The 144179-nt window shown below is 46.3% G+C and overlaps 4 protein-coding genes and 1 long non-coding RNA gene across 6 annotated transcripts in view; 1 reads left to right on the forward strand and 4 right to left on the reverse strand.

Annotated features, from left to right (window-relative positions):
• Positions 1-9075: 9075 nt before the first annotated feature.
• On the reverse strand, positions 9076-42396 carry stk16 (serine/threonine kinase 16). The gene is made up of 8 exons (XM_055631762.1): positions 42271-42396; positions 36114-36224; positions 33080-33299; positions 27944-28077; positions 26437-26557; positions 21841-21936; positions 15905-16026; positions 9076-13095 (listed from the first exon to the last, which is right to left on the reverse strand). The coding sequence occupies exons 2-8, from the start codon at positions 36197-36199 to the stop codon at positions 12957-12959; spliced, it is 918 nt and encodes a 305-aa protein (XP_055487737.1). The 5' UTR covers positions 36200-36224; positions 42271-42396; the 3' UTR covers positions 9076-12956.
• Positions 42397-45231: 2835 nt separating this feature from the next.
• rpl39 (ribosomal protein L39) lies at positions 45232-54001 on the reverse strand. The gene is made up of 3 exons (XM_055631765.1): positions 53859-54001; positions 52743-52846; positions 45232-45432 (listed from the first exon to the last, which is right to left on the reverse strand). Exons 1-3 carry the CDS (start codon positions 53859-53861, stop codon positions 45384-45386), a joined length of 156 nt encoding a protein of 51 aa, XP_055487740.1. The 5' UTR covers positions 53862-54001; the 3' UTR covers positions 45232-45383.
• Positions 54002-56354: 2353 nt separating this feature from the next.
• tsn (translin) lies at positions 56355-69840 on the forward strand. Of its 2 annotated transcripts, XR_008723094.1 has the most exons (7): positions 56355-56499; positions 58810-58903; positions 61098-61194; positions 65029-65144; positions 66714-66793; positions 68235-69239; positions 69303-69840. XR_008723094.1 is itself a non-coding variant. In XM_055631763.1 (6 exons), the coding sequence occupies exons 1-6, from the start codon at positions 56434-56436 to the stop codon at positions 68475-68477; spliced, it is 696 nt and encodes a 231-aa protein (XP_055487738.1). In that variant the 5' UTR covers positions 56355-56433; the 3' UTR covers positions 68478-69260. The 2 variants fall into 2 exon arrangements, 1 of the variants encoding a protein (XP_055487738.1); XM_055631763.1 differs by lacking the exon at positions 69303-69840 and having other exon boundaries at positions 68235-69260.
• A 13781-nt stretch (positions 69841-83621) lies between these two features.
• si:dkey-91i10.2 (uncharacterized protein LOC555224 homolog) lies at positions 83622-106468 on the reverse strand. The gene is made up of 7 exons (XM_055631766.1): positions 106417-106468; positions 106227-106317; positions 105600-105762; positions 103045-103255; positions 95816-96468; positions 93655-93800; positions 83622-86861 (listed from the first exon to the last, which is right to left on the reverse strand). The coding sequence occupies exons 1-7, from the start codon at positions 106466-106468 to the stop codon at positions 86039-86041; spliced, it is 2139 nt and encodes a 712-aa protein (XP_055487741.1). The 3' UTR covers positions 83622-86038.
• A 15126-nt stretch (positions 106469-121594) lies between these two features.
• The window catches only part of LOC129695006 (uncharacterized), a 56869-nt gene continuing 34284 nt past the window's right edge, over positions 121595-144179 (reverse strand). Inside the window, exons 2-3 of the long non-coding RNA XR_008723095.1 lie at positions 132111-132209; positions 121595-121703 (exon numbers count right to left, since the gene is read on the reverse strand). This is a non-coding gene — a long non-coding RNA (uncharacterized LOC129695006). The remainder of the gene's footprint in view (positions 121704-132110; positions 132210-144179) is intronic.

The following is a 144179-nucleotide window of genomic DNA, read 5'->3' on the forward strand; positions in this document are numbered from 1 at the left end:
CGACAGGATAAACGTACAGCCGAATAAAGTGCAAATTTTAATTCTTCATCTCCCCGAAGTCACGTACAGATGCAAGGATTTAAATAACACTTTAAATGACTAAAACAGATTTTTTTTTACAGAAGCAGGCAGGCTGCCAATTTCTACTTTGGAATGCAATGGTTGGAAATACCGCAAGTGAAAGTTCGTGAGCACTCACAATAAACTCTGCCGGGTTATCACTGGACTCAAAGATGCAGAGATTTGCTTGGATTATTCACCTAAACACAGGGGCTAACGCCCCAAGTGATGAGTTGCCGGTTATCATGAGCGTTTGTCAGCACTGGGCCTGTACTCACTGGAGTTCAGAAGAATGGGGGGGGGGGGGGGGGGGGGGGGGGGACCTCATTGGAACATACAGAACAGTGAAAGGCTGGGATAGAGTCTGAAGAAGTGTTTCGGCCCGAATCGTTGCCTATTTCCTTCGCTCCATAGATGCTGCTGCATCCGCTGAGTTTCTCCAGCACTTTTGTCTACCTTGGATCGAGTGGGTGTGGGGAGCACGTTTCCAGTAGTGTGGGAGAGTCTAAGACCAAGAGTCAAGAGTCAAGAGTCAATTTAATTGTCATTTGGACCCCTAGAGGTCCAAACGAAATGCCGTTTCTGCAGCCATACATTACACACAAATAGACCCCAGACACAACATAATTACATTTTACATAAACATCCATCACATAGCTGTGATGGAAGGCCAAAAAAAACTTATCTCTCCACTGCACTCTCCCCCCCCCCCCCGATGTCAGAGTCAAAGTCAAAGCCCCCGGCTGGCGATGGCGATTGTCCCGCGGCCATTAAAGCCACGCCGGGTGGTGCGAGGTCGCACACCGGGTCTTGGTGTTGGAGCCCCCGGCGTGCGCTCGCAAAGTCCCGCGGCCATTCCAGCCGCGCGGGGCGGTGATGTAAGGCCCCGCTCCAGGAGCTCTTCAACCCCGCAACACGGGCGGGAGAATTCGCCGTTGCAGGAGCCCCGAAAAGCGGTCTCCCTCCAGGGAGCCGCGGGCTCCCGGCGCCGCCGTCCACAGACCTGCCGTTGGAGCCTCCGACTCTCCGGTAGCAGCAGCAGCAGCAGCATCAGCGCTCCTCCACCGCTCCAACCGCTCCGGACTCGGCCAGCTCCGCGACGGCGACGGTGAGTAGCACCAGAGTCCCCGGCTTCTTCCTGTTGGAGGCCGCTCCTCGTTGCGGCCTCAACGACAACGGAAACCCGACGAGAAAAGGTCGGGGTCTCCAGTGCAGGGAGAGATTCAAAAAGTTCCCCCCCCCCCCCTGCCCATTCCCCACCCCCACCCCCCCACACACACACCCCAACAAAAAATAACAAAAACTACATTTAAACACAGACAGAAAATAATAAAGACTGCAGAGGCCGTTGCTGGCCAGAGCCGCGCCGCCTATCGGGCACAGAATTAAAGGACGTTCTTTTAGGAAGGAGATGAGGAGGAATTTCTTTAGTCAGAGGGCGGTGAATCTGTGGAATTCTTTGCCACGGAAGGCTGTGGAGGCAGTCTGTGTCAAAGAATGGATGTATTCAGTGGATATATTTAAGGCAGAGATAGATTCTTGATTGGTACGGTTGTCACAGATTATGGGGAGGGCAGGAAAATGGGGTTAAGAAGGAGAGATAGATCAGCCATGATTGAATGGTAGACTTGATGGGCCGAATGGCCTAATTCTACTCCTAACACTTATGAAGTGTAAGGATGACATAATTGGATCATTCGCAGGAAGAGCCCCTGTGAAAGATTTTCAGAGTGCGCTCCTGAATCAACAGGCTAAGGCAAGTCCCACTGCATACCGCACTTCTGGCAGCTGTTTCGGAAAACACAGCGCACACACAAAGCACCTCTCATTTGTATCCCGCTCCTGCTCTCCCGAGCCTGGGCTAAGCTGAGATGACACTCTGGAATGCATTGTATTCAACGTTTCAGAACGCTTTACCCCACGCCCACACTGTAGCAGCAGCGAGTGTAAAATTAGTGGGCCAGGTTTTTTTTTTTTGCACGCCCACTTAACACTTTAAATCAGTTTGTATAGTTAAGGAGAACATTTGGAATAAACAGTGACCGTGAATCCTACTGTGTAGGAAAGAAACGTCCTTGTCGCTCGAACCTATCCATGCCCTCAGCTCATCTGCCTTAGCCGTTAGGCCCCTTGCATTAAAATACTGTGGTTTAAACAAACCCTCCTTCCTCGCTCCCCACCTTTCACCTGCCTATTTTGTCCACTAACTTCTCCCTCACCACCCTCCATACCAACTTCCAGCCTCTCATGTGCCTCTGTCTGGTACGAGATCCCACCCTATCTCTAAACCAAACTTCTTCTTAGGCCCCCTTCAGACGTGGGTGACCATGGGTGTCTCCAGGGTGCTATTCCCTATATAAAGGACGCCTGTGCATGACTTTAACGTGGGAGACTGCCGACAGCCACTCCACGGTCCTTGACAGATCTGGGTCAGGATCCAGTGGCATGGCAGTCCAAGATGACCTTTTCTGCTGCAGCCTTCATCCGCCTTCCCAGCCGTTGTGACGCTCCACTAAGGTCAGCCATCGTCCTCCGCCTGTCCCACCGTTGAGGTCTGAACTAAACATAGGAAAACTGCTGCGGATTGAGCCACATGCCACTGGCCGCAGAGTCCACCAGGCATTGTTAAGTATATGTGTAGAAAGAACCGCAGATACTGGTTTAATTCGAAGGTAGACACAAAATGCTGGAGTAACTCAGCGGGACAGGCATCCAAGGAGAGAAGGAATGGGTGACGTTTTGGGTTGAGACCCTTGATGTCAGGGGAGTGGGCGGTACAGAGATAAAATGTAGGTGGAGACAGTAAAACTTGTAGGAGAACTGGGAAGGGGATGGAGAGAAAGAGGGCTACTTGAAGTTAGAGAAGTCAATGTTCATACCGCTGGGGTGTAAGCTACCCAAGCAAAATACGAGGTGTTGTTCCTCCAATTTGCGGTAGAATCAAGCTGATGTCTTTAACTGGTCTGAGCTTATGCCTTGAGGCTGACTTTAACATGGCTGACTGGTGGTAAAACACTTGGCTTCAATCACGCTGCACAAACTGATTCAAGAACAACAAAAACATTTACATTGACGTAAACCACAAAGTGCTGGAGTTTCTCCAGCATTTTTGAATACCTTAGATTGTTCCAGCATTTGCAGTTCCTTCTTAAAATAACATGGGTGAATGACTGTACCTACACACCAGGAAGAAGCCCGTGGTCTGGAGCCCTTAATGACAACAAGTTTTAAGAAATTCTCCCATGAATTTTATTCACAGGAAGGCAGCGTCATTAATACATGGTCAAAACACAATTACATTTACTGAGGAATGTGGATCGATGTGTTGATGACACATTGCATAACTACATGTTAACTACTGGCTGTTAACAAGTGCTAACAGTGGTAGTTAACAAATCTTTCTCGTCTCATGGCCGGTTCAGCAGTGACTCGTAACGATTATCCATGGTAGTTTTTTAAAAAATATCCGTATTTAACAACTGTGACTCCCTTCTTGTACAGAAATTGGACATAAACTGGAAACTTAAAAGTAGGGGAACGCCGTCCCTCTGCGTCCCCCCCCCCCCTCCAATTTCCATCACTGATTGTAATCATGTATAGCGTTTCCACTGTCTGGATAGTACACAACAAAAAAGCTTATCACTGTACCTTGGTACACAGGGCAATAATTAAGCAACACCAGCAATTCCTTGTGTCTACATTTCACATCTGTAATTCCTTGTGTCTACACTTTATAGAGATGGTTGCCCATTGCCTAGGGCTGGGCAATAACTGCTGGTCTGCACTATTTGTAGTAATTGATTGGGGAAAAAAGTCATATGGTCATAAATGATAGGAGCAGAATTAAGCCATTCGGCCCATCAAGTCTGCACCATTCAATCATGCTTGATCGATCTCTCCCGCCTAACCTTATTCTCCTGCCTTCTCCCCACAACCCTTGACACCCGTACTAATTAAGAATCTATCTATCTTTGCTGATACTTAAAAATATCCACTAACTTGGCCTCCACAGTTATCTCTGGCAGAATTCCACAGATTCACCATCCTCTGACTAAAGAAATTCTTCCTCATCTCCTTCCTAAAGGAGCATCCTTTAGTTCTGAGGCTGTGGCCTTGGGTCCTAGACTCTCCCACAAGTGGAAACATCCTTTCCACATCCACTCTATCCAGGCCTTTCAGTCAGCAGCTCAGTATTACTAATAAGACTCAGTGAAGAAAGCGAATGGTATGTTAGCTTTCATAGCAAAAAGATTTGAGTATAGGAGCAGGGAGGTTCTACTGCAGTTGTACAGGGTCTTGGTGAGACCACACCTGGAGTATTGCGTACAGTTTTGTTCTCCAAATCTGAGGAAGGACATTATTGCCATAGAGGGAGTGCAGAGAAGGTTCACCAGACTGATTACTGGGATGTCAGGACTGTCTTATGAAGAAAGACTGGATAGACTTGATTTATACTCTCTAGAATTTAGGAGATTGAGAGGGGATCTTATAGAAACTTACAAAATTCTTAAGGGGTTGGACAGGCTAGATGCAGGAAGATTGCTCCCGATGTTGGGGAAGTCCAGGACAAGGGGTCACAGCTTAAGGATAAGGGGGAAATCCTTTAAAACCGAGATGAGAAGAACTTTTTTCACACAGAGAGTGGTGAATCTCTGGAACTCTCTGCCACAGAGGGTAGTCGAGGCCAGTTCATTGGCTATATTTAAGAGGGAGCTAGATGTGGCCCTTGTGGCTAAGGGGATCAGAGTGTATGGAGAGAAGGCAGGTACGGGATACCGAGTTAGATGATCAGCCATGATCATATTGAATGGCGGTGCAGGCTCGAAGGGCCGAATGGCCTACTCCTGCACCTAATTTCTATGTTTCTATGTTTAAGGGACTGAAGCATACGAGGTGAACTTGATATCGCTGACAGCGGTAAATATTCCCATCATTACCGGAGGAATAGCTCCCTAGTGGACTGTCGGCTGTTACCATGTGTGTGGTTGTATTTTTATAACTCAGGAATCAAGAGTGAGATTGAGGTAAAAGGGATATGGAACAACAAAGGATCACAAGTTCTATTCCAGCAACGAGGAAAACAAAAATCAAAGAGTGATTTAAAACTATAAATGGGAGAGCTGACCTCAGTAAAGATCTATTGTAAGATATTTATAACATTACATCAGGCAAAATCCAAAAGGCTGTGTGAAACCCCAAGATAGATCTTTTTTTTTTAAATGGACACAAAGTGTAACTCAGTGGGTCAAGCAGCATATCTAGAGAACATGGATATGAGATGTTTCAGATCAGGGCGCTTCTTCAGACCCAACCCAAAATGTTGCCTATCCATGTTCTCCAGCGGTGCTGCCTGACCCGCTGAGTTAGTTCAGCACTTTGTGTCCTTATGGTAAACCAGCACCTATGGTTCCGTGTTTCTACATATATATCTATTTAAGCTGCATCTTATAATTCCAGGGACCAGGATTCAATCCTGACCCAAAAAAACACATTTGTACTCCCTGGCGTTTGACCATGCCTGAGACTTTGCTTCTGTTTTTAGTGTTTTTAATGTTTCTTTATTTTACATATCTTCTCCTACTATTTCTTTTGATTGTTATTTTTGGTGTGTATTCACTTTTTTGTCAATGATTAGTGATGTACAGCACTTTGTTGCAACTATGATAAAGTGCTCTATAAATAAAATTATTATTATTATTATTATTATTAATACTGTCTGTGTAGAAAAATGTGTAAGAAAGAACTGCTGATGCTGGTTTAAATCAAAAGTAGACACAAAATGCTGGAGTAACTCCATGTGGGGATGCACATGCATTTCGTTGTCTCTGTACTGTACACTGACAATGACAATTAAAATTGAATCTGAATCTGAATCTAACTCGGCGGGTGAGGCAGCATCTCTGGAGAGAAGGAATGGGCGACGGTTTCAGGTCGAGACCCTTCTTCAGTCTAAAGAAGGGTCTCAACCTGAAGCGTCACCCATTCTTTCTCTCCAGAGATGCTGCCTCACCCGCTGAGTGTCTCCAGCATTTTGCGTCTAGTGTCTGTGTAGAGTTCTTCTCCGTGACTGTGTGGGATTCCCCCAGGTTAATCCAGTTTGCTTCCATGTCCCAAAGTTGGATAAATGATTGGCGACTGTAAACTGCCTCCGGTGAGGCTGGATGGGTGTTTGGGGAGAGTTGATGAGCATATAAACAAAGAGATTCATGTAGATGGGTGCTTGATTATTAGTGCGCATCTTTAGTTTAGTTTAGTTTAGAGATACTGCGCGGAAACAGACCCTTCGGCCCACCGAGTCTATGCCATCCAGCGATCCCCGTTACACTAGCACACACTACACACTTGGGACAATTTACAATTTTAACCGTAGCCAATTAACCTGCAAACTCGTAACTTTTTGGAATGTGGGAGGAAACCAGAGAACCCGATGTTGGAAAATTGTTCCCCATGTTGGGGAAGTCCAGAACAAGGGGTCACAGTTTAAGGATAAGGGGGAAGTCCTTTAGGACCGAGATGAGAAAAAAAAATTTCACACAGAGAGTGGTGAATCTGTGGAATTCTCTACCACAGAAGGTAGTTGAGGCCAGTTCATTGGCTATATTTAAGAGGGAGTTAGATGTGGCCCTTGTGGCTAAGGGGATCAGGGGCGTATGGAGAGAAGGCAGGTACAGTATACCGAGTTGGATGATCAGCCATGATCATATTCAATGGCGGTGCAGGCTTGAAGGGCCAAATGGCCTATTCCTGCACCTATTTTCTATGTTTCTAACCCGGGGAAAACCCACATGGTCACAGGAAGAACATACAAACTCTGCATGGACAACACCCATAGTCAGGATCAAACTCGGGCCTCTGGCGCTGCAAGGCGGCAATTCTACTGCTGTGCTGGCCCCAAGTCCCCTGTGGGACTAAGGGACATTGTCAAGTGCCATTCAACTCTATAAAACAGGTTAACTAACAATAATAATATGGTATTTCCAATGTAAGAGGCATCAGTGAACTCACGTGCAATAAGCATCAGGGCTCTTGTCCAACCCAAGATGACAGCCATCGTAGAGTCTGTCCTCACCTTCTCCATCATGGTCTGGTTTGGCTCAGCCACCAAGCACGACACCCGGAGGCTACAGCGAATCGTCCGATCAGCTGAGAAGGTTATTGGCTGCAACCTTCCCTCCATTGACGAACTGTACACTGCAAGGGCCAGGAAGCGAGTGGGTAAGATCATCTCTGACCCCTCTCACCCTGGCCACAAACTCTTTGAATCACTTCCCTCTGGAAGGCGACTCCGGACTGTCAAAGCTGCCACAGCCAGGCATAAAAACGTATTTTTTCCACGAGTAGTTGCTCTACTCAACAGCCAAAAATCTGTAGCCTCCCTTTGCTCTGGTATTTTGTTTGGTTCACACGTTTGATCAATGGTGTTTTATTATTAATGTTTACTGTTTTATGTGTCATTCGTAACTGTCACTGTATGTCATGTTGTTACTTGTGGGCGGAGCACCAAGGCAAATTCCTTGTATGTGAATACTTGGCCAATAAACTTATTCATTCAAACCAGCAACTCTACTTCTGTTACCAGCACACAGATCTGCAATCTCACATTACAATCGCTCCACTCCTTTAAATCTCTACTCCAATTGCATATCTTGCACTAAATGTTATTCCCTCATGTATTTCTGGCCCTCGCCTACAAAGCCCTCCACCATCTGCCGCCCCCCCCCCCCCCCCCCCCCCCCCCCATATCTCACTGACCTCCTCTCCCCCTACCAACCCTCGCGGTCCCTCAGATCCACAGCAGCCGGTCTCCTCTCCATCCACAAGACCAACCTCTGCAGTTTTGGGGACAGAGCCTTCTCCAGGGCAGCTCCCAGGCTCTGGAACTCACTCCCCCAACTGATCCGCAATTCCGTGTCCCTCACCATCTTCCAGTCCCGCCTCAAGACCCATCTCTTCACCTCTGCCTATCGTTAGCCCCACGTCCCCCTCCCTTTTCATCTGTGCTTGAATTGCCTCATATTGTGTTTTGAATTGAATTCTGTCTTTATTTGTGTACTAGTCATGTCTCTACTATTTATTTCATTCCGCTTACATGTTTTTCCTCTACTTGCTAAATTTTTGTAAGGTGTCCTTGAGACTCTTGAAAGGCACCCATAAATAAAATTTATTATTATTATTATTATTTGTACACTGTGGACGGCTTGATTTTAATCATGTGTTGTCTTTCCGCTGACTGGTTAGCACACAACAAAAGCTTTTCACTGTACCTCAGTACATGTGACAATAAGCGAAACTCAACTGAACGCAAACTCAATCAGCCTTTCCCTTCTCAAACCGAGGCAAAATCAAACTTCCCTGTAATGCCAGTGTACAAATGCAGGGAAAACAGCAGAGTGAGTATTTTTCTCACAATGACATAATGGGTAAGGAGAAAGTAACACTTGACCATGGCAGTAGTCATCTGTATTTTGCATCTGTATCTGTCTTAAGGGGTTGGACAGGCTAGATGCAGGAAGATTGTTCCCGATGTTGGGGAAGTCCAGAACAAGGGGTCACAGTTTAAGGATAAGGGGGAAGTCTTTTAGGAACGAGATGAGAATTTTTTTTTTTTTTTTTTTTACACAGATTCAGATTCAGATTCAATTTTAATTGTCATTGTCAGTGTACAGTACAGAGACAACGAAATGCATTTATCATCTCGTTTGAAGAGCGACATAGCAAACGATTTGGAGAGTGGTGAATCTGTGGAATTCTCTGTCACAGAAAGTAGTTGAAGCCAGTTCATTGGCTATATTTTAAAGGGAGTTAGGTGTGGCCCTTGTGGCTAAAGGGATCCGGGGGTATGGAGAGAAGGCAGGTACAGGATACCGAGTTGGATGATCAGCCATGATCATATTGAAGGGCGGTGCAGGCTCGAAGGGCCGAATGGCCTACTCCTGCACCTATTTTCTATGTTTCTATGTACGCCACTAACCAGCTTTGTGACTTTAACAACCAGAACATACACATAGGAGTCAAAGCAGCACAATGTATTCAACAAACAATTTCAGACTATTTTATCTTAAAGACATGCAAATAACTGGATAGCAGACAGAACACATCGATTACACACATACACACACAGGATATTATAGAAAAATTAGGACAAGGCATCAATGGGGAGTTTAAATTCAAAAAGCAACCAAAATCCTATAATGCGGCTCTTGAGGAATTACAACATCCAAAAAAAAGTGACTTTATCTACTGATGCTATAACAATGGAATCAGATCAAATACAATTGGCCCAATAATTTACAATAATGACTTTGTGCCAACAAATGACGGCAGTGACACTATATTGCTTTGTACAATATCCCTATGATTTGGTGGACAGACAAATGTTGCCCATTTTGTGTCAAGCAAAAATCCCACAGACAGCATACAAGTATGAAAAGATTACTCGGTTGACTTCTGAAAGAAGATGCATAAATAATTGCACTGGTGATATAATATTGAAAAGTTCAGCATTTTCTTTGGTCTGAAGTGATGCCAGCAATGCCAATGCTGAAGGTTAAAGTGTGAAAATAAACCTGAATGGTCCTGTGCTCTCTCTCCCTCTAATCCTGATTTTTGGGCAGGCGTTTGAAAACGATCAGAATTGTCTACCGCAGAGAGTAGTCGTCGAGTACTTCCAAGGTTGCGATCGATCAATTGCTAGACACAGTGAATCACAGTGGATATTGGGTTCTGGCAGGAAAATGCAGAGCTACATGGGTTGTCGACGATCTTGCTGAATGATGCAGCATTATTGGTGACTGTACAAAATACTCCCAGCTTCTAATATTGTGAGACATTTTATCGAGTTAACAGAACCTGATTTAATGGGGATAGGACTAATTACAAGGCTCTTTCAAAGTGGGGTCGCAAAGGTGAATGAATGGCTTCCTTCTCTGCTTCATTACTCTATAATAGATTTAATTTTAGAGATACAGCATGGAAACAGGCCCTGTGGCCAACCGAGTCCACGCCGACCAGCGATCACCCGCTCACACTAGTTCTGTGTGTTATCCCCACTTTCGCATCCACTCCCTACACGTGCGAGGCAATTTTGCAGAAGCCAATTCACCTAGAGACCCACACGTCTTTGGGATACAATCACAGGGAGAACGTGCAAACTCCACATAGGCAGCACCCGAGGTCAGAATCGAACCCGGGCATCTAGAGCTGTGTTGCAACACATTGAAACATTATGGAAAAGCCCATACAGTAAATGGTACAGTTCCTGTTCACTACATACAACAACTGCACAGAGTTTGGCTTCCATAGCACCATTGCAACATCCATTGTACGTTAAAGTCCTAAGGTTTTCCTTCTTTAAATTTACACTGCATTTTTAAGCTGAATTGGGAATTGTCGTTTGCAGCATTTAGTACCTCTATCCGCCTGCTCCACATTAAAAACTACTCACATTTCGTCCAATAATTAAAGGCAGCAAGTAATCACGAGCCCTTTAGAAAATATGTCACTCCATGATTAAAATAAAATAAGATAAATGTCTCTTCCTCTCCATTTTCTAGATCCTCCATACGAGCCAAAATAGAAAGACTAATCAACTATGCAGGCCTCTGATGGCTCACAGCACCATGCTGCTCACCTTTTTTTTAAAAACATAGGCACTGATAAACATGCTCTGCATCTCAATCCTTTTTTCAGATGTAGTTTAGTTTAGAGATGCAGTGTCCGGAAACAGGCCCTTCGGCCAACCGAGTCTGCGCCTACCTGTGATCCTCGCACACCAACACTATCCTACACACACACACACGCTAGGGACAATTTACAATTTTACCAAAGTCAATTGACCTACAAACCTGCACGTATTTGGAATATGGGAGGAAATTGGAGCTCCCAGAGAAAATCCACACAGGTCACGAGGAGTACGCACAAACTCCGTACAGATGGCACCCGTAGTCAAGATTGAACCACGACATCTGGCGCTGCAAGGCAGCAACTCTACTGCTCCGCCACCATGCCGCCCTTTTAAAAGTTAATTCAAAAGATATTTAAAAGTTATTTAAAAAGAAGAGTTACTTACATTTTTGAAAGACCAAGGAATTGAGAGTAACGTGGAATTGGCACTGATAAAGGTATTGAAGTTTGGGGCAGAAAAGCCATGATTATTGTGAATAGTAGAACAGGTGGCCCACTCCTGCTATTTTCTAGCGTTCAATACACTGTTGCTTAGAACTGATCGAGGTTCAGAGGGTGGAGTGCAATGTAGCAGAAGGAAGAAATATGTTAACTACTAACAGGCCTCTGCGCATACAAGTTCCAACAAGGAACTGAAAGCTTTCTGCAGAAAAGTTTGACTGAAAGCTTTCGCACTTCTGTTTGTGGAAATGACTCAATCAATCGTAGGTGGCAAACGGGCAAGTGGGCATTCCCAAAAGACATGGCTGTTAAACTTGAACATACGTGGAATAAATGCTCGTAAAGTGGCAGGGATCGGTCTAAAGAAGCTCCCGCAGAAAGGAGTGAACAGAGTTGGAGGTGGTATTTCCTGTAAGGGTGGTGCAGCATTGAGGAAAATTCGTTTTTTTTTAAAAAAGATACAGCGCGGAAACAGGTCCTTCGGCCCTCCGAGTCCACACCAAGTGGCGATCCCCACACATTAACATCACCCTACACACATTGGGGACAATTCACACTTATACCAAGCCAATTAACCTACAAACCTGCAGGTCTTTGGAGTGTGGGAGGAAACCGAAGATTTCAGAGAATATCCACGCGGTCATGGGGAGAACCTACAAACTCCGTACAGACAGCACTCGTAGTCAGGATCGAACCCGGGTCTCTGGCGCTGTGAGGCAGCAACTCTAGCGCTGTGCCACCGAGCCGCCCCTGGTTCGTCTTCGATCTATCTGCTTTCCTTTCCTGTTTGGCAGGATTTGAAGAGATCCTAGGCTCAACTTCCTCGCAGTTTGCTGAGCCGTGGCTGGATTCACACTTGCTCATTCTGAAACCAGAATCACTGCGCTGATTTCAAGTCCAGAACTTAGTCGTGCTGTGCAAGTGGGGAAGGGTTTTGGGGTGAAAGATAGGGGGTGAAAAAAAAGACCTTATCCAATTCAAAAAAAGACTTGCAAAATATTAGAGAGATGGTTGCCATGACCCTTAGGGTCCCAAAGTAAGCATGCAACACAAATTAAAACCAACCCCTAACCTCTATATGCAGGACCAGGTGGAGTTTGCAAGGATGAAGTGCAAAAGATAGCTGAGAGGTTTCCACACTTGTCATTGAAGTATAATCCTTATTCAGTTAGTTCTCTGGAACTAACAACCAGGAAGCAGAGTTTGCTGTTGAAGTCTACCTACATAAATTGTGCCCTATTTGCACTGCTTGTGCAGAGTTTAGCATTGCAAGGCCACTCTTTCACTTATCCCCCGAGAGTGCAGTCGGGATCAGTGCACTCCAGTTGCCATAACTTCATAGCTGGTGAACGCTGGCGGAATTATTCTCCAGGACCGTGACTGAAAGGGAAAAAAAGTTCAAGTCTCTCACACACGGCGAGACCATTTCTCCACCAGGACGTCGTGCGCATAATGTATGTGTGGAATCATAGCAGCTACAGAGTGATTCAGTGGCTATGATGATGAGACGAGAGGAAGAACGGAACAAAAGAAGCAGCCAATTCCTGAGGGAAAGTGTTGAAGAATGTGCGATTTCATCCAGTCGATTTCCCCATCGAAAATCGAAAGAACGTTGAGTGGAAGATGGTGTGGGATCTCACAGGGTCCTGCCCTGGTGACAGACATGCTGAAGGTAGGCTGTTCGGCGCTTTACCCCCCCGTGGAGAAATGGTGCAAGTCTGATAGATGATAAATTCAACAGATGGAGCCCCTCCAGGTTAGCACGGCCAAGATCAGACAATTTTGGTCTCCTGGACGGATCCCGCGGGCTGCAGTTGCTCAGTCTGGTTCAACACCCAGGATATATTCGGTCTCTCTTGGAGGTTAACAACCATCATAGAGCTTAGCAGATGTTGCAGAGACTGTGTGTACCTGGACAAGAACAAGGTTCAGAGGCAAATTCAATATGCTAATATTCACGAAACCGTCCTTTACATTGAATTATTAAGAAATGTTTACACAGGTACTTGGATAGGAAAGATTTAAGAAGGATATGGGCCCAATGTAGGCGGGTGGGACTAATGTAGATGAGGCATGGTGATCGGCATAGGGAAGTTGGGGTGAAGGGCCTGTTTTTACGCGGTACGACTCTTTGCAGCATAGAAATAGGCCATATAGCTCAATGAGTTTATCTGTGTTTACACAGCACTGCACCATTCTTCTAACCTCTTGCTCCAACCAAACATCTCCCATTCCTTTCTTCAGCATCTTACTGAAACTCCTTAGAATAAAATAGAGGAGGAGAATGATAGGTGTATAAAATCATGGGAGGAATCGATCGGGTAGCCAGCGGAGGTAGGTGCAAGTACTAATACAACATTTATAAAACATTTAGACAGATACATAGGTAGGACAGGTTTAGGGGGATATGGGGTAAATGCAGCCAGGTGGGACATGCTGGCTGGTGTGAGCAAGTTGTGCCGAAGGGCCTCTTTCCACGCTGTAAAACTCTCTGACTCTAAAAGGACACAATGTTCCTGTTCATCTTCTGTCAGTCAGGCTAACTTTTGGATGTTGGAACAAAAAGATACAGATTGGTTAGTTCTAACCACTCTCACTGAATACGGAAGCTTCTCCTGAGGGACGCAAATTAGAACACACACAAAAGCCAACCACATTAACAACATGTGAAAGACCTCTGTCAGGTCACCCCAAATGCAGAAACGTTATTTTGTTTTAAGCCATGGATTAATTTGCAGGACTGGATAATCACTTTTCCATTGACTGGCCGTAGCACAAAGAAACAAACTATTGAAACATTTTGACATTGAGTGTCAGAGTTCAACCACCTGGAAACAGGCCCCTCGCCCAACTTACCCACACCAATCAAGATGTCCCATCTACACTAGTCCACTTGCAATGTTTGACCCATATCCCTCTGAAACAATCCTATCTATGTACCCACCCAAATGTTTCTTAAACATTGCAATTAATTTTTTGTAAACCAAATTTAGAACCCCAATATATTTAGGAAAGGAAACCCACAATCCTTACCCTCAATGTGTAAGATGCTGGTTTAAATCAAAGACAGACACAAAATGCTGGAGTAACTCAACGGGACAGGCAGCATCACTGGAGAGAAGAAATGGGTGACGTCTGAAGAAGGGTCTCGACCCGAATCGTCACCCATTCCTTCTCTCCAGAGATGCTGCCTCTCCCGCTGAGTTACTCCAGCATTTTGTGTTTATCCTTACTCTTACGCAGACTCACCGATCTTGTTGACTCACAAATGCAGTCAAATTGGTATTTTAAGCTAGTTCGGAGGACAACGAGAACTATCCTAATCTCCACGTGCTGTCAATGAATACATTTTAAAAAACATAAGTGTTTTAAAAATACTGCCTGCTTTGTACAAAGACTGGTCAAGATATTTGCCTCTCCAGTGCTATTCTTTGAGACGATGGTCGTAGGAACTTTTGCATCCACTTCAGCAGCAAAGGAGTCGTGCCTGAGGCCCCTTCAGCCGCCCTGAGATCCTGGCTGTACCCTTAGAGCATCAGCCCATTTTCACACTCCAGTTTTCTGGAGTTCAGCAAGTTCAATACATGAGAGATGCACCATAAGCGGATATAGGATGACTATAATATTTTTGCCTCTACTTTAAACTGACATCAAGCCAAGTCGGAAAAATAATTTTTCACATTTATTCTGTATTTACTGCACAGATACTCTTCCCATAATATCTAATGAAATGCAAATGACAACATTGGAATGGCAGAGACGGGAATTAAAAAAAAAACATTATTCCGATAACGTGAATAATCAATTGGCTTTTGAAGTGTCAGGCCATGGGGATTGCTGTCTCAATCTGCTCCAGCGCACGTTCTAACCATCAGACATGAGACAGGGAAAAAAAGAAAAAAAAAGGAAGTGATAGATTTCTTTGCGAATCCGCGGATTTTGAAATTCGGCAAGGCCCCACCCACTGTATGGAACCTAATATCCCAAGCTTCCAGGAAGGTAAACATTTGCTAATAAATCGCCTTGAATCCTGACACCTGTTAGTCCACGTCACCAGTTAAAGCTGGAAAGTGAACAGAGGAGATTTCAAGCTGGAAAGGCTACAAGAAGATTCACAAGGATGTTGCCAGGACTCGAGAGGTCTGAATAATAGGGAGAGGTTGAGTCAACTGGGACTCTTATTCATTGGAGTGCAGGAGTATGAGGGGTAATCTTATAGAGCTGTATAAAATCATGAGAGGAATAGATCGGGTAGCACAGAGTCTCTCGCCCAGAGTAGGTGAATCAAGGATCAGAGGATATAGGTTTAAGGTGAAGGGGAAAAGATAGAATAGGAATCTGAGGGGTAGCTTTTTCACACAGAGGGTGGTGGGTGTATGGAACATGCTGCCAGAGGACGCAGTTGAGGCAGGGTCTACATCAACGTTTAAGAAACAATTAGACAGGTACATGGTTAGGACAGGTTTAGAGAGATATAGGCCAAACGCAGGCAGGTGGGACTAGTGTAGCTGGGACATGTTGACCAGTGAGGGTAAGTTGGGCCGAAGGGCCTGTTTCCAGGCTGTATGATTCTATGACTCCATGACCAGCGTTCAGGACAGGTGGATGGTGCACAAGAGAAAAGGCCGATTCATAGTTTGTCACTTCCAAACTGTTTAAGATGAACAATCTCTCCCTTCACAGGCAATGAAAGAGAGAGAGGTATTGCAGCTTCATTTACCTGCAGTTTTCTGGAATGGTTATTGGGTTTTGTACAGCCAAAGCGACACAATCCCCTTTCTGGAAGACACCATCGTACGGTCCTTCCAGGAACATCATTGCGTACAGCACACATCCCAGGGACTGGAAATAAATCAAACTTGGGCATCATCAACAGCTCAATCACTAACAGGGGCTTGGCACCTAAAGAGCCTGTCCCACTGTACGAGGTAATTCAAGAGCTCTCCCGAGTTTAAAAAAAATCAAACTCGTGGTAAGTACGTAGAATAGACGTGGTATACGTCGGAGCTCGTGGATGTCTCATAGCGGCTCGTAATGCTAACGGCAGGTACTCGGGAAACGCGGTAACTCGTGAAGTTTTTTCAGCACTGTGAAAAATGTCCACGAGAGCCCCGAGTACCTACAAACGGCTATTACCGTAAGTCACCGAGTTCGAATCAGGGGAAACTCGGGAGAACTCTTGAATTACCTCGTACAGTGGGACAGCCCTTAATGCTATACAACTCTTTGTTAGGCCGCATATGGAGTTTTATTATGGTGTTCTGGGCACCTTATTACAGGAAAGATGTGGAGGATCTGGAGAAGGTGCAGAAGAGGTTTACCAGGATGCTGCGTGGATTTGAGGATATTAGCTGTAAAGGGAAATTGGACTAATTTGGATGTTTTCTCTGGAGCATCGGAAGCTGAAGAAACATATAAAATTATATGATTTTATATGAACCTGATAGAAACATATAAAATGATGAGAGGCATAGATAGGGTAGACACAACCTATTTCCCCAGGGTGGAAATGTCTAACACTAGAGAGCATCGCTATGAGAGAGGGGGAAAGAGTGGAGCTATGCAGGACAAGTAATTTACACAGAGAGTGGTGGGCAGATATTATTTAAGAGGCTTTTAAATAGATACATTGATATGTTGGGAATGGAGAGATATGGATCATGCGCAGGCTGAAGGGATTAGTTTAATTTGGCAACATGTTTTGCACAGATGTCATGGGCCGAAGGGCCTATTCCTTTTCTATATTATAATGAAAGATGAAGACAAAAAAAAAATCTAGCAAACATTTTGATAACGCTAGTTATTTTGGAGAACCACTAGAACGCATTCATTAAAGGGAGAGAATGGAGATCAGACTTTACTTTATATACACTGATATTTTACACTTGATACTGTGGAAGGGATAGAACCTCCTGCCTTTCATAGGCTTTACTAAAATAAATCCTGGCCTGGATTTTTGGCTATCAGTGTGGGTTGAATGCATCCGTGTACGCAATTTGAAACCCTGAGCCTGCTTGTGCTCATCATTCCCTCAGCTCAGAAACTAGTGTGAGTTCGCAGTGGAGCAATTCTGGTATCAGAACACATTGCAACCACTCTACTGGCCTTCTGCAGTTTACAACAGGGCTCCGTTCCCAAGAATCATTTGCGACCCAGGTAGTTCAGATTGGAAATGCAGGCGCCAACTGATATGCCAGAAGAAAAGCGGTAGGGGCAGAATTAGGCCATTCGGCCCATCAAGTCTACTCCGCCATTCAATCAAGGCCTATTTATTCTTCCCTCTCAACTCCATTGTCCTGCCTTCTCCCCATAACCCCCCCCGACAACTGCAGGTACACGCAGCGCCGAAGTAGATGACAATTCCACCCTGCCGGCCTCTCTAACATTGGTTCCAATGTACGGGCTGCACATAAGTCGAGCGTTCGCGATCTGGGGAGCTCATCAAACATAATCTAAACACCCAGTGTCTATTCAAACACGAGTTGCCATCAGCAATAGCACACAGAACTTGACTGAAGACCCAAGGAACTGCAGATGCTGGTTTACAAAAAAAAAAGTCCGAAGTCTGCAGACCTGAAACGTCACCCATCCAAATCCTCCAGAGATGCTGGCTGACCCATCGAGTCACTCCAGCACTTTTTTAAAGTTTGGTTTAGAGATACAGGGCAGAATCGGGCCCTTTGGTCCAGAGTCCTCACCGACCAGTGGTCCCCGCACACTAGCACTATCCTACACTCTAGGGACAATGTACAATTTTACCGAAGCCAATTAACCTGCAAGCCTGTACGTCTTTGGAATGTGGGAAGAAACTGGAGACCCGGAGAAAACCTACGCAGTCACGGGGAGATCGTACAAACTCCGTACAGACAGCGCCCGTAGTCAGGATCAAACCCGGGTCCCTGGCGTTGTAAGGCAGCAACTCCACCGCTGCACCACCGTGCCTGATTTCATGACTGAAACTGTGGCAAAGTTTCATGATAAGAGGACTACATTTGCAAAACTGAAAGCAACAGGTCAGATTTCAAACTAGTGTGCATAAAACTAACGGCTGCCACCTACCGCAGCGCAGTCTCCAGGTACGGGAGCTGGGGAATTATAACACCTTCATTCTAATCAAGGATAGTAAATTTTATAGAAATTCTAGAACCAGTGGGTACAGCTTCAGAATATAGACAAAGTATCATCAAAAGGATTTGAGTATGGGAGCAGGGAGGTTCTACTGCAGTTGTACAGGGTCTTGGTGAGACCACACCTGGAGTATTGCGTACAGTTTGGTCTCCTAATCTGAGGAAAGACATTCTTGACATAGAGGGAGTACAGAGAAGGTTCACCAGACTGATTCCTGGGATGGCAGGACTTTCATATGAAGAAAGACTGGATAGACTCGGCTTGTACTCGCTAGAATTTAGAAGATTGAGGGGGGGATCTTATAGAAACTTACAAAATGCTTAGGGGGTTGGACAGGCTAGATGCAGGAAGATTGTTCCCGATGTTGGGGAAGTCCAGAACAAGGGGTCACATCCTTCTAAACTCCAGCGTATACAAGCTCAGCTGCTCCTTTCTATCAACATATGACAGTCCCGCCATCCTGGGAATTAGTTGTAGATTAGTTACCTAAAATTGGAGAATTCGATATACATACCAGGAGGTTGTATGCTACTCAAGCTGAATATGAGCAGTTCTTCCTCCAGTTTGCATGTGGTCTCACTCTTGCAATGGAGGAGGCCCAGGACAGAAAGGTTGGTTTGGGAATGGGAAGGAGAGTTAAAATGGTTAGCAAACGGGAGATCCTGTAGAATCTTCCTTAAACCCAACACACAGATCAACACGACTCTCTCTAACTTCTACAGGTGCACAGTAGAGAGCATGCTGACCGGTTGCATTGTGGCTTGGTTCGGCAATTTGAGCGCCCTGGAGAGGAAAAGACTACAAAAAGTAGTAAACACTGCCCAGTCCATCATCGGCTCTGACCTTCCTTCCATCGAGGGGATTTATCGCAGTCGCTTCCTCAAAAAGGCTGGCAGTATCATCAAGGACCCACACCATCCTGGCCACACACTCATCTCCCTGCTACCTTCAGGTAGAAGGTACAGGAGCCTGAAGACTGCAACAACCAGGTTCAGAAATAGCTACTTCCTAATCTGTGGAAAGACATTCTTGCCATAGAGGGAGTACAGAGAAGGTTCACTAGACTGATTCCTGGGATGTCAGGACTTTCATATGAAGAAAGACTGGATAGACTCGGCTTGTACTCGCTAGAATTTAGAAGATTGAGGGGGGATCTTACAGAAACCTACAACATTCTTAAGGGGTTGAACAGGCTAGATGCAGGAAGATTGTTCCCGATGTTGGGGAAGTCCAGAACAAGGGGTCACAGTTTAAGAATAAGGGGGAAATCTTTTAGGACCGAGATGAGAAAAACATTTTTCACACAGAGAGTGGTGAATCTCTGGAATTCTCTGCCACAGAAGGTAGTTGAGGCCACAGTCCATTGGCTATATTTAAGAGGGAGTTAGATGTTTTTCCTTGTGGCTAAAGGGATCAGGGGGTATGGAGAGAAGGCAGGTACAGGATACCGAGTTGGATTATCAGCCATGATCATATTGAATGGCGGTGCAGGCTCGAAGGGCCGAATGACCTACTCCTGCACCTATTTTCTATGTTTCTATGTAAGTATAGAATGATCTTGGAGTGGATGAAGAGGCTGCAAAATATAACTTAAATAGAAAGGAAATGTAATTGTGAACAAGAGACATTTCTTTTGTGTGGCTACAGAGTTCATGTCTAAGATTAATGAATGGGGCTAAAACCATCAAAATGGAGATGAGGAAGAATGTCTTCAGCCAGAGGAGGGCGGTGAATCTGCTGAATTCATTTGGCGGCCAAGTCATTGGGTATTTTTAATGGGGAAGGGCGCCAAAGGTTATGAGGTGACGGCAGGAGAATGGGAAAAATAGATCAGCCATGGTTGAATGGCAAAGTAAACTCAATGGGCTGAATGGCCCAATTCTGCTCCTATGCTTTGTCTAATTGGGAAATGTTACTGCAAAATATATTTAGTCAGTGATGGGTTTTGGAATTCACTGCCCACAAGGGGATAGAGGCTGAAGCACATTGCATTTAAAAATGACAGGGTGGAGATTTAGTTCCTTGAAATACAGTATCTTACTAGGCTGTGGATCAAGAATTGGAAGAATTATATAAGCAGTACAATCCTAAAGAGTGATCAGAGAGGGAACTAAATATATTTACATACACATCTTTGGAAGTTTTAAGATATGTTGAAGGAGCAATCGGTAAAGAATATAGGATTCTGACCTTTGTATTTAGAAAGAGAGGGCAATGATCATGAATGTTCAGGCTACAACTAGAACATTGATGTCCAATTCTGATTGAATGAAAGGTATAAAAATGAAAATAATGAAGAGGGTCAGAAAAGATTTAAAATGCCACAGCTGTTCCCATTAGCAGATGCTTTGAGGATTGGGGACCTTGATTCAAATTGATGGCCAAACATCACTGTCGTGAGTGAAATGTGAGTTATGATCTGGAAATCTTGCTCAACAAGGGTGATGAAAAGAGTGTCAATCAGAGCTTCCAAAGGAATTGAATGAAAGGCTCGAATGGTACGTTTCTGCGCTTTCTCTACAAATAGTCCATGGTTCATAGCTCACTAAAGATAGCAACACAAGTAGATCGGATATCCTTTCCTTCATTGCCAAGGGCATCGAGTACGAGTCAGGAAGTCACGGTGCAGCTCCATGCGACTTTGGTTAGGCCACATTTGGAGTATTGCGTGCAGTTCTGGTCGCCCCATTACAGCAAAGATGTGGAAGATTTGGAGAGGGTGCAGGAGAGGTTTAACAGAATGCTGCCTGAATTAGCAGGTATTAGCTACAGGGAGAGGTTGGACAGACATGGATTGTTTTCTCTGGAAGACTGGAGGTCAAGGTGAAACCTGATAGATGAGAGACATAGATGGGGTAGAAATGTCCAATACTAGAGGGCATAGCTATAAGATAAAGGTTTAGTGGAGATGTAAGGGGCAAGTTTATTTTTACATAGGATGGGGTGGGTGCCTGGAACATGTTGCCAGGGGTGGTGCTGGAGTCAGATATGATAGTGGCGTTTAAGAGGCTTTTGGATAGGCACATAGAAAAGCAGGGAATAGAGGGACTGAAATTTCATTCAAACCTTACCTGTTTGAATGGCAATAAAAGGCATTCTATTCTATTCTATGGATCATGTGCAGGTAGAAGAGATCAGTTCAGCTTGGCATCATGTTCGGCACAGACATTGTTGGCCGAAGGGCCCATTCCTGTGCTGCAGTGATCTATGTTCTGTAGCCATTTTATAATAGGGCTAGGACATAATGCAATTATTTGGCCATTTCATGGGTACCCTCAATATTCTGAGTTGGGTTGTTCTTGCAAAGAGCAGGCATGAAAATTAAGTTACTGTGTTTAAGAAGGAACTGCAGATGCTGGAAAATCAAAGGTAGACAAAAATGCTGGAGAAACTCAGCGGGTGTGGGAACATCGATGGAGCAAAGGAAATAGGCAACGTTTCGGATCGAGACCCTTCTTCAGTCACTGTGACTGTGACTGGGTTTACAAGTGAAGGTGTTCAATGTGAAGGGACAATTTGAATACATACCCATATGTCAGTGCGCTCATCTATAATGCAGTGACTTTCCACAGTAAAGAGCTCAGGAGCTCGGTAGGATATGGTACATCGCTGTGCTGCCCAGTCCTGGAAGAGAACAAGTAAACATCAACACACCACCCTGGCCAGGCTCTCATTTAATCCTGCCATTGTGAAGAAGGTATAGGAGCCTGAAAACTGTAACTGTAACATCCAAAGATTCAGGAACAGCTTTTACCCCGCAACCATCTGGCCATTAAGAACTACAATCTCCAAATAGCCTCCGAACTACATAGGCGTATGTGTCTGCGTGTGAATAATATTATGGTGTTTTATTAATTTGTTTTACAGAGTAAAATGCAAATAAGAATTTAATTGTTCTGTTTCGAGACATGACTACAAAGCACTCACGACTCTCTTGAACATCAAGTTAAATGAAACAGTTTGCAAAAAGACTGTGTACTTGATCAAGCAATCTCACGTGTTTCTACCCAACCCTGTTTATCTGGCCCTGTCATAAATCTCCATCTTCTCTTCTCCCTCATCTGTTAAACGCATCTTTATTTGAACCATCATGCGAGAGAAGGGGGATTGTGCTCTCGAGATGAAGAATATTTTCCCCAGATCACTCTAATTGGTGTTAAAGGCCCTAATTTTGGTATTACAAAACTTAGAACTTTTTATTTTCAAGACAAAAAGGCACATAGTGCTACAGTAACTCAGCTGGTTAGGCAGCATCCCTGGTGACGTTTCGGGTCAGGACCCTTCCTCAGACTCCCCGTTTCCTCCTGACCTGAAGCATCATCTATCCACGTTCTCCAGGGATGCTGCCTGACCTGCTGAGTTACTCCAGCGCTGTGCGTCTTTTTTTTTTTGTAAACCACCATCTGCAGTTCCTTGTTTCTACAAACATTTTATTCCTATGCCTTATAGGAAGAGACTCAGACTGTTAAGAGTTCCTCAAACTCATAAGGGTGCCCATCAAATGTCCAACGTTTTATTGCTGTCAAATTCATTCAAAGGTTTGAAGCCACTATCATGTCAGGCTTCATGGGGGAGTCCAGAACCAGGGGCCACTGTTTAAGAATAAGGGGTAAGCTATATAGGATGGAGATGAGGAAACACTTTTTCCCCCACACAGAGTGGTGAATCTGTGGAATTCTCTGCCTCAGAGGGCAGTGGAGGCCAGTTCTCTGGATGCTTTCAAGAGAGAGCTAGATAGGGCTCTTAAAGACAGTGGAGTCAGGGGATATGGGGAGAAGGCAGGAACAGGGTACTGATTGGGGATGATCAGCCACGATCACATTGAATGGTGGTGCTGGCTCAAAGGGCCGAATGGCCTACTCCTGCATCTATTGTCTATTGCTTCAGCCTATTATTTTTTAAAGGTGAATGTACATTCTAATTCAGGATAGAAACATCCCGTCTGCCCACAAGAGATAAACGCGTGGTTCTGCTTCCTTGTAAATTCTTTCTGCGCCACCTTCTATCTATCCTATTATATAGAGATTAGAATTATGTTTATGCTTATAGATGCAGCGTGGGAACAGGCCCTTCGTCCCACCGAGTCCGTGCCGATCAGTGACCACCCGTATACCCGTTCTATCCCACACACTGGGGACAATTTACAGAAGCCAATTAACCTACACGTAATGGGAATGTGGGAGGAAACCAGCGAGCCTGGAGAAGACCCACGCGGCCACTGGGAGAACGTACAAACTCTGTACAGACAGCACATGTAGTCAAGGTCAAATGCCCTTCTCTGAGGCTGTAAAGCCACAATTCTACCGATGCACCAATGCTCCACCCCTGTGATCAGTACTGGTACATCATAATAGTTTAAGAAAGAACTGCAGATGTTGAAAAAAAAAAAAAAAATCAAAGGTAGACAAAAATGCCGGAGAAACTCAGCGGGCGAGGCGACATCTATGGAGCGAAGGAATAGGTGACGTTTCGGGTCGAGACCCGAAACGTCACCTATTCCTTCGCTCCATAGATGCTGCCTCACCCGCTGAGTTTCTCCAGCATTTTTGTCTACCTTTCATAATAGTTTAAAGTAATTTCCAGAATCATAAAGCAGTTCAGCATGGAAGCAGGTTCTTTGACCCACTGAGTTCACATCAACCACCCAAAACGGCTGACACTAATCAAATTCCCACAATCCCAATAATTGCCCCCAAGATTCCACCATTCACTGACATACTAGGGGCAAGTTACAGACATAGAAACATAGAAAATAGGTGCAGGAGTAGGCCATTCGGCCCTTCGAGCCTGCACCGCCATTCAATATGATCATCCAACTCAGTATCCTGTACCTACGGCCAATCAACCTACCAAGCTGCACGTCTTTGGGATATGTGATGAAACCAGCGCACCCAGGGGGGAAACACTCAGCGACTCCATGCAAATTCCACACCGACAGGTGTCAAGTGTTGCAAGACAGTGGCCCCACTGGCCCCACCACATGTGGCCTTGCTAAACTGTGTTGCTACTTTCAGCGGCACATTGGGGCGGCACGGTGGCGCAGCGGCAGGCAGAGTTACTGCCTTACAACACCAGAGACCCGGGTTCAATCCTAACTACCGGTGCGGTCTATATGGAGTCTGTACATTCTCCGTGACTGTGTGGGTTCTCTCCGGGTGCGCCGGTTTTCTCCCACATTCCATAGACAGATTTGTGGGTTAATTGGCTTTGGTAATTTGTAAAATTGTCCCATGTGCGCGGAGAGCGTTAGTGTACAGGGTGATCACTGGTCAGCATGGACTCGGTGGGTTCTAAATAACCCTATACCTAGACCCCTTTATGCCTCCATCCAGGTTAAACTTTTATTTTCCAAGCTATACCTAGCTTTGTTCTTCACAGCAGAAATGCATCTCCTTATCCTACATAGAAAACATAGAAACATAGAAAATAGGTGCAGGAGGAGGCCATTTGGCCCTTCGAGCCAGCACTGCCATTCATTGTGATCCTCCCATCAAATGGAAAAGATCTGCCAATTTCAGTACATTATGCAAATTCCGCTATAGTCAAGAGCAAGGTTTAGTCCCCAGATTTTGAGAAGACAAACTGCCTGCTCTCCGAACACTGCTTTAGAGCTGCAGGCCTTTAAGACATACAACAGCTCCGGTGACCGAGTTCTCATCTGCCTTCAAATCTCAGAGGTTTTGATTCATCCACTGTGGATTATGGAAATGTTCTGTTGCCCTAGTGTGTGAAGAGCTCATCACAGTGCAGGCTTTGGTCCCTCCAGACCTAAGATCTTTGCTCCAGACTGCTGACAATTGAACAGGAAACCAGAAACACCAGAAGCTGCTGTTTGACGGTGATTCTTGTATACTGCTTAGCCAACGTTAATTCTTCATGGCTCTGCTATTGTGTAGGGAGGAACTGCAGATGCCGGCTTACACCGAAGATAGACACAAAAAGCTGGAATGAATCAGCGGGTCAGGCAGCATCTCAGGAGAAAAGGAATAGGTGACGGTTTGAATCGAGACCCTTTCTTCACGCTGATAGTCAGGGGAGAGGGAAACGAGAGATATGTAAAGGTACATTAAAGAAACGAATGAACTGTATGTTATTGTTTTGCTCCAGTTAAGATAAGGCACAGGTGCTTAGAAAAGGAAACATATTGAATGCTGTGGGGAAAAAGAGCAGGGAGGCAGAACTAATTAGCAAGCTCTTTCAAAGAACCAGAACAGACAAACAGGGACAACTAGCCTCCTCTGATGGAGACACAAGGCACTGCAGATGCTGGAATCTTGCGTAGAACACAAAGTGCTGGAGTAATGGGCCTGTCCCACTTACTCGACGACTGCCGACACCAATCATAGGACGTTGCAGGTCGGCGAAAATGTTCAACATGTTGAAAATCCAACGGCGACCAGAAAGACGCTATGACACTTTGAGGAGACTACTCACAACCATACAAGCGACACACTGGCGACATGTCGCGGGGTAAAGCCTGTATGGTCGTGAGTAGTCGCCCAAAGAGCGTACGTTATTCTGGTCGCCGCTGGACATGTTGAACATTTGTGGCGACCTGCAATGTCCTATGACGGGTGCCGGCAGTTGCCGAAAATGTTGCGCAAGTGGCACAGGCCCATAATTCAGCGGATCAGGCAGCTTCTTGAGGCCATGGATCAGCAACGTTTCAGGTTGGCAGCCTTTCCCCAACTTCTTTGCCTATCCATATCCTCCACAAGATGTTGCCTGACCCACTGTTACTCCAGCACCAGCAACAGAGAGTGGTGAATCTCTGGAACTCTCTGCCACAGAGGGTAGTTGAGGCCAGTTCATTGGCTATATTTAAGAGGGAGTTAGATGTGGCCCTTGTGGCTAAGGGGATCAGGGGGTATGGAGAGAAGGCAGGTACGGGATACTGAGTTGGATGATCAGCCATGATCATATTGAATGGCGGTGCAGGCTCGAAGGGCCGAATGGCCTACTCCTGCACCTAATTTCTGTGTTTCTATGTTCTATGCTAGTCTCTTCTGGTGTTGTACGATTTTAATTGTTAACTATTTGTTTTTATTAAGATTGGATTATACAGTACAATGTGATAACAGCCAAAATCATCAAAAAATATTCCCTACAACACTGTTCCCTTACCTGGATTGTCATAGCTTCCCGTGACCCTTTGACTTCAATTTTTGCTTTGTTCATCGATCCCAGGTCCATCAGCATGGGCTGCTGATTGTCATCTAGGAGAACGTTGGTGGGCTTCACATCCCTGAGGTGAGGTGATCAATATAAGATTAGATGTATAAGAAGGAACTGCAGATGCTGGTTTAAACTGAAGATAGACACACAAAGCTGGAGTCACTCAGCGGGACAGGCAGCATCTCTGGAGAGAAGGAATGGGTGACGTTTCGGGTTGAGGCCCTTCCTTCCCCTTTCGCAATTTCAGGACCTCGTGCATCACAATCTGTTCAGTGCTTCTCAAATCCCCTCGCTGCTTTAAGTTTTTAGTTTAGTTTAAATTTAACGACACAGCACGGAAACAGGCCCTTCGGCCCGACTTGTACATGTCGAGCAAGTTGGCTGCCTCAGGTAGCCCCATTTTCCTGCAGATAGACACAAAGTGCTGGGGCAACTCAGTGGGTCAGAGAGCATCTCCGGAGAAAAGGGATGGGTGACATTTCGGGTCAGACTATAGAGGGGGGTAGGGGGGACGGGAACGGGAATGGAGATAGAAAAGGTCAGAACAAATCAGGGCTGACAATAGAGGACCAAGGAAGCGTGGAGCCCTTAGTGACCCATTATTGGCTGGGGAAGAGGCGATAACGAAGGGATACAGACGGGGGCGGAAAACCCGGGGGGGGGGGGGGCTAAGTCCCCCCCCTCTGTTTTGAGAGGTGGGGTCATCCCCCCAAGTTTTTGTAATCCGGATTTTAAAACCTGGTGAAAGACGTCGGCCAGCACGCAATGGGGGCGGGACATGATGATTCAGCGCGATCATTGGAGGAGGGAGGAGTGGGGGGACTGAGGATAGAGTGCGATGATTGGAGGAGGGAGAGGTGCTAAAACACTCTCGGCACTGGTGTCCCGTCAGTCCAGGCAGGGCTGTAGATTAACCCGGTGAGACAGGCACAGTTGAGCTGCATTTAGCGCTGGATTGAGCCTCCGAAGCCTTGCGCGCATGTGTGTGTGTGTGAGTGTGTGCATGCGGGCGTGGCACCAAAAAAAATTGTGCCCCCCCTGTCCCCCCCATATTTTGATAGCCATTTCCGTGCCTGGATAAAGAGATGCGAACAGTGGAACTAGCAGGATTACTAGGATGGGGGAGATGGGAGGGAGGGAGGGAGGGACTGCAAGGGTTACATAAAATTAGCGAAATCAACGTTCATACTGCTGGGTTGTAAACTGCCCAACTAAAAATATAAGGTGATGTTCATCCAATTTGCCCCTTCCCACTTGTCTGTATTTGGTCCATTTACCTCTGAATCATTCCTATCCATGAATCTGTTGTCTAAATGTCTTATACATTTTAATTATACTTATCTCTACCACTTCCCCACGAAGCTCAGTCCTTAGATTTATCATCCTCTGTATGAAGAGGTTTTCCCTCGGGTCCCTTCTAACCTCTCACCATAAACAGTCAAAGGAGAAGATTTACCTGTGCGCGTAGCCCTTGTCATGGATGGCCTTCAGTCCCTTGCAAAGTCCTAGAAAGATGTTCAGGATCTGCTCTTCAGGCATGAAGTTATGAGCATCTCTCAACTTCTCAAGCACTGCCCAAAGTGAGCCATTCTGCAAGGGGAAAGATGAAAACAATGCTTGGATTTTAAACTTTCAATCTGGGTGAATGCCGAAGTGCTCTGTTCTTAGCTGCGGTTCACATGGCAACGTTCTTGCCTCACAGTTCATTTACCATTGATTCAAGTTTCACACCAGCAACTTGAGCACATATTCTGGGGTGCATTCGGCTGTCGGCAGATCCCATCTATGGAATAAGGCATTGATCCAAGGCCCTGACCACACTCTCAGATAGATACAGAAACAACTTAAAAGAACATAATTCTTTTAGAAAAAAATCACAAATTGATGTTTGGAGGAGTTTTGTGGGTGCCTTTCCCCAATTTGAGAACAACTTAACAATGACGAATACATCCTTGTGTAGGAAAGAACTGCAGATGCTGGTTTAAATCGAAGGCAGACACAAAATGCTGGAGTAACTCAGCGGGACAGGCAGCATCTCTGGAGAGAAAGAATGTGACGTTTGGGGTCAAAACCCTTCTTCAGACTGATGTCAGGGGAGTGGGCGGTACAGAGATAAAATGTAGTTGGAGACAATAAGATTGGTAGGAGAACTGGGAAGGTGGAGGGGATAGAGAGAGAGGGGTAAAGCAAGGGCTACTTGAAGTTGGAGAAGTCAATGTTCATACCGCTGGGGTGCAAGCAGCCCAAGCGAAATATGAGGTGGTGTTCCTCCAATTTGCGCTGGGCCTCACTCTGACAATGGAGGAGGTCCAGAACAGGAAGGACAGTGTGGGAATGGGAGGGGGAGTTAAAATGCTGAGCAACCGGGAGATCAGGTAGGTTGAGGCGGACCGAGCGAAGGTGTCAGGTGAAACAATCGCCGAGCCTGCTCTTGGTCTAGCCGATATATACAGGAGTCCATCCTTAATGTACATCAGTGGCCATGAAGCAATCCTGAATGTTAGAAGTTGTGGAAAAGTGTGATGTCGATGCGAGATCCTTTATTCATTAGTCAATCTAACAAAACATTGGATAGACACAAAATGCTGGAGTAACTCAGCGGGTCATGCAGCATCCCTGGAGAGAAAGAATGGTGACCCTTCTTCGGACTGAGAGCAAAATATTAGACTGAGCTGCGAGCTGCCTGTTGTGGCACATTCCATGCCAGAGTGAGTTTACAACAGCAACCAAAGGATATTTTCACTCATTCCACAAGTTATCACTTGTATATATCAAAAGGAATTAATTAGACAGGAAGTGCTTTGTGCTACAGCTGATATGATCAGAAACGGTATAAATCTAAGCTGCGATTTTATTTATGATAACATTTATTGATTTTACTATGCCACCAAAGTAAGTGATAGCGCAGATAGTCAAACATCAGCTGGGCAAGTGGGCGGAGGAATGGCCAATAGAGTTTAATGCAGGTAAGTGCGACGTGTTGCATGTTGGAAATTCAAACCAGGGCAAGGCTTTCACAGTGAAGCACTCAGCTGTCAGGAGATCCCCTGTATTGAACAAGGCGTTAACCCTTGAATGGGGTGGGAGATTGCAACCCTCACGTGGTCTACCCTGTTTCAACTAATGCAATCATCCCGATGTGCACAAACAATTAGATCAAACAGAACAAGTTGACTTGCAGCTGCAGGATGTGCACGCCATACGCAAGAAGTCCCTTGAATGAGACCCTGGAAGTCCAAAAAGGCCTTGTTCTTGGTCAGCATGGGTGAGCTAGGCTGAAGGCCATTTCCATGCTGTCTGATTCTATTAATCCAAATAACAATATACATAGATATATCCACCCTTCCTGGACTGTTTGTACAAATTAAATCTGAAACTAAGCAATAGAGATATTTGATAGATAAGAAGAAGAGGCTTGAGGAATATAAGGTGGGAGCATGGAAGATATCAAGCCTTTGGAGGGATTAAAAATAAGCTCAATGTTTATAATTAAAGATTTGCTTCACTGGAGGCCAATGTACAATATGGGTATGTGAGTGATTGAGACTATTTAGAACACAAGCAGGTGAAGTAGTTGACCTTGTGGTACTGAGGAATGATGGCCAGAGAGATTTGGGATGAGGAAGAGTGGAGATAATAAAAAGCATGAATGATGATTTCAGCTGCAGATCGACAATACTGAGGTAAAAACTAGCAACTGATGGATGTTACACAGTCTGACATGCATCTCATGATCAAATAGGCCAACAATGCTGGCAGAGCCACTGCCTCACAGCGCCAGAGACCCGGGTTCAATCCGGTTCTCAGGTGCTGCCCGTGTGCACTTTGCACGTTCTCCATGTGATCACGTGGGTTTCCTCTGGGTGCTCCGGTTTCCTCCCACACCACAAAGCTGTGCAGATTTGTAGGTTTTTTGGCATCTGTAAATTATCCCTAGTGTGTAGGGAAGGGGATGAGACAGTGGAATAACATAGAAGCAGTTTGCACGGGTGATCGATGGTCGGCATGGACTCGGTGGGCCTGTTTCCGTGTTATATCTCCAAACGGAACAAAGTAACACTCATTGTATATTTATGTTTAAAATTCTGTAACACTGCACCAAGTAAGAATATCCTTGCGCATTTGACAATTATCTTAATGGGCCTGTCCCACTTCGGCGACTTTTTAGGCGACTGCAGGTGACGATGCAGTCGTCACATGATCACCACTTGAATTACCAGGGAAAGGATGCAGCAAATGGTCACGGAAAAGTTTATGTGACACAACTAAGGACAATGGGTTTAGTTCAAACCAATGATGATTATTTTTCCAATCTTATTTGCATTTCAACTTCTCATTAATTCCTGCTATATGCACACATTCTGTCACAACCCTGGTCGTAAACTATGTGCAAAGATAGCAGCATAGCTCCACCAAGTGGTTGAGGTCAGTCACTACACAAATGCCATGGGAAAACAAAAAAGAGGAAAAAAAATCTTCAAATCCTGCAAATATGAAATCGATCTGCAGCCGAATCATGCAGACCAGGTCTGCCAGTGTCCGGATATATTTCAGGAGAAAAAAATTCCGATGCCTGTTCTCAGATGTGTAGTGAAAACTGGAGTTTTAGAAGGATGAGAGGATATCTTATTGAAACATGTAAGATTATTATAAGGGTTTAGACACGCTAGAGGCAGGAAATATTTTCCCGATGTTGGGGGAGTCCAGAACCAGGGGCCACTGTTTAAGAATAAGGGGTAAGCCATTGAGAGTGGAGATGAGGAAACACTTTTTCACTCAGAGAGTTGTCTGTGGAATTCTCTGCCTCAGAGGGCAGTGGAGGCCGGTTCTCTGGATGCTTTCAAGAGAGAGCTAGAAAGGGCTCTTAAAAGATAGCGGAGTCATGGGATATGGGGAGAAGGCAGGAACGGGGTACTGATTGGGGATGATCAGCCATGATCACATTGAATGGTGGTGCTGGCTCGAAGGGCCAAATGACCTATTCCTGCACCTAATGTCTATTGAAAGATTAAACCTACATCTCTGCAGTGTCTTTCACAGCCAATATTTTTGAAAGTGTAGTCACTGTGACTGAGGGTTAAACCTTGTTCCTGAAACTGGAAGGACACAAAGTGCTGGAGTAACTCAGTGGGCTAGGCAGCATCTCTGGAGAACACAAATAGGTCTCATGTTGAAGACGTTTGAAGAACAGTCTCGACCCGAAACACCACCTATCCATGTTCTGCAGACGTGCTGCCCGACCAGAGTTACTTAGGCACTTTGCGTCCTTTTTTTGTAAACAAGCATCTGTAGTTCCTTGGTTCTGCAGGAAACTGGGAATAACTCTCCTGAACTTCTTGTATTGTATGGTTAGAATGTTTGCGACCACAAGGGAAGCAATAAGAGACATAATTTCATGCTTTATTTAAAAGATGATGCCTCAATTGGCGCAACAATAATAACTCGACACCGAAGGATCAACCTACCGTTAATACTCGGATTACTGAACTCACAACCTTCAGTTTTAGAGGTGTTGATGCCATAACTTGAGATACATGGAGCAGGTGATGGTAATTCAATAGTACACACTGTATACTCACAAGCAGGCTAGGATTCTGTTCCTTGGAGTGCAGGAAGGTGAGGGGTGATCTTATAGAGGTGTATTAAAAAATCATGAGGGGAATAGATCAGGTAGACGCACAGTGTCTCTTGCACAGAGGAGGTGAATTGAGAACCTGAGGACATGGGTTTAAGGTGAGGGGAGAAAGATTTAATAGGAATCTGGGGCAACTTTTTCACACAAAGAATGGTGGGTGTATGGAACAAGCTGTCAGTGGAGGAAGTTGAGGCAGGGACTATTGCAATATTTAAGAACTATTTAGACAGATACATGGATAGGATAGGTTTAGATGGAATGTTTAAGAAAAACTGCAGATGCTGGTAAATCGAAGGTAGACATAAAATGCTGGAGTAACTCAGTAGGTGAGGCAGCATCTATGGAGCGAAGGAATAGGCGACCTTACAGGCTGAAGAAGGGTCTCGCCCCGAAACGTCGCCAATTCCTTCTCTCCATAGATGCTGCCTCACCCGCTGAGTTATTCCAGCATTTTGTGTCTACCCCAGGTTTAGAAGGATACGGGCCAAGCACAGCTAGATGGGATTAGTGTAGATGGGATATGTTGGCCGTTGTGGGCAAGTTGGGCCGAAGGGCCTGTTTCCACTCTGTGAAACTCTATGACTCATGTAGCTAACCCTCAACTTCCTGCTGGGCATATAATCATTGTCACTTGGAATCCTCTGCCAAATGCCTAGGAGTCTATGGCATCGTGCTGGGCCTGGTAGACTCTTCGACCCAGTGCCACTAGGACACTGGGCTTTAAAGTAAGTAAATACGAAACAGCATATTACCTTGCGCCCAAATTGGACTTTTCGGAGACATGAAAGTTGCAAGACGGCGTCGGAACGTGGCTACTCACAGCGTGTTGTTCCAGAAGAGGGCCTAAAGTACTTATGTGGAGTATTATTTCACTGGCTAGCATGCAGAACAAGCATTTCACTGCATCTCTGTACATGTGACAATAAATATACAAACTAACTCGACAGCTGGACCTACCTGAATGTAGGGCAGGAGCAGCCAAGTTTCACACTTTGGACTTTTGTCCACGATGCTGTACCCTTCCAGGGGCAGGACATTTGGATGGCTGAACATTCGGTGCATCTCCACCTCGGTGAGAGCATTCTTCCGGTCCTCTTTGTCGTGGCAGATGATGCGTTTCAAGGCGTAGAACTTGCCGTCCTGAACACTCTCCACCAGATCCACATAGCTGAAACCCCTGGGGGCAGAAAGGGACAACAAAACTCCAAGACTTCAAAGCAACATCTTTGCCTTTAAATCTGACGCAACAGAACAGACACGTAGGGGGTGGACACCAGTAAATATGCTAGCCTTGGCAGAGATGCCCAGATCACATAAATGAATAAACAAAAGTGTAAAAATGCCTTGCTTTGAGAAGTTCTTCAAGAGCCTGTCCCACTTATGCGACTTTTCTGGCAACTGCCAGCACCCGTTATTGGTCCTTACAGGTCGCCGAAAAATGTCAACATGTTGAAAATCCAGCAGCGACCAGAACAACGTACGACTCTTTGGGCGACTACTCACGACCATACAGGCTTCATCCCGCCACATGTCGCCTGTATGATCGTGAGTAGTCTCCTTAGTTGCCCAAAGAGTCGTAGCGTCTTTCTGGTCGTAGAAAACATGTTGAAAATTTTCGGCGACCTATGATGGGTGTCGGCCGTCGTGTAAGTGGACAGGCCCTTCACAGTTATGCAGAGGCCAATTCCAACTAGCAACCCCACACATCTTTGGGATGTGGGACAAAACTCATGCAGTCACTAAGAGAGCGTACAAACTCCACACACAGAGACAGCAACCACTGTGCCAGCTTTCACAGCCCAACGTACCAGAGCACAAGTGTCTGATCTTCAACCCCTTTTGCCCCCCAAGGCTGAAACAGAAAGCTCAACATCTGTAGCAGGTGGAGTTTGGAGAATAGAGAATTGTTGGTTTCACTGTCCTTCCAAAAATTCTTATTTATAAAGTTTGTTTCTTGTCTAAATTCCCAGGTACCAGGGAATTCGACTTGGTCTACACGACTGACAAAGTCATAGTCAACACCCCCCCCACCCCCCCCCACCCGACAGAGGAATAAGTTAAAACAAATCCTTCGCATCCTTGGAATTCTGCCAAGTTCCATTGCTAACTGGCTTAATTGCGGAGAAATGGTTAATGTCCTTTTTGTGACTAGCTATCTGCAGAAGGAAACCCTCTCCCACCTTACAGGACTCAGTATTAGGTATTTTGCCGAGGGAATGCGTGGTAAAGAGGTGTGATTGCAGAGAGGTGTGGATGAAACTGAGTTCATCACACACACAGATTCCCCACCATATATTAATGTAGATTAATGATTTGGACGAGGGGATTGAATACTTTATGGCCAAGTATGCGGCTGATACGAGAAGAGGTGGAAGGCTGGTAGCGTAGAGAAAGCAGGGACTCTGTAGACAGGTTGGAGAGTGGGCAGAGAAGTGGCAGATGGAATATAGTGTAGCAAAGTGTGGAGTCATGAATTTTGGTAGTTGGAATAAAGGCATAGACTATTTTCTAAATTGAGAGAGAATCTAGAGATCAGAGGTGCAAAGGGACTTGAGTGCTGGTGCAGGAATCCCAAAAAGTTCATCTACAAGTTGAATCGGTAGTAAAGAAAACAAACTCAATGCTAGCATTTATGGGGATAAGATCAGCCATGATTGATTGGCAGAATAGACTTGATGGGCCAAATGGCCCAATTCTACTCCTATCACATGACCTTATGACCATTGACTTCCTCTACACCTCAGGAAAGTAGCCGAAATACTCGAAGACACTTCCCACCCCAGTCATTTCTTCCTCTCTCTGCGCCTGTCGGGCAGAAGATACAGAAGCTTGAAAGCGTGCGCCGCTAAACTCAGGGGCAGCTTCTTCCTCTGTGTAATCCAACTTATGAGCGGTCCTTCCTTAAACTAGGGTTCTGTCCGATTCACCCCATTGTTAACATTGGACATTGTCCCTGGAACTGCTGCGTTACAATGCTGAGAACTTTATTCTGCACACTGTACTACTCTACCTTTTGTTACTCGAGTTTGGTTTGAATGTATTTGTATATGTATTATCTGATGTTATTGGCCAGCACACAAAACAAAGCCTTTCAATGTACCTCTGTACACGTAACAATAATAAACCTAAAGATCCTGTCACTGTTTTTATTTAAGGAGTACCACGACTTTGACCCAACCAGTGGTTAATAAATAATATTCTCTGCCTGATACTAAAGGGCCTATCCCAGTTAGGCGACTTTTACGGCGATAGCCAGAAAATAGGCTGTGACCACATGGTGGCGTGGTGACGCCTGTATTGTCGTGAGTCGTTGCCTCGAGTGTCGTGGCCTTTTTCGTGTCGCCGCTTGGTTGTGAAATCTTCTAAACCTCTTGGCGACAGTTCGCTTGACATTGCGTGACTTCTCCTGGCGTAGGTGCTGTCGCCAGGTTGACGTCATCTGACGGTGGCTGTCACCGGGTGCTGACTTCGGTGAATTCAAGTGACGGCAGCCTACGTCATGCTACGTCAACCGGCGTCACGAGAAGTCGCGTTGCGTCATTTGAAAAAAAAGTGCACCGCTCCGCCTGTCTTCAGTTGATGCCGTAAGGGTCGCAGCTTGTCGCAGGCTGACTTCGGTTGGCGTAGGCTGTCGTCTATATCGTCGTAGGCTGTCGTGGGTGTTGTCGTGGGTTGACATCGCGTGTCGTGAAGAATTGGGACGCCAGTTGATGTAGCTTGACGTCGACGAGGTGGCAGCCTGTCATAGACATTATCGTAGGGGGCCGGTTACTCGGCGTCACTCCACGACAGTGACTGTCGCCAGAAAAGTCGCCCAAGTGGGACAGGCCCTTAAGGCGAACACTTGTAATAGAATCTTTGTTGATTCAGTTTCATCAAATCCGGTAGTTTTAATCACTAAAATAATTTTACATTTAAAATATTCCGTGGATTGTAGAGTGAAGCATAACTCCGTCAAAGCAAGAGGAAAGACAAAATAGTGATCACATACCCTTCGTCCAGATTTTGAATAAAGAAGTAACGCTTATTGTCGATGGTGATTATCCCACGAGAGCAGATGCAGATTTTTTGGCCCATGGTTGAAGGGACATCGTTTTAGCCACTAACCAAAGAAAAGAAGGAATCATTTTTAAAGTTGAGTAAAAAGTAAAACATTTGCAAATCGTCCATTTCACAACCCAACCCACCTGGCAGATTCACCAATCCCCACTAACTGCAAAGAATTGAAATTTGCTTCTCAGACAGTTATTGATTTTGGAATTTTCCACACAATGTCAGTTTAGACTATACACTTCAGAGATACAGCGTGGAAACAGGCCCTTTAGCTCATTGACTCCATGCTGATCAGAGATCACCCTGATCAGAGATCACTAGCACGAGGGACATTTTGCAATTTTACCAAAGCCAATTCACCTGCACGTCTTTGGAGTGTGGGAGGAAACTAGAGCACCCGGTGAAAACCCATGTGGCCACAGGCAGAACGTACAAACTTCAAACAGACAGCACCCATAGTGCATTGAACCCGGGTCTCTGATGCTGCAAGTTTGACTTTACTGCTGCGCCACTGTGCAGCTCACGTTCATGCAACCCAGGGATAGTGTGGGATGTGGAGTTGAGGCAGATGATTAGATGATGCTGCCTGGACTTGCAGACCGCAGTTATAGCAAGAGGCTGGGACAATTTATTGTACACTTTCTTTGAAGTGTGCGTACCTGTGGGTGACCTTATTGAGGTGTACCTGATCACGCGAAGCATGGATAAAGTGAACGCCCACAGTCTTTTTCCCTGGTTAGAAGATTCTAAACCTCGAGGGCAATAGACAATAGTTGCAGGAGTAGGCCATTCAGCCCATCGAGCCAGTACCGCCATTCAATGTGATCATGGCTGATCATTCCCAAACAGTACCCTGTTTCTGCCTTCTCCCCATACCCCCTGACTCCACTATTTTTAAGAGTCCTATCAAGCTCTCTCATGAAAGCATTCAGAGAACCTGCCTCTACCGCCCTCTGAGGCAGAAAATTCCACAGACTCGCCAGTCTCTGTGAGAAAAAGTATTTCCTCGTCTCTATTCTAAATGGCTTACTCCTTATTCTTAAACTGTGGCCCCTGGTTCTGGATTCCCCCAACATCGGGAACATATTTCCTGCCTCTAGCGTGTCCAAACCCTTAACAATCTTATATGTCTCAGGGCATATGCTCAAGTTGAGAGGAAAGAGATTTAAGAGGGATCTTAGGCAACTTTTTCCAAATCAGAGAATAGTCGATATATGGAATGAGCTGCTAGAGAAATCTTTAGAAGTGGAAAGGGCCGACTTCCGTGTTGTACAGCACTGTGACTCAGTCAGGCATGAACTTAATGAACAGTGGTACGAGAAAAGCTGCATAGTGCTCAGCTGGTTAGACAACATCGCATGGATAGGTGGCGTTTCGGGATGGTACGCTTATTCAGACTGATTGTGGGGGGGAGAAGAAAGTTGGAAGAGAGAAGGAGCAGAGAAAGCAGGTGAGTGATAGGTGGATAAAGATGAGTGGGTTTTGGATAGCCAGACGGTTGGACAACAGCATCTGTTGAGAAAATAGAATGAATGCCTCAAAACAAGGAAGTCAATAGTAAAACAGGTTTTAAGTTTTTAAGAAAAGTGGCAGGCAGAGAGAAAAAGGTCTTTGATAGGGTGGAAGAAATTACACAGTGGTGCTAATACAAGGTGAGAGGGTGATAAAACTCGTAGATAACAAAAGATGTGTACCAGGAGCGGTAGTAGAGGCAGATTCGATAGTAGTTGAGGCAGATCCGATAGTGGCATTGAAGAGGCTTTTAGCTAGGCATATGGATATGCAGGGAATGGAAAGAGATGCATCACGTGCAGGCAGATGGGATTAATTTAATTTGATCTCCTATTCAGCACAAACATCATGGACCAAAGTGCCTGTTCCTGTGTGGCACTGTTCTATTTGTGTTTCAAGTCAAGAGACAGACAATGGAGAGCACACTGTCACGGAGTCTCTGTGGAAATACTGCCAGCAAACAAACATGATCCAGACACACCAGAGAATGGAAGTGGCGCCAGAGCGTGGCGACTCTTTGCGGGTTTTTCCCAAAGAAGGATCTGCCATCATCTGATACAACTGTTATACTCTCTTAAATCTCACCTTGTATCTCTCTCACCTTGTATCTCTTTTCTACTGTAAGTATTGACAATGCTGAAAACTATATTCCTGTTCCTCTTTGCTCCACCTATTGTACTTGATTTTGACGTTTGTATTTATGTGTGGCTTTATCTGATCCATTTGGATAGCATGCAAAACAAAGCTTTTCTCTGCACCTCAGTACACAAGACAATAAAATACTACACAAACTAGTGGTGGAACTCAGCAAGTTTGGCAGCACCCATTGGGGAGGGTGGTGGGAGATTGGGAAAAGGAGCGAGTCATTGACAATTGGGGTCAAGATCCTATATTCACAATGGGAGTGTAGAGAGTAGATAGTGTAACAAGGTAAGAGGGAGGTAGATGAAGTGGGCCACTGGAGGCCCTGCAGCAGCCTGGGGGTCGGTTGGATCATACGCTTCTGGAGGCCACACCGAGATTGGACTACTGCACAGACCAGACGCAGCCTATAGTAGCACAGGTGCAGAACAATGGTGGAGAACACTGCCAGTATCACCAGGCCAGGCCTGCAACTCTTACTGGAAGAAACTGGATGAGCATAACATGACATCGGAAACATGGCGATCCTTTGTGTACAGCCTTGGTGCTCTACTATTCTACAAAAGCTGCATTCTTGTATGATGAATGTACTTATTCATATTCAAATGTTTCCAAATTGGATGCAAAACAATGAATTTCACTATACTTAGGTATATCAAAATAAAGTACCATTGAACTATCAGTCTGGAGAAGGGTCCTGACACAAAACATCATCTGACCATCTGATCATCCAGAGATACTGCCTTTACCTACGGAGTTCCTCACGCACTTTGTTTTGCTTTAGATTCCAGTATCTGCACTTTTGTATCAACCATTGAAGTGGATCTTCCCTTCCCCAATGAACAGCCAGTGGGCATGAAGAGATATTCACACGTGCACAATACGTGGATTAAAAAAACCAAAATGCTGGAGTAAGTCAGCGGATCACGTAGCACGTCTGGAGAACATGGAGAGGTGATGTATCGCAAGAAGGGCCCTGACCATGTTCTCCAGAGATGTTGCCATACCCGCTGAGTTACTCCAGCATTTTGTGTCCTTATGGGCAAGCCAACATCTGCAGTTCCTTATTTCTACTTGTTTTTACAAGGATGTTGCCAGTACTAGAGGGCCTGAGCTATAGAAACAGGGTGAGCAGGTTAAGACTCTATTCCTTGGAGTACATTTTATTTCTTGGATGAGATGTGATCTTTTCGAGGTGTACAAAATTATGAGGGGAATAGATCGGATAGACACGTAGTCTCTTGCCCATGGTAAGGGAATCGAGAACCAGAGGACATAGGTTTGTGAGGGGGGTAAGATTTAGCAGAAACCTGAGGGGTAACCTTTTCACACAAAGGGTGGTAGGTGTATGGAACGAGCTGCTGGAGAAGGTCGTTGAGGCAGGTACTATCAGAATGTTTAAGACAGGTACATGAATAGAACCGGTGTAGTGGGATATTGGCCAAATGCAGGTAGGTGGGACAAGTGCAGATGGGACACGTTGGTCAGAGGGGGCACGTTGGGCCGAAGGACCCGTTTCCACACTAAAACTCTATGACTATGACTCAACATGGATAAAAAAAACCTTACGGTTGCAGGAAATGTGAAAAATAAGTATTGAAAGTTGGAAACACTCAGCAAGACGAGCAGCTTTTGCAGAGAAACAGTTAAACAGTTGCACCATTATATTTTATATTGCATATTCACGTCTTGTGTAGGAAGGAACTGCAAATGCGGGTTTACACCAAAGGCAAACACAAAATGCTGGAGTAACTCAGCCGGTCAGGCGGCATCTCTGGAGAAAAATAATATGTGATGTTTCGGGTTGAGACCCTTCTTCAGCTTCTGCAGTTGCTCCTTGCACAAACTATCCACAGTCCTGTTGTACCATTGGATTTTGTATTGCATACCCATGGGTCTTCAGATGAGTCTGTCGAAGGGTCTCGACCCGGAACGTCGCCTATTCCTTTTCTCCAATGATGCTCTGACCTGCTGAGCTACTCCAGCATTTTGCACAGATGCGCGGGCGCCTGGAACCAATATACGTGACGAGGACATGCAACGTTATGTACAAATGTGCACCCGGTTATGTGTCGGAAGGAACTGCAGATGCTGCTCTACACAATGGAAAGGAACCAATGGTAGACACAAAATGCTGGAGTAACTCAGCGGGACAGGCAGCATCTCTGCAATCTGAAGAAGGGTCTCGACCTGAAATGTCATCTATTCATTTTCTCCAGAGATACTGTCTGACCTGCTGAGTTACTCCAACTTTTTGTGTCTATCTTCAGTTTAAACCAGCATCTGCAGTTCCTTCTTACACATATGTACTTCCTAAATTTTTTCATGGATTAAAAAAATCTTGCAGATGCAGGAAATCATGGGGGCGAGGGGAAGTAACAAAAGTTGAAAACACCCAGTTTTTGTAAACAGTGAAACAGTTAACCTATTGCACCATTGTATTTTATATATCATAGGCACAACTTCTTGGTCGACACAAAATGGAGTAACTCAGTGGGTCAGGCAACAACTCTCGAGAAAAGGAATAGATGACGTTTCAGGTCAAGATTCAAGAGAGTTTATTGTCATGTTTCCCAGAGAGGACAATGAAATTCTTGCTTTGCTTCAGCACAACAGAATATAGTAGGCATAAATAGACATAGAACAGATCAGTGTGACCATATACCATTGAATATATATATATATATTATATATATATATATACACACACACACACATAAATAAGCAGATCAAGTGCAATGGGCTATTAATGTTCAGAGCTTTGATTGCGCCGAGTTTAATAGCCTGATGGCTGTGGGGGAAGCGGCTATTCCTGAACCTGAATGTTTAAGAGGGAACTGCAGATGCTGGAGAATCGAAGGTTATACAGAAAAGCTGGAGAAACTCAGCGGGTGCAGCAGCATCTATGGAGCGAAGGAAATAGGCAACGTTTCGGGCCGAAACCCAATGTTGCAGATTTCAGGCTCTTGTACCTTCAAGATCCTTCATCAGACTCCTGATCTACAGAGATGCTGCCTGTCCCGGTGAGTTACTCCAGCATTTTGTGCCTATCGTCAGTGTAAACCAGCATCTGCAGTTCGAAGGGTCTCGCCCCGAAACGTCACCCATTCATTCCCTCTCCAGAGAGACGCTGCCTGTCCCGCTGAGTTACTTCAGCATTCTGTGTCTATCTTTGGTTTTAACCAGCATCTGCAGTTCCCTCCTGCACATTTCACCTGCAGTTACTGCCTGCACTGCACAGAACCTGTTGCAACATTGTAGTTAAAGCCATAAACTTACAAAATTCTTAAGGGGTTGGACAGGCTAGATGCAGGAAGATTGTTCCCGATGTTGGGGAAGTCCAGGACCAGGGGTCACAGCTTAAGGATAAAGGGGAAATCCTTTAAAACCGAGATGAGAAGAACTTTTTTCACACAGAGAGTGGTGAATCTCTGGAACACTCTGCCACAGAGGGTAGTTGAGGCCACAGTTCATTGGCTATATTTAAGAGGGAGTTAGATGTGGTCCTTGTGGCCAAGGGGATCAGGGGGTATGGAGAGAAGGCAGGTACGGGATACTGAGTTGGATGATCAGCCATGATCATATTGAATGGCGGTGCAGGCTCGAAGGGCCGAATGGCCTACTCCTGCACCTAATTTCTATGTTTCTATGTATAGAATATTTGGTTAAAGCTGCAGATCCACGTCACGTGCATGGGCTCCAGGAGCCGGCGCGTGGATGCGCATGCGCCGCGCGCGCGGTGCCCTCTGGGTGTTGTAGTCCGCCAGCCGCCGTTGTCGAGGCGACGGCGTTTCTCCGGGCCCTCGACCGCGGCAGGTAAACGCTCGGCTTTGTCACGTTTACACGGAGCCCCCGCCGTCTCTTTTTGTTTTTGACCGTTATCCGCTGCCCTCGGTCGTTCCCGGTTTGACGCCTCCGTCGGCGGGGAGTCACTCACTTACCTCAGCGGCTCTTTCCCGGCGACGCTCCGACTCCGACCGACGCCCGTCCGTCAACGACGACGACGATGATGATGTTGGCGGCGGCCGCTCCACCCCCCCGCCAACATCTCGCGAGAGTCAGGTCCCGGGATCGCGGCCAGCGCGTGATCCAGGGACACCGCTGACTTTGCATGTGTGGCAATCAATCAAAGATACGAGTGGATCTCCTGTAGTCCCTGATAGGACCATGAAATTCTTGCTTTGCTTAGCACAGAACATATAAGGCATTTACTACAAAACAGATCAGTGTGTCCATATACCACAATATAAATATATACACACATAAACAAATGAACTGATAAAGTGCAAGTAGCAGATATAGAAATAGCAAATAGCAGAATTAATCTCGTGAACCAACGCTGCACTCCCTCAAAAGCAAGAATGTCCTTCCTCAAATTAGAAACATAGAAATTAGGTGCAGGAGTAGGCCCTTCGAGCCTGCACCGCCATTCAATATGATCATGGCTGATCATCCAACTCAGTATCCTGTACCTGCCTTCTCTCCATACCCCCTGATCCCTTTAGCCACAAGGGCCACATCTAACTCCCTCTTAAATATAGCCAATGAACTGGCCTCAACTACCCTCTGTGGCAGAGAGTTCCAGAGATTCACCACTCTCTGTGTGAAAAAAAGTTCTTCTCATCTCGGTTTTAAAGGATTTCCCCTTTATCCTTAAGAATGTAGTCCCTGTAGTCCCTGATAGGACCATGAAATTCTTGCTTTGCTTAGCACAGAACATATAAGGCATTTACTACAAAACAGATCAGTGTGTCCATATACCACAATATAAATATATACACACATAAAGAAATAAACTGATAAAGTGCAAATAGCAGATATAGAAATAGCAAATAGCAGAATTAACCTCGTGAACCAACACTGCAGACCCTCAAAAGCAAGAATGTCCTTCCTCAAATTAGGTTTCCTCAATACAACACAATGCAAATGCATGCAATGCAACACTCTGGCAATGCATACAACCCTATGGTAATGTTAGTCTATATTTCAGTAAGGCATTTGACACGGTTCCGCATGGTAGGCTGCTCTGGAAGGTTCAATCGCATGGGATCCAAGCAGAGATAACTGAATGGATAGCAAATTGACTCCTTGGAAGGAAGCAGAGGGTGATGGTGGAAGGTTGCTTCTCGGACTGGAGGCTCATGACTAGTGGTGTGCTTCAGGGTTCAGTGCTGGACCCGTTACTGTTCCTTCCTGTATGTGGTACAGTATTGAAACGCCCTTTGCCCCAACTTGCCAACATGTCCCAGCTACACTAATCCCATCTGCCTGTACAGGGCTCGAAATTAACGGTTGCCCGGTTGCCAATGGCAACCCACAGGGCAACCTAAAAGCCATGTTATATTGCCCGACTTGGCAAGCACCCAGGACACCTCTCGTTTAATTCTGAGCGGGCCCCCTCTCTATCTTTCACTCTCTCTCTCTGTCAGCAGCAATGTGTGTTTAGTTGTCATGTGCCTAGACGAAGAAACTAAAATTGGTACATCATACTGGGATTTGAATGTTTGTAACTGAAGATGTTTGAATTTGGTAAAACACCAAAGCTCCACAGGGTGGCACTGCTGGTAGAGCTACTACCTCACAGTTCCAGGGCCCCAGGTTCAACCCCGACCACAGGTGCTCACTCTGTGGAGTTTGCACGTTCTCCCTGTGACTGGGTTTCCTCCGGCTGCAATGGTTTTCACTCACATCTCAGACATGCAGATCAGGTCAGTTAGCCTCTCTAAATTGCCCCTAGCGTGTAGAGAGTGGATAAGATAGAACTAAGTCCAGAACACGGGGTCACAGTTTAAGGATAAAGGGGAAGTCTTTTAGGACCGAGATGAGAAAAACATTTTTCACACAAAGAGTAGTGAATCTGTGGAATTCTCTGCCACAGAAGGTAGTTGAGGCCAGTTCATTGGCTATATTTAAGAGGGAGTTAGATGTGGCCCTTGTGGCTCGAGGGATCAGGGGGTATGGAGAGAAAGCAGGGACAGGATACTGAGTTGGATCATCAGCCATGATCATATTGAATGACGGCGTAGGCTCGAAGGGCCGAATGGCCTACTCCTGCACCTATTTTCTATTTCTAACTAGTGTGAATAATGGTGAGGGAAGAACTGCAGGTGCTGGTTTAATTCAAAGATAGACACAAAATGCTGGAGTAACTCAGCAGGACAGGCAGCATCACTGGAGAAAGGGAATAGATGTGATGTCTCAGGTCACGACCCTTCTCCAAACTTGTCACCTCTTCCTTTTCTCCAGCGATGCTGCCTGACCCGCAAGGTCACTCTAGCATTTTGTGTTCATCTTTGGTGTAAACCAGCATCTGCAGTTCCTTCCTACATCTTTTGGTCTGTTTCTATGCTGCATCTCCAAACCAAAATAAAAATTGAAAAAGTAAAGCTAATCCCTATTAAGAACTCATGGTCTGTTTTTTTCAATGTCTCCAACCTTTCAAGTCGACATCCTAAAGTGGAGAATCTCACTGCTGGTAAATTGCAACAAATTCCTAATTACTCTCTACATTGATTTGTCCATTCATATCTCGAATCTATGGTTAAACAACAGAAATTGATATTTTCACTTTTCAACTTGTCGCGGTGGTAAATAGTGAACTGAATGTTGAGAAAATTGCTTGAACAGCAACCTGAAAAGTCCCAGCAGCTAAACCTGGACTATCTCACAATAGCACCATTTCAAAGCTGTTTAAAACCTGGTGCTCAATTGGAATTTCTAACCAGATTGCAACTTGGTTGAAACCCAGGCAGGAATGAGCTAACCTAAAATGTCACCTATCCATGTTCTCCAGAGATGCTACCTGTCCCGCTGAGTTACTCCAGCACTCTGTGTCCTTTCACTTGAATAACTACATCTAAAAAATAGTTTTTATTAATTTGAATTCACACATTCAACTCACAAATATTTCAAATTTTTTATTTTTCCACAAAAGAAAACAAACAAAGTTTTGTCCCCAGAGCTTGGTCAGATTTGCAATTCCATTGCCGCTCTTGGTAGATGATATAAATTGGGAGTTACAGCTCTTGAAGTTGTGCCAATGGCATGAATGATTTTACAATCCCAGCTTGGTCCTCCTCCAGTGTCTCCTCTTGGAGTTGTACCTGTGAGAGCAAAAATCAGCAGTAAGTCCATGTATTTTAGACCTTTCCACACTCCTTTACAAGCAGATATATGGAATTAAACGTTTGTAGGTACATGTAGGAGCGCAGAAGGTTAAGGGGGGACTTGATAGAGGTCTTTAAAATGATGAGAGGGATAGACAGAGTTGACGTGGATAAGCTTTTTCCATTGAGAGTAGGGAAGATTCAAACAAAAGGACATGATTTGAGAATTAAGGGACAAAAGTTTAGGGGCAACATGAGGGGGAACTTCTGTACTCAGAGAATGGTAGCTGTGTGGAATGAGCTTCCAGTGGAAGTGGTGGAGGCAGGTTCGATTTTATCATTTAGAAATAAATTGGATAGGTATATGGACGGGAAAGGAATGGAGGGTTATGGTCTGAGTGCAGGTAGATGGGACTAGGTGAGAGTAAGTGTTCGGCACGGACTAGAAGGGCCGAGATGGCCTGTTTCCGTGCTGTAATTGTTATATGGTTATACGCGCAAGATGGAAGATCCCGACAAGCAGATGGAGACAAAAGAATGGACAAGTACTTTTTGTAGCTTGTCGGCAAAAACAAAAATCTTCACTGTATCTAGCTAGGTACAAGTGACAATAAAGTATCATCACCATCATATAAACATTCGCAGGCTCAAGTGATTCAGCAACTGGTATGTGTGGCTGTTAAAAGTCTTCTCTCACCACACAATGCAGTAAGATGCAAGTACAACATTCAGACAGCAGTTGATCTCAGCAGGATTAATGACAGCACCACATGGAAGGAGGCGCTGCAATTGCAGACCTGCTTTACAGGACAGTGAAGTTAGATCCATTTAGGCCAACAGACTTACTTGCAGACCAATTATTGTACTTTCCAAACAAAAATTAAAAAAAGACAAACATATCATTAGGTTCCACAACCCCTCATATAACCATATAACAATTACAGCACGGAAACAGGCCATCACGGGCCTTCTAGTCCGTGCCGAACACTTATTCTCACCTAGTCCCATCTACCTGCACTCAGACCATAACCCTCCATTCCTTTCCCGTCCATATACCTATCCAATTTATTTTTAAATGATAAAATCGAACCTGCCTCCACCACTTCCACTGGAAGCTCATTCCACACAGCTACCACTCTCTGAGTAAAGAAGTTCCCCGTCGTGTTACCCCTAAACTTCTGTCCCTTAATTCTCAAATCTCTCAATGTAAAGCTGAACAGCTTAGTGGTGTGGGCATGAGTATTTACAAACCAAGGCGTGAATATTAAACCAGAACATGTCTGAATCTTACCCAAGCAAGAAAGGGAGTTTTCCAATAGTCAGTAAGAGGGAAAATAGCCAGAACTGTCCAAAAATGAACCAGTTTCCTAATATCCTCCTGGGAACTGAATATGCATGCTTTTTGTTTAGTTTATTATTGTCACGTGTACTGCGGTACAGAGAAATACTTTTTGTTGTATGCTATAGTCAGCGAAATGACTAAACATGGTTACAATAAAACCATCCAGTGAACAGATACAGGATAGAGGGTATAACATTTAGTGCAAGGTGAAGTCCAATGCCATCCGATAAAAGATAGTTTGAAGGTCTTCAATGGGGTAGATGAGAGGTTAGGATCACTCTCCCGTTGGTGACAGGATGGTTCAATTGCCTGATAACAGCAGGGAACAAACTGTCCCTGAATCTGGAGGTACACAAAAATGCTGGAGAAACTCAGCGGGTGCGGCAGCATCTATGGAGCGAAGGAAATAGGTAACGTTTCGGGCCGAAACCCTTCTTTGAATCTGGAGGCGTGTGTTTACATACTTCTATACCTCTTGCCTGATGGGAGAGGGGAGAAGAGGGATGTCCGGGGTGAGACTGGTCCTTGATTATGCTGCTGGTCTTGCCGAGGCAGCGTGAAGTGTAGATGGAGTAATTGGAAAGGAGTTTGTTTGAGTGATGGACTGGGCTGCGTCTTCAGCTTCTGTATGCCCTCAGTTAACTGCCTGAGCTAACAGCACAGACTTCAGGCTCAGTAGGTGCAAGTCAATTTGTATCTTTAACTCTAGCCAGCTGCCTCAGGTCCAAACACTTTCGTATCCATTAAGACAAGATCAATTGGTCAGAAATGTAAAATATCAGCTTTTATGCATTAGTAAAGGAGTGGAAGGGTTAAGATTATTTACCCTGAACAAGTAATGACTGAGGTAGATATATACTCTGTACAAAGCTCAGAAAGACTGTAGCAATTTGATATTATATTTTATTCCAATTAAATGGCAGAGAGAATTATTTTAAGGAAGTCATTGGTTCAAACCAGATTGTTGAATGTGTCTTTTGCATGAGATTAGAAACATAGAAAATAGGTGCAGGAGTGGGCCATTCGGCCCTTCGATCCTGCACCGCCATTCAATATGATCACGGCTGATCATCCAACTCAGTATCCTGTACCTGCCTTCTCTCCATACCCCCTGATCCCTTTAGCCACAAGGGCCACATCTAACTCCCTCTTAAATATAGCCAATGAACTGGCCTCAACTTCCTTCTGTGGCAGAGATTTCCAGAGATTCACCACTCTCTGTGCGAAAAATGTTTTTCTCATCTCGGTTCTAAAGGATTTCCCCTTTATCCTTAAACTGTGACCCCTTGTCCTGGATCTCGACCCAAAACGCCGCGTACTCCTTTTCTCCAGAGATGCTGCCCTATCCGCTGAGTCTCCAGTATTTTTTGTTTATTTTTGATTTTTCCAGCATCTGCAGTTCCTTCTTAAACAGAAGTCATAGTCTAATCAGTTGGCTGTAAAACATTCTATATTAGTCACTTCTAATACTACTGTTTATGGAGTTTTACAGACTGGAGACTTGGGTCTCAATGTTTTCCATAAGCCTCATAGGTTTTATCCAAATGCAAGCCTTTTGTTTTTTATCCCTAACCATACATCCAGTAACATTAAATTGTAGCACATGAGAACCCATTCCACTCATCATACAAGCGCTGGCCGCGTTTCTCAAGGTCCACAATATTCAATTTCACCAAAATTTTGATTTTGTCTGAAGGGTCTCGACCTGAAACATCACCCATTCCGTCTCTCCAGAGATGCTGCCTGTCGTGCTGAGTTACTCCAGCATTTTGTGTCTATCTTTGATTTAAGCCACCATCTTCAGTTCTTCCCTGCACTAAAATGGTGATGTTGGAAGATAGATATTTATTGGGCAGTCTTCTGGAGCAATCCCTAGCCCTTCAGTTTAGTTTAGTTTAGAGATTAGTTTAGTTTATTGGACACAGCTTGGAAACAGGCCCTTCGGCCCATACCAACCAGCGATCACTGAAAAACTGTAGAGCCTCGCTTTTCCAGTCGTTAGACCTCCATCTGTTAAATTTCAGTTGTTCCTTTTATCAACTGTAATTTATGCTACAATATAGTTTTGTCATCCACGTTCATTGTGGTCTTCATCACCAACACAAAAATCACATCTAGATCCCCATACAACTTCATCATCTGTGCCAATGTGTTATATTCAATGTCGTATAATCTGAAATTGTCCGGTACTCTCGTACATGGTAGTGTATCAAATCCCTTGGGAAATGGATTCTCTACATACTCTACAAGCGTTGCTTTCCTTTAACTCACTGTTAGATCGTCAAAGGACACTAATAAATTTATCTGAACACAATTTCCCACTGCTGTCAGCACGCGGAGTCAACATGGCTTCAAGTGATCAAATCCACATGACCCGATCATGGAGCAGCAGATATTTGGCAATGTGTAGGAAGGAACTGCAGATGCTGGCTTACACCGAAGATAGACATAAAATGCCGGAGCAACTCAGCGGGACAGGCAGCATCTCTGGATAGAAGGAATGGCCAACGTTTTGGGCCAAGGCCGGCATTTTGTGTCTATCTTCTGTGTAAACCAACATCTGCAGCTCCTTCCTACACATGTGATCTACCTCAAAGACAGATGCAAATATTTAGGGTAGACACAAAATGCTGGTGTAACTCAGCAGGTGAGGCAGCATTCATGTAGAGAAGGAATTGGCGATGTTTCGTGTCGAGACCCGAAAGCTGAGGGTTTGCTGATATATTCCATCCCAGTGAGAACCGTTATTTCTTATCATAACCTAACCATTTTCTCAGACCCGGTTCCATCCCGAGTACTGGTGCAGTCTGTATGGAGTTTGCACATTCTCCCTGTGACCACGTGGATTTACTCCGGTTTTCACACTCAAAAGACGTACAGGTTTGTAGGTTAATTGACTTTAGTAAAATTGTAAATTTTCCCTAGTGTGTAGGGTAGGTCTAGTGTATGGGGTGATCGCTGGTCGGCGCTGACTCGGTGGGCTGATGTGTTCGTTTTCCACGCTGTATCACCAAAGTCTTTACTAAAGCAAACTATGCCTCCGTAATGACAAATCACTACCCTGAATTATCATGTTATCTTGTCTCCAACTTTATAAATGCTACCAAACTACAGAGGGCTAGCCTCTGCCAGAATTAAAAAAAACTTTTATCAGCCCTGACTTCAACTTCAGAACAAGAAATTCCTGCTCTGTCAACAAATAAAATCATGGACGATCCTTTGCCTCAGCATCACCTTCCTACACTATCCTTGCATGCCATAATGATCAGATTTTGTATATTTTTAATGCTCACTGTCCTCAGCGCACCGTGACTGAGCCTCCACATTCATCTTAGTTACAGAATTCAAGGATTCAACAAACCTGGATGAAGAAAGCCCTTATTTATGTGATCGAAGATGGACGCAAAATGCTGAGGTAACGCAGCGGGACAGGCAGCATCTCTGCGGAGAAGGAATGGGCGACGTTTCGGGTCGAGACCCTTCTTCATATTGGTTAGGGACACGAGAAATAAGCGATACAGACGGTGATGTGGAGAGATAAAGACCAATGAATGTAAGATATGAAAAAAAATAACGACGATAAAAGGAAACAGGCCGTTTGTAGGGTGAAAATGAGAAGCTAGTGCGACTTGGGTGGGGGAGGGATAGAGAGAGGGAATGCCGGGGCTACGTGAAGTGAGATAAATCAATATTCGTACCACTGGGCTGTAAGCTGCCCAAGCGAAATATGAGATGCTGTTCCTCCAATTTGCTTTTAGCCTCACTCTGATAATGAAGGAGACCGAGGACAGAAAGGTCTGTGTAGGAATGGGAACGAGAATTAAAGTGTCCAGCAACCGGGAGATCAGGTTGGTTCACGCTTGGTTTCTCGGTCCTCCAAAATATTCCAAATGGAATTTAAACTGGAGGTGGTGGAGGGTGTTTCGCAAAACGATCGCCCAGTCTGCATTTGGTCTCGCCGATGTACAAGAGCCCACATCTTGAGCAACGAATACAGTAGATGAGATTGGAGGTGGTGCAAGTGAATCTCTGCCTAAACTGAAAGGACTGTTGGGGTCCCTGGACAGAGTCGAGGGAGGAGGTATAGCGACAGGTGTTGCATCTTCTGCAGTTGCAGGGGAAGGTATCTGGGGAAGGGGTGGTTTGGGTGGGAAGGGATGAGTTAACCAGGGAGTTGCGGAGGGAGAGGTCTCTGGAAGGAGGTGGAGATGGGAAAATGCGGATAGTGGCGGGATACCGTTGGAGGTGGCGGAAATATCGGAGGATTATGTGTTGTATGCGACGGCTGATGGGGTGCAAGGTAAGGACTAGGGGGACTGTCTCTGTTGCGACCAGGGGCAGGAGGAGCAGGGGTTGCGGGGTACCGAGACACGAGTGAGGGCCTCATCTATGATGGGGGAAGAGGAGAGATTCCCACAGCTCAGGGGAAGCTTCATCAGTGTAGCTACACTGCATCCATTCACGTAATCTGTCTATATTCCCTTCCAGAGCCTCTCTGCATCCCTCTCACAGTCCAGGTTAGCACTCGGGAAATTAGGAAAGGAATCGCATACAATATAAGCAGTTATAGAATGATAACTGCTGGAGCCCAATGCCAATGGCAGGGGTTATGGGGAGAAGGCGTAGTAGACTCGATGGGCCAAATGGCCTTATTCTGCTCCTATAACCTATGAAGCTCAGCAGCACCATACAAATTCCAGCGTCCACATTCAATGAACCTAGAGTTACTCCAGTATTTTGTGTCTATCTGTAGGTCATTGTATGGTTGCTGCAAGTCTAACCTCCTTTACAGGCTAAGAACACACATTGCATTTGCCCGTATGTTTACTGGCCAGTTTGGTTTCTTGCCCTTGGACAACCCGATTTCTAAATGCTGGAACATTCTGTGGCCTTCTTCCAATGAAACAAATCCTGACTTTATTTGTTATAAAGCTGCCCAATCTCCAGAAGAAGTGTCTCAACCCAAAACGTCACCTATTCCTTTTCTCGAGATTCTGTCTGACCTGCTATGCATTTTGTGTCCATCTTCGTTTCAAACCAGCATCTGCAGTCTGAAAAAGGGTTTCGGCCCGAAACATTGCCTATTTCCTTCGCTCCATAGATGCTGCCGCACCCGCTGAGTTTCTCCCGCACTTTTGTCTACCTTCCTACCCAATCTCTTTTCTATAAGATTTATTATGCATTCAACCCCATTCGAGCTAATCAAGCTCATCTGCGCCAGGAACTCTCTTTGATCCTAAAACAAAAAGCTTGCGTTTAATTAGTGCCCTATTTGCCACGCACCTCCAGACTCAGGACAGCTTAATCCCCTCTGTTATCAGGCTTCTGAATTCCTTATTTATCCTGATCCCTCCTGTCAGACAGGACCAGGGAGAAGAGCAGTACATAACTGGAGCGTTATAAAACTCTAGTTAGGCCCCTTTTGAAGCTGTGGGGAGCCACTGCGTCAAAAAGGCAGCTAGCATCTTCAGAGACCCACAATCTGATTTCACTCCTGCCACCAGGAAGATGGGATAGGATCCTGAAAACTGTAACATCCAGGTTCAAGAGAGGTTTCCTCACTACAACTATCAGGCTATTAAACACTACAACTTCCAAATAAGCTTCCAACTATGCAGACTTGGGAGCATTGTTTTTTGTCTTTGCACTATTAGCGTCTGCTTATTTTGTTATATATATATATTTTGTTATATATATACACATACATACACACAAACCAAAGATAGACACAAAATGCTGGAGTAACTCAGCGGGACAGGCATCATCTCTGGGGACAACCCTGGAGAGAGGGAATAGGTGACATTTCGGCTGCCTGTCCCGTTTTTACTCCAGTATTTTGTCTTACCTTCGAGTTAAACCAGAATCTGCAGTTCTTTCCTACGCGTCATGTATGTAAAACCAAGCTTGCCACTGTACCTCGGTACACGTGACAATAATAAAACCTAAACTTGGAGCCCTCCCTCACCTGATCTTGTTGCCGGTTTTCATGCGGATCCACTGCGGGATCGGCCGGTTCTGCTTCATCTTCTTGGCGAGGAAGCGCTTGATCCGGAAGGTTTTGTGGGACGGCTGTCAAGATATAGATAGAGAGAGAGAGAGAGTTAGAAAGGCAGTTAGATTAATTCTTGATCAGTGGTAGACAAAAGTGCTGGAGAAACTCAGTGGGTGCAGCAGCATCTATGGAGCAAAGGGAATAGGCAATGTTCGGCCTGAAACGTTGCCTATTTCCTTCACTCCATAGATGATGCTGCACCCGCTGAGTTTCTCCAGCACTTCTGTCTACCTTCGATTTTCCAGCATTTGCAGTTCCTTCTTAAACACTACAATTTAATGTTACTGGATGTATGGTTAGGGATAAAAAACAAAAGGCTTGCATTTCGATAAAACTTATGACACCGCAGATGCTTATGGAAAATCAAAAATAAACAAGCACTTTTCTCCACCTTCGATTTTTCCAGCATCTGCAGTTTCCTTCTTAAATTCTTGATCAGTTATGGGGAGAATGGGGTTAGTAGGGGGAGAGATAGATCAACTATGATGGGCCGAAGGGCCTAATTTCTTGCTCCTGTCACTTGTGAACATTTGGGTTTCGGCCCGAAACGTTGCATATCTCCTTCGCTCCATAGATGCTGCTGCTGCACCCGCTGAGTTCCTCCAGCACTTTTGTCTACCTTCGATTTTCCAGCATCTGCAGTTTCCTTCTTAAATTCTTGATCATTTATGGGGAGAAGGCAGGAGGATGGGGTTAGTAGGGGGAGAGATAGATCAACTATGATGGGCCGAATGGCCGAATTTCTTGCTCCTGTCACTTGTGAACTTATGAAGAATCAAGTTATGAAGAATCAAGTTGGCCGGCCAGGGGGAGGGGATGAGGGGTAGGGGGGGGGGGAGGGAAGAGAAGCCGCCTCCATCCCAGTCCCCCCGTCCCCGCTATTACAACCGTCGCCATCCCCCTAACCATCGGGACGTCTCCTTCAATATAGCCCCGCAGAATTAGATCGGGCTCCCCCCCGCTCGGTCACGGTGGTTTGGCGTCGGATGGAGGCGGTTTGGGGGGCGGATGGCGACGGATTACACTCACCATGGCCAAACGCTGCGGCTCCCACAATGGCGGATCAGAGAGAGGGAGAGAGAGGGGGAGGGGCTTCAGAGGTCTCCGCGCCGGGCCTCAACGTAGGTCCCTACACAGATGCCGCTTGAATCAAACAAAATAAACAAAACTTCATCTTTTAACCATCACATCAGCTCTGTTGGCATATGTTTTAGGGGATACACCAGTGTATAAATTAATGTTCTTGAAAAATAATTTTATAAAAGTAAATTGATTAGTATGGGTGCCAGCCAGGGGTTAAAGGGAGAAGAGAGCAGGGGAGAGATAAGACTTTGCCTTCCATCACAGTGAGGAGCAATGATCCTATAGCAGCTATAAGATCTTTGGTGAGGAGGAGATTCGCAGTGATGGATGCTTGTGTAAATTATGTTGTGTCTTGGTTCTTTTTCTTGTTTGTATGACTGCAGAAACCCAATTTCGTTTGAACCTTGAGATTCAAATGACAACAAATAAATTGTATGGTACACAAAAAGTTGGAGAAACTCAGCGGGTGCAGCAGCATCTATGGAGCGAAGGAAATAGGCAACGTTTCGGGCCAAAACCCTTCTTCAGATAAATTATATTGTATCATTGTAGAAGGTAGACAAAAATGCTGGCCCAAAACGTTGACTATTCCTTCTCTCCATAGATGCTGCCTCACCCGCTGAGTTCCTCCAGCATTTTTTGTCTGCCTTCGATTTTTCCAGCATCTGCAGTTCTTTCTTAAACATGGGGTTGAGAGAGATCATAATTGATAGAATTAGGCCATTCATCCCAATGTACTCCGCCATTCAATCAGAGTTGATCTATCTCTCCCTCCTAACCCCATTTTCTTGCCTTCTCCCTGTAACCCCCGGCACCTGTATTAACCAAGAATCTATTTATATCCACCTTAAAAATATCCATTGACTTGGCCTTCACAGCCATCTGCAGCAATTAATTCTTGGGAAAGATGGATCAGCCATGATTGAATGTGTGGGAAGAGACTGCAGATGCTGGTTTACACGGAAGTTAGACACAAAATGCTAGAGTAACTCAGCAGGTCAGGCAGCATCTCTGGAGAAAAGGAATAGGTGACATTTCAGGTCAAGACCCTTCTTCAGACTGAGAGGGGGAAAGAGAAATGAGCGATATAGACGATGATATAGAGAGATCAAGAACAAATGAATGAAACATATGCATAAAAAGTAACGATGATCAAGGTGGAACTCACAATGGTCCATTGTTGGCTGTGGCTGGGTGAAAACGAGTTACAGAAAATGAAACCCACCACGGCGACAGTGAAACTGGTACAACAACCAGGGTGGTGGAGGGACAGAGAGGGATGTGATACAAGGGTTTCCTGAACGTAGAGAAATCAATAGTCATACTGATATTCATAGCCATGATAGAATGGCGGAGTTGTCGCGATGGCCTAATTCTGCTCCTTCACTTATGAACTTATATATACACGTGTGTGCAGGAGGGAACTGCAAATGCTGGTTTAAACCGAAGATAGACACAAAAAGCACGAATAACTCAGCGGGTCAGTCAGCATTTCTGGAGAAAAGAAATAGGTGACATTTCGGGTCAAGACCCTTCTTCAGACTATATACTACATATTTTTTAGATATGTTCGTCATATGAGCAGAATTAGTCTACTTGGCCATTCAATATATATATTATATATACTATTATTATTATTATATATTACACCACACAGAGAGTGGTGAATCTGTGGAATTCTTTGCCACAGAAGGTAGTTGAGGCCAGTTCATTGGCTATCTTTAAGAGGGAGTTAGATGTGGCCCTTGCGGCTAAAGGGATCAGGGGGTATGGAGAGAAGGCAGGTATAGGATACTGAGTTGGATGATCAGCCATGATCATATTGAATGGCGGTGCAGGCTCAAAGGGCCGAATGGCCTACTCCTGCACCTATTTTCTATATATTATACAAATTCTGCTCATATGACATGAACATATCTGGAAAAAAATATATATACACATAAAAACAAGCAATAATAAGGCAAAACATGTTTATAGAAACAAGCACACATACATATACACAAGTAAAAACAAACAAACATTGATAGTGCAAAACTTATGAGTTTATAAAAACAGGCACAACTGGGGATGGTGACGTGCGACGAATGATACGGAAGGACCCTTCCTGCGGTGGTCGCGCCTCGTTGCCTGGCGCCAAGAAGAAAGGAGGGAGAAAGAGGGAGAGAGAGAGAGAGAGAAGGGAGGGAGAGAGAAAGGAGGAGAAGAAAGGGAGAGAGGAGAAGAGAGAAAAGGGGAGAAAGAGAGAAGAGGAGATAGAGAGAGAGAGAAGAGAGGGAGAGAGAGATAGAGAGAAGAGAAGAGAGAGAGAGAGAGAGAGATAGAGAGAAGAGAGAGAGAGAGAGAGAGAGAGAGAGAGAGAGAGAGAGAGAAGAGAGAGAGAGAGAGGAGAGAGAGAGAGAGAGAGAGAGAAAGGGATAGAGAGAGAGAGAGAAGAGAGGAGAGAGAAGACGGGATCTGGAGCAGTTGGTGGAGGGACTCGGGTCAGGTCCATCGCCGGTGAAGCTCTGCCTCTGCCACCGCTATGTCGGTCAACGAGCTGTTCGGCGCAGTCCAGGCCTCTCTGGCCGCCGACCAGGACGTCAGGGAGGTGGGTGTCCCCAGCGACCGGTTTGTCCTGAACGCGAACCCTGCCTTTACATTAGCGCCCTGGCTGTTGCCGCAGCCTGAGCCCCCTCCTCCTTGCCGAACACTTACTCTCACCTAGTCCCATCTGCCTGCACTCAGACCATAACCCTCCATTCCTTTCCCGTCCATATACCTATCCAATTTATTTTTAAATGATAAAATCGAACCTGCCTCCACCACTTCCACTGGAAGCTCATTCCACACAGCTACCACTCTCTGAGTAAAGAAGTACCCCCACATGTTACCCCTAATCCTTTGTCCCTTAATTCTCAAATCATGTCCTCTTGTTTGAATCATCCCTACTCTCAAAAGCGTATCCACGTCGACTCTGTCTATCCCTCTCATCATTTTAAAGACCTCTATCAAGTTCCCCCTTAACCTTCTGCGCTCCAAAGAATAAAGACCTAACTTGTTCAACCTTTCTCTGTAACTTAGGTGCTGAAACCCAGGCAACATTCTAGTAAATCTCCTCTATCTCTAAACTAACCTACATACCTCGATATCTTTGAGGTGTGGGAGGAAACTAGAGCACCTGGAGGAAGCCCACAGGGTGACAGGGAGACATGCAAACTGCTCACAGACAGCATAAAAGGTTGGGATTGATCCGGGTTTCTGGTGCAGCGAGGCTGCAGCTGTGCCACTGTCACCCTTTGTAAATGGTGGCTTGGTGGGCAGTTTGGTCTGTGTGATGAACTGGGCTATGCCTACTATTCCCTGCAATTGCTTACAATCTAATCTAGCAGAGAGGAGTGCGTTTGGCCGAACGCACTATGGGAACTTCACTCACCCCTCTGCAGGAACTATACATCAGGAGGTGCAACTCCAGACCCAATAAGATCATGGGAGACCCCTTCCACCCCTGCAACGGGTTGTTCCAGCTGCTACGTTCAGGCAAATGCCTTAGTTGCCATGCTGTGAGAACGGAGAGGTTGAGAAGGAGTTTCTTCCCAGAGGCCATTAGGACTGTAAACTCCTATCTCACCAGGGACTAACTTTACTGTACCACTCTACTGCTTTTAAAAGAAATTGCCGTTTTTTTTTCCCTGTTTCCTTCCGCCCACAATATTTAATATGTAAAAGAATATGTGATTCTGTTCCATTCTGTTTGTAGTTTGTTTGTTTGTCTGTTTTTTTTTTTTGCAAAAAGTCTGCGAGCATTGCCGCTTTTCATTTCACAGCACATCTCGTATGTGCATGTGATGAATAGACTTGACTTGACTTGAGTTTAATAATAATAATATATTTTATTGTCATTGCACATATGTACAACGAGATTTGGTATGCAGCTTCCATCCGATGTCATAAGCAACTAATAAAATTTAGATTTAGATACCCCGAGAACATGGTTCATAAAAAGAACAGTAAAACAGTCAAAACAGTCTAAAGTGCAAATGTGTCTGTGCCGGGTCGATGTGCGACGTGACCATCCGAGGGAAACAGTTCATGGGGGTGGGGGGCACTCAACAGGGCCGGTTCAGAGCAGCTATAGCTCAGGGATGAAGCTGTTACTGAGTCTGGAGGTGCGGGAGTAGAAGGCCTTGTAATGTCTGCCGGAAGGTAGGAGCTCGAACAGTCCATTACAAGGGTGTGAGGAGTTTTTGTGGATGCTAGAATAGAATAGAATAGAATTTAGAATAGTTTCTTTATTGTCATTGTAACATGAACCATGTACAACAAAATTAAAAAATGCTGACGGCCTTTCTGAGGCACCGTGTTTAGTAGATATCCTCCAAGGCTGGTAGCTGTGTCCCAATATTCTTCTGCGCTCTGTGCATGACGCGCTGAAGAGCTCCCCTCTCCGCCTCCATGCAGCTGAGATACCACACACAGATGTCATATGTTAACATGTTAGTAATTTAGAGATAGACAATAGGTGCAGTAGTAGGCCATACAGCCATTCAGGCCAGATGCAGCGTGGAAACAGGCCTTTTGCCCTGACCAGACAGTCCGCACTGACCAGCTATCATCCTTCCACGTATGTTCTATGTCTTACACACCAGAGGCAATTTACCTGCAAAACAGCACGTCTTTGGAATGTGTGGAGGAAACATGAGCACCTGGAGGAAACCCACACGGTCACGGGGAGAACATACAAACTCCACACAGACAACACCTGTAGTCAGGACCAAACCCAGGTCTTGACGCTGTGAGACAGCAGCTCTACCGCTACGCCAACGTGCCGTACAAATCTAATTCTTATCTGAGAAATAAATCTGACTTTCCTCACAGTGCTCTATGTTCAGTCTTTCTCTACTCTCCTTATCATCTGCAGGATATACGAAAAGTGGTTCAAGTCCTTGAACAAACAGCTCGTGAGATTCTAACTCTGCTGCAGACTGTCCACCAAATATCCGGCTTTAAAGAAAGTAAGTATCACAGTGGAAGAAAGATTGAAAAGACTAGGCTTGTATTCACTGGAGTTTAGAAGGATGAGGGGGGATCTTATAGAAACTTGTAAAGGACTGGACAAGCTAGATGCAGGAAAAATGTTCCCAATGTTGGGCGAGTCCAGAACCAGGGGCCACAGCCTTAGAATAAAGGGGAGGTCATTTAAGACTGAGGTGAGAACAAACTTTTTCACCCAGAGAGTTGTGAATTTATGGAATTCCCTGCCACAGGGGGCAGTGGAGGCCAAGTCACTGGATGGCTTTAAGAGAGAGTTAGATACTCTAGGGGCTGGTGGAATCAAGGGATATGGGAAGAAAGCAGGCACGGGTTATTGCTAGGGGACGATCAACCATGATCACAATGAATGGCGGTGCTGGCTCGAAGGGCCGAATGGCCTCCTGCACCTATTTTCTGTTTCTATGTTTTTAAAGCTGAAGTAGTAACTTTTTCCACTGATAGACACACATTCCTGGAGTAACTCAGTGGGTCAGGCAGCATCTGGAGAAAAATGATGGGTGACATTTTGGATCGGGGCTCTTCTTCAGACTGAAAGTTGGGGGTGGGGGGAGGGAGTGAATGGAGCTGGATGTGAGAAAAACACTATTCAAGGCCAGCCACAAAAAAAAGGCAGGGCAGTGCTTGGTAAGTCCACTGTTGGCTAGGGAAGGTGGGATCTCAAGAGGGAAACAATGTAGAGGACTACGGTGCTGGTTAAACAACTAGGGTGGAGGAAGGGGGAGAGTGTAAGTAGAAGTTACAAGTATTTAAAATTAGAGCATTCAATAGACAATAGGTGCAGGAGTAGGCCATTCGGCCCTTTGAGCCAGCACCGTCATTCACTGTGATCCATTCCAGCACTCCATTCTGCCTTCTCCCCATATCCCGTGACTCCGCTATCTTTAAGAGCTCTATTTAACTCTTTTGAAAGCATCCAGAGAACCAGCCTTCACTGTCTTCTGAGGCAGAGAATTCCACAGATTCACAACTCGCTGGGTGAAAAAGTTTTTTTCCTCGTCTCCGTTCTAAATGGCTTACCCCTTATTCTTAAACTGTGGACCCTGGTTCTGGACTCCCCCTATGGACTCCCCCCCCCCCCCCCCCCCCCCCCCCCCCCCCCCCCCCCCCCCGGTTCTGACTTCCCCTCCCCCCCCTCGCGGCCTAACAACTTGGATTGGTGCGGCCTTTTCCCGGAGCCGGGTCCAGAGCTTCAGCAGCAGGTGCAGCTTGGACTTTCTATCGCGGAGCCGAGCGTTGACAGAAGAAGTGCTCCGATCGCTGGCCCGCGGACTACGACATCCTGAAGCCGCAGTCTGTGGAGCTTCTAGCCGCGGGCGCTGCGTGGACTTTCAATCGCGGAGCGGGCGAGCCGTTGCCGGGGGGTCGCCAGAAGAAGAGCTCCGACCGTCAGCCTGCGGCCCATCAGATCGTGAAGACCCGGTCTCCGGTAGGAAGTGGCCGATTCGGGACCTCCAAGCCGCGTAGTGTCCGTCCGGACCGACGTCGGAGTTTCGAGCATCCCAACGAGAGGGTCTGCACATCAGGCTATCCATAGCGGCAACTGCGGAGGGTTCATGGCCCCGACCACGGATGAACAAAGGAGGAGGACTGACAAAGTTATTGCCTTCCACCACAGTGAAGAATGGTGAACCTCCACCGCCCACTGTGGTGGATGTTCATGTTATATTCTATTGTGTATTGTGCTCTTTTGTTTGTATGGCTGCATGGTAAATCAAATTCCACTGTACCTTAATTGGTGCATGTGGCAATAAATGTGAACTTGTATGAACATTCAATGTTCATACCACAGGGTTGTAAGGTGTCCAAAAGACATTTCCTTTGCCCCCCTCCTTTCACCCATCCCCGCAATGTCTGAAGAAGATCCTCAACCCGAAACATCAATGATCCATGTCTTCCTGAGAAGATGCCCGACCCACTGAGTTACTCCAGCACTCTTAAGCGTCTTTCTTTTTTAACCCTACAAATGCACACGTCTTTAGGATGGGGGAAGAAACCCTCGTGGTCTCGGCCAGAATGTGCAAACTCCACATAGACAGCACCCAAGGTTAGGACAGAACCTGGCTGGGACATTAGTGCTGTGAGGCAGCAGCTTTACCCACTGTGATTTAAAAACTTGTATCGGTCTTAATTGTTGATTTTGTATTTTCTTGTTAGTACCGAACAAGTGCCAAAAAGCACGGGAACATTTTGATACAGTGAAGACGCACCTGGCAGAACTGAAGACCAAGTTCCCTGCAGATCAGTACTACAGGTCAGTGTTGAAAACTAAATTATAAGTACCTGAATTGAAAAATGAAGTGCGGAAGAAAGGAAAGGATAGTCTTCCCTGAGTTACTCCAGCAACTGTAAAGAGAAGATACAGGGGTCTGAAGAAGGGTATAGACCCGAAACGTTACCCATTCCTTCTCTCCAGAGATGCTGCCTGTCCTGCTGAGTTACTCCAGCATTTTGTGTCTACCTTCCATACAGGGGTCAATGCTTGGGTTATAGACCTTGGAGCACACCTCAAAGATCACAGGCATGTGGACACAAGGAACAACAAGTGCTGGTTTACCAAAAAAAATAGACACAGTGCTGGAGTAACTCTGCAGGTCAGGCAGCATCTGTGGAGTATAGGAGGCGTTTTGGGTCATGACCCTTCTTCAGACAGGTACAAGGATAGGAAAGCTTTAGAAGGGGAAAAAGACACAAAGTATGGGAGTAACATAGAAAATAGGTGCAGGAGTAGGCCATTCGGCCCTTCGAACCTGCACCATCATTCAATGTGATCATGGCTGATCATCCAACTCGGTATCCTGTACCTGCCTTCTCTCCATACCCCTGATCCTTTTAGCCACAAGGGCCACATCTAACTCCCTCTTAAATATAGCCAATGAACTGGCCTCAACTACCTTCTGTGGCAGAGAGTTCCATAGATTTGCCACTCTCTGTGTGGAAAAACGTTTTTCTCATCTAGGTCCTAAAGGATTTCCCCTTTATCCTTAAACTGTGACCCCTTGTCCTGGACTTCCCCAACATCGGGAACAATCTTCCTGTGTCTAGCCTGTCCAACCGCCTTAAGAATTTTGTACGTTTCTATAAGATCCCCCCTCAATCTTCTAAATTCTAGCGAGTACAAGCCAAGTCTATCCAGTCTTTCTTCATATGAAAGTCCTGCCATCCCAGGAATCAGTCTGGTGAACCTTCTCTGTACTCCCTCTATGGCAAGAATGTCTTTCATCAGATTTGGAAACCAAAACTGCACGCAATACTCCAGGTGTGGTCTCACCAAGACCCTGTACAACTGCAGTAGAACCTCCCTGCTCCTATACTCAAATCCTCTTGCTATGAATGCCAACATACCATTCGCTTTCTTCACTGCCTGCTGCACCTGCATGCCTACTTTCGATGACTGGTGTACCATGACACCCAAGTCTCGTTGCATCACCCCTTTTCCTAATCGGCCACCATTTAGATAATAGTCTACTTTCCTGTTTTTGCCACCAAAGTGGATAACCTCACATTTATCCACATTATACTGCATCTGCCATGCATTTGCCCGCTCACCCAGCTTATCCAAGTCACCATGCAGCCTCCTAGCATCCTCCTCACAGCTAACACTGCCCCCCAGCTTCGTGTCATCTGCAAACTTGGAGACGTTGCATTCAATTCCCTCGTCCAAATCATTAATATATATTGTAAATAGCTGGGGTCCCAGCACTGAGCCTTGCGGTACCCCACTAGTCACTGCCTGCCATTCTGAAAAGGACCCGTTTACTCCTACTCTTTGCTTCCTGTCTGCCAGCCAGTTCTCTATCCACATCAATACTGAACCCCCAATACCGTGTGCTTTAAGTTTGTAAAGTAATCTCTTATGTGGGACCTTGTCGAAAGACTTCTGAAAGTCCACATATAACACATCCACTGGTTCTCCCTTATCCACTCTACTAGTTACATCCTCGAAAAATTCTATAAGATTCATCAGACATGATTTACCATTCATAAATCCATGCTGACATTGTCCAATGATTTCACCACTTTCCAAATGTGCTGCTATCCCATCTTTAATAACTGACTCTAGCAGAGTAACTCAGCGGGTCGGCAGCATTACTGTATAGGTGAGGTTTTGGGTCAGGACCATTCTTCAGACAGCTACATGGATAGGAAAGGTTTAGAGGGGAAAAGGCACAAAGTAATTCAGCGGGTCAGGCAGCAACTGGAGAACATAATTTAGATTTTGGGGAACTGTACAGACAGTGTTTTGGTTCGGGATCCTTCAGCAGACTGATGGCTTTTTGGTACCCATGACAATTCTTAACCCAAATTTAGTTTAGTTTAGAGATACAGAGCAGAAACAGGTCCTTCGGCCCATTGAGTCCGCACCGACCAGCGATCCCCATGTGCTAGTGCTATCCTACACACTAGGGACAATTTACATTTTTTACCAAAGCCAATTAGCCTACAAACCTGTAAGTCTTTGGAGTCTGGGCGGAAACTGGAGCTCCCAGAGAAAACCCACTCGATCACGGAGCGAATCTACAAACTGTGTGCAGGCAGCACCTGTAGACAGGATAGAACCTGGGAATCTCATGTAGATAGTGTAAAGAAGTGTTATCAACACACTGTGACTTTACTTCCTTTATTCATACTGTGGCATTACAGAAAGCACTAGCTGTACGTGGTCTGTCACGGAAACTAGAGAGCGATATGTGTGTGGGAAGGTTGTAATTATACTTGCGATATGGGGAGTGGTTAGTAGGGATGAGGTAACTATATTAAGGGTCACATGCATATGTCATCTACAGATAGGGTGGTAAAGAAAGCTTTTGGTGTGCTGGCCTTTATAAATGAGAGCATTGAGTATAGAAGTTGGGATGTAATGTTAAAATTGTACAAGGCATTGGTGAGGCCAATTCTGGAGTATGGTGTACAATTCTGGTCGCCAAATTATAGGAAAAATGTCAACAAAATAGAGAGAGTACAGAGGAGATTTACTAGAATGTTGCCTGGGTTTCAGCACCTAAGTTACAGAGAACGGTTGAACAAGTTAGGTCTTTATTCTTTGGCGTGCAGAAGGTTAAGGGGGGACTTGATAGAGGTCTTTAAAATGATGAGAGGGATAGACAGAGTTGACGCGGATAAGCTTTTTCCATTGAGAGTAGGGAAGATTCAAACAAGAGGACATGATTTGAGAATTAAAGGACAAAAGTTTAGGGGCAACATGAGGGGGAACTTCTTTACTCAGAGAATGGTAGCTGTGTGGAATGAGCTTCCAGTGGAAGTGGTGGAGGCAGGTTCGATTTTATCATTTAAAAATAAATTGGATAGGTATATGGACGGGAAAGGAATGGAGGGTTATGGTCTGAGTGCTGGTAGATGGGACTAGGTGAGAGTAAGTGTTCGGCACGGACTAGAAGGGACGAGATGGCCTGTTTCCGTGCTGTAATTGTTATATGGTTATATGGTCTGGTGCTGTACGGTAGCAACACTACCGCTGCGCCACCGTGCCGCCCCTTATCTAAACATTATAACCATATAACAATTACAGCACGGAAACAGGCCATCTCGGCCCTACAAGTCCGTGCCGAACAACTTTTTTCCTTTAGTCCCACCTGCCTGCACTTATACCATAACCCTCCATTCCCTTCTCATCCATATGCCTATCCAATTTATTTTTAAATGATACCAACGAACCTGCCTCCACCACTTCCACTGTAAGCTCATTCCACACCGCTACCACTCTCTGAGTAAAGAAGTTCCCCCTCATGTTACCCCTAAACTTCTGTCCCTTAATTCTGAAGTCATGTCCTCTTGTTTGAATCTTCCCTATTCTCAAAGGGAAAAGCTGATCCACATCAACTCTGTCCATCCCTCTCATCATTTTAAAGACCTCTATCAAGTCACCCCTTAACCTTCTGCGCTCCAGAGAATAAAGACCTAACTTATTCAACCTTTCTCTGTAACTTAGGTGTTGAAACCCAGGCAACATTCTAGTAAATCTCCTCTGTACTCTCTCTATTCTCGGGATTGTCAGTCCAATTACATGATCACTGTTCGCAATGTACTGCCTGCGTTGAGGATGTGACACTTGAGTATTTCTATCCAGGTTCAATGAGCACTGGCGGTTCGTACTGCAGCGCCTGATCTTCCTGGCTGCGTTCGTGGTCTATCTGGAGTCGGAAACCCTGGTGACACGGGAAGATGTAGCCGCAATACTGGGAAGTACGTTACGCCGCTGTGCCTTAATTCTGTTTTTGCTTTGCTGGCGTGGCAATAACTCTTAGGGCCAGCCTGTCGGAGAAATCAGTCGAGGACTCGGAGAGCGAGACTTTATTACGTGATATCACGGAGGAACTGCCCGAGGAGACAGCTCCTCAAGAGCACAGACAGCACGGGTTTAGATACTGCCGTACAAACAAGTGTATGTGCAGACTAGCCCAGTCCTGAGTTCCTTAAACAGCTTAGTTGGGGCGTTGCGATTTGTTCAAAGCTGCCTAAATGACATTACTCAGACCTGTACATACCCGTGCATGATGTTATTATCTGTTGGTTTTGCAGATAACAGATAATAACATCAGGCACAAAGAAGCACCCAGCAGCAATGCACAATCATTTGACCAAGGCTTTCATAAATTCTCTCACAATCCCTCCTTTTTGATCATACATGATCAACCTATTCCCTGGGGTTTAGGAACTTATAGCCCTCAGGCAAAGATCTCATCTTGAGACAATAGGTGCAGGAGGAGGCCATTCGGCCCTTCGAGCCAGCACCGCCATTCAATGTGATCATGGCTGATCATCCCCAATCAGTACCCCGTCTCTGCCTTCTCCCCATAACCCCTGACTCCACTATCTTTAAGAGCCCTATCTAGCCCTCTCTTGAAGGTATCCAGAGAACCTGCCTCCACAGAGAATTCCACACTCACAACTCTCTGAGAAAAAGTGTTTCCTCGTCTCAGTTCTAAATGGCTTACCCCTTAATATTAAACTGTGGCCCCTGGTTCTGAACTCCCCCAGCATCGGGAACATGTTTCCTGCCTCTAGCGTGTCCAAACCCTTAATAATCTTATATGTTTCAATAAGATGCCCTCTCATCCTTCTAAACTCCAGAGTGTACAAGCCCAGCCGCGCCATTCTCCCAGCATATGACAGTCCCGTCATCCCGGGAATTAACCTTGTAAACCTACGCTGCACTCCCTCTATAGCAAGAATGTCCTTCCTCAAATTAGGGGACTAAAACTGCACACAATGTTCCACGTGTGGTCTCACTAGGGCCCTATACAACTGCAGAAGAACCTCTTTACTCCTATACTCAACTCCCTATAAAGGCCAACCTGCCATTCGCTTTCTTCACTGCCTGCTGTACCTCCTTCTTGGGATGGTATGCACAGCCTAAAGTTGTAGGACTGTTCTATTTGATCTTATTTGATTGTGCACGCCGGGTTAATTGCATTCGTCGTAACAGGGCAGACCACATGAAGGTTGCAATCTCCCACCCCCCTGCATGCTTACTTTCATTGACTGATGGACAAGGACCCCCGGACCCCGTTGTACTTCCCCTTTTCCCAACTTGACACCATTTAGATAGTAATCTGCCGTCCTGTTTTTGCTACCGAAGTGGATAACCTCACATTTATCCACATTAAACTGCATCTGCCATGCATCTGCCCACTCACCCAACATGTCCAAGACACCCTGCATAACCTATTCCGCTAAATCGATTTTTTTTTTTTAAAGCCAGACAAGAATGAGAAATTAAAATTATTTTTTGTTTTTATGGTTGCGATTCAGTTCAAGTGAAGAGACACAAAGGGTTCCATCTCGATATCGAGGATTACCTTTCAGGACTTCTGATTCTCGCCAATGAACTGGTAAGCTACAGTAAGGTTTATGGACACGTGATGCAATTGTTGATCAAGCTGCTGCACGAATCTGTCCGCACATTCACGCGACTTAATGGTGGGCTGTAAAATATCGTCTCTCAATCGCGTTCTTCACAAAACCTTGCTGTGTGAACCCCTTGAATGGCGCTCGTCCAATTCCACTTTGTGTAAAATTGCCCAGCGTTATGAGCCTCTCCCAATCTCCCATCTACACAGGATCTTTATTCTCTAATCCTCTGTAAATCCCCTTCAGTACATTGGGACGGCCCGCTGGCGCAGCGGTAGAGTTGCTGCTATACGGCGCCAGGGACCCGGGTTCGATCCTGACGACGGGCGCTGTCTGTAGGGTGTTTGTATGTTCTCCCCGTGACCTGCGTGGGCTTTCCCCGGGCGCTCCGGTTTCCTCCCACACAGTCCAAAGACGTGCAGGTTTGTAGGCTAATAGGCTTTTGTAAAATTGAAAATTGTCACTAGAGTGTGTAGGATAGCATGAGTGTGTGGGGGTCGCTGGTCGGCGCGGGCCGGAGTGCCTGTTTCCGCGCTGTATCTCTAAAATAAACCCCTTGCCACATTCTAAGATCTCTGAGCTTGAATTTTAGCTTCTTGAGCGTGTAATTGCTCCACCGCCGGAGATCCGCTGTCCACGCACCCTCCCTCCAAAACCTCCCCACCCACACTCCTTAATCCAACCTCTTTGACCCTTGCCTTCTTCCCTGTCCTAATATATGGCAGATCACCAATTCTTTGTTTGCAACGGCTCCTGAGCAATACCTTGCCATGTTTCCTTGCAATGTTGGTTCTTTGTGGAAACAGGAATGGCTCATTAACTCTCGCTCCGCTTCCTCCCTCATTCCCTTTTACTTTTCAATCAATCAATCAATCAACCTTTATTGTCACCTTGCAAAGCAACAGTTGTACAGTGCAAAATGAGAAGACGTTTCCCAGGGAATAGCGGAGCATCGCACATAAAACCTAAACATTTCACACATAAAATAAAAACAATCCAGTCCCTGATAAAAACAATATGAATAGTATCCTGTACCTGCTTTCTCTCCATACCCCCTGATCCCTTTAGCCACAGGGGCCACATCTAACTCCCTCTTAAATATAGCCAATGAACTGGCCACAACTACCTTCTGTGGCAGAGAATTTCACAGATTCACCACTCTCTGTGTGAATTTTTTTTTTCTCATCTTGGTCCTAAAACACTTCCCCCTTATCCTCAAACTGTGACCCCTTGTTCTGGACTTCCCCAACATCGGGAACAATCTTCCTGCATCGAGCCTGTCCAACCCCCTTAAGAATTGTGTAAGTTTCTAATAAGATCCAGTACTGATGTACTGTTGTATTCTCGATGTTAATTGCAGCAAGTGATCAGATTGCAATAATTAACCCCCCCATCGTTTCCCCTTGGTTCTCCCCGGCACAGTCGCGGCTGGCTCTGAACAGCGTCACCGCGGGCGACTACACGCGGCCTCTGCGCATCTCCTCCTTCATCAACGAGCTGGACTCGGGCTTCCGGCTGCTCAACCTGAAGAACGACTCGCTGCGCAAGCGCTACGACGGCCTGAAGTACGACGTGAAGAAGATAGAGGAGGTGGTGTACGACCTGTCCATCCGCGGGCTGGGCAAAGGGGACGCGCCCAGCGAAGGCAAGGTGCAGGACAAGTAGCTCCTCGTCATGCTCTTCCTCCTCCTCCTCCTCCCCCATCGGTGGAGGCCATGGGTGTGTGGCGTGGAGGAGGGGAGCGAGTCGGTTGCTGGATGGCACAACACGCTGGAGTAACTCAGCAGGTCTGGCAGCATCTCTGGAGAACATGGACAGGTGACGTTTCTGGTCTGGACCTGTCTTCAGACTGATTGTGGAGAGGGGAAAGGAAGGTCATACATAAGTGAAAGCAGAATTAGGCCCTTCGGCCCATCAAGTCTACTCCGCCATTCAATCGTGGCTGATCTATCTTACCCTCCCGCATTCTCCTGCATTTTCCCCCATAGCCTCTGAGAGCTGGAAGAGAGGAGGGTTCAGTTTCCAGCTTTATCCCCCCCTTTCCCCCCCCCCCCCCCCCGATCATAATCACGCTATGTCCTGCCTCCCCTCTCTTTCCTCAGTCGCTCGCTTCCCTTTCCCCGATACTTAGTCTGAGGAAGGGTCTCGACCCGAAATGTCACCCATTCCTTCTCTCCAGAGACGCTGCCTGTCCCGCTGAGTTACTCCAGCACTTTGTGTCTATCTTCGGTGTAAACCAGCATCTGCAGTTCCTTCCTGCACCTAATACCCCCAAGTCCATTCTGGTAAACCTCCTCTGCACCGTCTCCAAAGCCCCCACATGCTTCCTGTAATGGGGGAGTGTTCTAAAACTAGAGCAAAACTCGTCTCCTCAGTTCTCCCGCCTATCGGCTCTTGCTCCTCACAGGGGAGGAGAGGGAAGGGGAGGTGAGGAGAGGAGAGGAGAGGGGGGAGAGGGGGGAGAGAAGAAGGGAGGAGAGGGAAGGGGAGGTGAGGAGAGGAGAGGAGAGGGGGGAGAGAAGAAGGGAGGAGAGGGAAGGGGAAGAGAGGAGAGGAGAGGAGAGGGGATACACTTGTGTATCTCCTCTCTTCTAGCTTTCTTCCCCCCCGCTCCCCTACAATCAGTCCAAAGTAGGGAGGCAATGTGAATCGTCACCCATCCATGTTTTCTCCAGCGATACTGCCCGACCCGTCGAGTATCCGCAGCTCCGTGTTTCTACGAGTTATTGGTTGTTGTGGTTGCAATGGAAATGGAGAGCATGTTATTTATATTCCTGCTCTGGCACGGGTGAAATAATGTTTGGACCAAGTGTTTAAAGAGCGACGATGACCTCCAGTGAGATCAGTATTACGCAGGTTTGCGCAGGTTTATCTCTTTCCAAACCACCCATGGCTTGTTTTATTGTCGGTGTTGAGCTTCTGTGCCGATGTACCACTCATCCCCCGCACTCCACTCTGTGCTCAACCTGTCATTTAATTTCCACTTTATCCCTTGACGAGCTGCAAAGAAAATAAAAAATAGATATTACTACTTGCTTGTGGTATCATTTTGAGCAAAGTCCTAAGCACAATTTGGCACGGTGGCACAGCGGTAGAGTTGCTGCCTCACAGCGCTTGCTTGCAGCGCCAGAAATCTGTGTTTGATCCCAACCACTGGTGATGCCTGTACGGAGTTTGTACGTTCTCCTGGTGAGCGGGTGGGTTTTCTCTGAGACCTTGGGTTTCCTCCCACGCTCCAAAGACGTGCAGGTTTGTCGGTTAATTGTCTTGGTATGTTTATAAATTCGCCCTAGTGTGTGTAGGAAAGTGTTAATGTGCGGAGATCGCTGGTCGGTGTGGACTCGGTCAGTTTCTGCACTGTATCTCTAAAGTAAACTAAAACTAAAAATGTAATTGAATGGTAAAAATAGAAAATAGGTGCAGGAGGAGGCCATTCGGCCATTCGAGCTAGTACCGCCATTCATTGTGATCATGGCTGATCGTCCCCTATCAATAACCCGTGCCTGCCTTCTCCCCATATCCCTTGACTCCACTAGCCCCAAGAGCTCTATCTAACTCTCTCTTAAATCCGTCCAGTGACTTGGCCGCCCTCTGTGGCAGGGAATTCCATAAATTCACAACTCCCTGGGTGAAAATGTTTTTTCTCACCTCAGTCTTAAATGACCTCCCCTTTATTCTAAGACTGTGGCCCCTGGTCCTGGACTCGCCCAACATTGGGAACATTTTTCCTGCATCTAGCTTGTCCAGTCCTTTTATAATTTTACATGTTTCTATAAGATCCCCATCATCCTTCTAAACTCCAGTGAATACAAGCCTAGTCTTTTTAATCTTTCTTCATATGACAGTCCCGCCATCCTAGGGATCAATCTCGTGAACCTACGCTGCACTGCCACAATCACAAGGATGTTCTTCCTCAAATTAGGAGACCAAAACTGAGCCCTATACAATACTAGACTAAGTGGGACCCGTTGGGTCCCATGTTCACACGGGAGGGCTGGTCCCCCGACGCAATATCCCACCTCTCCACCAATTCCAATATTGGTGGCCAGAGGGGGGGCTTTCTGGAGCGCTGGTATGGGTTCTTGGGGTGGCAGCTCAGTCACTCAAGCATGATCTGCTGGCAGCTCACTCACGGCTTGTGGGCTGGCAGTTGACTCATGACTATTACTTGAAATTCCATTTCAAGCAGGGTGCAAGGCCACCAAATTCAAGTGTAGTTTCATACCACTTCAAGCAGGGTGCAAGGCCACCAAATTCAAATGCAGCTTCATACCATTTCATGCAGGGTGAAACCACCATAAAACCCACACAAAACACCAAACTCACAGTTCAGAAGACATTCAGTGTGTTCAGTTGATTCACAGCTCAGGCAGTCATGACCTCTCCCTCCCCCATCATGCAGAGACTGAGCCACACCCACACTTCCGGATTTTATAACCCCTCCCCCTCCCACCGGAACTGGTGTGGCTTTCAGGGCGTGATTGACAGGAGAGAGATTCTCAACATTTTTTAAACACTAATAACACTTTTATTTTTAATTGATGGGAAGAATTCTCTGCACCTGCTCAGCGGAGGGGGGACTGAGTAAGATGGCCAAAAATCACAGCCGTAAGTGTAGCGTTTTATCTAAAATCAATATACAGTGCAAACAGGAAGTAAGTGCATTTGCAGTAAGTAGTGCCTTTCAACTTCAAGCCAAAGCACCCAAGCCACCATTTGCAGTAAGTAGTGCCTTTCAACGTCATGCCACCATTTGCAGTAAGTAGTGCCTTTCAACCTCAAGCCAAAGCACCCAAGCCACCATGTGCAGTAAGTAGTGCCTTTCAACTTCAAGCCAAAGCACCCAAACAACCATTTGCAGGCAGTGCCTTTTAACTTCAAACAAACCTCAAAGACCTCGGCATTGAAGGCTCTGCACTCAGCTGGCTCCGTTCCTACCCTTCCAACAGATCCCACTTCATCTCTCTCCACAACCACACCTCTGCTACAGCCACAGCCACTCAAGGCGTTCCCCAAGGCTCCGTACTCGGCCCCCTCCTCTTCATCATCTACATCCTCCCCCTTGATCAGATACTCCGCCACTTCAACCTGGACTTCCACTGTTACGCTGATGACACCCAGATCTACCTCGGCACCAAATCCCCCCCACAACCCCCACCTCCCATATCCAATATCCTGCTTGTCAGCTATAAAAACCTGGATGCAACATAATTTCCTCAAACTCAACAGCGATAAGACAGAATTCCTCCTCATAGGGTCCAAAGCCACACTCAACAAAATCAATAACCCCACACTCACCATCGACAGCACCACTGTCTCCCCATCTCCTCAGGCCCGCAACCTTGATGTGATCTTTGATTCCACCCTCTCCCTTGAGCCTCACATCCGCCATGTCATTTAAAACCTCCTTCTTTCACCTCCGCAACATCGCCAAACTCAGACCCTCTCTCACACCTCCCGCTGCTGAAAGACTCATCCATGCCTTCATCTCCTCCTGACTGGACTATTGTCACTCACTTCTCCTTGGCATCAGCTCCACCTACATCAACCGACTCCAACTGGTCCAGAACGCAGCCGCCCGACTCATCACCCACACCAAATCCTGGCATCACATCACTCCAGTCCTCTAACAACTTCACTGGCTTCCCATCTCCCACCGGATCACCTACAAAATCCTGGTCCTCACCTACCGCCTGCCTCAACTGCCTCCTCTAGCAGCTCGACCCATAAATTGCCCTTCTCACCTTGAACATGAGTCCTCTTGTTTTTGATTCCCACTGCCCTGGATAAGTGACTACATTCTCCCCATCTGTCTATTCATCCCATGATTTTATACACCTCTATTGTATTTGAAACTCTGTTTACTAAAAGGATTTGAGTAAAGGAGCAGGGAGGTTCTACTGCAGTTGTACAGGGTCTTGGTGAGATCACACCTGGAGTATTGCGTACTGTTTTGGTCTCCTAATCTGAGGAAAGACATTCTTGCCATAGAGGGAATACAGAGAAGGTTCACCAGACTGATTCCTGGGATGTCAGGACTTTCATATGAAGAAAGACTGGATAGACTCGGCTTGTACTCGCTAGAATTTAGAAGATTGAGGGGGGATCTTATAGAAACTTACAAAATTCTTAAGGGGTTGGACAGGCTAGATGCAGGAAGATTGTTCCCGATGTTGGGGAAGTCCAGAACAAGGGGTCACAATTTAAGGATAAGGGGGAAATCTTTTAGGACGGAGTTGAGGAAAACATTTTTCACACAGAGAGTGGTGAATCTCTGGAATTCTCTGCCACAGAATGTAGTTGAGGCCAGTTCATTGGCTATATTTAAGAGGGAGTTAGATGTGACCCTTGTGGCTAAATGGATCAGGGGGTATGGAGAGAAGGCAGGTACAGGATACTGAGTTGGATGATCAGCCATGATCATATTGAATGGCGGTGCAGGCTCGAAGGGCCGAATGGCCTACTCCAGCACCTATTTTCTATGTTTCTATTAGATCACCCCTCAGCTTCACACCATCCAAGGAATAAACACCTAGCTTGGCTAATCTTCAGGCCTCCAAGGAGCTGGCCACTTGCTTGTAAACCTCTGCAAGGAAAAGATTTACAGCTTGATGGCATCCTTCCGACATCAGGTTGAAATAATACTCCAAAAAATGATGGGGGGAAATTGTGGCAAGGAGAACTCCCACCATAAGAGGGCGCACACGCCCCACACTGCAGAGCACCAGTATCTTATCTCTGTATGCTTCGTTGTCAGTTTCCCCTTGCTAACAATGTTCTATTCTATCTTTTCCTTGAACTCCATCCCCTTTGATGTTTCGTTTTCACACCTTGCCCATTCATATCTCTGTGTCTCCCTCTCCCCTGACTCTCAGTCTGAAGAAGGGTCTCGACTCCTAAACCAGCATCTGCAGTTCATAGAAACATAGAAATTAGGTGCAGGAGTAGGCCATTCGGCCCTTCGAGCCTGCACCGCCATTCAATATGATCATGGCTGATCATCCAACTCAGTATCCCGTACCTGCCTTCTCTCCATACCCCCTGATCCCCTTAGCCACAAGGGCCACATCTAACTCATTCTCACACTTCCTGTCCACTTGAACCCTTATGAAGTCGGGGTTAGATTCCACAGCAGAGAGGAGTCACACAAAATGCCGGAGTGACTCCATGGGTCAGGCAGCGTCTCTGGAGAAGAGAAATGGCTGACGTTTCAGGTCAACACCCTTCTTCAGACTGTTGACTTCCATTCGACAAAGGCGTGGAGGTGATGGAAGAAAAGCTCTCTACGTTGTGGCGGAACTGGAACTCGTTGAGGTAGGAGCGGAGGGGAACCAAGGTGAGGCCTTTGTTGTGGGCCGACAACTCCGACCAGCCTGTCTTGTTCAAGAAGGAACTGGACTGCAAATGCTGGAAAATCGGAGGTAGACAAAAATGGTGGAGAAACTCAGCAGGTGGGGCAGCATCTATGGAGCGAAGGAAATAAACAATGTTTCGGGTCGAGACCCTTCTTTTGTGTACCTTACTTACAATGGGGCTCAGAACTGATCGTATTTCAGAGGGAAAATGTTTCCTCTGTTTCTTTGGGGTATTGTGTATAGTTTTAGTCACTCTGCTATAAAATGGTGGACGAGCGAAGCCTAAAATGGCATTTTCTAGAAATGTTAACATCGAGAGAGCTTTTTCTGGAGAACAACAAATGTTTCCTCTGTTAGAAAGGTCAGGAGTCTGTGGATCAGTAGCTGGAAAGGACGTAAGGGAGAAGCTTTTTGTCGTCATAGGGAATATTTGGCATTTAGAATGCACTGCCTGAAATGTTGGTGGAAGCAGATTCAATAGAAACTGTTAGATGAATTGAATCAAAATGTGAAGAGGAGAAAATCTCTTGTGAGTAGGAACACTTGGATAGGTCTTCTGCAGTTGTATAGGGCTCTGGTGAGACCACATCTGGAGTATTGTGTACAGTTTTGGTCTCCTAATTTGAGGAAGGACATCCTTGTGATTGAGGCAGTGCAGCGTAGGTTCACGAGATTGATCCCTGGGATGGCGGGACTGTCATAGGAGGAAAGATTGAAAAGACTAGGCATGTATTCACTGGAGTTTAGAAGGATGAGGGGTTATCTTATAGAAACATATAAAATTATAAAAGGGCTGGACAAGCTAGATGCAGGAAAAATATTCCCAATGTTGGGCGAGTCCAGAACCAGGGGCCACACAGTCTTAGAATAAAGGGGAGGTCATTTAAGACTGAGGTGAGAAAAAAACGTTTTCACCCAGAGAGTTGTGAATTTATGGAATTCCCTGCCACAGAGGGCAGTGGAGGCCAAGTCACTGGATGGATTTAAGAGAGAGTTAGATAGAGCTCCAGGGGCTAGTGGAGTCAAGGGATATGGGGAGAAGGCAGGAACGGGTTATTGATTGGGGACGATCAGCCATGATCACAATGAATGGCGGTGCTGGCTCGAAGGGCTGAATGGCCTCCTCCTGCACCTATTTTCTAAGTTTCTATGTCTACCAGGGAGGCAAGCACGTGAGAAAATAGGGGATGCCTCCAAGCCATTCAACCCTCGAACATTCAAATTGAAGACGGCTGATCTGCCACCAATCTCAACTCCCATGCTGGTCTCACGGAGCTTTCCATTCCCCAGTCGAAGGCTCAACGATCTGGCTTCCAGCGGCACTGTCATGTTCAATCATCTTCATAGATCCCAGGAGCAGAATTAGGCCATTCAGCCCATTGTCTACTCCGCCATTCAATCATGGCTGATCCATCTCTCCCTCCTAACCCCATTCTCCTGCCTTCTCTCCATAACCCCTGACACCCGCACTAATCAAGAATCTATCAATGTCAGTCATGAAACATTGAGAAACAGGCCCATCGGCCCAATGTGCCAACATCGACGAAGATGTCCTGTCCACACTAGTCTCACCTGCCGGCGTTTGGCCCACATCCCACTAAGCCTTTCCGATCCATGTACCTGTCATAGAAACATAGATAGAAACATAGAAAATAGGTGCAGGAGGAGGCCATCCGGCCCTTCATTGTGATCATGGCTGATCGTCCCCAATCAATAGCCCGTGCCTGCCTTCTCCCCATATCCCTTGATTCTACTAGCCCCTAGAGCTCTATCTAAGTCTCTCTTAAATCCATCCAGTGACTTGGCCTCCACTGCCCTCTGTGGCAGGGAATTCCACAAATTCACAACTCTCTGGGTGAAAACATTTTTTTCTCAACTCAGTCTTAAATGGACATTTGGACAAAAAGGAAGAAAGGCTGACACAAGAGACTGCGGATACTGTAATCTCGAAACAACAAAGTGCTGGAGAAACTCAGTGGGTCGGGCAGCACTCAAATTTGAGGTTACACAAAAAAGCCGGAGAAACTCAGCGGGTGCAGCAGCATCTATGGAGCGAAGGAAATAGGCAACGTTTCGGGCCGAAACGTTGCCTATTTCCTTCGCTCCATAGATGCTGCTGCACCCGCTGAGTTTCTCCAGCTTTTTTGTGTAACCTTCGATTCTCCAGCATCTGCAGTTCCTTCTTAAACACTCAAATTTGAGTTTGAGTTTAGACAATAGGTGCAGGAGTAGGCCATTCAGCCCTTCGAGCCATCCCAGAGAATTTACCACTGAGCCAGAGACAGTAAAATCTTCCCACTAGGATTTTTAATTACAATTCTGGGGATCAAATTCTGTTTTTTTACATGAAAACTTACCATGAAACGTGCAAACACCCCAAAGAAAGTACATGCAGATACGTCTTTTAGAATGGTTTTTATTTAATCATTACAATAAGATCCACAATAATACACTGTACACATTTCGTCATTGTTTTGCTCACATTTTTAATAGGATTCTTCCTCGGCTATGGTACAAAAGATTATGGAAGAGAAAAGAATAAATTACAAAGTTAAAACACAGCTCATGGGTTAGTTTCTCATGAGTTTTGAGGTTTCAAGGATTAAGTGTCTATCGTTGCAGTACACCACTGCTAACTGGAGTCCAAATCTCTGCTGAAGATTTGGTAGGCGATACTTCAAAGTTTGTGTGGAAAGGGATGCGGCCATGACTCAGATATTGGGGTCTGGTGAAACTTACAAGTGTCTAATGGACTTACAGGCGCCCAAAATGCAGACCAAAATTTTTCTAAAACAAAAAATCACGAGTAGGTTCCCTTTCGCATGCATGTTGAGTTGCAATAGGTACAAGTTCGGGAGGAAGGTACAGAAGGAATGAGGACGATTTGGCCACAGAAGCAAAGACAGATGCAGTTCAGCTAAGGGTCAGCCATGTACTAATGGAACATTGCCATGGGCTCGACAGGCTGGTCAATCACCCACTATTCCTCAATTCACTCGAGACCCTCGGGCTATGATCGGCCTGGTTAGTGTAGATGTGGAGACGATGTTTCCACTAGTGGGAGAGTCTGGGACCAGAGGCCATAGCCGCGGAATAAAAGGATGTTCTTATAGGAAGATTAGGAGGCATTGCTTTAAGGGTGGTGAATCTGTGGAATTCTTTGCCACAGACGGCTGTGGAGGCCAAGTCAATGGATATTTTTAAGGCAGAGATAGATTCTTGATTTTTTTTAAGGGATTATAGGGAGCACAGGGGAATGAGGTTTGGGGGAAGATAGATGATTGAGTGGCAGAGTAGACTTGATGGGGCGAATGGCCTAATTTTGCTACTATCACTTATGGACTTTATCTTGCACTAAACATTACTCACATTATTTCGCTTCATCATGTATCTGTACAAGATAACTCGATGTAATCATGGAGTGATTCGATTGTAATCGTGTATTGCCTTTCCGCTGACTGGATAGCACGCAACAAAAGCTTTTCACTGTACCTCGGTACACGTGACAATAAACTAAACGCAAACATCGAGATAGAAGTTCTTTGCAGGGGGGAAAAAAAATGGACGATAGCAGTGGAGAATTTTTGATCACCTTCTAAAGGAAGAAATCATTATATTTACCATTGCAGGATCATGCAGTGAGCATTGATGCTGGTGTTAAAGGTGGTCCTAATTTATGGCGACTGCAGTTTGTGCAGGTGGGTTCATGGTTTACATAGAAACATAGACAATAGGTGCAGGAGGAGGCCATTCACCCCTTCGAGCCAGCACCGCCATTCATTGTGATCAGGCTGATCGTCCCCTATCAATAGGTGCCTGCCTTCTCCCCATATCACTCGACTCCACTAGCCACTAGAGCTCCATCTAACTCTCTCTCAAATCCATCCAGTGACCTGGTCTCCACTGCCCTCTGTGGCAGGGAATTCCATAAATTCACAACTCTCTGGGTGAAAACGTTTTTTCTCACCTCAGTCTTAAATGACCTCCCCTTTATTCTAAGACTGTGTGGCCCCTGGGTCTGGACTCGCCCAACATTGGGAACATTTTTCCTGCATCTAGCTTGTCCAGTCCTTTTATAATTGTATATGTTTCTATAAGATCCCCCTCATCCTTCTAAACCCCAGTGAATACAAGCCTAGTCATGGTTTCCCATGATCTGATGCAGGGAATCTTCAGACACAGGGTGAAAAGCAAGTACTTGCTTACCAAGATGGCGCCCAGGCCAGGCGACTATCTGAGTGCTAGCCACAGAAGCAGATCTACAGACTCACATTACAATAGTTCCACCCTCTTAAATCTCTACTCCTACAGCAACATTTCTTACCCTCGGACCATCCTTTGCTGGCTTTACCTTGCACTAAACGTAATTTCCTTATCCATGTGTCTATACGCTCCAAGTGGCTCGATTGTAATCATGTATTGTTTTTCTACTCAGTGGATAGTGCGCAACAAAAGCTTTTTACTGTACCTCGGTACACGTGACAATAATCAAACTCACAAGCTGCGGAAGCAAATGATACAGTTAATTTGCTTCTAGTGGGCGTGACTAATTTTGACGGGGGGGGGGGGGGAACCACCTTTGTTATTTTGTTTGCACTGATGCAGAACTTTTTCTGAATGCAGGGAAATGTGCTGGAGAGGTTGGGCTGTGCGCCTGGGTAGAGCCTGCATTGCTCAAGGCTCTGATGGAATAATCTGCTCCTGAAACTCAAGCTTCGATCAATTATGCAGCTGTCTGTGTTACCTGGTCAATGTAACATGGCCTCCTGTGCTCATATCTTATTTCCCTTGATATTCAGCCCGTCGATTCTTTCGAAGATCTCAATCCCATTCCCAATTACCTAATTTGTGCCCATACATCTGCAGTTCCTTTGTTACACATTTTGTCTGCATGTCTATTATTGCCTCTGGTAGCTTGTTGCACATGCCCACCATTCTATGTAAAAACCTGCCTCTCAAATCCCTTTGCCCCTCTCACCAACGCCCTCTAGTTGAAAACTCTACCTTAGGAGAAAGACTGTGACCATCCGCTCCATCTCTGCTCCTCATGGTTTTGCATATCTCATTAAAGGTCAACTCCAGTTTATCCAGTGTCTCATGTTCCGCTCGGGTAGCTTACAGCCCAATGATTTGAGCATTGGATTCTCCAATTTTACTTCACTTCTAAGTCTCCTTTCTCCCTTCAAATGCCTCACCTGGGCTCACACCAAATTCTCCCCTCCACCTACATTCCTTGCTGTGGCTTCACAAGTTGCAACTCTTCAACCCTTCGGTCTCACATCTCTGGCCTTTGTCCTACCATCTGCCTATCAACTCCCCCCCGCCCCCTCCCCCTCCCCCTCTTGCTTCTGTTTACCCATTGACTGCCTTGCTTTGTCTTGCCTCCAAGTTCCCCACAATCGGTCTGAAGAAGGGACCTGACCCCAAACCCTCTCCGATCCATGTTCTCCAGCAATTGTAGAAAACTACAGATTTGTAAGAAACAGACAATAGGTGCAGGAGTAGAGGCCATTTGGCCCTTCGAGCCTGCACCGCCATTCAGTATGATCATGGCTGATCATCCAACTCAGTATCCTGTACCCGCCTTCTCTCCATACCCCCTGATCCCTTTAGCCACAAGGGCCGCATCTAAATCCCTCTTAAATATAGCCAATGAACTGTGGCCTCAACTACCTTCTGCGGCAGAGAATTCCACAGATTCACCACACTCTGTGTGAAAAATGTTTTTCTCATCTCGGTACTAAAAGACTTCCCCCTTATCCTTAAACTGTGTGACCCCTTGTTCTGGACTTCCCCAACATCGGGAACAATCTTCCTGCATCTAGCCTGTCCAACCCCTTTAGAATTTTGTAAGTTTCTATAAGATCCCCCCTCAAGAAGGAACTACAGATGCCGGTTGAAACCAGCATGGTAGATACCAAGATGTACACAAAGTGCTGGAGTAACTCAGCGGGTCAGGCAGCATCTCTGGAGAAAAAGGATGGGTTAACGTTTCAGGTCGGAACCCTTCTTCAGACTGAGAACTTCTTCAAAGCAGGTCTTCCTTGAGGCAATTTGCCTAGAGCAGACAATATGTGTAGAAAAAAGCTGCAGATGCTAGTTAATTCCAAAGATAGACACAAGGTTCTGGACTAACTCAGCGGGTCAGGCAGCATCTCTGGAGAAAAAGGATGGGTGGCATTTCAGGTCGGAACCCTTCCTCAAACTAAAAACATCTGCAGTTTATTTTGTCCACTCTCAACAGAATGTGTTTCCTGTTCTACCAAGTTCCAAAACTCCAGGTAACTTTCTGGTGAGGGGGGGGGGGGGGGAATCTGAGCAGTAACTTTGGTGGTAGGTGTATGGAACCAGCTGCCGGAGGAGGTAGTTGAGGCAGGTACTATCACAGCGTTTAGACAGGTACAAGGATAGGCCAAGTTTCGAGGGATATGGGCCAAACGTAGGCAGGTGGGACTAGGTGTAGATGGGACCTGTTGGCTGGTTTGGGCACATTGGGCCTAAGAACCTGTAAGACTCTATGACTCCAGCGGACTCCAACCCTCTGAGTTACTCCAGAACTTTTTGTCTTTTCCAGCTTATCCAATCTCATCTTATAACTCAACCCATCCAGTCCTACCAATATCCTTGTGAATGCTTTCTACCACCCTATCCACCTTGGGAAGCATAATGCCTGAACTTGGATGTGTGTCACCTTTTACCATCAGACAAGTAGCAGACAAGTACCTTCATAGAAACATAGAAAATAGGTGCAGGAGTAGGCCATTTGGCCCTTCAAGCCAGCACCGCCATTCAATATGATCATGGCTGTTCATCCAACTCAGTATTCTATACCTGCCTTCTCTCCATAACCCCCTGATCCCTTTAGCCACAAGGGCCACATCTAACTCCCTCTTAAATATAGCCAATGAACTGGCCTCAACTACATTCTGTGGCAGAGAATTCCACAGATTCACCACTCTCTGTGTGAAAAATGTTTTTCTCATCTTGGTCCTAAAAGACTTCCCCCTTATCCTTAAACTGTGACCACTTGTTCTGGACTTCCCCAACATCGGGAACAATCTTCCTGCATCTAGCCTGTCAAACCCCTTAAGAATTTTGTAAGTTTCTATAAAATCCCCCCTCAATCTTCTAAATTCTAGCGAGTACAAGCCGAGTCTATCCAGTCTTTCTTCATATGAAAGTCCTGCCATCCCAGGAATCAGTCTGGTGAACCTTCTCTGTACTCCCTTTATGGCAAGAATGTCTTTCCTCAGATTAGGAGACCATAACTGTAGGCAATACTCCAGGTGTGGTCTCACCAAGACCCTGTACAACTGCAGCAGGACCTTCACCAAAGTAGCAGCTGTGGCTGACGAAGGATGCTCGCCATCAATTAGGGGTGGGCAATAAATCCTGGCCTTGTTGGCAACACTCAGATCCCCAAATAATGTGAGAAAAACATTGTTAACACTCAGCAGTTAGACTCTAAAAAGAATGTGGAACTTGGATGAGATAGTGAGGATAAGCCCGCCTGATTGTACTTGAACTTGGTAGAACAAAGTGCAAACTCTTCTCAGTAGACAAAGTGAACTGCAAATACATAGAAAATAGGTGTAGGAGGAGGCTATTCGGCCCTTCGAGCCAGCACCGCCATTCATGGCTGATCGTCCCCAATCAATAACCCGTACCTGCCTTCTCCCCATATCCCTTGATTCCACTAGCCCCCTAGAGCTCTATCTCTCTCTTAAATTCATCCAGTGACTTGGCCACCACCGCCCTCTGTGGCAGGGAATTCTATAAATTCACACTGGAATGGTGGAATCTTACGCAGAACACAAAGTGCTGATGCAACACAATGCGTCAGGCAGAATCTCTGGAGGACATGGAGTGGCGACGTTTCAGGTGGGGACCCTTCTGTGGAATTCTTTATTGTTTTGAGCATGATTTAATGCATTATAAGATCAATGCACATTAATAAATGCATTAGTTATGCATTTGGAGATTTGCTCGGGATTTAAAAATATGTTATTGCACATGACCTTTTGTGCTCTTGTGTGCAAAGGGAATTTTATCATCTTCCATATAAATTCTGAAGTTCACGTATAAGGCATAAATTGTTGCAATCTCGTGATTTTCTTTAGATACATTTAGAAGGATGAGGGGGTTTCTTATCGAAACATATAAAATTATAAAAGGACCGGACAAGCTAGATGCAGGAAAAATGTTCCCAATGTTGGGCGAGTCCAGAACCAGGGGCCACACAGTCTTAGAATAAAGGGGAAATGATTTAAGACTGAGGTGAGAAAAACTTTTTCACCCGGAGAGTTGTTGTAATTTATGGAATTCCCTGGCACAGAGGGCAGTGGAGGCCAAATCACTGGATGGATTTAAGAGAGAGTTAGATAGAGCTCTAGGGGCTAGTGGAGTCAAGGGATATGGGGAGAAGGCAGGCACGGGTTATTGATAGGGGACGATCAGCCATGATCACAATGAATGGCGGTGCTGGCTTGAAGGGCCGAATGGCCTCCTCCTGCACCTATTTTCTATGTTTCTACGTTACATTAAAGTTCTGATTTAAGTTCTTGTTGAACCCCGGTGCAGAAAGTCATCTGGATTTGACTCTGGGAGTGTAGTGGACACATCACTGAACTAGTAGCTGGAGCCATGGACCATTGGACTGCCGACAGGAGTTTCAATCCCACCAGTGAAGCTGGACATTTAAACATTAAATCCATTTTGAAATCATGAAAGTAAAATTAGTCTCAGGTACCCAGTACAAAACTACTGGATTGTTGTAAAAACCCATCTGATAATCTTTCGGGAAGGATATCTGCCACCTCATCTGGACAACCTTCCCTCTGGCTAAAGAGGTTCCTCCACATCTCCATTCTAAAGGCGCGTCCTTTTATTCTGAGGCCGTGCCCTCTGGTCCTAGACTCTCCCACGAGTTGGGAGTGAGGTTCAGTTACGTAAATCAGCCCAATCTGTCTACCTCTTTGCCATTAAGAGAGCACTGCCCTGCTTGACTTGGAGAAAACATTACGGCATGGTGGCCTACCGGTAGAGTTGCTGCCTCACAGCGCCAGAGTCCCGGGTTCGATCCTAACTACGGGTGCTGTCTGTAGTATGTACGTTCTTGCTGTGACCGCTTGGGTATTCACCGGATACGCTGGTTGCCTCCCACATTCCAAAGAAGTCGGTTCATTTAGCTTTGGTAATTGTAAATTGTCCCAAGGGTGTGGGATGATGCTAGTGTACGGGGATCGCTGGTCGGCACGGACTCAGTGGGCAGAAGGGCCTGTGTCTGCGCTGTATCTCTAAACTACAATAGGGTCAAAGTGCCTGATTGTGAATGATTTTAGACCCCACCCCACCCTAATCGTCCTGCTGGTTTCACTGTTTCAATCGTCTCCTCCACAGCCAACAATGGACCATTGTGGGCTTGTTGGTCATCGGTGCCGGCGGCTCTGATTTGTTCTGTACCTTTTCATACATCTAGTCTCCCCCTCTCCCCCTGACTCTCAGTCTGAAGAAGGGTCTCAACCTAAAATGTCGCCTGTTCCTGTTCTCCAGAGATGCTGCCTAACCTGCTGAGTTGCTCCAGAATTTTGTGTCTATCATGAGAGATGGCACCCGCTTGCATTGCCATAGACAATAGGTGCAAGAGTAGGCCATTCGGCCCTTCGAGCCTGCACCGCCATTCAATGTGATCATGGCTGATCGTCCCCAATCAGTACCCCGTTCCTGCCTTCTCCCCATCTTCTGACTCCGCTTTCTTTAAGAGCCCTATCTAGAAAGTATCCGGAGAACCTGCCTCCACTGCCCTCTGAGGCAGAGAATTCCAGACTCACAACTCTCAATGAGAAAAAGTGTTTCCTCACCTCCGTTCTAAAATCTTAAACTGTGGCCCCCTGCACAAATGATACTTAAGTTTGTGATATTTATAGATAACACTGGCCATTTTTCTGCGGCTTTCTGTGGCGATTCAGGTCTGGAGCATGAGTGAAACTCTTTTAGTTCCCGACCTAGACTGTGTCCATCAGACTTCTGCAGAAAATGGTTAAATTGTTAAACACTAACACAGATCGGTAACATTCAGAGATCATGTTGTAAAATATAAATTAAACCGTTTAACAACATGGGTGAATAAACAAAGATAGACTATAAAATATTGGAGTAACTCACAGTGGGTCAGGTGGCATCGCTGGAGAAAATGGATCGAGAACATTTCGGATTGGGATCCTTCTTCAGCTTGAAGGGCCCCAACTTACACATGTTCTCCAGAGATGCTGCCTGACCCACTAAGTTACTCCACCATTTATTGTGTCTATCTTTGGCCTAAACCTGCATCTGCAGTTCCTTTTTATTACATATTGGATAAACTAGCAATCCAAATATTGTTGTGCTTTTGGTGCCCAGTTGTGGCAAGATGGAGTTATATTAAATTGAAGTCAAATACTGATGAAAAGACACAAAGTGCTGGAGTAACTCAGCGGGTCAGCTAGCATCTTCGGAAAAACACATGGATAGGTGATGTTTTGGGACGGGATCCAGCTTACGAGGCAGGGTCCCCTCTCCATATTCACCAGGGATGCTGCCTGCCCCGCATTAAGCCCAGCAGTGTGTCTTTTTTTTTTTGTAAACCAGCATGTGCAGTTCCTTGTTTCTTCAAATACTGATGATTTGCAGCCATATTAATGCAAGCAGTTGAAATAAACCATGTACTCCTGCAAGGATGACACTCCTGGAGCAACGGCGCGGACAGAACGTTCAGACGTTGAATACACACAAGGTATGATTTTTGTGAACAACCACTCTGGAACAGTTGAGTGCACAGACAAGGAACACAGTGTTCAAAGCCGAGCTGTGCGGTACAACTTGTGTAGTGGCAAGTTTATATCCAGGATACTCGTTCACGATCCAACACGCCTTTTATTCCTTCCCCCAAGTTTATCCCCAAATCCATTTCCCAAACCATGTCTCCCCCATCCCACATTTGACATTCCCAATCCACCTGAATCTGGAGTCTCCAGCAATTGAAGGTTAATTACGGAAACGCGGATAGGGGACGTTTCGGGTCGGGGACCCCGTTTCGTAACAAGGATCCCGACCCAAAGCGTTACCTGTCCATGTTCTCCAGGGATGCTGCCTGATCTGTTGAGTTACTTTAGGACAAGCTAAATCCAGGGAGGAAAAGAATCATTAAAATTCATTTTCAAAAGGTGCGGCACTGTGGTGGAGTTGCTGCCTTTACGGCGCCAGAGACCCGGGTTTGATCCCGACTATGGGTCACTTCCAAATGATGGGACACGACCTTAAACCATCATCACACAATTCTTCTATTCCCCATCTCTCTCTCTCTGACCATGTCTTACGTATTGGTCGCCCATCCTGTCAACAACATGTCTTCCAAAGGCGGATGGACTCCATCTTATCTGATTGAGGGAAGAGGTTAAACCAAGGAGACGTTCTCCGATAACTTTGCAGCAGCAAACTGGGAGTGGGTTCAAAGACATTTTCTTGAATTATGAGGTTTTTTTCCCCAGCAAGAAAGACTGGATGATTAAATCTTAATTCCTGGAGACTCCTGGCGCATGCAGAAGATTGAACCTCTGATGGTTCGGAAGGAGAAACCTCGGAGAAAAACCTCACCCACAAAACTCCTTCCGCCCCTATCATGCCCTCTCCCCTTTCAGTCTGCAGTGAGTTACCATTCACTGCTCCATTCTATCAACGTATGACAGTCCCACCATCCCAGGAATTTTACCGAAGTCAATTAACCTACAAATCATAGACCAAGGCCAATGTCCGCAATGGGATGGACGTGAATGGGACAATGCTGCTGTTGGTGTTGGGTGGAGAGGGGGGAGAGTCACCCCCCCGGTTGTGGACTCAGGACCGGCCGTAGGTGGCGTTGATCATGATGTTGGGCAGCGCGTTGCGTCTTTTGCGCCAGGAGCCCAGGTCCTGGGAGTAGCGTTTGATCAGCCGGAACCAGTGGCGGGTCCGCGGGCGGTCGGCGTCGCGGAAGACGAACGCCTCCTTGGGGATCTCCAGCAGCTCGAAGGTGTCCTCGCAGTCAGGGTCCGAGGACACCACGCAGTTGCCCAGGTGGATGGGCCGCCGGAACAGGGAGAACTTGCCGCCGCTCTTATCCCGCATCAGCACCAGCGCGGCGTCCCGCACCAGCACCGCCGCCTCCTCCGCTGCGGCGTCTCCAGCCGCGGGCTCCGGGTCGGGCCGGAGAGCCTTGTTGACCACCAGGAGGGCGTGGAGGTTGTGGAACTTGAGGGACCTGCTCCCTTTCTTGGCCCACTGGCCGTCGCTGGGCTGGGACGACTGCAGCGTGCCCTCCATGGCGAAGCGCGTCTCCTCCCGCGGCCAGCCCACCGCCCGCACCGCCACCTCCCTCATCTCCACCTCCGCGGCCGCCGCCTCCCGGTGCCGCCGGCTGCCGCGGCGCAGCGAGCGCAGGGGCCAGGGGGGCGCGCCCTCCTGCCGGCTCTTCATGTTGATGTGCCCCAGGTGCGACTCCACCCGGCTCTTGGCCTCCCGCAGGCCGCGGTGGTCCGGGTGGTACTCGGGCGTCGAGCTGCTGATCCGGCTCAGCAGCAGCGGGTACTTGGTGACTCGCTGCAGCGGCGCCATCAGGAACGAGCGCAGGTTCATGCGGCGGAGCGCCGTGTTGTCATTCTGCGACACGTCCAGGAAGATCCTGAAACAATCCAAAAGGAACGCTCGGTTAAGGGATGCAACACAACACCAGTCCCTGTACCTCCTCCTCCCTCGACTCTGAACAGAGACACCAACAGTCCTTTCAAGTGAGGCAGAGGTTCACTTGCACCTCCTCCAACATCATCTACTATATCCGTTGTTCAAGATGTGGACTCTTATACAGCTGTACAGGGTCTTGGTGAGACCACACCTGGAGTATTGCGTACAGTTTTGGTCTCCAAATCTGAGGAAAGACATTCTTGCCATAGAGGGAGTACAGAGAAGGTTCACCAGACTGATTCCTGGGATGGCAGGACTTTCATATGAAGAAAGACTGGATAGACTCGGCTTGTACTCGCTAGAATTTAGAAGATTGAGGGGGGATCGTCTAGAAACTTACAGAATTCTTAGGGGGTTGGACAGGTTAGTTGCAGGAAGATTGTTCCCGATGTTGGGGAAGCCCAGGACAAGGGGTCACAGTTTAACGATAAGGGGGAAATCCTTTTGGACCGAGATGAGAAAAACATTTTTCACACAGAGAGCGGTGAATCTCTGGAACTCTCTGCCACAAAGGTAGTTGAGGCCAGATCATTGGCTATATTTAAGATGTGGCCCTTGTGGCTAAAGGGATCAGGGAGTATGGAGAGAAGGCAGGTACAGGATACCGAGTTGGATGATCAGCCATGATCATATTGAATGTCGGTGCAGGCTCGAAGGGCCGAATGGCCTACTCCTGCACCTATTTTCTATGTTTCTATGTGTGTGTAGGACAGTGTTAGTGTGCGGGGATCGCTGGTCGGCACGGACTCGGTGGGCCGAAGGGCCTGTATCTTTAAACCCAACGACCAAACCCTTACAAAAGGCAACACTCCCATTCCTGGGATCGGTCGTGTCAACCTTCCGAGAACTGTTCCCAAACACACCAACACCCTTCCTTAAATAGGGAGAGCTGCACTGCACACACACTCCACCTGGGATAACTCTGGAGCCTTATATAACTGAATCCTAACATCATTATTACGTTCAAACTCCTGACAGTAAACACAGCCACACCAACAGCTGCCCTGCCGTTTGCTGGCTTGGACAAGAGGTTGCCCAGCACTCTGTCGCGATTAGATACAAATGAGAATCGCAGAGTGATACAGCACGGAAACAGGCCCTTTGGCCCAACTTGCCCACACTGGCCATATATTTCTATATTATGCATCGGCGTGACCAAACGTAGATTGGGCGATCGTTTCGCTGAGCACCTTCGCTCAGACCGCCTGGACCAGCCTGATCTCCCGGTTGCTTTAATTCTCCTTCCCATTCCCACAGACCTTTCCGTCCTCGGTCTCCTCCATTGTCAGAGTGAGGCTAAACGCAAATTGGAGAAACAGCATCTTATATTTCACTTGGGCAGCTTACAGCCCAGTGGTATGAATATTGATTTCTCTAATTTCAAGTAACCCCGGCATTCCCTCTCTCTGCATCCCTCTCCCACACAATTGAACCAGCGTCTCGTTCTCACCTAGCAAACAGCCAACAATGGCCTGTTTCTTTTATCACTGTTACTTTTTTTTCCCATATCTTTCAGGAATGGGGTTCTGATCGTGGATGATCAGCCATGATCACAGTGAATGGCGGTGCTGGCTCGAAGGGCGGAATGGCCTAATCCTGCCCCTATTGTTATTTACTGGATCTCTCTACATCGTCGTCTATGTCTCTCGTTTCCCTTTCCCGTGACTTTCGGTCAGAAGAAGGGTCTCGACCCCAAACGTCACCAATTCCTTCTCTCCTGAGATGCTGCCTGTCCCGCTGAGTTACTCCAGCATTTTGTGTCTACCTTCTCGGTTAAGGGAGAAGGGTCAGCTGTTTGGAAGGGGAGAGGACGTGAATAGCTTTGATCCAGAGCCATTTCTTACTTTCTACCTATTGAATACGATAGGTGTAACTGTTAAATGAAAACCTACTCATGCAGGTGTAAGCCTGGGGATGTAAAGACATCACATATTAGCTTAGAAGAACAGTTTAACAGAACCCTTTTTGGCTGATATTCCTGCTATCATCATTTATGTTGATAGCAGACACTTCGTAACAAATGCTTTACACTATACCTCGGTACACATGACAATACACTTAACTAGCTAATAATGACCATAGAAACATAGAAATTAGGTGCAGGAGTAGGCCATTCGGCCCTTCGAGCCTGCACCGCCATTCAATATGATCATGGCTGATCATCCAACTCAGTATCCCGTACCTGCCTTCTCTCCATACCCCCTAATCCCCTTAGCCACAAGGGCCACATCTAACTCCCTCTTAAATATAGCAATATCAGCATCGGTAACTAATTGAAGTAACAAAGTGTAGGAGTAATAGACACAAAATGAGTTACTCCGTCTATCCTCGGTGTAAACCAGCATCTGCAGTTCCTTCCTACTTGGGTCCCTGGCGTTGTGGGGTAGCAGCTTTAGACTGCTGTAAACAGGCCCTTCGGACCACCGAATCCGCGCCGACCTGCGATGACCCCGTACACTGGCACTATCCTACACACTAGGGACAATTTACAATTTCACCAAAGTCAATTAACCGACAAACTTGCACGCCTTTGGATATTGTGGGAGGAAACCAGAGCACCCGGAGAAAACCCACACAGGGATCGTGCAAACTCCGTACAGACAGCATCCATAATCAGGATCAAACCCGGGTCTCTGGTGCTGTAAGGCTGCAACTCTACCGCCCCCTAGCTCTATCAACTGCTGCTCTTGCATTCACTCTAGGGGTACAATACCCACATTATTTCTTATACATCCATAGAGACTCTTGCTGTTTGTTTTGGTTTCTCACCAGTTTTCTCTCATAATTAATATGCTCCCTTCCTATTACATAGAAAATAGGTGCAGGAGGAGGCCATTCAGCCCTTCGAGCCTGCACCGTCATTCATTGTGATCATGGTTGATCACCCCCAATCAATAACCCGTGTCTGCCTTCTCCCCATATATGTTGATTCCACTAGCCCACTAGAGCTCTATCTAACTCTCTTTTAAATCCACTCAGTGAATTGGCCTCCACTGCCCTCTGTGGCAGGGAATTCCACAAATTCACAACTCTCTGGGTGAAAATGTTTTTTCTCACCTCAGTTTTAAATGGCCTCCCCTTTATTCTTAGACGATGGCCCCTTGTTCTGGACTCCCCCAACATCGAGAACATTTTTCCTGCATCTAGCTTATTATATAAGCATTTAGCCTTTTATAATTTTATTTGTTTCTATAAGATGCCCTCTCATCTTTCTAAATTCCAGTGAATACAAGCTCAGCCTTTCCAATCTTTCCTCATATGACAGTCCCGCCATCCTAGGAATTAACCTCGTGAACCTACGCTGCACTGCCTCAATTGCAAGGATGTCCTTCCTCAAATTAGGAGACCAGAACTGTACACAATACTCCACATGTGGTCTCACCAGGGCCCCGTACAACTGCAAAAGGGCCTCTTGACACCTATACTCAAATCATCTTATCCCTAGTGTGTGTAGGATAGTGCTAGTGTGCAGGAATCGTTTGTCAGCACGGACTCGGTGGGCTGAAGGGCCTTTAGCCTTTGAGGCTGCTTCTCTAAATTAATTTAAAAATTTGAAAAAACAGAAAATGCTGAAAACAACCAGCCTATCATGCAGCATCTGAGAAGGGTTAACCCTTGTCTCTCATGATCTACCATAACAAAAATATATCCATCAGTAAAAGAAAATATGTTTAAAAAATGCTGGAAAATGCCAAGAACATTCATCAGACAGGGGAGCATCTGAGGAAGGAGAAATACAGACATTATTTCAGGTGTAGGACTCTTACTTTGGTGAGGTTAATTCTGGAGTAGGGTGTACAATTTTGGTCGCCAAATTATAGGAAAGATGTCAACAAAATAGAGAGAGTACAGAGGAGATTTACTAGAATGCTGCCTGGGTTTCAGCAACTAAGTTACAGAGAAAGGTTTAACAAGTTAGGTTTTTATTCTTTGGAGCGCAGAAGGTTAAGGGGGGGACTTGATAGAGGTCTTTAAAATGATGAGAGGGATAGACAGAGTTGACGTGGACAAGCTTTTTCCATTGAGAGTAGGGAAGATTCAAACAAGAGGACATGACTTGAGAATTAAGGGACAGAAGTTTAGGGGTAACATGAGGGGGAACCTCTTTACTCAGAGAGTGGTAGCGGTGTGGAATGAGCTTCCAGTGGAAGTGGTGGAGGCAGGTTCGATGTTATCATTTAAAAATAAATTGGATAGGTATATGATATGATATGCCATTTATTGTCACTATACATGTACAGTGAAATTGAAAGCTGCTCGTACTCAGTGCATACATATAATTTAGTACAAACAAGAAACAGAAAAAAAAAAAACAGAAGGGAGAAGGGGGGGGGGAGATAGGTGCACAATTCTGCGGCGCTATATACATATATACAGATGGAAGTCCGGGTGTTGGGCTGTGAAGTCAGTGCATGTGTGAATTTGAATTAAGAGTAGTTATAATTTTCGGAAAGCAACTATTTCTGAGTCTATTTGTCCTGGATTTGATGCCTGTACTCCTATAGCGCTTTCCAGAGGGCAGCAGGTCGAACAGTCCAAACGCAGGATGGGAGCTGTCTTTGATGATATTCTTTGCCCTGCTAAGGCAGCGGGAGGTGTAGATATCCATCAGGGAGGGGAGAGGGCAACCAATGATCTTCTGTGCTGTCCTAGTTACCCTCTGAAGCCTCTCCCTGTCTGCCATGGTGCAGCTGCCATACCATGCTGTAATGCAGTATGTCAGCAGGCTCTCGATGGACGAGTGGTAGAAGGTCAGCAGCAGGTTAGAGTCCAGGTTGTGCTTCCTGAGGACCCTCAGGAAGTGCAGCCGCTGCTGAGCCTTCTTGATGACCGCTGTCGTGTTGTCTGTCCAGGAGATATCAGCAGCGATATGGACGCCGAGAAACCGGAAGGTGTTGACCCTCTCCACACACTCACCGTTGATGTGTAGGGGGACTAAGTCGGTGCTGTGCCTCCTGAAGTCGACAATGAGCTCTTTTGTTTTCCTGGTGTTCAGAGCCAGATTGTTTTCTGAGCACCAGGTTGTCAACTTCAGGACTTCCTCTCTGTAGGCTGCCTCGTCTCCTTTTGAAATAAGTCCGACTACAGTAGTGTCGTCAGCAAATTTGACGATGCGGTTGTTGTTGTGGGCCGGACTACAGTCGTAGGTGTAGAGACAGTATAAGAGGGGGCTTAGCACACAGCCCTGTGGGGAGCCGGTACTCAACCTGCGAGTGGAGGAGAGGTGGGGGCCGAGTCTCACAGTCTGGGGCCGGTTGGTGAGGAAATCTTTTATCGGACAATTATACGGACGGGAAAGGAATGGAGGGTTATGGTCAGAGTGCAGGTAGATGGGACTAGGTGAGAGTAAGTGTTCGGCACGGACTAGAAGGTGCTGTAAATGTTATATGGTTACTCACAAGCTGATGGACCTGAAAATGTTTATAATGTTTCTCTTACCAGATGCTGCCCGACCTGATGGGTATTCCTGGCAGTTTCTGTTTTCATTTCAGATTTGTAGCATGTGCAGATGTGTTTTTTTTAATTCATTTTGCAGATGAATATATATTTTGCGATGATAGGTGGCAAGGAACAAAAACTAACTTTCATACAAATTTGGATTGAGGTAAAAATCCACTTAAGCGGCTTCATTTAGTTTAGATTTACTGCGTGGAAACAGTCCCTTTGGCCCAACGAGTCCGTGCCGATCGTCGATCACCCATTCACACTAGCTCTGTGCTATCCCGCCTTCTCGTTTACTGCATGGAAACAAGGCCTTTCATCCCACCGTGTTTAAGAAGGAACTGCAGATGCTGGAAAATCGAAGGTAGACAGAAATGCTGGAGAAACTCAGCGAGTGCAGCAGCATCTACGGAGCGAAGGAAATCGGCAACGTTTCGGGCCGAAACCCTTCTGGAAATAAGCAAATTTTCGGGCCGAAATCCTTCTGGAAATAGGCGACGTTTCGGGCCGAAACCCTTCCGGGTTTCGGCCCGAAACGTTGCCTATTTCCTTCGCTCCATAGATGCTGCTGCACCCGCTGAGTTTCTCCAGCATTTTTGTCTACCTTTCATCCCACCAAGTCCATGCTGACCATCAGTTACCCATTCACACTATTTCTAGATTCATACTATTTTCTCATCGACTCCCTAAACACAAGGGATAACTTTACAGAGGCTAATTAACCTCCAAACCTGTACGCCTTTGGGATGTGGAAGGAAACCGGAGCGCCCGGAGGAAACCCACGCGGTCCCAGGGAGAACATGCAACCTCCACACACACACACACACAGACGGCACCCGAGGTCAGGATCAAACTTGCATTGTGAGGCAGCAGCTCTACTGCGCCACCTTTGTAAAGCGGGCTGAATTCCCAGCGTCTCATGCCTTCACCTCCAGAACAAGGGGTCACACAGTTTACGGATAAGGGGGAAATCTTTTAGGACCGAGATGAGAAAAACATTTTTCACACACAGAGAGTGGTGAATCTCTGGAATTCTCTGCCACAGAAGGTAGTTGAGGCCACAGTTCATTGGCTATATTTAAGAGGGAGTTAGATGTGGCCCTTGTGGCTAAAGGGATCAGGGGGTATGGAGAGAAGGCAGGTACTGGATACTGAGTTGGATGATCAGCAATGATCATATTGAATGGCGAATGGTGCAGGCTCGAAGGGCTGAATGGCCTCTACTGCTGCACCTATTGTCTATGTTTCTATGTTAAGTTGCCCAAGTGGAAAGAGCGGTGGGTATGGTTTACCTGAGAAGCTCCTTTTCCTTCTCCAGAGAGTTGAGTAGGTTGATGGAGGAAGACTGGTGGATGCAGTAGGTCTGAAAGGCTGGCAGCATGTTGACGAATTCCAGGAACATCTCACCAATGCACACGGTCAAAAAGTCCTCATCATTCTGGCAACGCGTTGGAACGAAAGGAAGGGTTGGGAAACAACAACAAATGTTATACGTAGAGCATGGAACAGTACAGCACCAGCCCTTCCGCCCACAATGTCAGGACCGAACATGATTCCAAATTAAACTAATCACTTCTGCCATCATTATTAGGCCATTCGGCCCATCAAATCTACTCTGCCATTCAATAGTGGCTGATCTATCTTTCCCTCTCAACCCTATTCTCCTGCCTTCTCCTTATAATTTTCGACACACTTAATAATCAAGAACATGTCAATCTCCACTTTAAAAATACCCTGTGACTTGGCCTCCACAGCCGTCTGTGGCAATGAATTCACAGATTCACTACCGTCTGGCTAAAGAAATTCCTCCTCGTCTCCTTTCTAAAGTACATCATGTACCCATCTAAAGGCCTCTCAATACCCACTATCATATCTGACAATAGACAATGGGTGCAGGAGTAGGCCAGTTGGCCCTTCGAGCCAGCACTGCCATTCAATGTGATCATGGCTAATCATCCCCAATCAGCTTCTGCTTCTGCCACGCGGCAGTGTATCAAAGGCACCCACCATTCTCTTTAAAAAAAAACCCACCTCCTTTAAACGTTTTCCTTTTGCCTTAAAGCTACGCTCTCTCGTACTTGAAATTTCCCCTCTGAGTTAGGATAACTTGAAGGCAGTACAATGAAATTCACCAGGCTAGTTCCAAGGTGGAGTGAATTCATTGAGAGCCAAGAGCGATTAGATAGTTTGGGCCTGAATTCCTTATAGTTTGGAAGAATGAGGAGGGGGGGGGGGTGTGACCATATTCAATCATGTATGATCACAAGGCAGTTTGACAGGATAAATATGGAGAATATTATCACTAGTGGGAGAATCTCAAACAATGGAACATGGTTACAAGAAGCTGGTCATTTAAAACTGAGGTAAAACCGACGGCACAGCTGATAGAGCTGTCGCCTCACAGTGCCAGACACACGGGTTTGATTCTAACCTTGGGAGTTGTGAGTGTTTTAGTTAGTTTAGTTTATTATTGTCATATGTACCAAACTACAGTGTAAAACATTTTTGTTGGGTGATATCCAGTCAGTGAATTTAAAAGACCTCTATTAAGTCCCCCCTTAACCTTCTGTGCTCCAAAAAATAAAGACCTATCTTGTTCAACCTTTCTCTGTAACTTAGATGCTGAAACCCAGGCAACATTCTTGTAAATCTCCTCTGTACTCTCTCTATTTTGTTGACATCTTTCCTATAATTTGGCGACCAAAATTGTACACCATATTCCAGAATTGGCCTCACCAATGTCTTGTACAATTTTAACATTACATCCCAACTTCTATATTCAAGAGACAAAGTCTAATGATTGATTAAGGGTGGCCCCACAGTGGCGCAACGGTAGAGTTGCTGCCTTACAGACCTGGGTTCGGTCCTGACCACTGGTGCTGTCTGTACGGAGTTTGCACGTTTTCCCCATGACCCTGTAGGTTTCCTCTGTGTGCCCTGGTTTCCACCCACATCCCAAAGATGTACAGGTTTGTACGTTCACAAGTCATAGGAGCAGAATTACGCCATTCAGCCCATTGAGTCTACTCCGCCATTCGATCATGACTGACCTATGTCACAAGGTCATGTGACATAGGATCATAAGGTCTTAGGATCAGAGTTAGGCCATTCGGCCCATCAAGTCTACTCCGCTATTCAGTCATTGCTGATATACATGTCCCTCGCAACTCCATTCTCCTGCCTTCTCTCCGTAACCTTTGACACCCTTACTAGTCAAGAACTATTCCCTGCTTTAAATATACCCAATGACTTGGCCTTCAGAGCACGTTAATTGGCTTTGGTAAAAATTGTAAATTGTCCCTAGTGTGTAGGCTAGTGCTAGTGTATGGGATGACCGCTGGTCGGTGCAGACTCAGTGAGACGAAGGGCCTGCTTCCGCGCTGTATGTGTAAAGTGTGAAGTCTGAAGCCTGCTGGGGGGCAGAGGTGAATGAGTCTTTGGCCCTCTGCTCACCTGATCAAATGCCTGCTCCGTGGATTCCTGCAGCCTCTCCAGGAACTTCTCGTTGACCTCGATGAGCTGGTGGATGTTGCTGAAGATCACGGCCAGCTGCTCTGGAGTGAGGAGCCCGGCCGCCTGCATGGGCAGCTGGAACTCCTCCCTGATGATGCGCAGGTCCTCTCCGTAGCTGGACTCGGTGTTGACGAACTCCAAGATGGCCTCCTTGCGCTCCCTCCTGCGCTTAGCGCACCGGCCGCACAGGCTCTCCCGCCGCCTGCCCGCCGCCGCCGCCACCGGCCCGGCCTCCGTGGTGTCCCTCTCGCCGCAGTCCACGCACGGCTGGTGCGTCACCCAGGCCTGCACGGAGCGCGCCGTCTCCTCCACCCGGCTCCGCCACTTCTTGGCCGTGCCCGGCCCAATGCCGCTGTCCGCCCTCTCCACTTCGCCCGGCCGGCTCTTCCGCCCCCTGTCCTCTCCCCCTTCCTCCTCTTCCTCCTCCTCCCTCTCCTCGTTGCGGTCGTTCAGTCCCACCACCCCACTGTCGGTGCTCAGGTTACTCCAGCGGTGCTTGGGCCGGTGGGAGGAACCAGGGTGAAGGCGGGCGCCCCGGGGTTCAGAGGTGGGCGAGGCATCCCCTACCCTGCTGGCCGAGTTCAACAGCGGACCTGCGCAGAAGGTCAAAAGTCATTAGGTCATAAATGAGGCCATTTGGCCCATCAAGTCTACTCCGCCATTCAATCATGGCTGATCTATCTCTCCCTCCTAACCCCATTCTCCTGCCTTCACCCCATAACCACTGACACCCGTACTAATCAAGAATCTATCTGTCTCTGCTTTAAAAACATCCACTGACTAGGCCTCCACAGCCTTCTGTGGCAAAGAATTCCACAGATTGACCACACTCTGACTAAAGACATTTCTTCTCATCTCCTTCCTAATATTCTTTAATTCTGAGGCTATGACCTCTAGTCCTAGACTCTCCCACTAGATGGAAACATCCTCTCCGCATCCACTCTATCCAAGCCTTTCACTATGCAGTAAGTTTCAATGAGGTATACCTTTGGTGTAAACCAGCATCTGCAGTCCTTTGTTTCTTAAACAAAAAACCTCATTTACAATCAGCAGGTTTTATTTTTGCTTTCTTTATTCCCTACATGGGACCTAACACGGGTTGTAATTTTTTTGTCTCTTATGGGCGTCTCGGTGGAACAGCAATGGCAGGAATTTCTGGGAATAATCAGTACACACATGACTGTGTGGAAAGGTTCAGCTCCAACTCTATAATCAAGTTTGCTGATGACACTGTGGTGGTGGGCCTGATCTTCGATAACGATGAGAAGACTTACCGGGAGGAGGTGGCTGATCTAGCACTCTGGTGTCAGAACAACAGCCTCCTCGTGAATGCCAAAAAAACAAAGGAGCTGATCGTGGACTTTAGGAGGGCACAACATCCAACGACCTACACACCACTGAAGATAAATGGGGATACTGTGGATAGGGTGAGCTGCTTTAAATACCTGGGAGTCCACATCTCAGAGGATCTGACATGGACATCACACGCTGCCACACTGGCGAGTAAGGCAAGGCAGCGCCTTTACCACCTCAGGCAATTGAGGACATTCAGAGTGTCTCCGAGGATCCTCCAGTGCTTCTACTCAACGGCTGTGGGAAGCATCTTGTCTGGAAATATCACAATTTGGTTTGGGAACTGCTCTGCCCAGGACAAGAAGGCTCTGCAGAGAGTAGTGCGTTCGGCTGAACGCACTATGGGAACTACACTCGCCCCCCCTGCAGGAACTGTATATCAGAAGGTGCAAATCCAGAGCCAACAAGATCATGGGGGACCCCTTCCACCCCTGCAACGGACTGTTCCAGCTGCTACGGTCAGGCAAACGCCTCCGTTGCCATGCTGTGAAAACAGAGAGGATGAGAAGGAGTTTCTTCCCAGAGGCCATCAGGACTGTAAACTCCTATCTCACCAGGGACTAACTTCACTGTACCACTCTACTGTTGTCTGGTGTCTTTTTAAATTGCTGTTTCTTCTTTTTGTTTTCTCCCACAAATATGTCATTCTATTTCTGTTCCATTCTGTTTGGTAGTTTTTTTGGACAATCATTGCCACTTTTCATTTCACTGTACATCTCGTATGCGTATGTGACGAATAAACTTGACTTGATGTTTCGGGTTGGGACATTAAGAGCGAGTCTGAAGAAGGGTTCCCACCCAAATCGTCGCCCATCCTTTTCCCCCCCCAAAGATGCTGCCTGACCTGTTGAGTTACTCCAGCACGTGGTGTCGTTATTCACTTTATTCCCTTTATCATGCATCTGTACACTGTGGAGGGCTCGCTTGTAATCATGTATTGTCTTTCCGCTATCTGGTTAGCACGCAACAAAAGCTTTTCACTGTACCTCAGTGCATGTGTCAATATACCAAACTAAATAAACTAAACTGCTGAGTTCCTCCTAAGTTTTTTTTTGCTTTAGATTCCAGCATCTACAGTCTCTTGTGCTCCATTACTGCTCAGCTTTTCTCCTTAGCAAGACAAATAAGCTTAACTTAATGTAAGCATTGCATTAGAGAAGTGCTTCTTAAACTATTTCAGTGTCATTCACCCTTGTGTCTTTATCACAAAATTTCATTCACCCTCGACTAAATTTTCTTATGTTTTTTGGTAATTTCCGTCTTATTTTCCCTTGTGTATGATTTTATATATATGGTAAATGGAAGCAAATTGAGGAATGCAGTTGAACAGAGGGATCTAGGAATAACTGTGCACAGTTCCCTGAAGGTGGAATCTCATGTAGATAGGGTGGTAAAGAAAGCTTTTGGTGTGCTGGCCTTTACAAATCAGAGCATTGAGTATAGAAGTTGGGATGTAATGTTAAAATTGTACAAGGCATTGGTGAGGCCAATTCTGGAGTATGGTGTACAATTTTGGTCACCAAGTTATAGGTAAGATGTCAACAAAATAGAGAGAGTACAGAGGAGATTTACTAGAATGTTGCCTGGGTTTCAGCACCTAAGTTACATAGAAAGGTTGAACAAGTTAGGTTTTTATTCTTTGGAGCGCAGAAGGTTAAGAGGGGGACTTGATAGAGGTCTTTAAAATTCTGAGAGGGACAGACAGAGTTGACGTGGATAAGCTTTTTCCATTGAGAGTAGGGAAGATTCAAACAAGAGGACATGATTTGAGAATTAAAGGACAAATGTTTAGGGGTAACATGAGGAGGAACTTCTTTACTCAGAGAGTGGTAGCTGTGTGGAATGAGCTTCCAGTGGAAGTGGTGGAGGCAGGTTCGATTTTATCATTTAAAAATAAATTGGATAGGTATATGGACGGGGAAGTAATGGAGGGTTATGGTCTGAGTGCAGGTAGATGGGACTAAGTGTTCGGCACAGACAAGAAGGGCCGAGACGGCCTGTTTCCGTGCTGTAATTGTGATATGGTTATATGGTTAATTAATTTTATCACATGAGAACAAAACATAAATTAACTCATTCACCCCAAAATAATTTCATTCACCCTTGGGTGAACCATTCGCTAGTTTAAGAAGCACTGCATTAGAGTATCATGAAATTCCCATTCTATCTATCTATCCCTCACCTCTCCTACTAAGTACAACTACAAAAAGTAGTAAACACTGCCCAGTCCATCATCGGCTCTGACCTTCCTTCCATCGAGGGGATTTATCGCAGTCGCTGCCTCATAAAGGCTGGCAGTATCATCAAAGACCCACACCATCCTGGCCACACACTCATCTCCCTGCTACCTTCAGGTAGAAGGTACAGGAGCCTGAAGACTGCAACAACCAGGTTCAGGAATAGCCGCTTCCCCACAGCCATCAGGCTTTTAAACCTGGCTCAGACAAAACTCTGATTATTAATAACCACTTTCTGTTATTTGCACTTTACCAGTTTATTTATTCATGTGTGTACATATTTATATCATGGTATATGGACACATTTATCTGTTTTGTAGTAAATGCCTATTATTTTCTGTGTGCTTAAGCAAAGCAATAATTTCATTGTCCTATACAGGGACACATGACAATAAACTCACTTGAACTTGAACTTGAACTAATTTATTCCTCTCTTTCCCAGTTCTCCTTGATGTGAAACACTGACTGTTTTTCTTTGGGAGCACATACCCAAGTCTGCATCAACGGGTATGATGTGGAGATCGTCGAGAACAACCAACAATCAATCTCACTAGGTCCAACCACATCAATGGCATGGATAAGAAAGCACACCAATACCGTAACTTCCGCAGAACACCAAGGAAATTCAGCATGTTCACAATACCTTTTACCAATTTCTACAGATGTACCAAAGAAAAAGTCTCATTGGCATGTCTGAAACATAGTAAGGAGTAGGCCATTCAGCCCTTCGAGCCAGCACCGCCATTCAATATGATCATGGCTGTTCATCCAAAATCAGTACCCCGTTTTTGCTTTCTCCCCATATCCCTTGATCCCTTAACATATCAGTTAGCCCTAAGAGCTATATCTCTCTCTTGCATACATAGAAAATAGGTGCAGGAGGTGGCCATTCGGCCCTTTGAGCCAGCACCGCCATTCATTGTGATCATGGCTGATCGTCCCCTATCAATAACCCGTGCCTGCCTTCTCCCCATATCCCTTTACTCCACTAGCCCCTAGAGCTCTATCTAACTCTCTCTTAAATCCATCCAGTGACTTGGCCTCCACTGCCCTCTGTGGCAGGGAATTCTATATATTCACAACTCTCTGGGTGAAAAAGTGTTTTCTCACCTCAGTCTTAAATGATCTCCCCTTTATTCTAAGACTGTGGCCCCTGGTTCTGGACTCGCCCAACATTGGGAACATTTTTCCTGCATCTAGCTTATCCAGTCCTTTTATAATTTTTATATGTTTCTATAAGAATCCCCCTCATCCTTCTAAACTCCAGTGAATACATCTTGTAGAAGTGGAAACATCCTCTCCGCATCTACTCTATCCAGGCCTTTCATTGTTGCTTATTTATACTTCAACCTCCAGCACTACAGTAAAAACCAAACCAAGTTTTTCCAACCTCTCCTTGTAGCCAATCTCCTCTATTCCAGGTAAACCTCTTCTGCCCCCCCCCCCCTCTCCAAAGCCCCCACATCCTGTAATGGAGTGACCAGAATTGGTCATCTCCTTTGTAAAGGTGCTTCTTTTTATTCTGAGGCTGTGCCCTCTGGTCCTAGACTCCCACTAGTGGAAACATCCTCTCCACATCCATTCGATGCAGGCTTTTCATTTTTCATCATTGTACTATTATCAGGACGCCCTTCATACATCAGCCATGATCATATTGAATGGCGGTGCAGTCTCGAAGGGCCGAATGGCCTACTCCTGCACCTAATTTCTATGTTTCTATGTTTCTATACCTACGGCAGTTCTGTTCCCCTCATTACAAAAAATAAATCTTGTAAGAACCGCACCCAATACTGCAAAAGCGGCTTCACCGAAGTTTTACAGAGGATTTAAGGTGAAGGTGGAAAGATTTTTAAGGTGAAGGTAGCAAGATTTTATGGGAACCTGAGCGGTAACTTGTTCACGCAAAAGGTGGTGGGTGTATGGAACGAGCTGCCGGAAGAGGCAGGGACTAATGCAACGTTTAAGAAGCAATTAGGCAGCTACATAGATAGGAGAAGTTTGGAGGGACATGGCCCAAACGCTGGCAGGTGGGAATAGTGTAGCTGAGACATGTTGGTCAGTGTGACCCTATGATTGCACTCAAAGATTGTCCTTTGTTTCTGAGCTTGGGGATAGAGCTGACTCAGGGGAGGATCATAAGATCATGTGATAAGAGTAGAATTAGGCCATTCAGCACATCATGGCTGAATCTGTCTCTCCGAACCTCATTCTCCTACCTTCTCCCCGTAATAAAAGGACTGGACAAGCTAGATGCAGGAAAAATGTTCCCAATGTGGGGCGAGTCCAGAACCAGGGGCCACACAGTCTTAGAATAAAGGGGAGATCATTTAAGACTGAGGTGAGAAAAAACTTTTTCACCCAGAGAGTTGTGAATTTATGGAATTCCCTGCCGCAGAGGGCAGTGGAGGCCAAGTCACTGGATGGATTTAAGAGAGAGTTAGATAGAGCTCCAGGGGCTAGTGGAGTCAAGGGATATGGGGAGAAGGCAGGCACGGGTTATTGATAGGGGACGATCAGCCATGATCACAATAATGGTGGTACTGACTCGAAAGGCCGAATGGCTTCCTCCTGCACCTATTTTCTATGTTTCTATGTCTACCAGGGAGGCAAGCACGTGAGAAAATAGGGGATGCCTCCAAGCCCTTCAAGCCTTGAACATTCAAAATGAAGACGGCTGATCTGGCACCAATCTCAACTCCTGTGCTGGTCTCACAGAGCTTTCCATTCCCCAGTCGAAGGCTCACTGATCTGGCTTCCATCGGCACTGTCATATTCAATCATCTTCATAGATTCTAGGAGCAGAATTAGGCCATTCAGCCCATCGTCTACCCCGCCATTCAATCATGGCTGATCTATCTATCTCTCCCTCCTAACCCCATTCTCCTGCCTTCTCCCCATTACCCCTGACACCCGCACTAATCAAGAATCTATCAATCTCAGACATCGCCACCTCCTGCACCTATTTTCTATGTTTCTAACCTCTGACACCCGTACTATTCAAGAGAACAAGGGGGTGGGGTGGGGGGGCTGCGCTCTGAGGAAGGACATTATTGCCATAGAGGGAGTGCAGAGAAGGTTCACCAGACTGATTCCTGGGATGTCAGGACTGTCTTATGAAGAAAGACTGGATAGACTTGGTTTATACTCTCTAGAATTTAGGAGATTGAGAGGGGATCTTGTAGAAACTTACAAAATTCTTAAGGGGTTGGACAGGCTAGATGCAGGAAGATTGTTCCCGATGTTGGGGAAGTCCAGGACAAGGGGTCACAGCTTAAGGATGAGGGGGAAATCCTTTAAAACCGAGATGAGGAGAACTTTTTTCACACAGTGAGTGGTGAATCTCTGGAACTCTCTGCCACAGAGGGTAGTTGAGGCCAGTTCATTGGCTATATTTAAGAGGGAGTTAGATGTGGCCCTTCTGGCCAAGGGGATCAGAGGGTATGGAGAGAAGGCAGGTACGGGATACTGAGTTGATGATCAGCCATGATCATATTGAATGGCGGTGCAGGCTCGAAGGGCCGAATGGCCTACTCCTGCACCTAATTTCTATGTTTCTAACAGTTCCACTGCTTCACTCACATTCGCCACTTTCTTTGTCCTGGCGTCGCTTCTGCCCGAGGCCCCAGGCCGCCGCGGCGATCCTCATCTCCAGCTGCTTCCGCTTCGCTGCGTCCGCTGGCATGGGGTCGCTGAAGTGAGGACGCAGGCGACATTCCCGCTGGGCCTTGGCGGTCTCAGTGGTCCCGTACGCCGCGTCGGAGCTGGACCTCCGGCAGCTGGGGAGGGAGCGCTGAGGAGATGGGGGGGGGGGGGGGAAGGGAAAAAAAATCCATCAAGGTAAAATATAAAATATAAATTTTGAAATGCACGCGCTGGAATCTTGTGTGGAACACTAAGTGCTGGAGCCACTCGGCGGGTCAGGCAGCATCTGTGGAGAGTCTAAAGAAGGGTAGCAAACCCAAAACATCATCTCTGCACGACCTCCAAATGACAGATAGCACAATGACAGATAGATACGACAGATAGCACAAAGCGACAGATAGCACAATGGGCTAAGAGTTCGGCTGGCGACCGGAAGGTAGCCGGTTCAAATCCCGCTTGGAGTGCATACTGTCGTTGTGTCCTTGGGCAAGACACTTCACCCACCTTTGCCTGTAATGGAATGTACGGCGGCAGGCGCGGGCACACCGCGACGCCCTGTGTCTCCCTTTCAAGGGAGATGCTAAAAATGCATTTCGTTGTCTCTGTACTGTACACTGACAATGACAATAAATTGAATCATTTCATTTCATTTTTTTTTTCATGCCCCCTGACCCACTGTGTTAGTCAGACCACGGAAACAGGCCCTTTGGCCCAGCCTGCCCGTGCCGAGGCTTCCAGCCTCCACCCAGGAGGTATCAATCTCTGCCACTTCTGGGACCTGGTGCCAACAAACACCCTGCTTCCATCTCAGCAATCCCCAACCCACCGTTCCTTCCACAGCACCAGGGCAGGAACACAGCTGGGAATGGTTTGTTGGAATATAATCCAGGTACAGGCAGTTTTGGTTCGATCAGAATAGGTCGGTAACTTGGTCGGCATCACGCTGACCGCCTTAGCGGCCTCTTCTGATACGGAATAATTTACAAGCCCGTTTTTTTTTCACTGGAATCCATATCCGAGTCACAAGAACTGCACATTGCTCCCAAAATGTACAAACAAGGAGCCGCAGATGTTGGTTAATACACAAAAGAGGCACAAAGTAACACGAATATCACTTAATTGGTACATGTAACAATAAACTGACCTTGAAACCTTGAGTAACTCAGCAGGACAGGCAGTGTCTCTGGAGAATATGGATAGGTGACATTTCAGGTTGGTCCTCCAGAGATGCTGCCTGACCTGCTGAGTTACTCACGCACTTCTGTCCTTTCAAGCTGCTCTCACTTTGCTAAACACCAGTCATTGGCAACAGTTTTCCTGTTAGTCCTCCATTCCACTGGTGTCCATAAGGTAGAAGAACAGAATTAGGCCGTTTGGCCCAGCAAGTAATCCATTCGATTATGGGTGATCTATTTTTACCCCTCACTCCCATTCTCCTGCCTTCTCCCTATAACCCCTGACGCCCGTACTAATCGAGAATCTGTCAATCTCCACCTTAAAAATATCCATTGACGTGGCCTCCACACTCTTCTGTGGCAATGAATTCCACAGATTTACCACCCTCTGACTTTTGAAATTCCTCTTCGTCTCCGTTCTAAAGGTAGGTCCTTTTTATTCTGAGGCTATGGCCTCTGGTCCTAGACTCTCCCACTAGTGGAAACATCCTGTCCACATCCACTCTATCCAGGCCTTTTCTGACTTGCCCACTGTTGTTTCCTGACTTGCCTATTTAAGACTCCCCCGCCTTCCAACCCATTGAAGATCTGCCAATTTGTTGCATTTCCTCTGATAGTCAACTTCTGTCGGGCTGACACTCTACCAATTCTCTAACAATTCAAATGCTGGAAGGTTATTTATCTTGAAACATTAATTTTGTTCATCTCTCCACAGATGCTGCCTGATCTGCTGATTATTCCCTACATTTTTGTTTATTTTTAAATTATTTTTGGATTTCCAGCATTATGTTTACTTTTATTCTACATCAAGGCTCTTCGATTAATCTAACTGCACCCTCAATTGGATTTCAGTCGGCAATTCACTCCCGGTAGCTTTTATTTCCATAGAGAAACCACTCAAACCTCAATTAGATTCCAGCCTATAACCCACTCAAGCGAGCATCCTTTATTCTGTCTACAAATCATTTAACCTCTTAGCACGGTGCCCCTTGCCTCCTGTGTGGGTCATCGGTTGACTAATTCATAGCAATTGATTATTTTGATTATCCACATTGCTCTCTGAAGCAGGTACCAGATGGTGACAGGAACCAGAGTGGCTCCTTGCTACGTCCCCACTGCAGTCACTCCCAGGAGGTCAATATCCCAGAGCCTCCGCTTCTACGCTGCTAACATGGAGGAGAATTGTCTCCCTTCAGACTGTGCGGGGATGAGTCACGAACGCCCCCCCCCCCCCCGTCTTATGCCTCTTGTCCGTGCGGTCATTCGTCAATGCTCAAGAGCACGGTGGAAAGATAAGAAAATATTGAGCTTATTTACACAGTCCTGCTGGCGAGGTCCTCCTCCGACAGGCTGCGGGATGCTGCCGTCCGGGGTTGCCGTGGAAACCGGGCCTGATCGACTGCTCCTCTCATTGACAGTGATGTCATCCAGCTGCCGCTGCTGATGCGCCGCTTCTGTGGCTGCAGAATCTGCAGTGCAGCTGTTAAAGGAAGCAGAACAAATTGATCAAAACAAAATCAGATCGGCCAGCGCTTTAATTGCAGCCCTTTTAGCAAGCGGCTCGACGGCTTCAGTCACAACTCTCGACTCACACAGGGTAGAACTGCGCTGTCGCTGCTGGGACGTTAGTTGAGACAATGACGGAATAAAAATATATTTTTGCCTCGGGGACAGACACCAAACAGCTGGAGTAACAGCGGGTCAGGCAGTGGGGAAAAGGAATAGCTGACGTTTCTGGTCGAGACCCTGCTTCAGACTGCGTCAGCGAAAAGGGAAACGAGAGATAGGGACGGTGATATAGAGCGATATAAAACAAATGAATGAAAAATATGCAAAAAAAAAGCAACGATAATCAAGGATGTCTCGAGGTTGGGTGGGGTTCCTTTTTTTGCACATTAGATGATTCAATTTGAATAAAATATAACCTATAAATAAGGGACTTACTTGTATACAGGGTGATTTTCCTTGTGGATATTCCATGCAAGTCTAGACAAAAGCAATTGACTCCAAGGCTGCGTGACACCTTTCTGGTCACCTCAAGGATTTTTATCCATCTGCCAACTGCAGATTATTCATGTAGAGGCATCACTTAAAGGGGACTTGTCTGCGCAGATCACAGGTTGTGGTCGGTTGCCGGGAACCCACTTCTCCACCACCACCACGATCTCTTCAACAGAGATAGACATTAATGCTGGTGTAACTCAGCGGGTCAGGCGGCATCTCTGGAAAAATGGAATAGGTGACGTTTCCGGTCGGGACCCTTCTTCAGACTAAGGGTCAGGTGAAGAGGGGAACTAGCGGTCATTCGTCAATGCTCAAGAGCACGGTGGAAAGATAAGAGAAAATATTGAGCTTATTTACACAGTCCTGCTGGCGAGGTCCTCCTCCAACAGGCTGCGGGATGCTGCCGTCCGGGGTTGCCGTGGAAACCGGGCCTGATCGACTGCTCCTCTCATTGACAGTGATGTCATCCAGCTGCCGCTGCTGATGCGCCGCTTCTGTGGCTGCAGAATCTGCAGTGCAGCTGTTAAAGGAAGCAGAACAAATTGATCAAAACAAAATCAGATCGGCCAGCGCTTTAATTGCAGCCCTTTTAGCAAGCGGCTCGACGGCTTCAGTCACAACTCTCGACTCACACAGGGTAGAACTGCGCTGTCGCTGCTGGGACGTTAGTTGAGACAACGACGGAATAAAAATATATTTTTGCCTCGGGGACAGACACCAAACAGCTGGAGTAACAGCGGGTCAGGCAGTGGGGAAAAGGAATAGCTGACGTTTCGGGTCGAGACCCTGCTTCAGACTGCGTCAGCGAAAAGGGAAACGAGAGATAGGGACGGTGATATAGAGCGATATAAAACAAATGAATGAAAAATATGCAAAAAAAAGCAACGATAATCAAGGATGTCTCGAGGTTGGGTGGGGTTCCTTTTTTTGCACATTAGATGATTCAATTTGAATAAAATATAACCTATAAATAAGGGACTTACTTGTATACAGGGTGATTTTCCTTGTGGATATTCCATGCAAGTCTAGACAAAAGCAATTGACTCCAAGGCTGCGTGACACCTTTCTGGTCACCTCAAGGATTTTTATCCATCTGCCAACTGCAGATTATTCATGTAGAGGCATCACTTAAAGGGGACTTGTCTGCGCAGATCACAGGTTGTGGTCGGTTGCCGGGAACCCACTTCTCCACCACCACCACGATCTCTTCAACAGAGATAGACATTAATGCTGGTGTAACTCAGCGGGTCAGGCGGCATCTCTGGAAAAATGGAATAGGTGACGTTTCCGGTCGGGACCCTTCTTCAGACTAAGGGTCAGGTGAAGAGGGGAACTAGAAATATGATAAGTTACAGAACTGATCAAAGCCAGCACCGATGACCCAGGAAAGGTGGAGCTCATTATGGTCTATTGTTGGCTGTGGAGGAGGTGATAACGATAGGATACGAACTATGAAACTAGCAGGATGATAGGGTGGGGGGGGGGGGGGGGGGGGGGGGGGGGGGATGGAGGGAGCAGGGCTGCAAGGGTTACTTGAAATTAGAGGTCAATATTCATAATACACTGGGGCTGTAAACTGTCTGAGCGAATTAGGAGGTGCTGTTCCTCCAATTTGCATTTGGCCTCACTCTGACAATGGAGGAGGCCCAGGACAGAAAGGTCAGTGTGGGAATGGGAACGGGAGTTAAGGGGAGTCAGTATGGAAATGGAAAAGGGATGTTTTACACAAACTAGAGTTGGAAATAGAAACAAAGAATGGCAAATGCTGGTATACAAAAGATAGACACAAAGTGCTGGGTCAGGCAGCATCTCTGTAGAAAAAGGATGGGTGACGTTTTGGGTCGCGACCCTTCTTCAGACTTCAAACTACAGTTGTTTGTCTTGTAATTTGTATAGTTAAGGGCCTGTCCCACTTACGTGTCCTTGGCACGCAAATTACGCAACCTCGTGGTCACTTGCACTCTGTTCCCAAAGTACCCTAACCTCAGTAGAGGCCCATTTTTCATGATCCCTGTAAACCCACTGTTGCCCTTTAAGCTCATCAGATCCACTGAAGAAGGGACTCACCCCATTCTCTCCAGAGATGCTGCCTGCCCCATTGAGTTACTCCAGCATTTTGTGTCTGTTTTTGTAATCCAGCATCTGCAGTTCCTCGTGTCTCAACCAAAATCTTTATTACATAAGTGTGGAACACCTCAAAACCACTGAATTAAAAGTATCCATTTGGCCTCCACAGCCATCTGCGACAATGAATTCCACAGATTCACCACCCTCTGACCAAAGAAATTCCTCCTCATCTTCCCTTCTGAAGGTACGCCATTGTATTCTGAGGGTATGGACTCTGGCCCTAGTCTCTCCCACTAGTGGAAACATCCTCTCCACTAGACATATCCATGCCTCTCACTTTTGGGAAAGATTGAGGGATACCTATAGTTGAGAGCACCCAGCATAACTAACCCCTGCCCCCCTACCCTCCTACACCCCTATGAAATGGAGTCACGAATCCAGAACATGGGACAGAGAGCACAGTAGAATTAATGAACTGTGCCATCTCTGGATTTACACTGGATGGGCAGCGAGTGACAATAAACGCTTTAGGATGAGACGTAGCCACGACCTTTCAGCAGTCCCTATTCCTAATTCATGAGCTCCGCTGCATAACTCCACAGGTGTGAAATATTTATGAGCCAATAAACTTTCCTGGTGTCTAATGGTCTCAAAGCCTCAGTTTGTGTGTGGTGTTTCTCTGTTTGTAAGCATGAGCAACTGACTGTGTGTGTGTTGTGCTTCTGTCTTTGCGTATAGTTGTGTGTGGTGTGCGTGCATATAAGCTAGTGTGTTTATATGCTTGTGTGAGTGTTTATGCGTTTCTGTGTGTGTGTCCGTCTGCGTTTCTGTGTGTGTGTCCGTCTGTGGGGAGTGTGTGTGTGTGTGTGTGTGTGTGGTGTGTGGGTGTGTGGTGTGTATGTGTTGTGTGTGTGTGTGGGGTGTGTGGGGGGGGGGGTGTGTTGTGTGTGTGTGTGGGGGGGGGGGGGGAGTTGTGTTGTGTGGGGGGGGGAGTTGTGTGTGTGGGGGGGGAGTTGTTTTTTTATGTGTGTTGTGTGGGGGGGGAGTTGTGTTTTGTGTGTGGGGGGGGAGTTGTTTTTTTGTGTGTGTGTGTGGGGGGGGAGTTGTTTTTTTTGTGTGTGTGTTTGTGATGGGGGGGTTGTGTGTGTGTGGTGTGTGGGGTGAGTTTGAGTGTGTGTGTGTGTTGTGTGGGGTGGGGGGAGTTGTGTGGTGTGTGTTGGGGTGGGGGGGGAGTTGTGTGGGGTGGGGGTGTTAGTGTGTGTTGGGGAAGTGTGTGTGTGTGTTGTGTGTGTGTGGGGGGAGTTGTGTGTGGGGTGGATGTTGTGTGTGGGGGGGGGGGGAGTGTGTGTGTGGTGTGTGTGTGTGGGGGGGGGTTGTGTGTGTGTGGGTGTGTGTGTGTGTGTGGGGGAGTTGTGTGTGTGTGTGGGTGGGGGGTGTTGTGTGTGTGGGGGGGAAGTGTGTGTGTTGTGTGTTGTGTGTGGTGGGGGGGGGGGGGTGTGTGTGTGGTGTGTGTGTGTGTGTGTGTGGGGAGTTTGTGTGTGTGGGGGGGGGGTTGTGTGTGTGTGGGGAGTTGTGTGTGTGTGTGTGTGTGTGTGTGTGTGTGGGTTGGTGTGTGTGTGTGGGTTGTTTGTGGTGTTTGTGTTTTTTTGTGTGTGTGTGTGGGTGTGTGGGGGGGGGTGTTTGTGTGTGTGGTGTGTGTGTGTGTGTGCGGTGGGTGTGTGTGGTTGTGTGTGTGTGGGTGTGTGTGTGTGTGTGTGTGTGTATGTATATGTGTGTGTGTATATGTATACGTGTGTGTGTGTGTTTGTGTGTGTCTCTGGGGGGGTGTGGTGTGCGTGTGTGGGTGTGTGTGTGTGTGTGTGTGTGGGGGTGGGTGTGTGTATGTGTGTGTGTGTGCGGGGGTGGGGGGAGTTGTGTTGTGTAAGTGTGTGGGGGGGGGGGGAGTTGTGTGTGTATTGTGTGTGGGGGTGCGGGGGGGAGTTTGTGTGTGTGTGTGTGAGGGTTGGGGGGAGTTGTGTGTGTATGTGTGCGGGGGGGGGGGGGAGTTGTGTGTGCGTGTGAGTATGTACACACACACTCTAAATTAGTGGTGTTCCCACCTCGGGTGGTGAAGGTTCTCACTTCGATGCATAGCAGCCAAATCTCGAGCATGTAATCTAAGCTGACATCTCAATGCGGCATTTGAAAGTACAGCAGTGTCCCTGGGGCACCCAGTGCGGTCTCTTCAACTGCAGACACTCAGATCTCAGTGTTAACGGGTATGCAGGAGCAGTGCAGGGACATAGGGTCAGGGATATGGCCCCTCCACAGCTAGATTCAAGAATGGGGACCTCTACAGCAAGTACAGATGGGGGGAGCTAACAGCATCTCAATCTCCTCTCAGAAGAAAGGTCCTGCCCGCAAAGTCACCCATCCATGTTCTCCCGAGATGTTGCCTGACCCATTGAGCTACTCCAGTGCTTTGTGTCGTTATTTGTAAACTAGCATCTGCAGTTCCTTGTTTCTCCAATGAATTAGTACTGAATGCCTGTGACATCAATAAAAAGAGAGGCCCTGCTCCATCCTCCATCAAAATCCCTACAAAACAGATTGTCTAATGTTTAAGAAGGAACTGCAGATGTTGGAAGAAATCTAAGGTAGATAAAAATGCTGGAGAAACGCAGCGGGTGAGGCAGCATCTATGGAGCGAAGAAATAGGTGATGTTTTGGGTCGATACCCTTCTTCAGTGATGTGGGGGTGGTGCGGGCGGGAAGTAGAAAGGAAGAGGCGGAGACAGTGGGCTGTGGGAGAGCTGGGAGGGGAAAGAGGGAGAAAGCAAGGACTACCTGAAATTGGAGGTGAATGATCTAATGTGTCTAGAACAAACTGGTTGACCTGGTTTCCATGTTACAAAGACACCTGGGGTTTACGGGTTGTCTTATGGAAAGGTAATAGAAATAGAGTTATGTAGCACAGAAACAGGTCCTTCGGCCCACTGTGTCTGTGCTGACCATCAAGTACACTAATCACATTTACCAGCACTCGATCTATAGCCCTCTTACCTCCTGAGACCAAGGATTCAGTTCCCCGGTCCACCATTCCCCTTCTTATCCTCAAATCCCTCACCCCTCTTTCTCTCCCCTCCTTTCACCCCACCCTTCAAATCACCCTGACCTTCCCCTAACAAATCTCCCTCTGCCCTTCTTCAATCCATGGTAGACAAAAATGCTGGAGAAACTCAGCGGGTGAGGCAGCATCTATCGAGCGAAGGAAATAGGCAACGTTTCAGGCCGAAATCCTTCTTCAGTTTCGGCCCGAAACATTGCCTATTCCCTTCGCTCCATAGATGCTGCTGCACCCGCTGAGTTTCTCCAGCATTTTTGTCTACCTTCGATTTTCCAGCATCTGCAGTTCCTTCTTAAAAACTTCTTAAATCCATCTTTCATCCACCCCTCTCCTTTCCTTCATTTCACCCTTTCCCTCGCCATCCCTCCATCTTTGAAACTCTGCTCCTTCCTCTCCTGTCTACCTCCTCCCCATCCAATCGTCCTCTATTCTCCCTATCCACTCCATCTCTCTCTGATCCCTTTTCCATCCCTGCTTTTAACCCTTGAAACCCCATGTTCTCCCTCTACCATCCCCACAATCACCTCCTCTCCCACTACCTTCCCCCCCTCATTTCTCCTCTCACCAGCCTCAACCTTGCTAGCTCAGCCTTCAATAGACTTCATCCTGACTGCCGATGTTTTAATGCTGTGCTGTTAAAATTCTGTGAGCAACAGAAAACAGGGCCCATCACAGATGAATAGAGTGCCTCTGTGTCAGCATTTCTGGTTTCCCATCAGTCTCAGATGAATACAACGTCCTGGCTATGCTGCTAGGATTGGAATTGCTGAATCACATTTTAAATCGTGTATATCAACAAGGGCTCAGCAGCGATTTCTGCCTCCTTCCGACTCAGACGGTTCTGGGTTCAAATCCCACTCCCAGCACAAAAACATGGGCTGTCATTCCATTGTGCTATGCCTCACCTATCAGAGGTGCTACAAAGATGCAGTGGGTAGTGCTGCTGCCGCACAGGTCCAGTGACCCAGGTTTGTTCCTGACCTTTGGCACTGTATGTGTGGAGTTTGCATGCAGTTTAAGGGGGAATGGGATCGATGGGAAAGCTGTGAGACCCAGCATAGATTCGATGGATTGCATGACCTTCTGTGTCACGAGAAAATATCAGCATAGATATAGTAAATGCACATTCTTATTCCAGGTGCTGATGAATCAAAAGCTAATGGACATAAGTTGAAAGTTTTAATTGACCACCTGCTCAACTTATCAACATAGACCAGTGCAGCAAAGGAATTGGCACTTCGACCCACCATGCCTCTGCTGACCATAACCTTAAACTAATTAATCCCACCTGCCTGCACATGATCTGTATCTCTCCATTCCCTTGTTTACCAAGGAACTGCAGATGCTGGAAAATCGAAGGTAGACAAAAGTGCTGGAGAAACTCAGCGGGTGCAGCAGCATCTATGGAGCAAAGGAAATAGGCAACGTTTCGGGCCAAAACCCTTCTTCAGACTGATGGAGGGTGGGGCGGGAGAAGAAAGGAAAAAGGAAGAGGAGGAGCCCGAGGGCTGAGGGAGAGCTGAGAAGGGGAGGAGACAGCAAGGGCTACCGGAAATAGGAGAATTCAATGTTTATGCCACTAGGGTGCAGACTGCCCAAGCGGAATATGAGGTGCTGTTCCTCCAATGTCCGGTGGTGCACACTCTGGCCATTCTCTCCATTCCCTGCCAGGTCTCAATGATCCCACAACCTATGCTCTTTAGTATTTGACATTTCATCCATGTTCCCTTATTAGATACTTTAACCACTTAGTGGAAAAGCATAATAACATGGTGTCAATGCCAGCAAGCTGAAGGAGCTAGTTAATGACTTCCGGAAGCTTGGCAGAGTCACCAGTTAGCATTAATGGTGCCAAAGTAGAGATATTCGAAAGCTTCAAGTTCATTGACATAAACAATCACCAATAATTTGTCCTGGACTAGTAACCACATTGGAAAAACGATTGAAACCAAGAAACCACATTAATGGCTTTACTTCCTCAGAAGACTAAGGAAGTCCAGCGGTATGAAAGTTGATTTTTCTGATTTCAAGTCACCCATGCATTCTTTCTCCCCCACCCCAGTCATCCCACTAGTTCCACTGTTTGCATCTTTGTATCCCTTTGTTATCATCTCTTCCCCAGCCAACTATGGACCATTATGGACTCCACCGTTCATAGACACATAGAAACATAGAAATTAGGTGCAGGAGTGGGCCATTCGGCCCTTCGAGCCTGCACCGCCATTCAATATGATCATGGCTGATCATCCAACTCAGTATCCCGTACCTGCCTTCTCTCCATACCCTCTGATCCCCTTAGCCACAAGGGCCACATCTAACTCCCTCTTAAATATAGCCAATGAAATGGCCTCAACGACCCTCTGTGGCAGAGAGTTCCAGAGATTCACCACTCTCTGTGTGAAAAAAGTTCTTCTCATCTCGGTTTTAAAGGATTTCCCCCTTATCCTTAAGCTGTGACCCCTTGTCCTGGACTTCCCTAACAGCGGGAACAATCTTCCTGCATCTAGCCTGTCCAACCCCTTAAGAATTTTGTAAGTTTCTATAAGATACCCTCTCAATCTCCTAAATTCTAGAGAGTATAAACCAAGTCTATCCAGTCTTTCTTCATAAGACAGTCCTGACATCCCAGGAATCAGTCTGATGAACCGTCTCTGCACTCCCTCTATGGCAATAATGTCCTTCCTCAGATTTGGAGACCAAAACTGTACGCAATACTCCAGGTGTGGTCTCACCAACGACCCTGTACAACTGCAGTAGAACCTCTCTTCTCCTATACTCAAATCCTTTTGCAATGAAAGCTAACATACCTTTCGCTTTCTTTACTGCCTGCTGCACCTGCATGCCTACCTTCAATGACTGGTGTACCATGACACCCAGGTCTCGCTGCATCTCCCCCTTTCCCAATCGGCCACCATTTAGCTAATAGTCTGCTTTCCCGTTTTTGCCACCAAAATGGACAACCTCACATTTATCCACATTATACTGCATCTGCCAAACATTTGCCCACTCACCCAGCCTATCCAAGTCACCTTGCAGTCTCCTAGCATCCTCCTCACAGCTAACACTGCCCCCCAGCTTAGTGTCATCCGCAAACTTGGAGATATTGCCTTAATTCCCTCATCCAGATCATTAATATATATTGTAAATAGATGGGGTCCCAGCACTGAGCCTTGCGGTACCCCACTAGTCACTGCCCTGTGCCATGTGAAAAGGACCCCGTTTACTCCTACTTACTCGTTGCTTCCTGTGTTTGCCAGCCAGTTCTTATCCACCAATCAATATGAACCCCAATGCCTTGTGCTTAAGTTTGTATACTAATTCTTATGTGGGACCTTGTTCGAAAGCCTTCTGGAAGTCCAGATACACCACATTCCACGGTTCCTCCCCTAGCCACGCTCGTACTAGGTTACAATCCTCGAAAAATTTCTATAAGATTCGTCAGACATGAGTTACCTTTCGTAAATCCATGCTGACTTTGTCCCATGATTTCACCACTTTCCAATGTGCTGCTATCCCATCTTTAATAACTGACTCTAGCCGTTTCCCCACTACCGATGTTAGACTAACTGGTCTGTAATTCCCCGTTTTCTCTCTCCCTCCCTTCTTAAAAAGTGGGGTTACGTTTGCTACCCACCAATCCTCAGGAACTACTCCAGAATCTAAAGAGTTTTGAAAGATTATTACTAATGCATCCACTATTTCTGGAGCTACTTCCTTAAGTACTCTGGGATGCAGCCTATCTGGCCCTGGGGATTTATCGGCCTTTAATCCATTCAATTTACCCAACACCCCTTCCCGGCTAACCTGGATTTCACTGCAATTCCTCCAAACTCCATGACACGCCGGGCCCCTGCTATTTACACGGCGGGCAAATTATGTGTTTCCTTAGTGAAGACTGAACCAAAGTAGTTACCTCTCAATTGTCCGCCATATCCTTGTTCCCCATGATCAACTCACCTGTTTCTGTGACTGTAAGGGACCTGGTCATCTGTTGCCGGCCCTGATTTGGTTCTGTCCTTTTTCAGAACAATCGTCACACAACTCACGCACTCAATTTCATACCTCCCCACCCCCCTCCCCCTCCCCCCGCCCCCCCTCTCCATCTCTAACAACGTTTCTCCACACTTGGTGTGTATGTGGTTTGTATAGTACCAGCATCTTTGTATTGTATTGTTTGTATAGACCAGCATCTGCAGTTCCTTTTCTACTCAAGAAATGTCTATCTTCACCATTATCATGTACTGTTTTTACCCCTGGGTTATTCCCTCTTATCCCCTCTCACATCGGACAGAAGATATTAAAAAATCCTGTAGGCATGTGTCACCAGATTCAGGAACAGTTCCTTCCCTGCTGTAATCAGACTACTTAATGGTCCTCCCACAAGATAGAATGTAATCCTGATCTCCCAACCTACCTCATAGTGGACTTGCACTTTTTCTGTGATGTTGCAATTTTGTACTCTGGTGTTGTTTTCCTCTTTGCACTACATGTTGTACTTGTGTAAGGCTTGATTGCACTCCTGTATATTAGTATGATTTGCCTAGATAGAAGCATGTAGGCAACATTTTAAAAACGATTTCTGTCAAAAACACAGTAGCAATAATAAACCGGTAATAATAAACAATCAGGCCTTAAATGAAGTATGTCTTACGTTAATCGAGCAATTACGCACATACAGTAAGTGTTTATTCCCAGGCTCTCGTTTTTAATGGTAGAGCTAGTTCTTGTTCCAAGTCTCTTCTAATACTGTTGGTTGAAGGTATTTCTATATTTAAAATAGTGGTTATATAAACCTGATATCAAGTTTGCTGATTCGGCCTTTGTCTTCATTGCCTCGTCCAGTAAGTCTGGAGGCATATTATGATAATCTTTTGTATATTTTTTCAGATAGTCACATATTCAAAATATTTGGAATGTTGATTATTTCTCAAATTATATGTCAATTGTAATTGTTGGAATGATAGTAATTTTCCAGATTCATACAAGTCTCCAAGCGCTTTGATTCCCATTCTTTCCCATTGTATAAATGATTTTTCTATAATAGAGGGTTTAAACGATGGATTATTAACTATTGGAGATAAAAGAGATACATTTCTCAATTTTAGATTCTGTTTTATTTGTTTCCAAGTTCTAATTGTGCTCTGTATAATTGGATTTTTATTGTAATTTGTGTTATTCAGATTCATTGTTGAGAGGAGAATCGCTCCTATATTACGCGGGGAGCAGTCCTCTCTCTCCATTACAATCCAGTCCACCCGCTGGGCACAGTTGTCAAGCAGGTGAATCATATTTTTAATATTTACTGACCAATTATAGTAAATAAAGTTAAGGAGTGCTAAACCACCCAGCTCTTTGGGTTTGCTCAGATGTGTTATTTGTATCCTGTGGGATTTATAGTCCCATATAAAATTTGTGATGTCTGAGCCCAGTTTGTTGAAAAACTTTTTTGGAAGGTCTATAGGGATTGATTGAAATAGATATAGAATTCGTGGTAGAAAGATCATTTTTATAGCATTTATTCGACCTATTAAAGACATCGGAAGCGTTTTCCAGAATTTGATTAAAGTATTTAATTTCTTAAGTAGGGGACTATAATTGGCATTAAACATAGCTTGATATTTTCTAGTAATTTCAATTCCCAAATATTAAAACAAGAGGATATGACTTCAGAATTAAGGGACAGAAGTTTAGGGGTAACATGAGGGGAAACTTCTTTACTCAGAGAGTGGTAGCGGTGTGGAATGAGCTTCCAGTGGAAGTGGTGGAGGCAGGTTCTTTGGTATCATTTAAAAATAAATTGGATAGGCATATGGATGAGAAGGGAATGGAGGGTTATGGTATGAGTGCAGGCAGGTGAGACTAAGGGAAAATAATTGTTCGGCACGGACTTGTAGGGCCGAGATGGCCTGTTTCCGTGCTGTAATTGTTATATGGTTATATTTAAATTTTTCGAATAATTCAAAAACTAAATTAAATAAAATCTTCCCTAATGTTTCACCAATCTGTGATAAATGTCTGTGCCAAGAAGCTACCATAGCGCACTCTTTTGTTTTTTTGTACAAAAATCCCAAAATTCTGGTATGAAATATTTGATATTTTTTCAAAATTAATCAAAATAAAACTGGTACCAAAACCAGAATGGATTATTTTTGGAAATATCGGAAGGTGTACCCTGACCTAAACGTGTTTCAGAAAGAATTTATTTCATTACGGGGCTAAATAATGGGAAAAAAGCCTATACGTAAATTCTGGAAAAATGCGCCCACAACCAAACAATAAAAATGTGGATATCAAATATGTTTGAAACAATTACATCTGGAAGAGATGAGTTTCCTGGATTAGCAGGACTAAAGTAGACCATTCCAAAAGGACGTGGTCTATGTTTCTGGACCTATTACAAGTATGAGGTGCAATAGTAATTTTCCAAATAAATAAATAATAAATGGGATCCGGACCTGGTACCGGGAACGTAAAACAACAAAAACAGACTTGGTTGGTTGTCCCCTTTCTGCGGGCGTTTAATGTTATAATAGAGCAATTGTTTCCTATGTTCTTTTTCTTGTTTTTCTAGGGTCTTACTTTCTCACGTTACTTCCTTCTCTAACTTCTTTTCTAAGGGGCTTTCTTTTCCCAACACTTCTTGCACTTCACGACTCTTGCTCACTTGCGAAACCTCTTAATTATATCATTGTCTTCAAGCTCAAAAAAAAAATGAAGCTGGTACAAAAAGTGGTCATAAGATATAGTGTTGTGTAGTAGTAATAGACCCATACTGGGGGGGTCTGAATGAGGAAAGATCACAGCTCTGTGTAGATCATCTTTGAATTCGTTACAGTGGGGCTCGAATGCCGATGAGCCTACTCCTGCAACCTATTTCGATGTTATCTATTCGGCCCTTCGATCCCTCGGTCCACAAGCACACGAGCCACCGCCCTTAATCGTCCCTTGGGGACCTCTTACTTCTTGGGGGGGTCAGTGGGCTCCCATACAACCATCCCCATTTATCCCATATTAGCCACTCTACCTCCTCATCGCATGCACGCGCGCCCGAGCAGTTGACCCCGCCTTATAGTGCCCAATGGCCCATCTTACTTTCCCCCCCTTAAATATAGCCACTGAACTGTGGCCTCAAACCACCTTCTGTGGCTATAGAGCTATCTCCACAGATTCTCCACCCATCTCTGTGGTAAAAAACATAGTTTTCTCATCCGGTCTTCTAATAGACCTTTCTCCAATCTTATCTCCTCTAATACGTGACCCTCCCTTTCGCCCTGCATCGTACTTCTCCCTAACATCGTGGAACAGTTTTCTCTGCAATCTATCCTGCCCACCCCCTTGGCAAAGGACCCCTGGCTAAACTATGTGCACAAATGTCCATTCTCCTCATATATTATAGGAGAACCTAAACCACTGTACGCCTACGCCAGGTGTGGTTCCCCCACCAAGACCCTGTACCATTGCCAGATCTATGAAGCCTCCCCTGTCTCCGGTACTACTCAAACTCCTCTTTTAGCTATGACATGGTCTTAACCATGCCATTTGCTTTCCCTATCGTTTTGTTCACAAAATCCTAGCAAAAACATAGAAACATAAAATAATCGAGTAGATCCCGTCACTTTGATCATGGCTGATGCACCCCCAATCAATCAAGTCAACCGAGTATTAGTTGTCATGTGAGCACTAGATAGAACAATGAAAGTCTTGCTCGCGCACACACAGAATACTGTAGCACAAGCACAGACCACATTTCAGTGAGAATATACAAAATAAATCCAGCAGGATTAAGTGGCAAGATAGGCAGATAATGTACGCCCGCCCCTGGATGCCTTTAGCAATATCGTCATATACTGATATGTAACTCTCTGTGACATACCATCCAGTGAATTCGGCCTCCACTGCCTTCTGACTGAGCACTGAGAGGTTTCATACGTTCACAAACTCCATGATGTTGTGGCGAAACATTTTTGTTCCTCATCCAGTTCTAAATGGTCTACCAATTCATACCAAGCCCCACACAGACCCGCTTAAACTGTGTATCCCCTCCTTTTCTTAACTGTGACCCTTGGTTCTGGAACTCCCCGCAACATGGGACAGTTTGCCTGCATCCAGCGGTCCCATCCTCTAGATTTTATATTTTTCTATAATCCCTCTCTTCCCTAGAAATTCCAACCGAACACAACGCCACACCCATTGTTTCCTCTTCATGGGTCAGTCCGCCATCCCTGGACTTAACCTGAGTGAACTTCGCTGCACACCCTCAACTAAGCAATATCTTTCCTCACATTAGAGACCAAAACTGCCACAACTACTTCAGGTAGCGTTCTCATCAGACCTGTACAACTGAATAGACCCAGAAGTTTCTCCAAACCCAACATCCGCCTGCAATGGACTCACATGCCATCGCTTTCTCACCCGCATGCGTTGTTATAGCACGCTTCCTTTCACTTGTCTAGTGACTATTGACGCAAGCCATCCACGTCGTCCTGCATCACTTATCCAACTGTACTCCGAAATAACTGCCATTCAGAAATACTCGTGCCTACCGACATCATTCACCTCCCCACTCAGCGCGCGTTCGCTTCGCAGAACCAACCTGATAGCCTATCCTGCGGTGGCTCACGCCGCACTTGTCACCATCCCTCGTTCCGTCCACCATCCAAATCTGACCTTTCTGTCCCTGGCCGGTGTAGTTCCCTCCATTGGTCCGCGCAATAGTGCCCAGGTATCCACCTCGGACTTGGGAGGCGCAGCACCTCATATTTCGCTTAGGTAGTTTGGCACGAAAGATACTAGAGGAGCAAGATAAATCGGGGGCTAAAAATCCGTAGTTGCTGATTCAACTGTGGCTAAAGTTCGGTTTCACACGATTTGGGCACAAATATCGATTTTATTTTGAATCGGCTCTGTCTATGGCTCCTCTAGTATCTTTTTTTGCTCCCCATCGTATAGACATTTGCCCTCTCTTATTTCGGGTAGTCTCCTTACTTTCTCCTCCCAATCTCAGCTCTCCCCCACTCAGTCCACAGGCTCCACCACTGTTTGCCAAATGCGCTGCTATGACCTTTAATAATCGACTCCATCATCTACCCCTCTACCGATGTAAGGCTAACTGGTCTATGATTCCCTGATTTCTCTCTCCCACCTTTCTTAAAAAGTGGAGTTACATTTGCTACCTTCCAGTCCACAGGAACTGATCCAGAGTTGAGAGAACATTGAAAAATTATTCTATAGTCCATAGGTTCTAGGAGCAGAATTAGGCCATCTGGCCCATCAAGTCTAATCCGCCACTCAATTATGGCTGCTCAATCCCTTCCACTCAACCCAACTCTCCTGCCTTCTCCCCATAACCCCTGACTCCCGTGCTAATCAAGAATCTATCTATCTCTGCTTTAAATGTCCATGATTTGCATTCCGTTTAGTGATTACATTTTAATTATTGCATGCCTCGTTGTCACCTTCCTCATAGCTAACAATAAACCATTCTACATTTTCCTTGATCTTTCATTCATTCGTTCTATATCTTTCTATATCTCTAGATTCCCTTTTTGGGAATGTATTGAATTCTTCCATTGCATTTTGCTGTACATTTCTTACCCACTTCTCGCCCCCATCTCTTTCCCCTACCTTCCCACTATGCATGCATATTCCCCCCCCATTCCTTTCCCCTCATTCCCACACATCTCTCATCCATGTCCCCATTTCCCTTTTATTTCTCCCCCACTTTCCCCTGTATGCTTGTGCCCATAAACATGGCTTTACATTTCATTCCACTTCTTCTCTCCTTATCTGAAAGCACTTTGTCTCTAGCCTTTGTCACTACATCCACCCATGTCAAACAAACCCACATCTCTTAAGTCATCTTGCTCCTATCCCCTCCTTCCTACGCTCATCTCCCATCCCCTGATTCCCCAATTTCCTTTTTATCTCTTCCCCGCCTGGCCCCCTTTCCACTCCCTCCTGTCCCCTTCCATTAAAATCTCTCCCTCCGGCAGCACATTTTATTTCTCCTCTCCTAGTATGTTACCCTTTTCACCTCTAGCCTTTGTCACTTGCTCCGCCCATCTGCCAATCGCTCACCTCACTTGTAACCACCTATCACTTGCCAGGCTATATCCCACCCTTACCTCTTTTTTTTTTCCAGCTTTCTCCCCGTAGTTCAGAATCATTGTTAGTCCATTCCCTCCACAGATGTTGTCTGACCCGCTAAGTTCCTGCAGCGCTTTTTGTTTTTATCTGGCAGAAGGCTGCAAGCAAGCAATTCCACTTGTGTAATATAAATCATCTGAATCCGCCGATTAGATTCTTGCATATAATTCTCTGCTGTTAGTACTGAAGGAGTACACAATTCACCAGGTGAAATTGAAATGCAAGTAAGGTAATGTGAGGGAAATCCAAAGATGTTTCATAAAAAGGAAGGGGATTGCAGAGGAATGAGTCAGACGCATCAGAGACGTAATTGATAATGTGTGTGTGTAGGTGGTTCTCATGCGTTTGTCTCCACAAAGGAAAAGGATGAAACAGATATTGCAGTTAAGGAGGAGGTGTGTGATTTTTGGATAGGTTAAACATAGTGGGAATCAGAATAATAAAGGGTTTAGGATCAGTGTAAATAGACAAACTGCTAGAACTATTAGCTCATCGCAGAATCTTAAGAGAATCAAAGGAGGAGATAATTGGAGCTCTGAACCTTTTCCTGTCCTCTCTGGCTACAAATGTCACAGAGAATAGGAGGGTTGCCACTATATAATAAGAATAAAACGGATAGACGGTTTTAACCATAGATTAAATGTGGAGGAAGGAACTGCTGATGCTGGTTTACACTGAAGATAGACACAGCAGAGTAGGCAGCATCTCTGTACAGAAGGAATGGGTGACGTTTCATCGAGTTCCGGTGGGCGGCACGAGCTCTGCAGTCCGTCTGTCTTTGTTAATTTTTGTCCCATTTTAATGTAGTTTTTATTTTTGTGTGTGTGTGTGTGTTTAAAATCTTTCCCCTGCACGGAGAACCCAACCTTTTCCCTGTCGGGTCTCCGTTGTCATTGGGGCTGCAACGTGGAGCGGCCTCCAGCAGGAACGACCTAGGGCTCCAGTCGCGGAGCTGCGGACCTACTCACCATCGTAGAGCTGACGAGGCTTACCGCAGGTTCGGCGGCTCCAACTGCAGGTCCGGTGGACAGTGACACCGGGAGCCCGAGGGTCCCTGCTGGGAGACCGCTTTTCGGGGCTTCCGCAACGGCGACTTCTCCCGCCCGAGTCGCGGGGTCGAAGGAGTGCCTGGAGCGGGGCCTTACATCACCGCCCAGCACGGCTTGGAATGGCTGCAGGACTTTGCTAGCGCCTGCCGGGGGCTCCAACAACAAGACCTGGAGCAGGGCCTTGCATCACCCGGCGCGGCGTTAATGGCCGCGGGACAATTGCCATCGCCCGCCGGGGGCTTTGACTCTGACATTGGGAGGGGAATGGGGAGTGCAGGGGAGAGATAAGTTTTTTTTCCTTCCATCACAGCGAGGAGGAGATGCGCTGTGATGGATGTCTGTGTAAATTGTGTTGTGTCTAGGGTCTTTTTTTCTTGTGTGTATGACTGCAGAAACAACATTTCATTTGAGCCTCTATGAGGTTTCAAGTGACAAATAAATTGTATTGTATATTGTGTGTAGAAACATAGAAAATAGGTGCTAGAGTAGGCCATTCGGCCCTTCGAACCTGCCATTCAATATGATCATGGCTGATCATCCAACTCAGTATCCTGTACCTGCCTTCTCTCCATACCCCCTGATCCCTTTAGCCACAAGGGCTACATCTAACTCCCTCTTAAATATAGCCAATGAACTGGCCTCAACCACCCTCTGTGGCAGAGAATTCCACAGATTCACCACTCTCTGTGTGAAAAATGTTTTTCTCATCTAGGTCCTAAAAGGCTTCCCCCTTATCCTCAAACTGTGACCCCTTGTTCTGGACTTCCCCAACATCGGGAACAATCTTCCTGCATCTAGCCTGTCCAACCCCTTAAGAATTTTGTACGTTTCTATAAGATCCCCCCTCAATCTTCTAAATTCTAGCGAGTATAAGCCGAGTCTATCCAGTCATATGAAAGTCATGTAACACCAGGAATCAGTCTGGTGAACTTTCTCCGTACTCGGTTCAGTTCAGTTTCGGTTCAGTCTGAAGCAGGATCTCAATCCTAAATGTCACCCATTCCTTCTATCCTGCATGTTTCGTTGAGTTACTCCAGTATTTAGTGCCTATCTTAACTATAGACTAGTCAGATTGCTGTTGATGAGGGGCAAGTTTGTAGAATGATCCCGGGATGATTGGGTTAACGCATGATGAGCATTTGACTACACTGGGTCTCTACTTGTTGGGGTTTAGAAGGATGAGGGGGAGTCATTGAGACTTACCGAATAGTGAAAGCCTCGGATAGAGTGGGTGTGGAGAGGATGTTTCCATGTGGGAAAGTCTAGGGCCAGAGAGAACAGCCTTGGTATAAAAGAACAAACCTTTTAGAAAGGAAATGAGGAGGAATTTGCTGGCTTTACCTTGCACTAAACGTTATTCCCTTATCATGTATTAATACACTGTAAATTGATCAACTGTAATCATGTATTGTGTTTCTGCTAACTGGTTAACATGCAACAAAAAGCTTTTCACTGTACCTCGGTCGGAACACGTAACAATAAACTAAACTGAAACTGATTCCGGTCCTGGGCGGCATAGTGACAGAGCTGATAGAGCCACTATCTCACGCCACCAGAGATCCGGGTTCAATCCTGACCTCGGATGCTGTCTGTGTGGAATTTACACGTTCTCCCTGTGACCACATGGGTTTTGTCCGGGTGCTGCGGTTTCCTCATCCATCCCAAAGACGTGGTGGTTAATTGGCCCTCTGCTCCGAGTGTGTAGGGAGTAGGTGAGAAAATTGGACAACATAGAACTAGTGTGAACACCTGATCAATGGTCCGTGCGGACTTGGTAGGCCGAAGGGCCCGATTCCATGCTGTACCTCTGAACCAAATTAAACCAAAACCTGGTCAACATGGTGGGCTGAAGGGCCTGTTTCCACGCTGAATCTTGCAATTACAAAAAAACCTAGTGACAGGGTATGTTTGGTAAAGTGAATGTGAAAGTCGTATCGGAGCAGAGGGATTTGCTGACAGGGCAATATCACACCTCCTCTACGGCTCTCAACCTGTCTAATTCACACTTTCTCACTCAATTCCCAGGGTAGCGACACTTTCCCCAATTCATGTATTTCACATTAACGCACCATCCATCTGCGACTCGATTAGCCCGTCTCGCATGCTCCAGGAACACAGCTCCTTGAGGTAAACTACAAGCTATTAATTGGTCCTTACCTGCAGCAGAGGCAAGAGCTCGTTTAAATATATACAATTTACATTTATATTGCAAGCTAGTGCATCGATAATAACTAGCTAACTCAAAAAATCTAATTACAAATGCAATCAAGGCATTACTAACAGCAGGGACCAGTCTTCAAATTACTTCTATTGAATGTATTGATTGTTACGGCATTGATCAGTGTTGAAATCACTGCGATGTTACTGATGTTACTCAGCAGGGAATGATGTGTTATCTCTTCCGCCTGGTTGAGCTATGAAATCTGCTTCCTCAACTCTTTTCTGGACTCCCAGTGACTCTTTACCCTTTAGACTTTGAGATACAGCGTGGAAACAGGCCCTTCGGTCTGCGCGACCAGCAATCACCCCGTACACTAACACTATGCTACGCACCAGTGACAAATTTTCAATTTTTACTAGCCAAATTAACCTACAAACCTGCACGTCTTTGGAATAACCATATAACTATATAACAATTACAGCACGGAAACAGGCCATCTCGGCCCTTCTAGTCCGTGCCGAACACTTACTCTCACCTAGTCCCATCTACCTGCACTCAGACCATAACCCTCCATTCCTTTCCCGTCCATATACCTATCCAATTTATTTTTATATGATAAAATCGACCCTGCCTCCACCACTTCAACTGGAAGCTCATTCTACTCAGCTACCACTCTCTGAGTAAAGAAGTTCCCCCTCATGTTACCCCTAAACATTTATCCCTTAATTCTAAAATCATGTCCTCTTGTTTGAATCTTCCCTACCCTCAATGGAAATAGCTTATCCACGTCAACTCTGTCTATCCCTCTCATAATTTTAAAGGCCTCTATCAAGTCCCCCCTTAACCTTCTGCGCTCCAAAGAATAAAGACCTATCTTGTTCAACCTTTCTCTGTAACTTAGGTGCTGAAACCCAGGCAACATTCTGGTAAATCTCCTCTGTATTCTCTCTATTTTGTTGACCTCTCTCCTATAATTTGGCGATCAAAATTGTACACCATACTCCAGAATTGGCTTCACCAATGCCTTGTACAATTTTAACATTACATCCCAACTTCTATACTCAATGCACTGATTTATAAAAGAATGAGGGAGGAAATTCTTAAGGGGTTGGAAAATTCTTAAGGGGTTGGACAGGCCAGATGCAGGAAGATTATTCCCGATGTTGGGGAAGTCCAGAACAAGGGGTCACAGTTTAAGGATAAGAGGGTAGTCTTTTAGGACAGAGATGAGAAAATCATTTTTCACACAGAGAGTGGTGAATCTGTGGAATTCTCTGACACAGAAGGTAGTTGAGGCCACACAGTTCATTGGCTATATTTAAGAGGAAGTTAGTTGTGGCCCTTGTGGCTAAAGGGATCAGGGGGTATGGAGAGAAGGCAGGTACAGGATACTGAGTTGGATGATCAGCCATGATCATATTGAATGGCGGTGCAGGCTCGAAGGGCCGAATGGCCTACTCCTGCACCTATTTTCTAAACTGCAGCACCCAGGGAAAACTTGCACTGTTGCAGCGAGAACGTAAAAACTCCATACAGTCAGCACCCATAGTCAGGATCAAACAACTCTCTGATGCTACAAGGTAGCAACAACTCTATTGCTGTGCCACTGTGCTGCCCTGACTCATTCAAATATTGTAACTCCCCCTCCCTCCACCCACTTTGAAAACCACAATGTACTGCAGATATTTACTTAAGTCTTCTCGCGTGGTCTTCTGATTTCCCCCTTTTTTGAAATCATTATTTCTTGGAAAAAAGACTCAAAGTGCTGGAGTACTCAGCAGGTCAGGCAGCATATCTGGAGAACATGGATAGGTGACGTTTCAGGTCAGGATACCATTCTTCAGACTGATAATCCAGGAATCAAGAACCAGAGGACATCGGTTTAAGGTGAGAGGAGAAAGATTCAATCCTCTACAGATGCGCCATAGAAAGCATTTCATCAGGATATATCATAACGTGGTTTGGGAACAGCTCCATCCAAGGCCCTGAGAAATTGCATAAAATTGTGGAAGCAGCCCAGACAATCAGACAAACCAACCTCCCTTCCATTGACTCCATCTGCACTTTACCTTGCCCTGGGAAGGTCGCCAACATAATCAAGGATGAGTCCTACCCCGGTCACTCCCTCTTCTCCCCTCTCCCATCAGGCAAAAGGTACAGAGTGTGAAAACGCATATCTCCAGATTCAGGGACAGTTTCTCCCCAGCTGTTATCAAGCAACTGAACAACCATTGAATTGAGGGACATAGACAGATTAAATGGGAAGTATATTTCAGTTTACAGATATCACTGTAAATTGTCCTTAGTGTACACAGGATTGCGCTAGTGTAAAATATGATTGCTGGTCATTGAGGACTCAGTGGGCCGAAAGGCCTTTTTTCACGCTGTTTCTCCAAAGGTAGATGGTTGAACAAAGGCCAGAGATGAAAAGACAGAAGACGTGAGACAAAATGAGTGTAAAGCTGTGAATTGTGAAGCTAGAGGAAGGAATGTGGATGACAGTGGAGGGGGAGGGAGAAATAGGTGTGAGAAACATAGAAAATAGGTGCAGCAGTAGGCCATTCGGCCTTTCGAGCCTGCACCGCCATTCAATCTGATCATCCAACTCAGTATCCTTTACCTGCCATCTCTCTATACCCCCTGATCCCTTTAGCCACAAGGGGCCACATTTAACTCCCTCTTAAATATAACTAATGAACTGGCTACAACTACCTTCTGTGGCAGAGAATTCCACAGATTCACCACTCTCTGTGTGAAAAATGTTTTTCTCATCTTGGTCCTAAAAGACTTCCCCCTTATCCTTAAACTGTGACCCCGTGTTCTGGACTTCCCCAACATCGGGAACAATCTTTCTGCATCTAGCCTGTCCAAACAGGTATTATCGTTTTCCTTTTCCATAGATATGTTCGATCTAACTGAATGAACCCTATCAAGCTAATACCCTGAATGAGAGGATGCATGAAGCAGAAAACAATGCAGCTAAAGCAAACATTGTTTTTTTTTTTAAACTTTAGAGATACAGCATGGAAACAGGCCATTCGGCCCACCGAGTCCACGCCGACCACCCGTTCACATTAGGTTTATGTTATGCCACTTTGTCATACACTCCCTACATATTAGAGGGAATTTACAGTGGCCAATTAACCTACAAACCCGTACATCTTTGGGATGTGGGAGGAAACATGAGCACCCTGAGGAAACCCACGCGGTCACATGGAGATGACAGATGTCAACTCCACATTGACAGCACCCGAGGCAGCAGGTCTACCAGTTGCACCACTGTGCCACCCATTTTAGAGTGGTGGAATCATACAGCATGGCCACAGGCATCTCGGCCCAACTAGCCAACACCGACCAACATGCCCCATCTACACTAATCCCACCTGCCGGCATTTGGCCCATATCCTCCAAACCAACCCTATTTCACAAAGTCCAGCATGTTTCTCACTTTAAACCAGAAGGTCAACGTGAAATTGAACACCGTTTGTTGCCCTTGCACTTTTTGTGCACAGTACCCCCTTCCCCTTCCTTTGCTGCATGTTATCTTTAGATGTTCTTCCTCTCGCTGCCTGCCTGTGCCCCCCCCCCCCCCCCCCCCCCTCCCTCCTCCCATCCCCGGCGGGGCAAGTCTACACTAAAGTCCACCGTTGCCGTGGAGATATTGACAAGCCGCTGAAGTTAATGTCACTTTGGGGAAGACACAGGGGAGAAAAAGAGATAGCCGTCAAGAAATAGCTGAGAAAGCCGAAGGCAGATCCGTCCACACTGACATCCCGCCTGGGGATAGAGCCTCGGGTTTCGATGACAGGAGCTCGAGTGCGTAATTGTTCCGCGATTCCTTTGTGCTACTCCCAGTAAAAAAGGCTGATGTGAGCGGAGATTAAATGACCACAATAATGGCCCTTGTGAGCCGAGATGCACTCTGTTTCACAAAGCACACCTCACCAATGGGTGAGAGAACTAGCTTAAAGGCATGCGATTGTCAAGCATGGCTTGCATATCAAACTTCAATTAACACGGTAACAAGTGTTGAAGTAATCTGCCATAACCTAAAGGTAAATATATTGTCTGAAGAATTCTCAAACTCTGGTGAGTAAGGTCGTCAAATATTACAGGGAGAAGAAAAACAGGTCAGCATGATCTAATGGTGGAACAGACTTGATAAGCCGAATGGCATAATTCTGTACCTATATAGAATCATAGAGTGATACAGTGTGGAAACAGGCCCTTCGGCCCAACTCGCCCACACCGGCCAACAATGTCCCAGCTACACTAGTCCCACTTGCCTGCGCTTGGTCCATATCCCTCCAATCCTGTCCTATCCATGTACCTATCCAACTGTTTCTGAAACAATAGGATAGTCCCAGCCTCAACTACCTCCTCTGGCAACTTGTTCCATGCACCCACCACCCTCTGTGTTTCAAAATGTTAACTCTCGGATTCCTATTAAATCTTTTCCCCTTCTCCTTGAACGTATGTCCGATGGTCCTCGATTCCCCTACTCTGGGTAAAAGACTCTGTGCATCTACCCGATCTATTCCTCTCATGATTTTGTATACCTCTATAAGATCTCCCCTCATCCTAATGCGCTCCATGGAATAGAGACCCAACCTGCTCAACCTCTCCCTTTAGCTCACACCCTCCTCTAGTCTTAACTAGTCTTAATTAGTCACACCCTCTAGGTTAACAAAAAACTTTTTTTTTTGTTAACCTTTTTCTATGGTTTGGAAACTTATTAGCTATTTTATGTAAAGCACTTTGGTGTCAATGCGAGTTGACTTAAAACGTGCTATATAAATAAAACTTACTAGTCCTGGTAACATCCTCGTAAATCTTATCTGAACCCTTTCAAGCTTGACAATATCTTTCCTATAACATGGTGCCCAGAACTGAACACAATATTCTAAATGTGGTTTCACCAACGTCTTATACAACTGCAACATGACCTCCCAACTTCTATACTCAATATGACTGATGAAGATCAAAGTGTCTAAAGCCTTTTTGACCACCTTATCTACCTGCGACTCGACCTTCAAGGAACCATGCACCTGTACTCCTAGATACCTCTGCTCTACAACATCACCCAGAGGCCTACCATTTACTGTGTAGGTCCTGCCCTTGTTCGACGTCCCAAAATGCAACACCGCACACTTCTCTGTATTAAATTCTATCAACCATTCCTCAGCCCACCTGGCCAATCGATCCAGATCCTGCTGCAATCGTTCACAACCATCTTCACTATCTGCAAAACCACTAACTTTTGTATCATCAGCATACTTGCTAATCTTGCCCTGTGTGTTCTCATCCAAATCATTGATGTAGATGACAAATAGTAACGGGACCAGCAGCAAACCCTGAGGCACACCGCTAGTCACAAGCATCCAGTCCGAGAAGCAATCTTCCACCATAATCCTCTGCTTCCTTCCATGGAGCCAATTTGCTATCCATTCAGCTATCTCTCCTTGGATCCTATGCGATCTAACCTTCCAGAGCAGCCTACCATGCGGAGCCTTGTCGAATGCCTTAATGACGTCCATGTACACAAAATCTACAGCTCTGCCCTCATCAACCTTTTTGGGTACGTCTTTAAAAAAATCAATCCGATTTGTGAGACACGACCTCCCACGTACAAAACCATGCTGACTATCCCCAATCAGCCCTTGCCCATCCAAATGCCTGAATATCTTATCCCTCAGAATACTCTCCAGTAACTTACCAACTACAGATGTTAAGCTCACCGGCCGATAGTTCCTAGCATTTTCCCTGCAGCCCTTCTTGAAAAGAAGTACAACATTTGCCACCCTCCTGTCTTCAGGCACCTCTCCTGTATTTAAGGACGACTCGTAAATTTCAACCAGGGCTCCCGCAATTTCCACTCTAGTTTCCCACAATATCAGATCACGCCCTGGAGATATAAAAAAGCTAATGGGTTTCCAGAGAGGCATGCTAAAAATAGTTAGCGTCCAAAACGTCACGTTCTCCAGAGATGTTGCCTGATCCGCTGAGTTACTCCAGCACTTTGTATCTTCCCTAGCAATCATGATGCTTTTTTGAACATGTGAGCGAGTTGGAATGGTTTTCCCATTCATACCAGTCCTATGGCTTCACAGGCTACAGATTAGAAGGTTGTGTATGATTCTAGGTTAACCCCAGGGGAGATGGGGATTTGGAATGCATATGTGGTCTCATAGAACATGAAACTGTACATAGCACGTCCTTCAGCCCACAATGTCTGTGTCGAACATGATACCAAGATCATCTCTTATCTACCTGTAAATAATCCATGTCCCTCCAAACCCTGTATACCCAGGAGATAGGAAGGGGAAGATAGAGGATTAGGTAGCAGGAAGTGAGAAAGGAGGAGGGAGGAGATAAGAGGGAAGGAAGCATAGGTTCACGAGATTGATCCCTGGGACGGCGGGACTGTCATATGAGGAAAGATTGAAAAGACTAGGCTTGTATTCACTGGAGTTTAGAAGGATGAGGGAGGATCTTATAGAAACATATAAAATTATAAAAGGACTGGATAAGCTAGATGCAGGAAAATTGTTCCCAATGTTGGCCGAGTCGAGAACCAGGGGCCACACACTTAGAATAAAGGGGAGGTCATTTAAGACTGAGGTGAGAAAAAACTTTTTCACCCAGAGAGTTGTGAATTTATGGAATTCCCTGCCACAGAGGGCAGTGGAAGCCAAGTCACTGGATGGATTTAAGAGAGAGTTAGATAGAGCTCTAGGGGCTAGTGGAGTCAAGGGATATGGTGAGAAGGCAGGCACAGGTTATTGATAGGGGACGATCAGCCATGATCACAATGAATGGCGGTGCTGGCTCAAAGGGCCGAATGTCCTCCTGCACCTATTTTTTATGTTTCTATGAAAAGGTAGGAGAGAAGGATGAGGGTGGAGATAGGATGGAGAGGGGTGAGGTAGGAGAGAGGGGTGGGGTTGGAGAGAGGGTGGCATTGGAGAGAGGGAGGGGATGGGAAAGGATTTTGTAGGAAGGAGGAGAGGGAGGAGTAAGATGTAGGTGGGAGGGAGAGGGGGAGGAGGGAGAGAGGAGGGTGGAGATAAGAGAATGGGATGATGGAGAAGGGAGAGAGGGATAAGGGTGAAGATAGGAGGGAGTACAGAGGTAGGATCAACATAGCCACTCATCTCATAGTTTGAGGGTGCACTGTTGTGAAGCCCGTGTCCAGTATCAGTCACTGTTGTTCCTCTGCTGAACAATGCAGCCAGTATCACAATAACACCATTAATGCAGCCACTGCTGGTATTTATAGTTTAGTCTGGCCTTACCTGAAATCAAAGACGGTGGTCGGACAGGTGAGGAGTATTTGATTGCACATTCTCACAGCCGCATGGCCTTGATCGGTTGCAGGATGCTGCCGGGCTGACCTGCGGAGAAGCAGAGACCAAGAGCTGTAGGTGTTTTGCTTCCTGCCTTTGAACGATGGAGTAACCCGAGCTGTATTGTACGCCGAAGGAGGAAGGGCCGGTGAAAGGTAGAGCGCTGAGCAGCAGACAGCAGGGAGTTGTCTGAGGCTGCTCCTGAATGTGGGCAAAGGGAGAGGCCTGGATAGAGTGGACATGGAGAGGATATTTCCACTAGTGGGGGCCGAGAACCCGAGGTCATAGCCTCTGAATTAAAGGATGTTCCTTTAGGAGAGGGATGAGGAGGAATTTCTCTAGGCAGAGGGTGGTGAATCTGTGGAATTTATTGCAGATTCACCACGCTCTGACTAGAGAAATTCCTCCTCATCCCTCTCCTAAAAGAACGTCCTTTAATGCTGGAAGCCAAGTCAATTGATACTTTTAAGGCAGAGATAGACAGATTCTTAATTAGTACGGGTGTCAGGGGTTATGGGGAGAAGGCAGGAGACTGGGGTTAGGAGGGAGAGATAGATCAGCCATGATTGAATGGCGGAGTAGACTTGATGGGTCAAATTACCTCATTCTGCTCCTATCACTTATGAGCTTTTTAAGTAAGTAAGTTTATTGGCCAAGTATTCACATACAGGGAATTTGCCTTGGTGCTCCGCCCACAAGTAACAACATGACATACAGTGACAGTTACGAATGAGTCAGAAAACACTAAACATTAATAATAATAAAACATTAATGATAAAACACCATTGATCAAGCATGTGAACCAGCAAAATACCAGATCGGAGGCTACAGATTTTTGCCTGTTGAGTAGAGCAACTACTCGTGGATAAAAACTGTTGGGCAGAAGGGCCTGTTTCCACACTATATCTCTAAAGTCTAGCGCATTGCTATGATTCTCAGATAATGAGCCAGATTCTTCAGTGCTGTGCCTCCTTTTCTGTGAACTGGAACCACTGCCATTTTATTTTTATTTTTCCGCTTTTGCACTATCTGCAGATAAAAGCTGTTTGCAGGGTTTATTTTTGCTGCCTTGCCTTGCTGGAATCAATTGATCCCCCCCCCCTGTCATCTGAGTCTATGCATTACCTGCAGATTTTCTCCGTCACAGAACGTCCATGTCTGATCCTTCACCTTTCAAGACATGACAGATTTTAATAGGAATCTGAGGGACAACTTTAACACACAGGTGGTGGTGGGTGTACGCAACGAGCTGCCAGAGGAAGTAGTTGAGGCAGTTTCTTCCCAACTAGAGAGCGGCCCTGACCATCTGCCTCGTTGAAGACCTTCAACCTTTCTTTATTCAGACTTTATCTTGCACTAAACATCCTGTATCAGTACATAGAAACATAGAAAATAGGTGCAGGAGTAGGCCATACGCCCTTCGAGCCTCCACCGCCATTCAATGTGATCATAGCTGATCATCCAACTCAGTATCCTGTACCTGCCTTCTCTCCGTACCCCCTGATCCCTTTAGCCACAAGGGCCACATCTAAATACCTCTTAAATATAGCCAATGAACTGGCCTCAACTACCTTCTGTGGTAGAGAATTCCACAGATTCACCACTCTCTGTGTGAAAAATGATTTTCTCATCTCGGTCCTAAAAGACTTCCCCCTTATCCTTAAACTGTAACCCCGTGTTCTGGACTTCCCCAACATCGGGAACAATCTTCCTGCATCTAGCCTGTCCAACCCCTTAAGAATTTTGTAAGTTTCTATAAGATCCCCCCTCAATCTTCTAAATTCTAGCGAGTACAAGCCGAGTCTATCCAGTCTATACACTGTGATTGTAACCATGTAGAGTTTTTTCGCTGACTGGATAGCATGCTTCGAAAAAAGCTTTTCACTGTACCTTGGTACACGTGACAATAATAAACTAAACTAAACCGCACCGCCCCACTTAAACAACATTTAAAATACATTTGGACAGGTACGAGGATAGGAAAGGTTGAGAAGGATTAAACCTGGACCTCTGGCACTGTAAAGGGCTGTCCCACGAGCATGCGAATGCATGCGGTGAGCGCGACCAAACCGGAAGCGGGGGCCCGCGGAGGTCGAGTGACTTGAAGTTCGAGCGAAGGCGTACGGCGTCGAGACACTGCGTACGGCGTCGAGACGGCTGCGGGACGGCAGGCCGTTGCCGAGTGGAATTTTTGAACGCGGTCAGTTTTTCGGAGCCCCGCGCGATGTCGGGACCAGTTCCGCACAACTCTATACGGCTCCGGCGATCGCAGTGGGACCGGCCCCGCGAGGCCTTACGGCTCAAGCAATCACGTTAGGCCGCGCTTGCCGCATGCAGTCGCATGCTCGTGGGACACGCCCTTAAGGCAGCAACTCTACCGCTGCGCCACTGTGCCACCAAGCTCTGAGTTACTCCAGCACTCTGTTCATTTTTTTTTGTTGTAAACCAACATCTGCAGTTCCCTGATTCTACCATGCCATTGCTTGCATTTAAGTAGCAACCTTCCCATCTTCAGATTCTTCAGAGCCACTGATGACGGTAGAACAGCCAACATATTCAAAGACTTGTCCCACCCCGGTCATTCCTTCTTCTCCCTGCTCCCATCCGACAGAAGGTAGAGAGGTTTAAAAGCGCACACCACCGGACTCAGGAATAGCTGCTTCCCCTCTGTTGTCAGGCTTCTGAACGTCCCTTCCTTAAGCTAGGATACTGTCCGATTCACCTCTAACCCATTGCGGACGTTGGACTTTGTGGAACTGATGCGCCACAATGCCAAGAACTATATTCTGCACTCTGTATCTTCCCCTATAGTACTTGGGTTTGTATGACCTCATTGCATTACTATATCTGATCGCTAGAATGCAAAGCAAAGCTTTTCACTGTGCCTTGGTATGCATGACAATAATAAACCGGAACCTAAAAACAGATTTGGTTGAATGCAAAACATAGCACATTAAATAATACCACACTCCTTGGCATTCTGATGGAGCCTCAGAATGAAGTGTATGTATCAAACATGATTACTGCATCTATATTAAGAGCTTTCACTGTGATTAATAGGCTGCACAAGTTTTCACCAAGGAATATACAGGAGTTGTTCCTTTCACACACACTCTCTCAACATTGGATTGCAATGCAGAATTAATGGGTTCCTGGGGCTCAGCAGTTCATTCCTCTGACCTTTCCGGCATTACAATAACATCAGGGCACATTAATCATGATGCAATGTGTTGTGGTGGCTCGAGCAAGCATAAATCTTTGATATCCACAGCTGAGGTTGGCCCACAGGGAGGCGTGGAGTGTAGGAATGGGAGGGGAAAGCTCTGCATTCATTGCACTTCCCACGTCAGTGAAGGGAATGTCCACAGTAGGTGCCTCGGTGTGGCACAGTGGCAGAGTTGCTGCCTCACAGAGCCAGGGACCCGGGTTCGATCCTGACCACTGGTGCTGTCTGTACGGACTTTGTACGTTCTCCCCGTGACCTCATCGGTTTCCACCAGTTCCTCTGGTTTCCTCCGTCTCTCCAAAGACGTGCAGGTTATTTTAGTTGTGTATGTGTGTGGGGGGGGGGGGGGGGAGAAACTTGTTTTAGTCTCTTCCTTCGGGGGGATGCGACCTTTTCTTGTCGTATCTCCCGTCTCCGTCTCTGTCTGCGCTGAGGCCTAATGGCGGAGCTGGCGGCCTCCAACTGGGACCGACCTCGAGGCTCCGGAGGCAGAGCCAGCCAGGACTTACTAATGCGAGGCTGGCCGACTTCGGGGCTGTAGCGGCGCTGGCGACCCGACTTCGGAGCCTCGGCCGCGGGCCCAGTGGACGACATTGTCGGGAGCTCGCAGGTCCCAGGTTGGTGACCTGTTCTCCGGAGCTCCCGCAACAACAGTTTCGTCCGCTGGACTGGAGGGCGTTCGCGGAGCTCGGATTCAGCCGCGGGACTTATTTACCGTCACCCGGCGGGGTCACAACAGCGGAAGCCTGGATCGCCTCAACGCAGAGGGAGAACAAGGAGGGAAGAGACAAGGACTTGTATCTCCTCCAACCTCATCTACTGACCGCTGCCCCTGATTTACATCGGGGGGACTAAGCGGCGGGAGTTTGAAACCGGCTCAGTCCGCATAACCTACTCGGATTCAGCCGCAGGACTTCAACTACCATCACCGCCCTGGGTCTCCTCCATTGCCAGAGTCACAACAGCGGAAGCCTGGGCAGCTTGCATCCTGATGGCATGAATGTTGAATTCTCCCAATTTTGCTAGCCCTTGCTGTCTCCTCCCCTTCTTTAACCCTTGAGCTGTCTCCTCCTATCCCCCCGCCCTCGGGCTCCTCCTCCTCCCCTTTTTCCATCCTCCTCCCCTCCCACCCCCCATCAGTCTGAAGAAGGGTTTCGGCCCGAAACGTCGCCTATTTTCTTCGGATGCTGCTGCACCCGCTGAGTTTCTCCAGCAATTTTGTGTACCTTAGGACTTTAAGACTTTTGCCTTCCATCACAGTGAGGAGGTGCCTGGTAGACTAATTGTGGTGGATGTTAAACTGTGTTAAGTGTGTGTTTTGTTATTTTATTCTATGTTATGACTGCAAGGCACAAAATTTCGTTCAGACTGAAAAGTATGAATGACAATAAAGGATACTTGAGGTTTGTAGGTTTATTGGCTTGGGTAAAACTTGCAAATTATCCCTAGTGTGTAGGATAGTACTAATGTACTAGTATACTGATCAACGCAAACTCAGTGGGCTGAAGGGTCTGTTTCCTCGCTGTATCTTTAAAGTCTAAAGTAAAGTCTCCTGATTGTGTGCCGAATTAGGCCATAGTAATGATGGCTATTCATGTTCATAAGTTATAGCAGAATTAGGCCATTTGGCCCATCAAGTCTGCCATTCAATCAATCTATATTTCCCTCTCAAACCCCATTCTCCTGTCTTCTCCCCATAACCCCTGACACTCTTATTAATCAAAAATCTATCAATCTCCACAGTAAAAATATCCATTGACTTGACCTCCACAGCCTTCTGTGGCAATGAATTCTATGTGAATGAAAGTGGCCGTGTTGATGGAGAAATGGGTTGAATTACTAACTAATAATCCACATGCTAAACTACCAATCCATTTATCCACGATCTAAAACCATCCTATCGGCTGCAGAATGTAATTTCCACCACGTTCCTCAAGGCCCATAATGGATGGAAATCATCTTTCTTTTAGTTTTGAGATTTGGAAAGGATGCAGAGAAGATTTACCGAGGATGTTACCGGGACTTGAGGACCTAAGTTTAGTTTAGTTTAGTTTAGTTTAGTTTAAGGCAACAGTGGAAACAGGCTCTCCGGCCAACCAAGTCCACACTGAGCAACATTTACCCCGATGATCGATGGTCGGCGCGAACTCAGTGGGCCGAAGGGCCGGTTTCCACGCTGTATCTCTAAAAATAAATCTCTAAAAATAGCCTTTCAGGTTGGGACCTTTCTTCAAACTGATTGCAGTGGGAGCTGGAAACGAGGGGGGGGGGCAAAGTATGGCAAGTGATAGGTGGATACAGGTTCTCCCTAAAGAAGCAGGATCATTTCTCCAGAAAGTACAGTGAGTCCGGAAATATCACAATCTGGTTTGGGAACTGCTCTGCCCAGGACAAGAAGGCTCTGCAGAGAGTAGTGCGTTTGGCCGAACGCACTATGGGAACTACACTCGCCCCTCTGCAGGATCTATACATCAGGAGGTGTAACTCCAGAGCCAATAAGATCATGGGAGACCCCTTCCACCCCTGCAATGGACTGTTCCAGCTGCTACGGTCAGGCAAACGCCTCCGTTGCCATGCTGTGAGAACGGAGAGAAGGAGTTTCTTCCCAGAGGCCATTAGGACTGTAAACTCTGATCTCACCGGGGACCAACTTTTCCTGAACCATTCGACTGTTTTTTTTTTAAATTGCTGTTTGTATTTCCCCTTTTTACTTCCACCCACAATATGTAAAAGAATATGTGATTCTATTTGTAGTTTGTTTGCTTTTTGCACAAAGTCCGCGAGCATTTGCCACTTTTCATTTCACTGCCCATCTCGTATGTGTATGTGACGAATAAACTTGACTTGACTTGATATTTCGGGTTGGGACATTAAGAGCGAGACTTGGAGGATAGTCACTTTGAAATTCAATATATAGAATCAACGCTGGTCACTTATTGTGCTGTTATCATGAAGCAGATTTTCCTGGATATCTTCACTCTGGCCTTGCTGTTGTATTATTATCGCATGCTCCTTTAAGGGCCTGTTCCACTTGGGCGACCTAATCCGCGAGTTCTGGCGAGTTTGCCCTCGACTCATACTCGCAGCCTGGTCGACACGAGGTCGTAGGAGGTCTTCGTTACTCTCCTTCATGCTCGAGAGTGGTCTCCGCGTACGCGAGGCCTCAGCTAGGTCGTAGAGTTTTTTTTTCAACAAGTTGAATAATGCCCACGGGTAAAAAAAGGCCGCCGTGGAAAAAATCGATACTTTTGTCACTCGTACGTTTAGTCATAGTGGGTCGTAGTAGGTCGGCATGTTAGTCGTAGGTAATCGAGGGTAGTCGAAGGTAGTCTTCATCATATTCAAAGGGAGGTCGAAGGAGATCGAAGGAGGTCATCTTCACTCTCCATTATTTGGTGTCCAATTTTCCCGAAGTTAGTCGTAGCTAGTCGAAGCTGGACTTCAACATAGTCGAAAGAGGTCTTCAACATGTCATTTTTTCAAACTCTTCTAAACTCGCCAATCAGGTCTCCCAAGTGGGACAGCCCCTTTAAGGTGTATAACATCATGAGGGGAATAAATAGGGTGAATGCAAATAGTTTTTTTACCCAGAGTTGGGGATTCAAGAACCAGTGATCATAGGTTTAAGGTGAGAGCGGAAAGATTTAATAGGAACCTGAGGGGCAACATTTTCACACAGAGGGCGGTGGGTGTATGGAACGAGCTACCAGAGGAGGTAGTGTAAGAGTCAGTGTTACAGGTTGAGGCAGGTACTGTAACAACATTTAAAAGACATTTGATACATGGATAGGGAAGTACATGGATAGGAAAGGTTTAGAGACATACTAGACCAAGTGCAGACCCGTTGGGTCTGCTCCCCCAACGCAGCCATTCCCTACCCGTAGCCCCACGGGACACGTGGTCCTCCAACTGAAGATTCGAGCATTCAGCAGTGTGGCTGTTTTTAAATGGTGCCTTTGAGGCGAGAGGCGGGCGCCAGCAGCCGTTATGGTCGCTGGCCAGCAGGAGGCGACAAAATGAGTGAGTGGGGGTGGGGGGGAAAGGATTTTATTAAAAATGTGTACATAAACACGACAAAATTTAATCAGGAGTGGATACTTGGAATGAAAAGTGAAATCTCTACCGAAATGGAAAAAATCTGGGCGTTTGTGGGTCTGGTGTTGGCGTAGCAACGAATCAAAGGCTGGCACCCACAAGTCAGGCAGAAACTCACACACACACACACACACACACAGTTTTAATATTATATAGAAGATAGATGGGCCAAATGTGGGCAGGTGGGACGAACGTAGGTGGGGGCATCTTTTGGTCAGCATTGGCGAGTTGGGCTGAATGGCCTGTTTCCGTGCTGCACGGCTCCATGCCTAGATGTTATTCAGTTCAATTCACACCCACAGCGACTCATTCGACTGGTGTAGAGGAGCAGAATTATTCAGTTACATTAGTGATTGTGGGTGAAGATCAAATATCAGGGCTCGTTAAATATTCATGTTGCTCTTGTCTAAAGTGGGTTTGGGGAGTGTTGCATAGGGCTCCAAGTTAGGCGGTGGTGCCTTGCGGGAGTCCTGCTTGTCAGAACATAATGTGCCTCAAATTAATGCAGAAAGGCAGAGGCTCAAATGGTCACGGTGGAGAGGGCATGGCAGTTCCGACACGAGTCATGCATTATTCACACCCTTGGGCTCTGCGAATAGCCAATTACGGCCAATGTAGAAGCAGCTGAGCTTCCCTAGGTCCTGATTACTTTCAAACACACTTGGTGGAGAGGGAGAGAGAAGACTCATACACACATGCACAGGCATCTGTGCGCACACGCACGCAGTCTCGCGCGCACAAGCACATGCATCGGTACACACCCGTACACACAGCCACATGCACATGCATCTGTGTATAAACATATACACACACTGCCACATGCATCTGTGTATATACACGCACAGTCTCACGCGCACACAAACATCTGTGCACATGCACACACAGTGTCACACATGCAGTCTCACGCACATGCACACACAGACCCATGCACATCCATCTGCGCGCATACACTACACATTCACACACACATATGCACACAGAAATAAGCAGTCACGCGCACACACACACTAGCATAGTCTTGTACACGCGCACCCATGCACATGCATCTGCGCACATACATATGCACACAGAGATATGCACCTGTACACCACACAAATACACTAAGATATGCACACACACACAGACACATACATCTGTGTACATACACCACACATTCACACACACATACGCACAAACAGAAATATGCAGTCACAAACACACGCGAGCATTGTTTCACACACGCACAGACACATGCACATGCACCTGTGCGTACATACACATAGTAGCGTGTATGTGCACAATAGTGTGAATGGGCGATCGTTGGCCGGTGCAGACTCGATTGGCCAATGGGCCCATTTCCACGTTGTATCTGTACACTAAACTAAACAGGAAAGAGAGAGCTGTCCAAATTGGGAACAGACGAAGGAAATACAGCAGCCGGAAATTTGGAAGACAGTGTGTGTGTGTGCTGCAAACTGGACTAATGGGATCTCTCAGCACTAATGGACAGATCAAAACAGATGTGGTCAGGCCATCCACAGCTGGTGACCCGCTGAATGTATGTTCTCAGATTAACCCGAGTGCCCCCAGTGTATTGAGACAGAGGTGGTGCATCATGCCTTCATTAGTTAGATACCCAACAGACAACGTTTCAGGTTAATTTCTCCTTCCTCTGTGCCCGAAGTTGCTGAAAATGTCCTTCCCTAAACATCTCCGTCATTATTCACTGCTTCAGCAGGCCTGGCTCGCCCCCAGTGGAGCCGGGATCCCGCCTGGAGCCGTCCGTCCGAAGCTCATCCCCTGCTCCACCCCGAAGACCAGGGAGGAGGGCGGAGGAAGCAGCAGCGGCGGCGGCAGACGCTGGGCAAAGGGCCGTTTCCAAGATGGCGGCAGACAGGTGTTGCCAGGACAACGGGCCTTTAAGGCCAGGATAAGGCTGCACTCTTAAGAAGTGTCAAACTTTGCGGGTGACTGACTTTGTGCACTGTCTCGGTGAAGTCTACGATTACACTCCAATCAATAGACAACAGACAACTCTACAGCTGCGCCAATGTGCTGTTCTCTCTTTGCTTTTTTATTGTCATAGAATCACACAGCGTAGAAACGGACACTTCAGCCCACACCGACCAACATGTCCTATTTACGCGTCCCACCTGCCTGCCTTCTGGCATTCGGAAACAGCAGCAACAAAAGGCTAAACCATTTTCATGTTAAGTTTGTGAAGTCATTAAACTTTCTGGGAATTAGATGCTGCTGGGTGGCATGGAAACACAATAGACAATAGGTGCTGGAGTAGGCCATTCGGCCCTTTGAGCCAGCACCGCCATTCACTGTGATCATGGCTGATCATCCCCAATCAGTACCCCGTTCCTGCCTTCTCCCCATATCCCCTGACTCTGCTATCTTCAAGAGAATTTTTCGAACACAAAAGCAGTAAGATAATCGTTGCACTTTTGTCTGCATTTATGATTGTGCTTATCTATTGTATGATCTTACTGGATTGTATGCAAAACAAAGAAGTTCACAGTACATAGATACACGTAACACAGTCTCATCATAATCATTGTCCTCAAAAACCTAATGCATATATCGTTGTTCTAATATCTCCTTAGAGACCCAAAGTCAAATTTTGTTTGATAATATGTTCCATGAAGCATCTTGAGATGGTTAAAACATTAAAATACTGCCAGTTTAGGTTTATTATTGGTCGCGCTTGCCGCATGCAGGTCGCATGCTCGTGGGACAGGCACTTAACTGTCACTGTATGTCACGTTGTCACTTGCGGGCGGAGCACCACGGCAAATTCCTTGTATGTGAATACTCGGCCAATAAACTTATTCATTTATTCATCCATTCATCACACCAATCCAATTAACCCACAAACCCGCAGAGGAAAGCGAAGATCTCGGAGAAAACCCACGCAGGTCACGGGGAGAACGTGCAAACTCCGTACAGACAGCACCCGTGGGCAGGATCGAACCTGGGTCTCTGGCTCTGTGAGGCAGCGACTTTACCGCTGCACCACCGTGTCACCCTGGGTGTTAAGGGGAGGTCATAAGGAATAGGAGTAGAATTAGGCCATTTGGCCCATCAAGTCGACTCTGCCATCCAATCATGGCTGATCTATCTCTCCCTCCTAACCCCATTCTCCTGCCTTCTCCCCATAACCCGACACCCGTACTAATCAAGAATCTATCTATCTCTACCTTAAAAATATCCACTGACTTGTCTGTGGCAAGGAATTCCATAGATTCACCACCCACTGACTAAATAAATTTCTCCTCATCTCCTTCCTTAAGGAACGCCCTTTATGGGGTTGGACAGGCTAGATGCAGGAAGATTGTTCCTGATGTTGGGGAAGTCCAGGACAAGGGGTCACACAGCTTAAGGATAGAGGGGAAATCCTTTAGGACCGAGATGAGAAAAACATTTTTCACACAGAGAGAGTGGTGAATCTCTGGAATTCTCTGCCACAGAATCTGAATCTGAATCTAGTTGAGGCCAGTTCATTGGCTATATTTAAGAGGGAGTTAGATGTTGCCCTTGTGGCTAAAGGGACCAGGGTGTATGGAGAGAAGGCAGGTACGGGATACTGAGTTAGATGATCAGCCATGATCATATTGAATGGCCGTGCAGGCTCGAAGGGCCGAATGGCCTACTCCTGCACCTATTTTCTATGTTTCTATCAGAGCATGCAAAAAAAATTTACACAGAGTAAAGACTATAATGTTACAATTCCAGGTGATATCAACATATGTTTCTATGTTTCTAACATTGGGAACAATCTTGCTGCATCTAGCCTGTCCAACCCCTTAAGAATTTCGTAAGTTTCTATAAGATCCCCCCTCAATCTTCTAAATTCTAGCGAGTACAAGCCGAGTCTATCCAGTCTTTCTTCGTATGAAAGTCCTGACATCCCAGGAATCAGTCTGGTGAACCTTCTCCGTACTCCTTCTATGGCAAGAATGTCTTTCCTCAGATTAGGAGACCAAAACTGTACGCAATACTCCAGGTGTGGCTATATTTAAGAGGGAGTTAGATGTGGCCCGTGTGACTAAAGGGATCAGGGGGTATGGAGAGAAGGCAGGTACAGGTTACTGAGTTGGATGATCAGCCTTGATCATATTGAATGGCGGTGCAGGGTTGAAGTGCCGAATGGCCTACTCCTGCACCTATTTTCTATGTTTCTATGTTTACCCGGAAGAAACCCACATGATCACAGAGAGAACGTGCAAACTCCGCACAGGCAGCGGCCAAAGTCCGGATCGGAGCTGGGTGACACTGGAGTTGTGAGGCAGCGGCTTAACCTGCTGCACCCTGTACAACTGCAGTAGAAGCTCCCTGCTCCTATACTCAAATCCTTTTGCTATGAATGCTAACATACCATTCACTTTCTTCACTGCCTGCTGCACCTGCATGCCTACTTTCAATGACTGGTGTACCATGACACCCAGGTCTCGTTGCATCTCCCCTTTTCCTAATCGGCCACCATTCAGATAATCCAAGGAAGTGAGGGTCTCTAGGTTAATTGGCCTCGATAAATCTCCCCTGGCTTCTAGGTAGTGGAGGAGGAAGTAGGATGACCTAGAACTACTGTGAATGGGGGATCGATGGTCGGCATGGGACTCAGTGGGCCGAAGGACAATAGACAATAGGTGCTGGAGTAGGCCATTCGGCCCTTCAAGCCAGCACCGCCATTCAATGTGATCAAGGCTGAT

Source organism: Leucoraja erinacea, unplaced genomic scaffold (genome assembly GCF_028641065.1).
Source record: "Leucoraja erinacea ecotype New England unplaced genomic scaffold, Leri_hhj_1 Leri_89S, whole genome shotgun sequence".
Classification (NCBI taxonomy): domain Eukaryota; kingdom Metazoa; phylum Chordata; class Chondrichthyes; order Rajiformes; family Rajidae; genus Leucoraja; species Leucoraja erinaceus.

Coding starts and splice junctions, on each gene's coding strand:
- rpl39 (XM_055631765.1), bottom strand. Junction 45,433..52,742: donor AAAACCGGCAACAAGATCAG/GTGAGGGAGGGC, acceptor TTGCTCTCACAG/GTACAACTCCAAGAGGAGAC.
- tsn (XM_055631763.1), top strand. CDS start 56,434: ATGTCGGTCAACGAGCTGTTCGGCGCAGTCCAGGCCTCTCTGGCCGCC. Junction 61,195..65,028: donor CCTGCAGATCAGTACTACAG/GTCAGTGTTGAA, acceptor ATTTCTATCCAG/GTTCAATGAGCACTGGCGGT. Junction 66,794..68,234: donor TGATTCTCGCCAATGAACTG/GTAAGCTACAGT, acceptor TCCCCGGCACAG/TCGCGGCTGGCTCTGAACAG.
- stk16 (XM_055631762.1), bottom strand. CDS start 36,199: ATGGGCCAAAAAATCTGCATCTGCTCTCGTGGGATAATCACCATCGAC. Junction 28,078..33,079: donor TGCTCCTGCCCTACATTCAG/GTAGGTCCAGCT, acceptor TTCCCCTTGCAG/AATGGCTCACTTTGGGCAGT. Junction 26,558..27,943: donor GACAAGGGCTACGCGCACAG/GTAAATCTTCTC, acceptor ACCTCACCTCAG/GGATGTGAAGCCCACCAACG.
- si:dkey-91i10.2 (XM_055631766.1), bottom strand. CDS start 106,468: ATGTCTATCTCTGTTGAAGAGATCGTGGTGGTGGTGGAGAAGTGGGTT. Junction 105,763..106,226: donor GAAAATCACCCTGTATACAA/GTAAGTCCCTTA, acceptor TTCCTTTAACAG/CTGCACTGCAGATTCTGCAG. Junction 86,862..93,654: donor AAGGAAAAGGAGCTTCTCAG/GTAAACCATACC, acceptor GGATTGTTTCAG/GATCTTCCTGGACGTGTCGC.